Below are 144,179 nucleotides of genomic sequence, written 5' to 3'. Positions count from 1 at the left end.
CTTTTTCGCTGTTGTACAGGTTCGAAACTTGGGATGGGCAGTGGTTGCGTTGCGGAATGTGCTTGCTGGATTGTGGAATTTGTAGGCTGTCCAGATTGGGGTGGATAGAGATTATGTTTGGATTTGCCGCTATTTGGGTTTAGTGAGTTTGGTTTGAGTAGAGGCTATGCAGGTGGGGGAGGTGAGGTTTGAGTGTCAGAGGTGAAGTTTGGGTGCTGCTGGAGGTGAGTTCTGGTGCAGCCGGTACTTCTTCTTCCTGTTCTTCTTCTGAGTTGTGGGGCAGGTGGAGGGGTGTGATGTCTTGAAGAGGTATTATTCTAAGATTTTATCAAGGTTTATATTTTGCGGATGGGAGTGATCATCGACATATTGTTGTGTGATTCTTCAATCAGAGCAATGTGCATTAGGACGAGATCACTGGTGGCTTCCAGGATAGTACACCGGTCCTCAAAGAGCTGCTGGGAACATGATTACTGTACATTTAGGCCATACTGGAAAAATGGATTAGTTTCTGACATAACAGAAAGTATATCCATTGTTTGGAGGCTCAGCATCACTAAAGAAGTAAGCCGTAGAAGTTGAGTCGTAGGAAGGGGCTGGCAACGGGGATCAAACTCCGCTTCCAGCAGAGTAACTGAGGGAGGAGAGGGCCTGGGTTACACTCCGTGAGATCTCTTCAATAGCAGTGAGGTCGGCGGGAATAGGGGGACCAGGGACCCGGCTACTCAATCCACCGGGCTTATCCTAGCACCTGGACAGGCGGGACGGGGAATTTACAAGGCTATAGTAAATAAGGGAGTTAGGAAATATTGGTGGGATGCGTAGAAGAACGGGATGGTCAAACGCACTTGCGGACCCGGCTGGAGTGCGACAACTTGCTGCCTGAGTTGTGCCAGTGTAGTTTTTAATGTTGATGATGCCACGGGCATGTCACGAATCCAGAATGCCAAGCTGTCTTGACAAATGCTCTGGGTGCCACAATCCTGGCTCGTAGCTAATGTCTGTATGTGGCAAGCGTATGGGACTTGTGCTGGTTGTCATTAGTGCTAGCGCTCATGCTGGAGTCTTGGCGGGTAGGCTGGATTTCTTGGGGCTCAATCTCTCCCATGCACTCTCTTGGCCGGATGCTCTGCAAAAGATGACACATCACCAGAAAGAATACAATTACACTATATGAATGAAATGTTGTTGTATCGAGTGTTTTCTAAACGAAATAAAAGAAGTATAAATTATGCTCTGTAGTGACCAAAACCTTAAGAAATTTTCAAGGATTGGAGCAAAAGAATGCAATAAATCAATAAATCAATAAATCAATAAATCAATAAATAAATAAATAAATAAATAAATAAATAAATAAATAAATTATCAATGATCTGCATTTAGGGAAGTCACCCAAGTTGCAGATTCCCTATCTGTTTTGTAACTAGTCTTTTCTTAAATAATTGTAAAGAATTTGGAAATGTATTGAACATCTCCCTTGGTAAATTATTCCAATCCCTAACTCCCCTTTCTATAAATGTGTATATGCCCCAATTTGTCCTCTTGTCAATTACAGTAGCAGCTCATGAGCTGACATGATGTTGGATATACGTAAATAAAGATCAGCCTAAAGTAATTTCAGTGTTGCTTGAAATTATGCTATAAACAGTATGAATGTAATAACATACATACTTGCATACATACATACATACATACATACATACATACATACATACATACATACTGGGACCTTTCCCACCGTCCCCCATGACTCATGGGACCATGTGACAACAAACCAACCCTTTCGGGTCACGAACATATGGGACCATGCTCCACGGAAGTCGATAGACAAGGGACCTTTTCGTCCTGTGCCGATTTCCCCTCATTGGGATTGTATAATAAATCCACTCACATGAGAAGTCATCGGCCATGCAGCACAGCAAGGTCAATGCTACTCTCCCGTTCCTGAGGTCTGAACACCGGCTACTCAGGGCCGAAGACCCTCCGCGGCGAGTAATGGCTATAAAACTTGAACTATGTTACAGGCTTACAATGAACGGAAGAGGTTTTTGGATGCTTGTTTTTCGGTATAGATAGGCACTAAATAGTTTCAAACAATTTACTAATCACTCGGGGAAATATTTACAACAATTACTGACATCCTGGATAACTATAATACAAGTGACATTACAAAACATATATTTTAACAGCGGAAAGATCCGTGCTGCCATTGACATTAGCAGTTGCCTCCACATTCCACAGAAAAATCTATGTGGATGACAACGATCACTGGTAATGTCTCCCATACAACAAATTTTCCTTCTGACACATACATTAGTGGTTACCTTCCTCTCTATGAAACGAAAAATATCCGAGAGGATGGCACTACTTCTTTTTACTTTCACATTGTATCCCATTGGATTACCTGTGTCCTACATTGTTTACATAAATGCCACATTGGTTTAGATGTGTGCTATATTGGTTTATTTGTGTGCTATCCACCGGTCAAACATAAACTGTCGAGTATGACAACATAATAAAATTACCCTTCAATATTTACAAAGGCAAGCCATGTCCCTCCCAATGCGAGTATTCCTTGGGACTAAATCCCGTATTACACAATAAAAATTTATTTACACTGAAAAATTTCCGCGTTAGAATGGTCGGCTAGCTTAACTCTACCGCAGAAAATATCTTGAAATCAATAAAATAACAAATTGGAAATAATTAATCCAAATGCTCCGACCATATCAAAAATCCATCACTTAAACGCGGAACAGGGCTTCAAGTCTCCCATATGAGATCAAGCACCGACTTGCGATTACTATCAATGGACTCTCACGAAGTCTAAATTCAAATGGACATTGATTAACAATAAACTAGAACACACCCTGAGAAAGAAACACATCAAATACATGTACAAATAAATACAAGGGCTGTAGTCATTCCGTTGTGACCCGCTGTATGAGCGAGCGGTCGATCTCTTCTGTGCTCACGTGAGGTTTGAACCTGAGACCCTGGCCGTCTCCATCCAGGGCGCTGTAATAAAAACCCTAACTTAGCTAATCGTGTCACGGATAGCCGTCAAATTCTACATTGTTCTTCGGATCAAGGCTAATGGGCTGTGTGTGGGGGTTACATATAATTTCTGCCTTATATCTCACAGTAGAATGCAACATTTTAACAGAAAACACTTCCTTGGCAAGGCAAGTTCTTTTGGCTGTCCCCTTCACGGACATCCCTCCTGGGAGCAATAAATCACGACTCAAGTATCTTCCCCTCACACCACGGCGAGAGACTATTTAACACGCCCAATAGCGGCATTCACTAGGTCAATAAAATCATTCAATTGAGCTAATGCAGGGTCCACTTTCTTGAACCAACTCGTACAATCATTATGACCAATAATTATTTCTCACATTAAACAGCCATATTATATCAAAACTCCCTCATTTTGCCAGAAGTTGGAATTCAACCACTCACTTCTTCTCGTAACCTGGTTCACACTTTCGTTCGCCCTTCACCGAAGGACAATGCCTCCTAATCTCTCCCGTTTTGGCCGAGATTGTGTACCTGGCATCAAACTAACCTGCCATTTAAATAGATCGGCATAAAATCATCGATCAAACATATACGAAAAAATAAAACTAATAATAATAATAATAATAATAATAATAATAATAATAATAATAATAATAATAATAATAATAATAATAATAATAATAATAAAATAATTTAAATTATTAAAATCCTGCCAATCGCTAAACAGAGCTTCTACACGTAACCCTCACTAGTGTAGTGGGGGGGGGGAAAGCGTTCAAACCTCAGCATAGCAATTCTCACACATCTTCAGTTACAGCCAATACTTAAACTAACATGCAACAAACCACTGATTCTACTTTTAAGACTATAGTGCTGACTCTATTCCCAATCTTTCTTTTATACGGGCACTTGTTAATGACTCTGTTACCTGCTAATCCCTGCTTGACTTAAGCAATCGCTCAGGTGAGATCTACAACATTAATCTACACGATTTTCTATTCCTTTTCCCCCCTCAATTCCTTCTCAGCACTAAATAAACAAAACTATGATAACATGCAAATATAGCCACTAAAAAGGGGGTTCCAAATTCTATACACTGACACTGGATCACTCCCTTCCCATCTAATTAATTGAAACAAAATGAATAAAGGATCTCCCGACCATTCTAAGCGGGGCTAGCCTATCACATCATATTATTAATAACCCTATCCTTACATTACTGTTATTTACAAAGGGAAATACTGGCATTGGAGTAGAAACATAACTTGGTACTCAACAGTTTGATGTCTTCGGAACCATCCGGCGTTCCGGGGGCCTACCCATGTTGACTTATTCCATGGCGCTGGCTCCTGAAGTCCTGGGATCTAGTAATTCCATATGGTTTCTTGCATAATCCATTTTGAATAGCACAGGGATCACTGAAAATATATTATAGCTACCACAAATTTACAGGCTTCTTATTCACGCGTCATCATTCACTTCCACTAACTCGTTCCTTACCCACCGACGGTTCCGTGTTGATAATGGCTAATTTCAGCTAGTCTACTTCAATTATGACACAGCTAAGACGGACATTCTCAGCATTCGCATGGTTCAGATTTTTCGCCACATAAAGTCGTGACGCTAGTCAACTGTATTTATCCCTATCTTCTATCTAGTTTATTGGTTCGGGAACACTTCTCTCCGCCTGATAATCTGTGCAATAATCTCACCCTAAGCTTTGTTCATAAATTAGCGTGGAATTACGCAGTTCTTCGTCAGACATCAACCTTTCCTTTTCGAATCAGTCTTCGAATACCATGATTCTATCCCTATCAATTGTTCTCCTTTAGACCTACTGATTATTAGTTTACAAGAGCGTTCTTCGACAGAAGTTCTGCATACTATCGCGTAATCATGTTTCATGAACTTACGGTCTACCTCGCCGCCGATATATCAGGTACGTCTCATCATCATAATCTTCCGTTGTCTATCACCAAAATAGAAGAGAAAAACACTGAAAATTCACTCCCGCTTTGTTCACTTCATATACAAAGGAGCGGCAAATTCGATAGGGCCGTCTTTTCACGTTGCAAGCTCCTTCCCGACTGATGCTGTCCCCTGAGAACTGCAAAACCTTATAGGCGAACCAGGGGTAGGGGTGGCCGGCGGACCTCGCCCCCTCCCTTATTTTCACATCTCCTAGATCAACCAGTCTGTGGAATTCAGCAATACGCTAGACTGTGTGACTCGGTTATTCACAAATGCGCTATGCCGTGCGGAGTTGAATATGATCGGCGGATTTGCAGCAATTAATTAATAAGCTCGGAGGGGAAATGGGGAATTCCCGAAGGCATCTGGCTTCACCAGAGCGTCAGTACGCCAAGCCAGTTACGTAAGCTGTTTTTAAGCGCATCTACCTTGGAGAATCTCTTCTACCATAACTCCTGATTTCAAAATTCAGCCAATATTCTTTCTACTGCTCTGACAGATGCATTTTGGTTAAATAAGCCTTAGTTAAGCCGAAAACCCATTAAAATTTGCCCGATCGCTTTGGCATCGCTGTACGCTGGCATTTGTTTTCAATATGGAGTCACTAAAATAGTGTTCTTCTGCTGCATCTTCTATGACGTGTGCCTAGTTCGGGGTTTTCTAAGCCACCCACTGGGTGTGTAGGGCGCCGCTCTGACGGGAGTTCTATTGCGCAATCTGATGCTGCTCCCAACATCCACACAAAGAAAGCTTGCTGCCTGCTTCCTTCCCAAGCATATAACTTAAAATAATTATTAATTGTGATGATACGGTCACAATACATACATACATACATACATACATACATACATACATACATACATACATACATACATACATACATACATACATACATACTGCCCCCGTTTTACCGGGCAGCTCAGCCGGTAAGCCAAAGTCCCTCAGGCGGAACGTTCACTTACAGGCAACGCTAAATTATTGAGGACAGGGACAACCTAAGGACTGATGACAAATGAAACGCTAAAAATGGGTTTTACCATTTATTAAAATTAATTAGCACTTTCCAAAATTCAATTAATATTTCCAAAATCTTGAATAAAATATTTAATTCTTCCCTGTTGGAATTCACCCACGATTCTTCATTAAATCGCATTCTGCAAAGATACGAAGTTGACTTTTAATAAATCGTATTAGAAAATTAATTAACTTATTATCTGAGAAAATCCTATCTCAAAATAACAAAAATCTGATTTTTCGTATCATTATTTAAATTAACAATACTGTATTCTGTTATTTAACCTTAAATGAATCAAACGTTTACTTCTCATGAAAAATCAAATAATCATTTCTATTAATTAAATATTATTCTGATTAATTATTTATGCTTTAAATTATTTAATTAAATTACTTTGAAGTCCTATATCCAACTCCTTATATTTTCAATTTCGAGTTATTTGACCTAGAGTTGTGTACAACTCACAATTAAGACTTAAAATTTTCACTGTGTAAGGTTAAACGTTTTACATTTCGTGAGCTTAGTTCATCGACGTGATCCTTGCTTAAGTATTTTTTTCTCGAAGCAAAGATCCTAATCTGTCTTATTTTATTATAAAATCGCTTAAAGATTTAGAATTGAGCCAAATATGCTCGCCACAAAACAACAAGAAATCGAAAAACATTACGCGCACTGCGTACACATATCATGACGAAATATCACCATGAAAAATCACATTTACAAAATATCAATCATTCATCCATCTCACATTCAAGCTTAGGTTCCCGGTAGTATTATTAAATAGATTTATCGAAACCTATCTCTTGATTTTAATTTTAAAAATTATTTGAAATATGAGAGTTTCCCGATGACGATATCAGATAAGGGCTACCATTGCGATTATCTGGCGTGTGATTGTAACAGGATTATCACTTTTTCAACGAAATAGATTCCACAACGATGTTTCACGATAAATTTTCGGTAGAAATCATCATTAAAAATTCCATAGAATTGCCTACAGTCATAGATAAATTAGCATTCGCGCATACGGTCTATGAGTCACGCCTTCGTTATTTTTAATCTCCTATTTTCTCAAATTATCGATCAATATGTGCTGCATAAGAAGAAGTTATGTTCAAAGACATACTCTCTTCCTTAAATGACTCATGTAATGGACACACAAATAAAATCCTATCTCAAGATCCATTTATAAGTCCAAAATACCACACAACAGTAAATGCAAAATTTGTGGACATTCAAGCCACGACCAATATTCCAGGCCTGCATCTACTTCAATATAGCACACATTAATCACTTATAAGCACTGTAACACTTACACTCATGACCTTTAAACATTCTATTAGACCGTAATAATGTTAATTATTATTTATTATTATTATTATTATTATTATACGCGCGCGGTCGCGTCATCGCAGGGTATGGTTTAATGAAATCATAGATGACTCTATCCTATCTCGAATCTATGATGAACCACAAAACATCAGGGAAAAATCCTAAATTCACAGAACACGTCGATATTCTGTCCCAAATAATTCAAAAATCATTCCAAAATTATTTCATAAATTAATAAATGTTATCGCGTGGGTCAAATACTTTTAACACTTTCCTCGACTTATTATGGGACAGTGAGAACATGTCACGAAGCACGCACTCAAATAGAATGAAATACAGGTCCCAAATACACTCTCACACACATCGAATCTACCAACACCAGTGAAAGAAGAGTGAAATTCCTAACTACAAAGACTATTAGAAATGATCTCAAATATTCAAGCAAGGACTACGTCTACATAATTATTACAACAGAAAATAGAGAAAAATATAATTTAAAATCTTAGCTGTAGTAGACTTGGCTTCTGGACTCGGTTGATGATCAGTGAATATTTAACCGGACTTCATCTCGGATATTATTCTCCCCTGGGCTGAATTATGCCTCACATTTTAATTACACATGGCTGCAGCAGGCGAAGACTTAGGACAGTTACAAACTCCGTCGTAATGTTGAAGTTCCATTCTTCCGAAATAATTCAGGACTGCTAGTGATCTTCCGTCTTCTGGTGAAAGCTGAAACTAAAAAGTTTGTTTTAGTAACAGTTCGCAACACACACTTGATTCTCCAAGTTGGCACAGTTTTACGTACTTTAAAAGTTCCTCGAGTTTGTAAAATTAAGGAAATCTGAACTGCGGCGTTTCCAATATTTTCCGTATCTCAAAATTTCCTCAGAAGCAGAAATAATATCGTCCTTCATCAAATGAATGCTTATAATTTTTAATATCGTACATGTCGTCTCCAATTATACATGTGCTCTTATAACACGATGACGAGTACTTGTACGAGGCAATTATTCACGTAGAAAGCCGAAGACAAAAAGAGCGCAAATTTCCCCGATACATGGGTATTTATTTCTTCAAGACGTAGGTGTGTTTGTCAGTTGAATTTTATTGGCTGAGATTTAGCGATCGGGCTAACCTTGTGATCCGATTGGTTAAATATCATGACGTCAAAATCTCAAAGTATTGATCGCTTTTGGTCTGGTAAAATTCGTGTCCACGTGCTACTCAGCTGAGGTCTACAACAAGGCACAAAAAACCCATACTTGCTTGCACGGCGGGGGAAAACCTGTTCTGCGGCTGACTAGCAGAGACAGTGCAGAGTTGAACTCTCCTTCCTAAATGATAATTTTAAGCATTGTTCCACCCCAGTAATAAAATATTCTTTCCATACAGACCAATAACCAATTTTCAAGGGTACAATACATACATACATACATACATACATACATACATACATACATACATACATACATACATACATACATACATACATACAACTTGTTGGCTGAATGGTCAATCTACTGCCCTTCAGTTCAGAGGGTCCCGGGTTTGATTCCCGGCTGGGTCAGGGATTTTAATCGCTTCTGATTAATTCTTCTGGCCCAAGGACTGGGTGTTTATGTCTGTCCCAACACTTTCCTCTTCATATTCAGACAGCATACCACACTACCAACCACCACAGAAACACCCAGTAGTGATTATATTCCTCCACATAGGGTTGACGTTAGGAAGGGCATCCAGCCGTAAAACAGGGCCCAATCCACATGTGGGACACAGTTCACACCGGCAATTCAGATCTCAAGTTCATAAGTATTTAAACAGAAATGTTTATAGATTTCTAAATATTTTGTGTTTGAGAATCTGATGATCTGTTTTAATTAACGAAGTATAATATTGTTAGCACATGTTTTCTTTTTTCACATAGTTTACAAATGTATTATTCAAAATTAGTTTTGGCAGACTGAAGAGGCTCACGATACCTGCGGATGCTAGGTATTACTGTTAATTTCAATTCCAATGTTGTTTTGCTCATAAAATACATCACCATACCAACCATTTTATTTCATCAGCTATCATTTTCACTAATTATCTTGCCAGCTCTGTACTTTATGATGGCTGGTTCATTTCCTTCTACTGTCATAATTATATAGATTTTTCCACTTTTTCCCTGGAATAAATATACAATGGAAATTATTCTTAGGCATGAATTAAAATTTTTTGTCAAATTTTGTTGCAAGATTGTCTTGATGAAAGGTATGTGTTAATAACTGGTCTTGGTTCCTTGCAGAGAGATGTAGAAAGCTAACAAACATTACAAAGTGAAGTTAGCCTAAGTCACAGGAATTATTGAGTTATTCAGTTCCTTCTAAGAAAGCTTCACCAGTACAGTGTCTTGTTTGACCTGTCTAAGATAGGTCTGCTATAGTTGTAGGTTTACACTGAAATTTAATATTATATTATTATTGTTGTTATTTTTATAAATTGCTGTTAACATTGTCATGTTGTATATTCTATAATTATTTCTATTATTACAGCCGAGTGGCTCAGATGATTGAGGCACTGGCCTTCTGACCCCCAACTTGGCAGGTTCGATCCTGGCTCAGTCTGATGGTATTTGAAGATGCTCAAATATGTCAGGCCTGTGTTGGTAGATTTACTTGAACATAAAAGAACTCCTGTGGGACTAAATTTTGGCACCTTGGTGTCTCCAAAAACCGTAAAAGTAGTTAGTTATTGGGACATAAAGCCATTCGTTCATATCGTTCCGGTTTCTTTCTTTCTTTCTTCAATCCACACCTTCCCTGTATCCAGCCTCAGCTTTTATTAGAAACTCTTGTGGTCTTGAAGTTTCCTCTGAAGTGGGTTGTGCTCAAGGACATCATCACGTGTGATGCCCACCTCTCGTAAATGTTTTTCTACCTCACCGAACCAGGCCCCTTCTGTCTCCCCATCATGGAAGTTGACCTCATTCTCGTCACGTGACAATAGAAAGCAATCCTTCTCTTCCCCATCGTATCGTTGGTTATATTTTCTACATGGAAATAGAGGTCATGATCTCAACTTTCTCATTAAGGCCATCGGGTTTTTTCTCACCTGAGCTTGGGGCCGATGACCTTCGATGATAGGCCCCTTAAAACAACAAGCATCACCTGAGCTTGGTGTTCAAGGATATCGATCTTTTGTTGTATACACTCTTGGTTAGATGGTATGCCGTTTTTATTATTATTATTATTATTATTATTATTATTATTATTATTATTATTATTATTATTATTATTATCCTCCTAGTGGCTATGATCGTTAACGCATTGAAGTCTATATGGTCTGACACTATGGTTAGCTGGTTCGAGTCCCACTGGTAGGAGACATTTTCACCCTCAGAATGTTGGCCAGCAGGGTAGGGGAGGTGGTGGTATACAATTTCTAATCATTAGATGATATGCCAAAAGCCTGGATTAAATTCCAAACTTCTCCATAGTGCTCGAATGGAGTGAGGACATATGACACTGTTGATGGTGATTCGTCCATCTGGTGGAGATGTTAGGCCTTGAGCAGACTGCTTGGTGCTAATCGACAGGAGTAGGCTATGTGCCGGCACCGGGCTAAACCCTCTTTCTTCCTACTATCATGTATCACATCATTCATTTCACCTCATTAACACCTTACAAGTTGCTTTACCTCGCACTGACACAGAGAGGTCTTATGGTGATGATGGGATAGGAAAGGACTAGGAGTGGGAAGGAAGCAGCCATGGCCTTAATTAAGGTACAACCCCAGCATTCTCCTGGTGTGAAAATGGGAAACCACAGAAAACCCTCTTCAAGGCTGCTGACAGTGGGGCTCAAACCCACTACTGCCCGAATACAAGCTCTCTGGTGCGCGCCCCTTTCTGCACGGCCAACTCGCTTGGTTTGGTCGTAAAAACTAACTACGAAGTTTCATCTCACTTCCTACCCGACCCTGTAGAGGAATTGTACAAGGGCTGTACATATGTTGTTGTTGTTATTATTATTATCTCAATGTTTACTATTAGAAGTATTTTCTTATTTAATTTTTTCATGGTTTTGTTGTAAGTTACATAGCTGAGACAGCTGGCTTGCTTTTGCTTGCTCTATAATCCCAAACTTATACTGTATTTTACAAATTGAGAGTTGGAATTTGTATCTGTGGAAAAGGCATCCTCAACTAGGTTCATTTTTTATGGTGATTGGAAGTTGGCTTGTGTGCTGATATGACTGAAATATTGAATAATGCCCAGATTTGCTATGGAAAGTGAAAACTTATTGCTTAGTGACAAGTACAGTAAGTTACAAGGAAACTTCAAAAGCCTATGAGTAGTGAGGTGGTTTGCCATTGCTTTCCTCACTGAGCCTGACACAAGTGACCTTTCACAATATCTAGATGCACTGCTCATGCTCCAAATTAATTTTTGACCATAGCTGTAATCTAGGAGGACATTGCTTATAGTTAGAGTGGTTTTGAGTTTGATTCTGACATAGCTGCCATTGTCATTTATTTGTATTGCACCAAGAAGAGCCTTGGCTCAGGTGCCTATATTGAAATGAAATAAATAAATAAAATAAAAAAATAAAAATAAGTTGGTGAATTTTTCTTAGAAACAGCGTTCATTCAGTCTTATGATGTCAATTGAGATGCTGTAAAAAAAAAAAAAGTAGTATCTTAGTTAAACTAACTGACATATGATATTAGGAGCTTCCGGTAATAATAATAATAATAATAATAATAAGAAGAAGAAGAAGAAGAAGAAGAAGAAGAAGAAGAAGAAGAAGAAGAATGAGGTCATTCTAAAATTACAGATATTGAAAAACAAGAACGTAAAATTCTTAGAAAAATTTTCGGCCACATACAAAAAAATGGAATTTGGATCGAAAGGCGAACTGCAGACCTCTATAGTTACACAGATAGTTTCATCAATACTATACGGAGGAGACGTTTGACATTTTTTGGACAAATTTTTAGGATGGATAGGCTAATAATAGACTCACAAAAATTATTCAATGTAACAAATACCCAAAAAGGAGAATAAGTTGGCTGGAGGAAACAAGAAGAGACCTGAATGAATTGAACATCAGGGAAGACATCATGAAAAATCGGAGTCTTCAGGACCTGAGTAAATAAACACACATTTGTGGTCAAAACTAGCAGCAGTGGTCAGAAGTCTGGAAGAGGCAACACAGTGAGTGTATGAAGAGATATTGGAAGAATAGGAAGGCAAAAGTTATCAAGCCAATGAACAATTTCTGATGCACCCTGTGAATTGGCACAATGAAACAATAATAATAATAATAATAATAATAATAATAATAATAATAATAATAATAATAATAATAATCTTTGTTTTACATTTTATTGCCTACATTGGACCACTTTAGTCAATTATACAAAGGATTTCTTGATTTCTATCAGCCCAAAAATTTTCCTTCTAAGATATGCTGCTTTCCTTTGTTCTGTTGAAAATATCCTCCTATTAGAACTTTTATTGATCTTGGTCTGTAGCCTGATGTTTGTGTCTTGAAGTATCTTACTTTTTACTGTTTTGTTTTTGAGATCGTCTACTCTTATTTGTAGTTCTTTAATATCCTCCTTAATTTTTATGATCCATTTAATCTTGGTCTTTCTATTCCATAACTTTACATTCATTCTTCTGCTAATTCTGGTGTCAGGTGTTCTGAGAAGATGTCCAAAGAATGATATACATTTTTCCTAATTCTGCTCAATACTGGTTCAATTTCCTTATAAACTGTTTTATTTGATGCTATTCTCCATTGTCCATTAAATTGATATTGTTTATTTATGCATGTTCTAATTATTCTTCTTTCTGTCTTAAGTATTTTGTCTGTTTCAGCTGTACTGAATTAATAGTTCACTAGCATAAGTTATTTCTGGCTGTGAGACTGTTTTATGTCATCTTAATTTTGCTGCTATAATAAGCTTTCCTTATTGTATGTAGTCTTGGTAATATAATTTGCTTTCTTTAATTTATTTATTCAGTTATGCCAAGCAGGTTTCTCATTAAGATTATAAGTTTTGACTTCTCCTAAATACTCAAATTTATCAACAATTTTGATTTCTTGCCCATCAATTGTTATTTTATTTACCAGTGGGGGATGTGTAAACATGTTCTCAGTTTTTTCAAAGATATTGTAAGACCTATTTTGTGCTATATCCTGTAGAGATTTAATTAGCTATCAAGTTTCCTGAATATTGTAGAACAATAGAGCAAGGTCATCAGCAAATCCTAAACAATTTAAACTTAAATTTTGTTTCTAGCTTCCAACTTTTATGTTTTTTGGGTTGACCTTGTACCATTCCCTTATTATAAATTCTAACGCACAATTAAACAGCAATGGTGATAAACAGTCTCCTTGTTTTAAACCTGTTTTAATCAAAAATGGTTCAGAAACCTCTCCTCTAAACTCTACTTTTGATATGGTATTAGTTAAAGTAAGTTCTATCAGTTTAACTAATTTAGAATGGAGTCCAAAATTCTGTAAAATGTTTAACATTGAAGGTCAATGTATACAATCATATGCCTTCTTAAAGTCAACAAATGTTCTTACTATAGGCTTGTTTTGTTTCCTGTAGTATGCCATTATTAATTTTAGGCTGATGATCTGTTTGGCACAAACTTCTCCAGTGTCTGAAGCCTCCTTGGTACCATATTCTCCTAACTATTTTCTAGTTGATCTTTAATCCTTCCATATAAGATCTTGGAAAAAATCTTGTATGTGCAGTCCAAGATAGACAATCATCTATAATTATCCGATTACTCTTTCTACTCAATTTTTTATGAAGAGGGTGTATTAAGTCTGTTGTCCAATGTTCCAGAAACCGTTCAGTGATCCAAATTTCTGTTAAAGCCATGTCTAAGGAAATACAAACTGTGTCACTTGAATATTTCCACATCTCTACATCTCCGCATGCCATATAATTTTTAAGTTTTTAGTACTTTTTCTAATCCTTGAAGTGTTGGAGGGTTTGTATTATTAAATTTGGTGTTTATTGGAGTATTTGTATTAATTTGTAATAGATACTTATATTTTTCACAGTTCAAAAGTTTACTGAATGCTTTTGCCATAATCTCAGCATTTTCACTACTGCTATGTGCCATTTTTCTGTTTTCATCTTTCAACATTAATGTAGGAGAAGCACATTTTTCTGTAGTTGTCTTTCAAAAATATTATAATAGTCTCTAGAATTGGTGTTATGATAATTAACTTCAATGGAGTTTATTATATCCTTATGAATTTCTCTCTTAATTTTTCTAATATTTTGCAAGAATTTCGTCTTGATAATTTTTAGGTTGATAGCATTTTAACCATGTCTGAAATGAAATGGTGTATGGCTTTTCATGCCGGGAGTGTCCGAGGACATGTTTGTCTCGCCAGGTGCAGGTCCTTGGATTTGACGCCCGTAGGCGATCTGTGCGTCGTGATGAGGATGAAATGATGATGAAGATGACACATATACCCAGTCCTCGTGCCAGCGAAATTAACCAATGATGGTTAAATTTCCCGACCCTGCCGGGAATCGAACCCGGGACCCCTGTGGCCCTAGGCCAGCATGGTAGCCATTTAGCCATGGAGCCGGACACCATGCCTGAAGTCTCTCTTTATGAATTTCATCACATTCTGTCATCAACTAGACATGTTTTTTACAATGGTTCGATGAAGCTAAATTTACAGCTTCTTTTTGAGAACTGGAATCAATTCTTCAAAGTCATCTGTCAGTTTTATTGATTGCGTGACTTCCTTATATTTGTCATTTTTTATTAAGTGGTGTGGGTCATAATTTCTCTTTAGTTTATCAGTTTTGATATTCTTCTTTAGTGGTGTGAATTTAAGTTTAATTTTGAGAATGTAGTGATCAGAACCAGTATCTATCCCACTTAATGCTTTTACATTATAAATTTCTTTATGGAAAATATTTCCATAAAAGCATGGTCTAGCTGCCATTCTCCTTTCCTCCAAACAGGATGCTTCCAATCAATCATTCAATCAATCAATCAATCAATCAATCAATCAATCAATCAATCAATCAATCAATCAATACGGATCTGCATTTAGGGCAGTCGCCCGGGTGGCAGATTCCCTATCTGTTGTTTTCCTAGACTTTTCCTAAATGATTTCAAAGAAATTGGAAATTTATTGAACATCTCCCTTGGTAAGTTATTCCAATCCCTAACTCCCCTTCCTATAAATGAATATTTGCCCCAGTTTGTCCTCTTGAATTCCAACTTTACCTTCATATTGTGATCTTTCCTACTTTTATAAACGCCATTCAAACTTATTCGTCTACTAATGTCATTCGACGCAATCTCTCCGCGGACATCTCAGAACATACCACTCAGTCAAGCAGCTCTTCTTCTTTCTCTCAATTCTTCTCAGCCCAAACTTTTTGTAAAATTTTTGTAACGCTACTCTTTTGTCGGAAATCACCCAGAACAAACCGAGCTGCTTTTCTTTGGATTTTTTCAGTTCCTGAATCAGATAATCCTGGTGAGGATCCCATACACTGGAACGTACTCTAGTCTTACCAGAGACTTATATGCCCTCTCCTTTACATCCTTAATACAACCCCTAAACACCCTCATAACCATGTGCAGAGATCTGTACCCTTTACTTACAATCCCATTTATGTGATTTCCCCAATGAAGATCTTTCCTTAGATTAACCCCTAGATACTTACAATGATCCCAAAAGGAACTTTCACCCCATCAACGCAGTAAATAATACTGAGAGGACTTTTCCTTTTTGTGAAACTCACAACCTGACTTTTAACAGCGTTTATCAACATACCATTGCCTGCTGTCCATTTTCGAGGTCACGTTGCAGTTGCTCACAGTCTTGTAACTTATTTATTACTCTATAGAGAACTAGCAAGGTACCCGTACTTCGCTACGGTATTATACTGAAATTTATAATTGAATGCTTATTGTTTTATATACACTGACTGACAGAGCAAATGCAACACCAAGAAGAAGTGGTCAGAACTTTATGCCAATTGCAGGATAGACTGACGTCACTGAGGTATGCTCATGATGTGAAATGCGCCGCTGTGCTGCGCACGTAGCGAACGATAAATGGGACACGGCGTTGGCGAATGGCCCACTTCGTACCGTGATTTCTCAGCCGACAGTCATTGTAGAACGTGTTGTCATGTGCCACAGGACACGTGTATAGCTAAGAATGCCAGGCCGCCATCAACGGAGGCATTTCCAGCAGACAGACGACTTTACGAGGGGTATGGTGATCGGGCTCAGAAGGGCAGGTTGGTCGCTTCATCAAATCGCAGCCGATACCCATAGGGATGTGTCCATGGTGCAGCGCCTGTGGCGAAGATGGTTGGCGCAGGGACATGTGGCACGTGCGAGGGGTCCAGGCGCAGCCCGAGTGACGTCAGCACGCGAGGATCGGCGCATCCGCCGCCAAGCGGTGGCAGCCCCGCACGCCACGTCAACCGCCATTCTTCAGCATGTGCAAGACACCCTGGCTGTTCCAATATCGACCAGAACAATTTCCCGTCGATTGGTTGAAGGAGGCCTGCATTCCCGGCGTCCGCTCAGAAGACTACCATTGACTCCACAGCATAGACGTGCACGCCTGGCATGGTGCCGGGCTAGAGCGACTTAGATGAGGGAATGGCGGAACGTCGTGTTCTCCGATGAGTCACGCTTCTGTTCTGTCAGTGATAGTCACCGCAGACGAGTGTGGCGTCGGCGTGGAGAAAGGTCAAATCCGGCAGTAACTGTGGAGCGCCCTACCGCTAGACAACGCGGCATCATGGTTTGGGGCGCTATTGCGTATGATTCCACGTCACCTCTAGTGCGTATTCAAGGCACGTTAAATGCCCACCGCTACGTGCAGCATGTGCTGCGGCCGGTGGCACTCCCGTACCTTCAGGGGCTGCCCAATGCTCTGTTTCAGCAGGATAATGCCCGCCCACACACTGCTTGCATCTCCCAACAGGCTCTACGAGGTGTACAGATGCTTCCGTGGCCAGCGTACTCTCCGGATCTCTCACCAATCGAACACGTGTGGGATCTCATTGGACGCCGTTTGCAAACTCTGCCCCAGCCTCGTACAGACGACCAACTGTGGCAAATGGTTGACAGAGAATGGAGAACCATCCCTCAGGACACCATCCGCACTCTTATTGACTCTGTACCTCGACGTGTTTCTGCGTGCATCGCCGCTCGCGGTGGTCCTACATCCTACTGAGTCGATGCCGTGCGCATTGTGTAACCTGCATATCGGTTTGAAATAAACATCAATTATTCGTCCGTGCTGTCTCTGATTTTTCCCCAACTTTCATCCCTTTCGAACCACTCCTTCTTGGTGTTGCATTTGCTCTGTCAGTCAGTGTATAATCAGCCGAAATTCGCAATATGACTGGTTTTCTGAGAGAATCCGCCAAATTTCGCGATCTCACTCGTTTTCTAATAGATTACGGCAAGTTTCCTCCCATTTTTCAATCTTTCTTTCCAGGAATCGATTTTGTACTTCCCGGGCTAGGTTCAGGTATTCCACCCGGTCTGTTGGGTCCCTAAATCTTTGCCATCTTTTCCTATAAGCATTTTTAATATGGATCAAATCCTTGAGGAGATCCGGCGTGGTTTCGTCTTGGGTGCCTTGGCGGTACTGAACCCGCGGCTGGACTGCATTCTTAGTCATTACCCGTCCAGGACCCGTTTCCAGCGCGGTCCGCACATTTGGCGACAGTCCAGAACATTATTATTATTATTATTATTATTATTATTATTATTATTATTATTATTATTATTATTATTATAGATGTTCTGGATCCCATAGCAAGATGCAAGACCACTACTTGGCGGTAAATTACATCTGCTGCCATTGTCATTGTTGACATTGTGACCAGCACCATTGTCGCGCGTAGGCAAGTGTGCAGGATTTCTGGCGATACGAATGACATACTTCCGTGTATTATTGACCTTATTATAGAGGTGAAAAATTGGACGGTCAATCTCATTCCTATCGTTTATTTCAAAGGTGTTTAAATTTTTATTTATATGCTAGGAGTATCTACTGTAATCTAAGAACGTTCTCCGAAGAAAAAGACGGCTCTTGAAAACGAACCCAGGAAAGATTAAAAATGATCGGTTTATGATCAGAATAAGTACAACGAAAATCTACAGCCTGTTTCCAGTCATTCGACTGGGTCAGGAATGGAATGAATAAAGCCCCCATCTAGCGGCTGCTGAAGTCTGTCGCACTCCTCTGGGGCAATGGATAATGAATGACAAATGAAATGAAATGATATTGGACAGTGTGCTGGAATGAATGATGACAGGAAAAACCGGAGTATCTAGAGAAAATCTGCCTCGCCTCCGTTTTGTCCAGCACGAATGTCACGTGGAGTGACCGGGATTTGAACCACGGAACCAAGCTGCGAGAGGCCGGCGCGCTGCCACCTGAGCAACGGAGGCTCCTTATAAGTACATTATGAACTGTAAAATCAACTGGACTCACCTCCTTTTACACCCCACCGCCGTCAAGTTTATTTACCACCCCCCCCCCACAAAAAATTAAAAGAAGGCATGTTTCTTTATGTTTAAAGGAGATTCCAAACACCAATGTTCACGTCTATTACCTTCAGCTATGGGATATAAGTATCCCCATGAAAATAATTCACTTTATTTCACTCCTTTTCACACTCCTCCCCCCCTCCGTCCCCCCCCCCCTCGAGTGAATTTTCTGCCAAAAAACTTGTTTCTTTAATAGTACAGGATCTTCTAAATACCATTTATCATGACTCTAACTTCTTCAGTTTTTGATTTCTATGTCCTCATGAAAGGAATTCAACTCCATTTTACTCCCGTCCCCCAAGATGATTCCCCCCTCCCCCCAAACGTGTTTTTCTTTGTTTTTAAAGGAGATCCAAATACCAATTTTCACGTCTGTAACAACTTTAGTTTTTATTAGATGAAAGTATTCTCATACAATTAAGTGTTTCTTTACTTTTAAAGCAGATTCCAAATACTAAATTTCACGTTTGTAACATCTTCATTCTTGAGATATCAGTAGCATAATTAAAAGAATTCAACACCATTTTCAGACACTTTTATCCACCCCTCCCCCCTTCCACCCAAGTGGTATTTCGAAAAACTAAAAATACACGTTTCTTGATTTTTAATAGAGATAAAAAATACCATTTTTCACTTCTGTAACATGTTAAGTTTTTTGAGATATACTGTACAAATTCTCATTTTAAAATTTCACCCCCTTTTTAGTTCCCCTTAAGTGGAGTTTCCAAAAACAAATCACCTATGTTTCTTTACATTTACAGGAGATTCCAAATACCACTTTTTACATTTTTCATTTCTCAGGTATTCTGTAGATATAATCTTTCAAAAAATTCACCCCAATTTGTCACTCCTGTTTAACCGCCACTAATTGGATTTTCCAAAAACAAAAAACACGTGTTTCTTTTTTTTTAAAGAAGATCCCATATACAAATTTTCAGTTCTGTAATATCTTCAGTTTCTGAGATATATGTATCCTCATTAAAGGCATTCATCCCATTATTCACCCTTTTACACCCGTCCTATTGGGATTTACAGAACACAAAAAAATACATGTTCCTTTATTTTTAAAGGAGATTCTAAATATCAATTTTTACATGTGCAGACTTTTAAAGTTTTGAGATATAGATACAGACATTTTAAAAATTCACCCCCATTTCACCCCCATTAATTGGATTTTCCAAAAACAAAAAAATACATATTCCTTTATTTTTAAAGGAGATCCCAAACACCAATTTTCAGGTCTGTAATATCTTCAGTTTTTGAGATATAGCCTATGTATCCTCATTAAAGGCATTCGACCCGTTCTTCACCCCTTTTCATCCCTCCTATTGGGATTTTCCGAAAACAAAAAATATACGTGTTTCTTTATTTTTAATGAAGATACTAAACACCACTTTTTACATCTGTAAACTTCCAAAGTTTTGAGATATAGATACACTCATTTTAAAAATTCACCCCCCCCCCCTTTTCACCCTCCCATTAATTGGATTTTCCGAAAACAAAAAAATACGTGTTTCTTTATTTTTAAATGAGATCAAAAGTACAAATTTTCAGATCTGTAATATGTTCAGTTTCTGAGATATGAGTACCGGTATCCTGATTAAAGGCATTCAACCCATTTTTCACCCATTTTCACCCCTCCTATTAGGATTTTCTGAAAACAAAAAAATTCGTATTTCCTTATTTTTAAAAAAGATTCTAAATGCCAATTTTTATATCAGTAAACTTTTAAAGTTTTGAGATATAGATACACTCATTTTAAAATTTTACACCCCCCCCCCTTTTCACCCCCTTAGTGACGGAATATCCAAACATCCTCTCTTAGCAAGCACCTACATGTTAATATGAATGTATCCCCACAATTTCATTTCTGTACGTCCAGTAGTTTTGGCTCGGCGATGATGAATCAGTCAGGACAAGTTACTATCTATATATAAGATAAGAAAACATAAAGGTCCGATAATACTGGCTTGAGAAATTCCCCTCTTAAATATTACAGAGTCAGATAAAGCTTCAACTACTCTAATTCCCTGAGACCTATTTTCTAGAAATATAGCAACCCATTCAGTCACTCTTTTGTCTAGTCCAATTGCACTCATTTTTGCCAGTAGTCTCCCATGATCTACCCTATCAAATGCTTTAGACAGGTCAATCGCGATACAGTCGATTTGACCTCCAGAATCCAAGATATCAGCTATATCTTGCTCGAATCCTACAAGTTGAGCTTCAGTGGAATAACCTTTCCTAAAACCAAACTCCCTTCTATCGAACCAGTTATTAATTTTACAAACATGTCTAATATAATCAGAAAGAATGCCTTCCCAAAGCTTACATACAACACATGTCAAACTTACTGGCCTGTAATTTTCAGCTTTATGTCTATCACCCTTTCCTTTGTACACAGGGGCTACTATAGCAACTCTCCATTCATCTGGTATAGCTCCTCCGACCAAACAATAATCAAATAAGTACTTCAGATATGGTACTATATCCCAACCCATTGTCTTTAGTATATCCCCAGAAATCTTATTAATTCCAGCTGCTTTTCCAGTTTTCAACTTTTGTATCTTATTGTAAATGTCATTGTTATCATATGTAAATTTTAATACTTCTTTAACCTTAGTCTTCTCCTCTATCTCGACATTATCCTTGTAACCAACAATCTTTACATACTGCTGACTGAATACTTCTGCCTTTTGAAGATCCTCACATATACACTTCCCTTATTCATTAATTATTCCTGGAATGTCCTTCTAGGAACCTGTTTCTGTCTTAAAATACCTATACATACCCTTCCATTTTTCACTAAAATTTGTATGACTGCCAATTATGCTTGCCATCATGTTATCCTTAGCTGCCTTCTTTGCTAGATTCAATTTTCTTGTAAGTTCCTTCAATTTCTCCTTACTTCCACAGTCATTTCTAACTCTTCTTTCCAGTCTGCACATCCTTCTTAGTCTCCTTATTTCTCTATTATAATAAGGTGGTTCTTTACCATTCCTTAACACCTTTAAAGGTACAAACCTGTTTTTGCTTTCCTCAACAATTTCTTTAAACCCATCCCAGAGTCTGTTTACATTTTTATTTACCATTTTCCACCGATCATAGTTACTTTTTAGAAACTGCCTCATGACTGCTTTATCAGCCATATGGTACTGCCTAAGAGTCCTACTTTTAAGACCTTCCTTTCTATCACATTTATTTTTAACTGCGACAAAAACAGCTTCATGATCACTAATACCATCCATTACTTCAGTTTCTCTATAGAACTCATTTGGTTTTATCAGCACCACATCCAGGATATTTTTCCATCTGGTTGGCTCCATCACTTTCTGAATCAACTGTCCTTCCGATATTAACTTATTTGTCATTTGTTGGTTATGCTTCCTGTCGTTTGCATTTCCTTCCCAACTGACATCTGGCAAATTCAGATCTCCCACTACAATCACATTTCTTTCCATGTCGTTTCCTACATAGCTGATTATCTTATCAAATAATTCTGAATGCATGTCAGCGCTACCCTTTCCCGGTCTGTACACTCCAAATATATCAAGTTGCCTATTATCTTCAGAAATGAGCCTTTCACCTAGAAATTCATGTTTCTCATCTTTAACTTTTTCGTAGCTTACAAATTCTTCTTTCACCTGAATGAATACTCCCCCTCCCACCATTCCTATTATATCTCTACGATACACACTCCAGTTTTGAGAAAAAAATCTGCATCCATTATATCATTTCTGAGCCATGACTCAACTCCTATTACAATATCTGGTAAATATATATCTATTAAATTGCTCAATTCTATTCCTTTCTTTACAATACTTCTACAGTTCAACACTAACAATTTTATGTCATCCCTACTTGATATCCAGTTCCCTGTTTCCCTTATCATCGCTCCCTAGGCCATCCCATTTCCCGGAATGTACCTCCCTATCACCCCTCCAAACCAATTTCCTAACTTATACGTACGACTGCAGTTTAAGTGAAGGCCATCTGAGCGCAGATCCCTATCTCCTACCCACCCATCAGAATCTAGACATTTCACTCCTAGTTTCCCACATACCCACTCCATAGTCTCATTTAAATCCGCAATCACTCTCCAGTCAGTATCCCTCCTACACAGTATTCCACTAATAACAAACTCCGCTTTCTTAAACTTCACCCGTGCTGCATTTTCCAGATCCCACACATCTTAACTATGTTGGTACTTATATCAGCTTGCCTTACGTTGTTGGTACCAACGTGAAACACTACCACCTTCTCCTTCCCCTCCTCCCTCTCTTCTACTTTCCTCAACATCTGCCTCAACCTAATTCCTGGATAACACACTACCCTGGTTCCCCTTCCTCCACACACTTTCTCCGCGTCTCTAACGATGGAATCCCCCATGACCAGAGCCTCAACCCCACCCACCTCATTTGATCCCCTCCCCTCCTGATCAGCCCTATCTTTCCTGACAGCTGCAGAAGCTACTTCCTCCTCCCTTTCCTCCTTCCCATGACCCTGTTCCACCTGTCTTTTCCTATCCTCTACTCTACATTTCCCTTTCCTACCTTTTCCCTTCCTCATACTTCCACACATCTCAGCAACAGTTCCCTGTCCCTCATCTTCCCTCTGTTGTTCTACCTGGAGTGACTCGTACCTATTTTGCACTGACACCTGTCCTGAATTCTGATCCTGAATAGAGGTCTTAGCCTGCAATCACCTTCCCCTTAGAACATTAGACCACCTGTCTTCTACAACTCCCCCCTTACCCTCCCCTCCCTCTTGTACACCTACTGTAACCTGTACATTGCTTGAGGGATTCCTATCTTCCTTCCTGTCTTCTGTGAGAATCCTAATTATCTCCCTCAAACTCTCCAACTCCTCCCTCATACCCCTCAATGCCTCACCACACCCACAGTTCATACACTTGCGCTCCTTAGCCATTCTTTATGGAAAAAATGAAAATGAAAATAAAATAACTTATTTGCAAAAAATAAATGAACAGAGGGATATATTGTCTGGGATAGTACTCAAAGATCACACAACAATAAGGTAATTTAGATACGACTACACTACAATACTACTCTATTTTTTCAACCTACAACCCCTAACAGGATAAAAACTGCTGTTAATTACTGAATATCTAAAGGAATACGCAAGAACTACACAATTCCAAACTGCAATTAAGCCTATCATAATTACAACAACAGAATTTTAGTAAGGGTTTCTACAGATACCTCTACTACACCAGTACTACACAAATATTTTGCAATAATAAAATAAGCACACTAAATTCTGATAGGATATTACTCATATACTACTGTACAGTACACTACAGTAATTTTTAAACTACTTTCAGACGTATCCTAATTACAATACCGGTACCGTATGTCACTACTAAGTACAAACAGAAGTGAAATTTGCAAGAGCTACTGTACTCAAAGATTACCAACAAAGCTAAATGTTTAGACAAATTATTATTAGAACTATCTCTAGTAGATACACACGAATATAGCAGATACGGGAGGCAAGATACGGCACTATCTAAATATACTGTCTCTACACTACAAGTTTTAAGCTTGTTTGGTTTCCTTTTGAAATATGTTGATTTATATATAAGTTTAATAATAATGTTATTTATTTTACGTACCACTAACTACTATTACGGTTTTCGGAGACGCTATATATAAGTTTATGTACTCTGCAACTGTGCAAACTTTAACAAGTCATTGACCATTCTTGTTTGTGAATTTATGTGGAGCCCATTTTCCAATTAAATTATATCTTTATATTTTCTTTTTCCATATTGGACATTAAAGTCCCGTAATAAAATTTTAATATTACTTTTAATCACTTTGTTTATTATGTGTTCAAGGAGATTCCACTTCTTTCTTTGTTGATGATGGAATTTTTTTTTCAGTAGTTAGGAGCATGGGCATTTATTATTGTATAAATGGGGACTGGGTGTATGCATCGTCTTCATCATCACTTCAACCTAATCATGATGCGCAGGTCGCCTACGGTAGTCAAATCAAAAGACCTGCACCTGGCGAGCCGAACTTGTCCTCGGACACTCCTGGCACTAAAAGCCATACGCGATTGTATCCCATTACAAATTCTATAACCTTGTGATTCAAAAGGATATTCCATCGTGAGCAAAATAAAGAAAAAGTGTTTCACAGTACAAATGCAGAAAACCATGACTGATTATTTTCAAAAACAGTAAAGTTAGGTAGTCTGAATACTTTTTCTTTTCCTTATTAGTTTCAACTAAAAGTGTTGTTTATTTTTCCATTTATTAATTGTCCTAAGTGATACTTTTACTGCAACACATTGGGTGAGTTACTAAAAAACAATACAGCAGTATCATTTATTATCATTTTAACTGTACTTTCAGTACGCCTGTTCAATTTTTAACTTTTTGTGGGTTAACCATGATTTTACTTATTTTAGCCTACATTATCCCAGTTAATTGAGAGTTGAGTGTATGTAATCCTGAAGAAAGGAAAATTAACTGAAGGAAACATCACTACACTTCAAGAATCCAATCAATAAAAACAAAAACATCAAGTATTTAGGAATAAATTTCAATAATAATAATTGTTACGGGGTTACCCGTGGAATGCAGAGGTGAAAGAAGGTGCAGGCTGGAATGGGTCTAACTACAAAGCAGAGATATTGATTAAAATTGCATTAAAGGTTATATTTTCAACAACAGCAAAACTTAACAAGTTTCACATAAAACTTCAGATTTTAACCAATAACAACAAGTTAAATCAGGTACAAGACCAGGAAAGCCAAGATTTAGATACAATTAAACAATCTGGGCCACAAGCCCTAATTTTTACAATTCTGGAGCTCTCAGCTCACAACCACATATGACCAAAGAGCAGAAAACCCCTAATTACATGGACCACTTGTTCCCACCTAGCAATGTCAAGCCTCCTAGAGGCACATATCCAAATACAAGAAAGAGCTGACCCGCTCTCAATGTTCTGAGCCTATCAAAGGCCACAACAGACTTTACTATTAACTGCCCTCAAGGCACACTTACAAGGAAACAGGGGTATCTTGTACCCAACCTAATGGGCCTTAATAGAAAAATAATAGGTTAAGTTAATGGCCTAAAATGCAAAACAGAATGGAGGCGTGAATTTGCACTCCTACATGAAACTTCTTAAAACCTAAGAGGTGCGAGGCCGATGAAAAAGGGGCTATTCCCAAACTATGGAGGTGACTCGTATACAGAATAAGTTTAACACATTAAGGAAGAGTAGAAGAACGGTTACGAAAACGTAGTCACCTCAAATTCAAAATGAAAGGGAGCTGGAGAGGATAAAGCACTCTCTATCACCGATTTACAGGTAAAGATATATGAAGTTTTACGAAAGTGACGGCAATTTACATGTTTGAAGATAGGTTACATAATAAAGGTTTCGGACCTTCCCCGCGGATTAAACTGCTGAGCTAGCAATAAATAAAGATGTTAAGCGGCCTTTACCTTGTTGAAGAGCTGCTGCCCGAAGAAAGAGGCGCCACCCGCCCCCTGCTACACATCCATACACTAAGCTAAATGTTGATGATGTGTCTGAGAGACAAGAAAATCAGCAGTTTTTATACCCTCGTGGAAGATTCGAGACCTTTCATGAATAATCAAGCCACACCCTCTTTGTTTATTGGTTCGTCTTGAAAATACACTCAAAGTCGAAGAAGAAATACATGATTGGTCAAAAATTAATTACAGAAATTCTGGATTGGCTCAGTTCAAAACAGGCGGAAAGAAAAGATTAATATTGCCAACCCACACATAAAAGAAAAAATGTAATAAAAACAAAAACTTATGAATACAAAATTTCTTCAGGAAAGTTCCTTCATTTCGCACCAGGGTGCATGATCATAGTCTTGAGGCGGTGACATCTATGAGAGAATGTCCACACTTCTTGATTAATGGAAAACAAAACAAGTTGAAATCCACACAGTATTGACAACTTTGTAATCACAACATTTATGGTAGTGACATCTTCTGAGAAACTAATGAGTTGATCCAGGTTTTAAAGTTCAGAGTTTCTCCAGTGGAGGAGTACTTATTGGTGGAAGATTTAAAATTGTGGCGTAAAGGTGTACTACCCGGTAGAATAATAGTAATAATAATAATAATAATAATAATAATAATAATAATAATAATAATAATAATAATAATAATAATAATAATAATAATAATTTCATGTGGCTATTTCTAGTCGAGTGCAGCCCTTGTAAGGCAGACCCTAAGTGAGGGTGTGCGGCACCTGCCATGTGTAGGTAACTGCGTGTTATTATGGTGGAGGATAGTGTTGTGTATAGTGTGTGAGATAGATAGATAGATAGATAGATATTTATTTCAATAATTAGTTCCAACGAGCCAAAGGCTCATACAGAGAAATTGTACAAGAACAATATATTCAATGGCAGATCTACAAACTCTGATACTTACAGGGATATAATCAGGTGACTTAAACAGTAAATGTAGAGACATCAATACAGAAAGTGTAAAAATAAAAAAATCATTCTATAGTTACTTAATTATACTAAGATACTTAAACTATTTAGTACTACAAGTGAGTAACAATGCAACAGGATTGACAAGGCGGGGCGGGTGGCTATCTTAAACATTACATATTTATATTTACACTAGCAAGATACCCGTGCTTCGCTACGGTATTATACTGAAATTTATAATTGAATGCTTATTGTTTTAGATATATAATCCGCCGAAATTCTCGATCTGACTCGTTTTCTATTTTTTTACGGCACGTTTCCTCCCATTTTTCAATATTCCTTTCCAGCAATCGATTTCGTACTTCCCGGGCTAGTCTCAGGTATTCCACCCGGTCAGTTGGGTCCGTAAATCTTTGCCATCTTTTCCTATAATCATTTTTAATATGGATAAAATCCTTCAGGAGATCCGGCGTGGTGTCATATTGGGTGCCTTGGCAGCACTGAACCCGCGGCCGGACTGCATTCTTAGTCATTACCCGTCCAGGAGCCGTTTCCAGCGCGGTCCGCACATTTGACGACGGTCCGGAACATTATTATTATTATTATTATTATTATTATTATTATTATTATTAGTATTATGTGTTGCTTGAATGGCTGATGACAGGGAAAATTGGAGTATCCGGAGAAAATCCCGTCCCGCCTCCGTTTTGTCCAGCACGAATGTCACATGGGGTGACCGGGATTTGAACCACGGAACCCAGCTGTGAGAGGCCTGCGTGCTGCCGCCTGAGCAACGGAGGATCCTTATAAGTACATTAATAACAGTAAAATGAATTGGTCTCACCTCCTCCTACACCCCACCGCCGTTAAGTTTATTTACCGCCACCCAACCCCCCCACCAAAAAAAAATAAAAGAAGGCTTGTTTCTTTATGTTTAAGGGAGATTCCAAACACCAATGTTCACGTCTATTACCTTCAGTTTTGAGACATAAGTATCCCCATAAAAATAATTTACTTTTTTCACTTCATTTCACACTACCCCCCCCCCCCCCCCGCCAAGTGAATTTTCCCGCAAAAAATACTTGTTTCTTTAATAGTAAAGGATCTTCTAAATACCAATTATCACGACTCTAACTCCTTCAGTTTTTGATTTATGTGTCCTCATGAAAGGAATTCAACTCCTTTACACTCCCGCCCTCCAAGATAGTTCCCCCCCTCAAACGCGTTTTTCTTTGTTTTAAAGGAGATCAAAATACTAATTTTCACGTCTGTAACAACTTTAGTTTTTATTAGATGTATGTATTGACATACAATTAAGTCAATAAATTTTTCAATTCTTTCACCCCCCCCTTCATTGGATTTTCCTAGAATACGTGTTTCTGTACTTTTAAAGCAAATTGCAAATATCAAATTTCACATCAGTAACATCTTCATTTTTGAGATATCAGTAGCCTAATTAAAATAATTCAACACCGTTTTCAGTCATCTTTACCCCCCCCCTCCACCCAAGTGATATTTCCGAAAACTAAAAATACACGTTTCTTTATGTTTAATAGAGATAAAAAATACCATTTTTCACTTCTGTAATATGTTAAGTTTTTTTAGATATACTGTAAAAATTCTCATTTTAAAATTTCACCCCTGTTGAGTTCCCCTTAAGTGGAGTTTCCAAAAACAAATCACCTATGTTTCTTTACATTTGCAGGAGATTCCAAACACCCACTTTTTACGTCTGTAACATTTTACATTTCCAAGATATTCTGTAGATTCAAAAATTCACCCCAGTTTGTCACTCCTATTTAACCGCCATTAATTGGACTTTCCAAAAACTAAAAAATACATGTTTCTTTATTTTTAAAGGAGATCCCATATACAAATTTTCAGTTCTGTAATACCTTTCGTTTCTGAGATATATGTATCCTCATTAAAGGCATTCAACCCATTATTCACCCTCTTACACCCTTCCTCTTGGGATTTTCCGAAAACAAAAGAATACGTGTTTCTTTATTTTTAAAGGAGATTCTAAATACCAATTTTTACATCTATAAACTTTAAAAGGTTTGAGATATAGATACACTCATTTTAAAAAATCACCCCCTTTTCACCCCCCATTAATTGGATTTTCCAAAAACAAAAAATATGTGTTTCTTTATTTTTAAAGGAGATCCCAAACACCAATTTTCAGGTCTGTAATATCTTCAGGTTCTGAAATATAAGTAGACGAATGAAAGGCATTCGACCCGTTTTTCAACCTTTTCCACCCTTCCTATTAGGATTTTCAGAAAACAAAATATACGTAAATTCTTTATTTTTAAAGGAGATTCTAAATACCAATTTTCACATCTATAACCTTTAAAAGTTTTGAGATATAGATACACACATTTTAAAATATTACCCCCTTTTCACCCCCCCTTAATTGGGTTTTCCAGAAACAAAAAATAGGTGTTTCTTTATTTTTAAAGGAGATCCCAAACACCAATTTTCAGATCTGTAATGTCTTCAGTTTCTGAGGTATAAGTAGCCTCATTAAAGGCATTCAACCCTTTTCACTCCTTTTCACTCCTCCTATTGCGATTTACCGAAAACAAAAAAATACACTATCTGAGTGAAGGATTTTCTGTTTTGAAATAATATGTATTTAGTTTTCTTGAGATTCATTGTCAGTTTGTTACACTGGTACCAGTGTAAGAGAGTGAGTATGTCCTGCTGCATGTTCTCTAAAACTGTGTCCTTACTTTTGCCTGTATAGAAGATATTGGTGTCATCAGTCTATAATGTGATATAGCCATTTAGATTACATGAAGAATTATCATTTATATAAACATTGAGGACAACAGCACAAATTTAATGAAGATTCTAAATACCAATTTTTACATCTGCAAACTTTAAAAGTTTGGAGATATAGATTCACTCATTTTAAAAATTCACCCCCTTTTCACTCTCCAATTAATTGGATTTTCCAAAAACAAAAAAAATACATGTTTCTTTATTTTTAAAAGAGATCAAATGTACCAATTTTCAGGTCTGTAATATCTTCAGTTTCTGAGATATAAGTACCGATATCCTGATTAAAGGCATTCAACCCATTTTCCCCCATTTTCACCCTTTTTCACCCCTCCTGTTGGGATTTTCTGAAAACAAAAAAATACATGTTTCCTTATTTTTAAAGGAGATTCTAAATACCAATTTTTACATCTGTAAACTTTTAATGTTTTGAGATATAGATACTCATTTTAAAATTTTACCCCCCTTTTCACCCTCTTAGCGATGGAATATCCAAAAATCCTCTCTTAGCGAGCACCTACATCTTAATATGAATATATCCCCAAAATTTTGTTTCTTTATGTCCAGTAGTTTTGGCTCGGCGATGATGAATCAGTCAGTCAGTCAGGACAAGTTACTTTATATATATAGATTTCACCTACAAAGTATCTATTCCATAGATTTTCCTTTGCCTTTCATTTGAAAGTTATTAAAGTAGGGGCAATTTTTACGTCAGCAGGAAGTTTGTTTATGCTTGAATTGCTGAGAATTTACAACTGTTTTTCCCATATTTTGAAGAGTGGATGTGATACAAGGCCAAATCATCTGCATGTCTAGTTTGATACCTGTGGCTGTCTGAATTGTTTATTATAGTAGTGTTGTGAAATATTATGTTTCTTTTTATTTCATACATTAGTATGACAGAATTAATCTCTGTAATTATGCTGAGAGGTAGAATTTTGGTCTGAGTGTACAGGTCTTTTAATGGGGTGTACAATAGTAAGCTAAATATGTCCCTTATTGCCCCGTTCTGTATCACCATTAGTTCATTCAGGGAAGACTTTATACAATGTGACCAAATTACATGTAAGTACTGCAAGTGGCTATGTACTAGCGAATAATAAATTTGTAGGAGGAGGTGTTTAGGGATTAAATATCTAAGACTTTTTAGTAACCCAGCAACCGGGGCAATTTTCTTAGTTACATGATCATTCCAAGTCAGGTTCTCATCAATAATTAATCCAAGATATTTCACTTTATTTATTTTTCTATTTCCATATAATTTATTAGTAATTTGTCACTATCTGAGTGAAGGATTTTCTGTTTTGAAATAAGTATGTATTTAGTTTTCTTGAGATTCATTGTCAGTTTGTTACACTGGTACCAGTGTAAGAGAGTGAGTATGTCCTGCTGCATGTTCTCTAAAACTGTGTCCTTACTTTTGCCTGTATAGAAGATATTGGTGTCATCAGTCTATAATGTGATATAGCCATTTAGATTACATGAAGAATTATCATTTATATAAACGTTGAGGACAACAGCACAAACAGTCAGCCCCCAGGCCACTGAAATTAACTAATGAAGGTTAAAATCTCCAACCCAGCCGGAAATCGAACCCAGGACCCTCTGAACCAAAGGCCAGTACAGACATGGCAGACATAAGGTAATAAGCACTGTAACTTATGACTAAATTAATCTGATAAAAACAAAACTCCTCAAACCAGAGCAGAAGATTTATGTTTACATGACAACCTTCAGAAATTACAAAATAACAATAACTTAAATATTAGTAGACTATACCATAAGTAACTAATTATGAAGGAAACTGAGGAAATTATTACAAGAAATATTGCATCTGGAAGTAAAAAAAAAAAAAAAAAAAGTCATAACATTATTAGATTAACTATATTATGGCTAACATATACACAGCAACACAAGTCTCAAAGAACTTCTCCTTACAGCCAGCACTTACAACGCTTTGGACTGGACTATAGGAGATCTAGATTTTGTATCCACTGCACTACTGTACTTCAGGTGTTGCTGCATGAAGGTTTTCCACGTTTTCAGGGAAGGCACAAAGTGGACAATCTAGCACAATGTGTTTTATTGTTTGTTGGACTTTTCCACAGTCATAGAAGGGGGAAGATGACCATCCCAACTGTATAGAGTAGCAGTAGTTCTTTCCACTCCACATCTTAAATGATTTAAACGACACTAGGTACGGCAGGGCAGATTGAATCCTGCAAGTTTCAAGTAAACATTATTAATTTCCACTGTGTCACAAGGTGGAGATGATGTTTGTTCTCTTAACCAGCTAACGCTAGGGTTGCAGTAACTAGTTTTTAACTTTGCAGCAGTCTTCCAGGCAGGCTGGTGAGAGTTAAGGTCTGTGGTTCTTTGTTGTCCAAACATCCTCATGAAGATATAAAGATTATTTATTAGTTTGTTTGGCCAGGTTTAATCTATCCACTAAAATGTGCCCCTCTGACACAGCTATCAAACTCCTTTCTTAAAGATCTGGACAAAAAATTTAAGAAGATCTGTAAAAGAAATAATGATGTTGCCATATGATACTCCAAATTCCATGCTGTGTAGTGCCAGGGAGGTCAGGGAGATAATGAGAAGCCAGTATGCAGTATCATAATATTTTGAATAGCTTACTCCATATTCTGGATGTTCATCTACAGGATGCAAGGAGGTTACCTTAAGAAAAAGATATGGTACTCCACAGACTTCACATTCATAAAGAAAATGGAAGAAAATTACGTGAGATAATGAGAAATTGATCCCTTCAGTTGTGGTGTCAGTTACCACATAAAGGAAAGCGAATGGTTTTATATTCAGACTAAAGCAAACACTCGGATGACTCATAAATCACCTCTGCTGTCTTCTGAGTACATAATCGCAGTGAGAATATCATGCAACTTCACCACAGTCAGCCTGGTTCCCAGTAGATCATTCAGCACAACCCACTGTGGCCAGAATGAGACAGAAAACCTTAGCCATATGCAAGGATTCTGCCGGAGCACTGAGCTAATGTGGAACACCACAGCTATGATGGGAGGTTCACTGCATCTCTACTGATGACAGTTTATTTTTATTTCATTTTTTTACAAGTTGCTTTACGTCGCACTGACACAGATAAGTCTTACAGCGACGATGGGACAGGAAAAGTCTAGGAGTGGGAAGGATTCGGTCATGGCCTTAATTAAGGAACAGTCCTAGCATTTGCCTGCCATGAAAATGGGAAACCATGGAAAGCCATCTTCAGGGCTGCCAACAGTGGGATTCGAACCCACTATCTCCTGAATAGTTAAGCAACTGCAGCTATCAAGCTCGATGCTGATGACTTTAATCAGAGGTCTGATATCATCTGAAAGGCCAGTAAAGCAATGGTTTTGGATGCCACCATTCGCTTGGAAAGAGACTCAAATCAGGCTCAGGATGTGGACCTAGAAAAATGAGCTATTTATATACCATGCCTGCCTTACCTGTCAGCAAAGTAGAAAGTACCTCTCAATCGATTGGTAACTGGGAATTTAAATGAAACTATGGAGTGGGGATGTGGGTAACTAGGAGTGAGATTTCTAGATCCTAATAGGTGGGTAGGAGATAGGAATCTGCGCTCAGATGGCCTTCATTTAAACCACAATGGTACGTATGAGTTAGGAAATTTGTTTAGAAGGGTGATAGGGAGGTACATTCAGGGAAACGGGGTTGTCCAGGGAGCGGTGATAAGGGTACAGAGATCTGGAAGTCAAGTACAGATGACATAAGATGTTAGTGTTAAACTGTAGAAGTATTGTAAAGAAAGGAAAAGAATTAAGTAATTTAATAGATATATATTTACCAGATATTGTAATATGAGTTGAATCATGGCTGAAAAATGATATAATGAATGCAGAAATTTTCTCACGGAACTGGAGAGTGTATCGTAGAGATAGGATAGGAATGGTGGGAGGGGGAGTATTCATTCTGGTAAAAGAAAGAACTTGTTAGCTACGAAAAAGTTAAAGATGAGAAACATGAAATTCTAGGTGTAAGGCTCATTTCTAAAGATAATAGGAGTGTATTATACAGACAGACCAGGAAAGGGTAGTGCTGACACGGATTCAGAATTATTTGATAAGATAATCAGCTATGTGGGAAATGACATGGAAAGGAATGTGATTGTAGCGGGAGATCTGAATTTACCAGATGTCAGTTGGGAAGGAAATGCAAATGTTGGGAATGCACTTCGAAAACGATAAAACACGGGTACAATTTCACAATAATCGAACACATTTCTTCGCTGGATGTCCGACCTTGAGACAAGAAAAACAGCATCTTTTAGTCTCAAGTGCAAGACGACGTTCTTGCAAAGTCATCTTCTGGGCCTTAATACAGTCTTGAGACTTGTGATTAGACGAACAAAAGACACACCTGCTGTTTCTCTACCAGATGCAGTAAGGAGACCTGCTGCTGTGGGAATGTTCTCATTCGGATTAGTGGTGTAATTCAAGCTCTTTTCCTTCTTCTTTGGACCTCCCTTGACAGCTACCGAAGACAAAACACCAAACCCTGACATAGCCAAAGTAATCTTCTGTTCCTGTTCTACTTCACATCTAAGAAATTGCATCAAACTGTCTAAACAATTCTTGGAATTCACACTCTGGTCACCGACACTAGCCCCCCCTGGTTCAACAGCTGAATTTGAAGAAGACTGGCCAATGAGCGCGATTGAAGAAGTTCTCTCCCAAGTTCTTAGAATGTCCTCAGGCAAACATGACTCTACTAGTGGTAAAAGCATGGAATTACACTTGTCCGTTGTGACACCTAAGGTTCCTAGGGCTCCTATATGGCTCTGAAGCTCATCATAGAGGGATGATAAACACACCTTATTAGGGCTCACAGCATTCTGTAACATTAAACTTAACAACTCCCTAATGTACACTTCTACCAGCAAATCATCCTTCCCATAGCGTGCTTTGAGACTTGATATTGCTTTACAGTAATTTTCTCCGGTAGCAGGAAAGCTCTCAACTAAATCTCTTGCCCTGGATCCAGAAGTGGTGGCCTGTATGAGGTATTGGGTCTAAAAGAGGGTCCTCATCAATTTTCTTAAATTGTGACCAGAAAGGAAGCCAATCTTTTAGTTCAACTCCGAACTTTTTCAATTCCAACAAAGGCAGTTTTATGAACGCTTAACATGGAGTGACGAGTTAGAATTAACTGATACTGCAGTAGCTTCTGAGTTCCGGTCTTCATTTAATAATTTTGTAACAACAGTCTTAACCTTATAAAATTTGATCTTATACTCGTCAGCCATACTGATTTCTTTGTCTAACTCGTCATCCCTAACCTCCACGTTCTCAATCATATTAGTGAAGATAAGAGTATCCATACCTGTTAATTCATGAAATTTTGTTTCTAATAGATCCATATGTGCACTAATACTTTCCGTATCTTTCTCCGGCATCTGTAGTAACGCGTCGAGCTCATTGTAAATCTTGGTTATTGATCGCCGTAATACCACTCTTGATTTCTTTGTCACAGCTATATTCACTTCCATGCTTGAAATACTACGTATGAAACTGTTTATATGATTATATAACTGTCTAATGTCCTGTCACGGTCGCCAAATGTTGGGAATGCACTTCGAAAACGATAAAACACGGGTACAATTCCACAATAATCGAACACATTTATTTTAATACACATATATACATGGAAGCCATCTGGCGCTGCGGAAATGTAGAAATAGGCCTAGGTGCATCATTTGTAGTCGAGGACACTTTGTGCTTATGTGTGATAAGTTGCCACAAACCCAGGTAGACTCAGCCGTAGAGAGACCAAACTCAACAGGAGACAAGATGGCTTCTAGTGCGCAAGTCCAGAAAGATGAAGCTTTAGCTAGTTTGTCGAACCATTGTGGGGTGCTGATGCAAACACTAGCTGTCAAGGTTCGGGGCCAAGGAGTTGAGCGGACTGTAAGAGCATTAATTGATTCAGCATCACAAAGTTCCTACATTTTGAAGAGTACAGCCACGGAAATGGGATATCAAACTGGCAGACAGGAAAATATCCAACACTCGCTATTTGGAGGTACAACCACTGGAGTATACCATCATTGTGTGTACACTATTTATCTCTCTAGTCTGGATGGTAGCTACAACTGTCACTTTGAAGCATTAGACCAAACAAGAATTTGTGGTGCCATACCTTCAGTACAGCAAGGTCCTTGGATTGAAGAACTAAGTAGTCAGAACATTGTTTTGAGTGACATCGAATCTTATGGACCAATAGAAATATTAATTGGAGCTGATGTTGCAGGCAAATTGTTTACAGGAGGCCACAAGATACTAAGTACTGGACTAGTGGCCATGGAAACTCGTTTGGGATGGATTTTAATGGGCAAAGTACCTTCAGAACATAGGAATGAGGAAAGTATGGCTATGGTGGTGACTGCTATGCTAACAAGAGAAGCCACCATCACAGATTTGTGGACTCTAGATACTTTAGGGATTAGCGATCCATCTGAGAAACGCAGCAGATCTGAGATTGAGTCTACTACACAGCAACATTTCCTTGATACAGTATCAGTCAATGAAGAAGAGTGGTTTGAAGTTCACCTCCCATGGGTTGAGAACCATCCTCCACTGCCAGATAATTACCAATTATCACTGAAGAGACTGATATCTACTGTTAAGAGATTGAAGACTGAAGGTTACTATGATGCTTATCAGGAAGTACTAGATGATTGGCTGAGGGAAGGGGTGATAGAAGAAGTGCCTCCTCAGGAAATGGATGTTCATTGCCACTATTTGCCTCGTCACGTTGTGAAACCTGGATCAACAACACCAGTGCGCCCCGTGTTCGATGCCTCGTCTAAAGAAGATAAACAGCCCAGCCTCAATCAATGTCTTGAGAAAGGCCCTAATTTAATTGAGAAAATACCTTCCGTGTTGACTCGTTTCCGACTGAAGAAGGTGGGAGTTGTTGGAGACATAAGAAGAGCTTTTCTCCAGATCAGCATTCGTGAGAGAGACAGAAATTTTTTAAGATTCTTGTGGTTAGACAGAAATGGAAGTCTCAAGACATACAGACATTGTCGTGTTGTATTTGGAGTCTCTCCAAGTCCTTTTCTATTAGAATCATGCATCAAACTTCACCTTGAAAATACATTAGTACTGTGTGAGGAAGGGAAGTCACCATGGCCCAAGTCATTTGTGGAACTTCTTACCCATAGCTTCTATGTTGATAATTGCCTTGCCAGTTTGGACGATGAAGAACAAGCTAAACAGTTTATTGATGTAGCTTCAGGTGTCATGAGGGAACGGCAATTTTGTCTTCGAGGGTGGGAGTTGACCGGAAGTAATGATGTTTCCGGACCTACCAATGTGTTAGGACTCCTATGGAACAAGTCCGACGATTCCCTAGCAATCAACATAGATAACCTTCTTTCGATTAGCTTCGAGAAAATAACAAAGAAAGTTATTTTGAGTGCTGCCCATAGAATTTTTGATCCGGTGGGTGTCACATGTAGTGTAGCATTAATACCAAAATTGTTGCTTCAACAGACTTGGAGAGAAGGTTTGACATGGGATGAAGAAGTCAATGAAGAGATCAAAATGAAATTCTTGAGTTGGCTTGAAGAAGTTCCTCTTTTAGCTCAAGTCAAGATTCCTCGTTGGTTGTCTATCTGCAACAGCCCAGACGACTCCTGGACACTTCACATTTTTTCAGATGCCTGTCAGACATCATATGCAGCAGTTGTATTCCTGCGTGTTGAGCAAGGGGGTGAAGTGAGTGTTCACTTGGTGGCTGCCAAGTCAAGAGTTGCACCAACTGGAAAATCAGGCAAGGGATTGACCATTCCCAGGTTAGAACTTTTAGCAGCTTCAATAGCAACAAGATTATATGCATTGATTGTAAAGGATTATTGTATTCCGATATTAAGGCAATTTTTTGGACAGATGCTTCAACTGTTCTCGCTTGGATTCAGCGAAGTGAAGCATGGGATGCTTTTGTCATGAACCGGATTAAAGAGATACGAGAACTGTCAGTTGGTTGTGAATGGCGACATGTTCCTGGAAAAGAAAACCCATCAGATCTTCCATCACGCGGATGTTCTGTGAAGAAGTTGATACAATGCCGTTGGTGGGAAGGCCCTGGTTGGTTGAGAGAAAATCCAGACTGCTGGCCACAAACTGACTTTTCTTATAATGAGGAAGAGATAAATTCGGAGAGAAGGAAGAATGTCGTTTCATTGATATCAAGTAATTCAGAAGACATCGGTAAAGATTGGTATTACCAACACTTTTCTCAGTACAAGAAAATTGTAAGGATGGTAGGCTGGATGTTCCACTTTCTGACCAACTGTCGCATCAGCAAAGCTCAACGCATACATTGTGACCTGACAAGTGAGGAATTTGTCACGGCAGAAAGGAAGATTTTACGGTGGGTGCAGGAGGAAGTGTTCATAGATGTTTTCAATTCCAAACTAAAGAGCTTACTTCCGTTTGTTGACGAACAGGGATTGATTCGTTTGATGACCAAGATATCAAACCGGGATGATGTCAGGGACTTTTGTCATCCCATTGTGCTCCCAAAGGCTGATCACCCAGTCATTCAGCGACTGATTATGGACGCCCATCTTAGCAACTGTCATGCTGGTACGCAGATGCTTTTGTCAATTCTGAGGCAACAGTATTGGATTCTAGGAGGTAGACAAACAATTAGAGCTGTTATTAACTCCTGCATGATTTGTAAACGTCATAGTTCAAAGAAGTTGGCAGCTCATCCTTCACCTTTACCTGAGAGTAGAGTGCGTGACGCAAGAATTTTTGAAGTTACTGGAGTTGATTTTGCTGGTCCTCTCTACATCAAAGCCGATGATGGAACCTCGAAGAAGGCATGGGTTTGCTTATTCACTTGTGGAGTTTACCGTGCAGTTCGATTGGAACTGGTATCTTCGTTATTAACAGATAGCTTTCTACAAGCTTTCAGACGTTTCTGCAGCAAATAAGGAAGACCTGTCATTGTCTACAGTGACCAGGGAACAAATTTTGTTGGGTTTAAGAACTCCTGTCACAAACTGGACTGGAATGCAATCTCACAATACAGTTCAGCGCGGAAGATAGATTGGCGTTTTAATCCTCCAGCTTCGCCATGGTGGGGAGGTTGGTGGGAACGACTAGTAGGAATGCTCAAAACTCTTCTCCGTCAAGTGCTTGGTCGATCATCTGTCAACTATGAAGAGATGCAGACAATCCTCTGTGACTGCGAAACCGTCATAAATTCTCGGCCATTAAACTATTTGTCTGACAACCCATCAGATCTGGCTGCTCTAACTCCAAACATGTTTCTGCACGACATAGAAGAAGTAGGAGTACCCGAGTATGACCTGTTCGAAGCAACTGATCTTCGGAAAAGACTGCAGTATCGCCTTCAGTTGAAAAAGAATCTTAGAGAAAGATTTCGTACTGAGTATTTAGGTCAGTTGAAGTTATTTGCCAGCAAGGATAAGCCACATGATCTCAAACTGGGAGAAATTGTTTTGGTTGGCAATGATGACACTAGAAGAATGGATTGGCCATTGGGACGAGTTGTCGAGCTTGTTAAGGGAAAGGATGGCAATGTTAGAGTAGTTCGTGTCATCACTGCTTCAGGCGAGCTTATAAGGCCAGTTCAAAGAATATACCCACTAGAACTCGAGTTTCAACCACCTGAGGATACCCAGGAAATCCGAAACCACCTAAGGAAAGACTTTGTTCCAAGTGAGGAAAATATAAAGGATAATCACGAGGCCGGAGCATGTGACTCTTCTACTCCTGCTGAAGATGGTCCTCAAGTTTCAAAGCAGACAGTGAAAATAACTCGTCTAGGACGATTGATTCACAAGCCAGAAAGGTTAAATTTGTGATATGTGTCAATTAACATATTTATTTGTGTTTATATTATTGAATTTTGTCATTTTGTAATTGTTTCAGGACTATTTTATGAAAGTGGCAATTTGTGCATAAAGGATGTAAGTCAATTCATGTTAACATTCATTTGACTTAGGTGGGAGGATGTTGTGTGAGATCAGTTAGTGTAACCTCTTTGATTCTTGTTACTCCTGAGATTTGTTTACGAGAGCTTTGAAATAAGCAAAGAAAGACACTTCAAGTTTTAGTTTGGTATCATTTTTGTAGTTCGCAAGATGGCTTCCATGTATATATGTGTATTAAAATAAATGTGTTCGATTATTGTGAAATTGTACCCGTGTTTTATCGTTTTCGAAGTGCATTCCCAACAGCGAACGACAGGAAGCATGACCAACAAATGGCAAATAAGTTAATATGCGAAGGGCACCTGATTCAGTAAGTGATGGAACCAACTAGAGGAAAAATATCCTGGACGTGGTGCTGATAAAACCAGATGAGCTCTATAGAGAAACCGAAGTAATAGATGGTATTAGTGATCATGAAGCTGTTTTTGTGGTAGTTGAAAATAAATGTGATAAAAAGGAAGGTCTTAAAAGTAGGACTATTAAGCAGTACCATATGTCTGATAAAGCAGGCATGAGGCAGTTTTAAAAAGTAATTATGATCAGTGGAAAATGGTAAATAAAAATATAAACAGACTCTGGGATGCCTTTAAAGAAATTGTTGAGGAATGTGAAAACAGGTTTGTACCTTTAAAGGTGGTAAGGAATAATAGAGACCCACCTTATTATAATAGAGAAATAAAGAGACTAAGGAGGTGCAGATTGGAGAGAAATAGATTTAGAAATGGCTGTGAAAGTGAGGAGAAATTGAAGGAACTTACCAGTAAATTGAATCTAGCAAAGAATGCAGCTAAGGATAACATGATGGCAAGCATAATTGGCAGTCATACAAATATTAGCGAAAAATGGAAGGGTATGTATAGGTACTTTATGGCAGAAACAGGTTCCAAGAAGGACATTCCAGGAATAATTAATGAACAAGCAGAGTGTGCATGTGAGGATCTTGAAAAAGCAGAAGTATTCAGTCAGCAGTATGTAAAGATTGTTGGTTACAAGAAAAATGTCCAGACAGAGGAGGTGACTAATGCTAAAGAAGTATTAAAATTTACATATGATAACAATATTTACAATAGGATACAAAAGTTGAAAACTAGAAAAGGAGCTGGAATTGATAAGATTTCTGGGGATATACTAAAGACAATGGGTTGGGATATAGTACCATATCTGAAGTACTTATTTGATTATTGCTTGGTTGAAGGAGCTATACCAGATGAATGGAGAGTTGCTATAGTAGCCCCTGTGTATAAAGGAAAGGGTAATAGACATAAAGCTGAAAATTACAGGCCAGTCTTTGATATGCATTGTATGTAAGCTTTGGGAAAGCATTCTTTCTGATTATATTAGGTATGTATACAAAATTAATAACTGGTTCGATAGAAGGCAATTCAGTTTTTGGAAAGGTTATTCCACTGAAGCTCAACTTGTAGGATTCGAGCAAGATATCGAGCTGCTTGACTCAGTGATATGTCCCAAGCTCTCAGCGGAGAAATGGCGTGGAATGAGATTAGTAGAGAAATAAGTTTGGGTGGTGTCTTTAAAAGTAGGAAAGATCACAATATCAAGATAAAGTTGGAATACAAGAGGATAAATTGGGGCAAATAGTCATTTATAGGAAGGGGAGTTAGGGATTGGAATAACTTACCAAGGGAGATGTTCAATAAATTTCCAATGTCATTGAAATCATTTAAGAAAAGGCTAGAAATACAACAGATATGGAATCTGCCACCTGGGCGACTGCCCTAAATGCAGATCAGAATTGATTGATTGATTGATTGATTGATTGATTGATTGATTGATTGATTGATTGATTGATTGATTGATTGATTGATTGATTGATTGATTGATTGATTGATTGATTGATTGATTGATTGATTGATTGATTGATGTGTAAGTGCCCGCCAGTATGTAATGTCCTGTACAATTCCTATGTATGAGCCTGCAGGCTCGTTGGAATTAATTGAAATAAATGAATGAATGAATGAATGAATGAATGAATGAATGAATGAATGAATTGATTGATGGATTGATTGATTGATTGATTGATTGATTGATTGATTGATTGATTGATTGATTGATTGATTGATTGATTGATTGATTGATTGATTGATTGATTGATTGATTGATTGATTGATTGATTGATTGATTGACCTAGTCAGACTTCAACCTTACTTCAAAATTTGAACATTCCATTCTGTAAATCAGGAAAAAATTGTAATACAGATTCTGAGGGACTCTGCTAATCACACATTTCCATCTGTACCTGTGAATGTGATTAAATCTCCTCCCCTAAAAGAGAAGACAATAACAATTATAAATATCCACTTTTTATTTGTAAATTCTATCAAAATTGTAACCTGATTGTGATTGGTCACCCACTTTCTTCTTTTGTTTCACCCTCTTTGGGGTACGGCCGGCCCCGTGGTGTAGGGGTAGCGTGCCTGCCTCTCGCCAGGGGACCACGGGTTTGATTCTCGGCCATGTCAGGGATTTTCCTCTCGACCTGAGGGTTGGTTCGAGGTCCACTCAGCCTACGTGAATAGAATTGAGGAGCTATCTGACGGTGAGGTGGCGGCCCCGGTCTCGAAAACCCAGAATAATGGCCGAGAGGATGCGTCGTGCTGACTACACGGCCCCTTGTAATCTGCAGTCCTTCGGGCTGAGCAACGGTCGCTGGGCAGGCCAGAGCCCTTTCAAGGGCGTTAAGTGCCGTGGGGTTTGGTTTGGTTCCTTTGGGGTACGTTGAATCAATTATTTCTCTGTGTGCTGTTCTTTTCTTAGTGCTCAGTATTTCTTCATTCTTTCTGATGTTCGTTTCCTCTCGTCTTCTGAGATAATAGGCTCAGTTTTTAATGTAGATTTGTTTTGGAACATTGTATTTTCATATTACTTTTCCTATTTGTGAAACTCACAACCTGACTTTTAACCCCGTTTATCAACATACCATTGCCTACTGACCCTCTCACAACATTTTCGAGGTCACATTGCAGTTGCTCACAATCTTGTAACTTATTTATTACTCTACAGAGAATAACATCATCCACAAAAATCATTATCTCTGATTCCACTCCTTTACCCATATCATTTATATATATAAGAAATCATAAAGGTCCAATAATACTGCCCTGAGGAATGCCCCTCTTAATTTTTACAGGGTCAGATAAAGCTTCACCTACTCTAATTCTCTGAGATCTGTTTTCTGTACTTCAGTGTATTTCACTCTTCAGTGTTACTACAACTTGAATGTGACTGACTGTAGGAAGAGTGAAGCAGCTCCTTTGTGTGTGTGTGCAAACAATTGTACATTTCTTTCCATTAGTTTGCAAGATTTTTTTTCTTTTTTCTATTTGCTTAACGTCGCACCGACACAGATAGGTCTTATGGCGACAATGGGACAGGAAAGGCCTAGGAATGGGAAGGAAGCGGCCGTGGCCAGTATTTGCCTGGTGTGAAAATAGGAAACCACAGAAAACCATCTTCAGGGTTGCCAACAGTGGGGTTCGAACCCACTATGTCTCGGATGCGAGCTCACAGCTGCACGCTCCTAACCGCATGGCCAACTTGCCCGGTAGTTCGCAAGATATTGCCGATTATACTTTTGAAGGTGAGTGATGGTTCATTGTATTTCATGTTGTTCTTGAAGTTGTTTTAGCTAAACCCTGGGACCTTTTCTTGAAGTGTAAAGTGCTACTTATAATAACGTCATAGCTCTGCAACTTCAAGACAGGTATAGGATACCGGAAAGACCATCTCTTGTATTTCTCTGTGACTATTTTATCGATAGATAGTTGAAGTAAATGCAGTACATTTTCAATTGGATTGAATCGTACAATTTTAATCACAGATGTTTCTTTTTTTGTCTGCAGATGCCATGCAGAAGATCAGAGAAGAATATTTATATGAAATGGTCAGTTATGTACCTTCATTGTCCTTCAGTCATTTGGTTACAGAAAAAACAATAGCCTTGTCTAAAATTCCTGAGAGTCCTTCAAACATTCAACCCAAAATGAATCATCAGTCATGTAGCCAAATGTAATGAAGTCAACAGAACATAAGTCAACTTTAACTTTTAATGCTACAAGCTTTGTATCAGCCAACAACTCTGTGAAACGAATCTTACTGTCAACTGAAAAGAAACTGATGCCAAAAATATGAAAGGTAATACGGTATCTTCATCCCATTTAACATTAGATCAGTATTTTCAGATTGTTAAGTTCAAAAAATCTCTCTTCAAGAATGACAATAACATAAATATAAATCAAAAGAAAACTAGCATGACAAGCACTACAAATCTTCATGCAGATAAAATGATAACAACATAAGAGTAGAATTTATTGTCATTAAACAATGTACATTGTAATACACCAAAGTCCAACAATCCATAAAAATATGTTCTAAAAGATCATGACTATACATACGGTATACGGTACTAACTATTTTGTGCTGTATCAACAAATAAAATATCTACATATTTATGTATTTACACATCTTTATTAATTTATATGGAGGTGTACCAATTTCTCTTCAAATTCCTATATACTGTAAATGCTGTTTCTCATCAACCAGCTTTTTAGTCTTTTGAAAGGATTTTACAAACATTTCTCTTAATTCCAATGGGAGCTTGTTAAAGAGTATCATTACTGTGTAGTTATGATATGTTTGTGTTTTCTGTAGTCTAACATGAGGAGTGTCTATATCATTTCTTCCTCTTGTGTTACATTGATGTACCTCCTTTCTTAACAGGTATTTAATCAAGTTTTCTTCATTATCCATTGGTAAGTGTATATTGAGGGAAGAGTCATTATTCCCAGTTCTTGGAGAATGGCCCTACACGATTGCTTTCTTTTGACATCCTGAGCCCCTTTGGAAATTCCGCACATTATTGTTTCATACTGTAGATTTGAATGAAAGAAACTATAGTAAGCAGATATTATTTGAGGTTTGCTAACACATTTCTTCAGTTTTTGCAGTAAAAATGACTTGGGACAGTTTCTTACATACCAGTAGTTGTGTATGAACATTCAAAGTCAGTTGGAATCCTAACATTTTCACTGACTTGTTGCTGCGCTCCCTAGTTGTACTGCTTAGATGAAATAACTACGTCAATGACTCCTGAAACCTCTCCCTGATTTGAGTAACTACATTTTCTAATTATGTATCTGCTGTTATGAGAGTTATGTCATCCACATAAAGTACAGACTTGCCTGATAAGTTCCCAGGAAAGTCAATAATATACACAAGAAAAACGAATGGCCTGACTACTGACCGCTGGACTACTCCTGTTATTACTTGAAGTAACTCTGACTGTTGATTGTCAGCTGTTACCTTTTGGCTTATATTTGTGAGGAAAGACTTAGCTAATGATAGTTCAAGACCCTAATGCTTAAATTTAGAAATTATTATCTCATGTGAAACTGTATCTAAAGCTAAATGTAGCACCAACAATTGTGTGGGACTCAAAATTATTTTTTATTTAAGAGATTACACATTCTACAGCTTTAGTGGTTGATTTTCCTGCCCTGAAACCAAACTGCAAAGCATTTATTAGGTTGTTCTCAAAATATTTTTAAAGTTATATTTTCATACAATATTCTATTATTTTCGAAAATATTGGCACAAGTGTTATTGGTCGGTAGCTCTCTGGACTATTTCTATCCCCTTTCTTATAAACCGGAACTATTAATGCATTCTTCAGACAGTCTGGTATAACCCCTTCCCTGAATATGCAGTTAGCAGGAGCACTATTAAATCAATAATTTCTTTTAAAAGGGAGTTTGAGATACCATAAGAATCTCCTGTTTTAGAATTACCAAGTTCTGTAAACCATCCGGTGTAACTTCTTCCAATGTAAACTTTGATCTGTTGGTGCTGCTGGTTACCTAACATATCCATGACTGTAGGTTGAGTCTTGTCTCCCTCTACAGACTGATTACCATGACTGGCAATATTCTGTACTGAGTTCACAAAAAGTTATTCAAGACTTCTGGTTCCTTTCTTACCTTCCTGTCTATTTCCTTATTTATAACTTCCCAGGCAGCTTTACACTTATTTTTAGAGTTTCTAGTATAGTTTTCACCGGCCCTAACTTCTGCTCATTTAATTTTCCCTGTATATTTGCTTTATGTTGTTGTACCTATACTTTCCTTCTGAACTACCATTTTTAGATTTCTTATAAAGGAGTATCATTCTATCACTATCAATCACTACTGATCTGCATTTAGTGAAGTAGCCCAGGTGGCAGATATCCTATCTGTTGTTTTCCAAACCTTTTTCTTAAATTTTTGCAAAGAAATTGGAAATTTATAGAACATCTCCCTCGGTAAGTTATTCCAATCTCTAACTCCTCTTCTTATAAATGAATATTTGTCCCAATTTGTCCTCTTGAATTCCAACTTTATCTTCATATTGTGATCTTTCCTACTTTTAAAGACACCACTCAAACTTATTCATCTACTACTGTCATTCCATACCATCTCTCCACTGACAGCTCGGAACATACCACTTAGTGGAGCGGGGAAGAAGGTGAAAAATATAGGAATATAGAAAATATGTTCTATACTCAGGATGCAAAATCAGAAGGAAATGGTGCTGGTGGGGGAAGGATTATAGGGCTTAACTAACCAGTGTCTATTTCAGGCAGTGCCTGGCAAGGGAGAGGGTACATAATTCCCCAGTAAGTAAATGACCCCTTTGCAAGAAAAATGTAAATTTTAAATCTGTTTTGTTTGAATTCTGTTAATATAACAAGAATGATGAACATTGAAAGTACGTTTCCTAATGGCTGAAAGATAGCGAGTACACCAATTAAACCCAAGCCAGAGACCTTTGGGATCCGACAAAAGATGGTGATGGTGACTACAGGGACAGATTGTTGGCCTGAATTTTCAACACAGTGATTTCATCCATTTCCATCTGTATCATTTGTTTTCATTTCTTAAGTTTAACACACTTTTTAGATTCAATTATGTTTTATATTAACCTTTTTCACTGAATTTTTCTCAATGATTTATTTATTGCTCCATCTAATTATGGAAATATTATATTATTTAAATTTCTGTCATATCTCTTTTGTTTTTCATTTGTTTGTTCATTATGTTTTAGCACATTTTTAGCTCGTATTATGTAAATCACTTTAACCCCCCTTATTTCACTGAAGATGGCTCAAACGAATTGAAACTTGTTTGAATTTTATTACCCCATCTAATGATGAAATTATGTTATGTATTGAATAGGAGGATACTTTTAATTTTTTCCTTTGTAAAGTGAAAACCATCAATAACAAGTTATTCTAATATCTTGTAAAAGAATAGTGTTACATGTTGCAAAGTTTGGGCTGGGAAGACTTGGGAGAAAGGAGGCAAGCTGCATTGACATTGGAAAGACAACCAGTGTAGATTTTGTCATCTGGAATGTAACTGTGAGAAATCAGTGAAAGAAATGACTGTGGATTCAAAGCCAGGACTGCAAAATATGGTATCATGCATTTGTTTTGGAAAGGGTGTGATCCAAATTGTACTTTGTGTGATCAGAATTGTACAACCAGCATTACAATTATTATCTAAGACAGGCTCCTATGTTTTGTATAAATTTTATAACAAGGGTTTATTTAAATTCACATTATTATCAATACTGTGTGCCCTTGTTTAAGATGGTTACTTCATTGTCAATGTAAAAGAATGCTTGATAGTACGGCAAATGAAGTGTGAATTCACAACTAAGTAAATTTTGATTGAAAATATGACAAAAAGATCAATTTCTTCACAGTGTGGCCACGGTAAATTCAATTTTGATGCAATAACATGAAACTGAGTTCTTTTCTTATCACTGAAGGAAGAAAACTGTGGTCAGAAGAGCACAACTACACCAAAGGAAGACCATTTACTCATTAGGAAGAGTAAAATAAATCTTGGGCTCTCGACTGTTGACCTAAACTGAGATTTAAGTTAGAGTGGATGAAATGTTCAGGACGTGGGTTTGATTCCCTGTCAGGTAGTCAAAAAATTTAAGAAACAAAATTTCCACTTCCGGAGGTGCATATGGTCCTGAAGTTCACTCAGCCTACACTGAAAATGAGTACCAGGTTAATTTCTGAGGGCAAAGGCTGCTGGTCATAGAGCTAATCATTCTACCACACCAGTAATAATACACTGACTGACAGAGCAAATGCAACACCAAGGAGGAGTGGTTCAAAAGGGATGAAAATTGGGGGAAAAAACAGAGATGGCACGGACGAATAATTGATGTTTATTTCAAACCGATATGCAGGTTACACAATGCGCACGGCATTGACTCAGTAGGATGTAGGACCACCGCGAGCGGCGATGCACGCAGAAACACGTCGAGGTACAGAGTCAATAAGAGTGCGGATGGTGTCCTGAGGGATGGTTCTCCATTCTCTGTCAACCATTTGCCACAGTTGGTCGTCCGTATGAGGCTGGGGCAGAGTTTGCAAACGGCGTCCAATGAGATCCCACACGTGTTCGATTGGTGAGAGATCCGGAGAGTATGCTGGCCACGGAAGCATCTGTATACCTCGTAGAGCCTGTTGGGAGATGCGAGCAGTGTGTGGGCGGGCATTATCCTGCTGAAACAGAGCATTGGGCAGCCCCTGAAGGTACGGGAGTGCCACCGGCCGCAGCACATGCTGCACGTAACGGTGGGCATTTAACGTGCCTTGAATACGCACTAGAGGTGACGTGGAATCATACGCAATTGCGCTCCAAACCATGATGCCGCATTGTCTAGCGGTAGGGCGCTCCACAGTTACGGCCGGATTTGACCTTTCTCCACGCCGACGCCACACGCGTCTGCGGTGACTATCACTGACAGAACAGAAGCATGACTCATCGGAGAACATGACGTTCCGCCATTCCCTCATCCAAGTCGCTCTAGCCCGGCACCATGCCAGGCGTGCACGTCTATGCTGTGGAGTCAATGGTAGTCTTCTGAGCGGACGCCGGGAGTGCAGGCCTCCTTCAACTAATCGACGGGAAATTGTTCTGGTCGATATTGGAACAGCCAGGGTGTCTTGCACATGCTGAAGAATGGCGGTTGACGTGACGTCTATTGTTATAAGATCTACACTATATACATGACCCCTGGGTGGTGCTAAGGGAGCAACGGCGAACAGGCGACCAGACGTAAAGTTTTACCTCCTGGTCTAGATACAGTACAGAATTACGATGAAAAATGATGATGAAGACAACACATACACTCAGCTCCCGTGTCAGCGAAATTAACCAATTATGGTTAAAATTCCCGACCCTGCCGGGAATTGAACCCGGGACCCCTTTGACCAAAGGGCAGCATGCTAACCATTTAGCCATGGAGCCAGACTATTGAAAACACAGAGAAAAAGGAATGCAAAATCATAAGAAAAATTCTAGGCCCAAAACTCACTGACAGTCTATACCCACTCAGATGCCGACAGGAAATCAAACAATACACAAATATTCACAGTGACGTTAGAAAATGCAGGCTAATATTCTATGGACATATTAAAAGAACACATCCAGACAGACTTCCAAACAAATAGCTGAGTTCTATGAAAACAGGAGTAAAGACAAAACAGACACAATGACATGGATTGGTGAAATCAAAACTGATTTGAAAGAAGCAGGAATTACACCAGCAGATGGCAAAAACAGGGTATTTTCAGATCCAAAATTCACAAATGGCAAGTTGACCAAGAGGAAAGACCAAAGAAGAAGGCTGGAACAATTTTTTTTCTTCTTATATACTGTATATCAATGACATGAGTAAAAATCTGGAATCACAGGTACCGTAAGGATATTTTTGGATGATGTTATACTATAGAGAGTAGTAAATGAGTTGCAGGGGGGACTTAAACAACATAGTGAGATGGACAGCAGACAACGGTATGAAAAGTCAAGTTGTAAGTTTCACCAAGAGTTTTAGTTATTGTCTTGATGGGGAACAGTGTAAGTATCTAAGTGTTAAGATAGAGGATAATCTTCATCATACTAACAAAGTAGTTAAGAAAGGTTATAGATCTCTTCACATGATCATGAGAGTATTTAGGGGTTGTAGTAGGGATGTCAAGGAGAGGGCGTATAAGTCTGTGGTAAGACCGCAGTTAGAGTGTATGGGACGGTCAGCACGACTACTTGATACGAGAACTGGAAGAAATTCAAAGGAGCACAATTTATTCTGGGTGATTTTCGACAAAACAGTAGTTTTATTAAAATGATAGTGCAAATTCTGGGCTGGGAAGACTTACGAGTATCAAGACGAGATGTTCGACTATGTGGTATGTCATTAAAGTTAATTGTCCACCTTGTCGATACAATTCAGAATGTATTATTATTTAAACTATCATTTACTGAAATGAAATGGCGTATGGCTTTTAGTGACGGCAGTGTGATGAACATGAAGTTCATGTACATGTACAAGTACATGTTTCAAGAAAACTGAATTCTCTTCTTCAGCTTTTTAGTAAAATCACATGTATCGAAAACCTTACTTAAAATGAGCCATGTGCTAACAGATTGCAAAGAAGAAGATGACAATACAACAATATTAAACTATATTAAAAGGACTTTCATGTTTGAATTTTTAATATTGTTGCATTGTTGTATTGTCATCTTCTTCTTTGCAATCTGTTAGCAGATAGTTCATTTTAAATAAGGTTTTTGATACATGTGATTTTACTTAAAAGCTGAAGAAGAGAATTCAGTTTCCTCGAAACATGTACTTGTGTGTGTATATAAGTAAATGATAGTTTAAATAATAATAATACATTCTGAATTGTATTGACAAGGTGGAACCTGGACACAATTAACTGTAATAATTAAGTCCATATGGAGCATGTGTGGCCACCATGGTCAAGTGGTATGTTTCAAGCTCTCAGTGGTGAGTTGGCACGGCATGACGTACTGTAAGTAGAAGAATAAGCTTGATATGAAGATAAAGTTGGAATTCAAGAGGACAACTTGGGGCAAATAAGACAAGAAGTAAGGGATTGGAATAAATTATCAAGGGAAATGCTCAGTAAATTACCAAGTTTGTTGAAAATATTTAAGAAAAAGCTGGTAAACAATTCATATGGAATTTGTCACCTAGGCGACTGCCCTGAATGCAGATCAGTAGTGACTGATTGATTGAGATAAACCAGTAACTTCAACAGCCACTTCCTTACCTCTACAACATCCGTCACTGCTGGGGATATTCCTTCAATTGCCCCTGTAGAGTGTCTTTTTAGTAAATACAATGATATACAGTACTTTCACCCAAAGAGGTTGAGACTTAATGATGTGGATTTTTAAAAACAGTTATTTCATACAGTAAATGGCAAACTATTTGAAACAGTATGAGTCACTCATGAAAATGAAGTGAAAAATAATTTTGAAAGTTACTATGTATCACATTTAGTCTCACTTAGCGATAATAGTCACTTAATGTGTCTATGCTAAAAAAACACAAAATAAAGGGGGTCATATCTTTTTCTTTACAAACTTTTGTATCATTTCAGCTCCATAAGACCAAACCAAACCAACCCCATTACACAACAGCCCTGAAGGACCATTAACTACCAAGCGACTGCTGCTCAGCCCGAAGGCCTACAGATTACGAGGTGTAGAGTGGTCAGCAGGGCGGATCCTCTCGGCCGTTATTCTTTGCATTCTAGACCGGGGCCGCCATCTCACCATCAGATAGCTCCTTAATTGTAATCACGTAGGCTGAGTGGACCTCAAACCAGCCCTCAGATGCAGGTAAAAATCCCTGACCTGACCGGTAATCAAACCCAGGGCCTCGAAATAAGAGGCAGGCATGCTACCCCTACACCGCAGGGCCAGTATTTCGGCTCCATGCCAAAAATAAAATAATCCAGTGATTTCCTTAAGACAGGTGTTCTGTGAAATAATTGTAATTGATTAAGGTAACCGTAATGCAGTCCAAGTACATTTTTTTTCTTATAGTTTTCCAATCACTAGTTATAAGTTTCTAAATCCTAGCTCGAAAATTAAGAGGCACAGAGCATCACACAAAATCAATACAGAAAAATCTGGGAATGATGATTGTGATGTTCCTAACCAATGGAATGAAGGCAATAAAATTATTTCATTGCCTAACAAATAAGAAAAGTTAAGTAGTGACTGTGGAGTAAAAGAAAAAAAAGAAACAGTATCAGATAAGATGACAGGTAGATTGGTTGTATCTTCTTCACTGTCTTATGAGATGCTGTGTCCTACTTTCAGCTACTGGAAGCAGTGGCCTTGTCTCCACATCCTGCTCTCCCTACCCCAACAGTAAATAGAGTTAAGCAAATTGTAATTCCATTGCCATAAGTTGCAACACATTCTTCTCTTGTTATCCCCACCTCTTGAAGGCTTCCTCTTGTCCCACTCGTCGTTAACACAATTGTCTGAATCACTCTGTGTAGGGGGACAGCTTGCTTCAGCTACCCACCCAACAATCTCAAAACAAACAACAATAAGTCATCTTAAGTTGAAAACCACAGGTATGAACAAAGTTTATTTGCATGTGCAATTTTTTTTAATATTTTATCTTTATGATTTGTCTTTCCATCAAACTATTCCATCTTCAAGGACATTCATTTAAGGGGTCAACTCAAAAATGTTACCAATACAGATCTGCACCAACTTGTTGATGAAGGTTGTATTTCTCTGTAACACACATTGCATTCTAGATCAACTCTCCTTAGAACTAGAGTTGATTCCCTGGAAGGCTTGTGGTAACCACTAATATAACCAAGAAATTTTAAAAAAGTATTTTGCTTAATGTTTCACAATATATTTCTAGAAAATTCACCAATTTTCAATTTTATATTGGGCTACCAGGAATGACCATACCATGTTCAAAATTAAACTGGTGTCTCGAACTCAGTTAAAGAGGTAACCTAATATTAAGAAGATATTAGTAAAGAAGACTTACAGTTACACTGACATTTAATGTATATACACTGAGAAGGATATACAGGCGAAGAAAGATTCCTGAAGAGTTTAAACTACCAAATTTCTTATTTTGATAATTTGAACCTGACCCAAAATTTATGAAATCTAGTGGTATTCTACTATTACCTAGAAAGTAATCTATAATTGAGTATTAAATGTGTTACTATACTTTGCTCAAAATAGACAATTGTGTTCCTAACAATTAAGGCATCTGTAACTCAAATCACAGGCATAATCAAATTATATTCGTACATTAATGTTGTCACTCTTTTTATCAAAATATGAAATCTTGAAGTACCTTATTTAGGAGAACAAAGATCCAAATGCCATCAACTGTGTCAATGGAAAAAATGTTCAGTATAGCTTAATTAGTAGGTTTATCTGCAGGAAACTTATTATATTAGTATTATTTATTATTATTGGGCATATTCCAATTGTAATTTTCTCAGTTAATCTGAAATCACTATAGCCCTTCTATGTATCATTTCTGCTGAAAATTTGTGAGTCTTAAGAAGAGTATTAACATTTTTATCTAATTCTCTGTATCTCCTATCTTGAGTCCAATTGTTTTGAGATCTTGCTGAATTTTGTGGCTCCCTTGCCCTTCTGTCTTTTTCCAAGATTTCTCATACTAGTTGTCATAAAATCCTGTTTACTGGCAGTCACAAGATGTTAAAGAAATACAATATTCTTTTCTTCTTCATTGTGCTTGTGATTGGGTCAATCTCTCGATAGACAGTTTCATTGGGAAGGAGCCTCCAGACATCTTTAACCTGATAGTTTTTTGTTTATGCAATTTATGATGTTGCTTCTTTCAGTTTTGAGTTGATCAGTTCTTCCTTCATTTTTAGTTTGGAACAGGGTTTCACAAACCTAAGTGGCTTCTGGCAGAGTTACGGTTTTATAGTGTTCGATCTTAAGTGTCTATTGACAGGCATTTCTCATTATTCATTGACCAGGGTAGAAATCGGGCATTTTTAATTTTGTTAGTTCTATTTATCCATGTTTCTTTCTCATTTAAGATGTGTGTGATGATTTCTACAAGATTTTTAAATTGTAGAACTATATTAATTTTTTCTGAGATCCACATTTTTGATGGAGATTTATGATCACACAGATTTTCCAGCATTTTTCCAGATTTCTGCTAAGGGTTCCCGCATGTCTTGTAAATTTTTAGTTCTTTAATTGTGAGATCTACTTCATTGATGGTTGGAGGATCTATTAAATCAGAGGTGGTTAAAATGAGTGTGTCATGTTTACTTGAAAAGTTTCAAATCAATCAATCAATACTGATATGCTCTTAGGGCAGTCGCCCAGGTGGCAGATTCCCTATCTGATGTTTTCCTAGCCTTTTCCTAAACGATTTCAAAGAAATTGGAAATTTATTGAACATCTCCCTTGGTAAGTTATTCCAATCCCTAACTCCCCTTCCTATAAATGAATATTTGCACCAATTTGTCCTCTTGAATTCCAGCTTTATCTTCATATTGTGATCTTTCCTACTTTTAAAGACACCACTCAAACTTATTCATCTACTGATGTCATTCCATGCCATCTCTCCACTGACAACTCAGAATAGGTGAACTTAAAAATAAACACTTGTATTTTAACATACCACTTAGTCAAGCAGCTCGTCTCCTTTCTCCCAAGTCTTCCTAGCCTAAACTTTGCAATATTTTTGTAACGCTACTCTTTTGTCGCAAATCACCCAGAACATATCGAGCTGCTTTTCTTTGGAATGTTTCCAGTTCTTGAATAAAGTAATCCTGGTGAGTGTCACATACACTAGAACCATACTCTAGTTGAGGTCTTACCAGAGACTTATATGTCCTCTCCTTTACATCCTTACTACAGCCCCTAAATACCCTCATTACCATGTGCAGAGATCTGTATCCTTTATTTACAATCATACCTGCTGTGGGATGAGTAAATACCCATGAAAACAAAAATGACATTGTACAAGTCCTATTATACACCAATTCTTACACAGAGTCTCGAAACCACAACACTCACCAATAGAGATAATTCCGAACTTCAGGCAGCTGAAATGAAATTCCTACGCACTATGATCCAGAAAAACCAGGAAAGACAAGATTATGAATGAGAAAATAAGAGAAGAAATAGGAATAGATGATTCTCTCCTCAATAAGATTCAGATATCAAGACTGAAGTGGTTTGGTCACATGAAGAGGATGCCAGTAAACATAACTGTAAGGAAGGAATTTGACAGAAAAGTAGAAGGAAGACGACCAGTGGGAAGGCCACGAAGGAAATGGATAGATTTAGTTAAGAACGGTGTACTGCTGAGAGGTCATGATTGGGACAAGTTGGTGGAGGAAGAATGGTATAATGACAGGATGAGATGGAGGAGGCTCATATACCACACCCGGGAAACTGGAGATGGTTTAGGATGATGATGATGATGGTGAATTATGTGATTACCCCAATGAAGATCTTTCCTTATATTAACACCTAGGTACTCACAATGATCCCCAAAAGGAACTTTCACCCCATCAATGCAGTAATTAAAACTGAGAGGACTTCTCCTATTTGTAAAACTTATAACCTTACAGACAATTTGTTAGCAATTGAAGTAACTGTAGCAATAATTTTTCTAGTAGATACTAGCACATCAGAGAATCAATCAATCAATCAATCAATCAATCAATCAATCAATCAATCAATCAATCAATCGATCAATCAATCAATCAATCAATCAATCACTACTGATCTTCATTTAGGGCAGTCGCCCAGGTGGCAGATTCTATATCTGTTGTTTTCCTAGCCTTTTCTTAAACGACTTCAAAGAAACTGGAAATTTATTGAACATCTCTCTTGGTAAGTTATTCCAATCCCTAAATCCACTTCCTATAAATGAATATTTGCCCCGATTTGTCCTCTTGAATTCCAGCTTTAATCTTCATATTGTGATCTTTCCTACTTTTATGAAAACCACTCAAACTTATTTGTCTACTAATGTCCTCCCATGCCATCTCTCCACTGACAGCTCAGAACATACCACTTAGTCGAGCAGCTCATCTCCTTTCTCCCAAGTCTTCCCAGCCCAAACCTTGCAACATTTTTGTAACACTACTCTTTTGTCAGATATCACCCAGAACAAATCGAACTGCTTTCCTTTGGAATTTTTCCAGTTCCTGAATCAAGTAATCCTGGTGAGGGTCCTTTATACTGGAACCATACCCTAGTTTGGGTCTTACCAAAGACTTATATGCCTTCTTCTTGACATCCTTACTACAACCCCTAAATACACTCATAACCATGTGCAGAGATCTGTATCCTTTATTTATAATCCCATTTATGTGATTACCCCAATGAAGACTTTCCCTACATTAACACCTAGGTACTTACAATGATGCCCAAAAGGAACTCCCACCCCATCAACACAGTAATTAAAACTAAGAGGACTTTTCCAATATCTGAAATTCACAACCTGACTTTTAACTCTGTTTATCATCATACCATTGCCTGCTGTCCATCTCACAACATCATCGATGTTCCATTGCAGTTGCTCACAATCTTGTAACTTACCCTATTTATTACTCTGTTCACAATAACATCATCTGCAAAAAGCCTTATCTCTGATTCCACTTCTTTACACATATCATTTTTATATATATATATATATATATATATAAGAAAACATAAAGGTCCAATAATACTGCCTTGAGGAATTCCCCTCTTAATTATTAAAGGGACAGATAAATCTTCACCTACTCTAATTCTCTGAGTTCTATTTTCTAGAAATATAGCAACCCATTCAGTCACTCTTTTTTCTAGTCCAATAGCACTCATTTGTGCCAGTAGTCTCCCATGATCCATCCTATCAAATGCTTTAGACAGGTCAATTGCGATACAGTCCATTTGACTTCCAGAATCCAAGATATCTGCTATATCTTGCTGGAATCCTATAAGTTGAGCTTCAGTGTAATAACCTTTCCTAAAACCGAACTGCCTTCTATTGAACCAGTTATTAATTTTGTATACATACCTAATATAATCAGAAAGAATGCTTTCCCAAAGCTTACATACAATGCATATCAAAGACTGGCCTGTAATTTTCAGCTTTATGTCTATTACCCTTTCCTTTATACACAGGGGCTACTATAGCAACTCTCCATTCATTTGGTATAGCTCCTTCATGTAAACAATAATCAAATAAGTACTTCAGATATGGTACAATATCCCAGCTCATTGTCTTTAGTATATCCCCCAAAACCAATTCCAGCTGCTTTTCTAGTTTTCAACTTTTGTATCTTACTGAAAATATAATTGTTGTCATAGGTAAATTTTAACACTTCTTTGGTATTAGTCACCACCTCCTTGTAACCAACAATCTTTACATACTGCTGACTGAATACTTCCGTCTTTTGAAGATCCTCACATACACACTCCCCTAGTTAATTAATTATTCTTAGAATGTCCTTCTTGGAACCTGTTTGTGCCTTAAAGTACCTATACATACTCTTTCATTTTTCAATGATATTTGTATGACCACTACTTATGCTGCCATCATGTTATCCTTAGGTGACTTCTTTGCTAGATTCAATTTCCTAGTAAGTTCCTTCAATTTCTCCTTACTTCCACAGCCATTTCTAACCCTATTTCTTTCCAACCTGCACCTCCTTATAAAATGGTAGTATTTGTTTCACTAACCATGGGTTGATAGTCACTAGCCTCCTCATTTGCTGCTAAGACTTTTCCAGGATTTGCAGTCCCTTGCTGGTAAATATTAAAAATGAAGAGAATAAATGGAATCAACTAATTCTTACAACCAGCAACTACCAAGTAATTTGCTAGGTTGAGCATGGTAACTTCTGGTTATTTCATATATGGCTGCACAATGGATGGCATAAAGTATGCAAATACACCACTAAAAAATGCTACTTTTACCAAGAGTCAACTGGTCACACATGTAGTAGTGACCTCTCAAATTGAAAAAAGTTTTGTGAATGATGAATTTGAGAGATGGGAGGAGAAACTGGAAAACTGGAGCTGAGTGACAGGCCAAAGAACACAGCTGAAGCATTAGAAAAGTGCTCAGAGAGAGTTTCTTCTTAGACATTCAAACTCTGCTTCAAATCCTTCCCATTGTGAGGAAAGATTTACCTATCTGCATCAGCTGAAAACTTACTTGTGCTCGACAATGAACAAAGAGAGACTGAATGGACTGGCATAACCAACATGTTAATGTAAACTCAGAAATCCTGATTCTATAATAGATGTTTCGACACGATCCCCCGGACAACTTGAATTCGTTTTGTAACTTTCTGTTTACATTTGTTTAACATTTCTATTTCTGCTGTGTACTGTGTGAATTTGATGGTATTAAACAATAAATTTTATCAGTCTGATATTTTTGCAGAAATCTGTGCTGTTTACACATTTCAGATCCATTTAAGGCAAATGATGGCATAAAATTGATTCATAACTCTCTGTCTGTTTGATCATCCTGCAAGAAACTAGCTATTTAGTCTAAGGCAAGCACAAATTGAACTTTGATGTGAGTGTTGTTTCAAAATTCAAATTTCAATACTAAGTTATAAAAGAAAGCATGACATTTGAAATACAAAATATCTCCCGTAATATGAGTCTTTTTATTTAAAATTTAACTTAAAACTTCTGTTCTGTTCAAACTTTCAATAGGATGATTTCATAAAATTTCTCAAAGACAACAGAGTGCCAACTGAACCTTGTCCAACAGGGGAAAATACTGCTAGCTCGGAAGCAAGAAATGAAAATATACATTGATGAATAGTATAAATTGCTTGCCATTTTCAATAAATTGTTTTATGAACATTCAGTACTGGTAATGCAGTTTATAATGCTTCTTTCCATACAATATTCTCTGTGCTTTGACTATTTGGCCGTATCTGGATCTTAGCATTTTGAAACAATCTTGCCTGGCCATGGCTAATACTTGATACCTTCCCTTCTGTGCATACATCGACCATTTTGTCTCAGCAGTACGTAAGTTATTAGAAACATTCTGCCATTTGTTGAGTATATTCAGATCTAGCAGAGAATAGTATTCTTCCATCATCAGAGGAAGTGTATACTCTCTGGCTTCATAGGTTATAATCAAACATGGCTGCATGCAATGATATTACTAAGGATGAAAATCACATTTATTAGATCATTAATGAAAGTGTTAGTCGCTCAGCAACCTGCTTAGTACAGAATGTATTGCGGGCTAGGGTAAGCCTTCGCCTGCAATTTTCACTGGTCAACAATGATTTTGTTAAATGCATAATTTATGGTGATTCTTATGTACTTTTGTGTGCTGATAACGAATATGAAACCAGAAACTTCCCATCACCCACAGTTTTTTTGTAATTTCAAATCTTTGTTTTCATATTTACGGGTTACCATGCTACCATTAACAAAGATTAATAAACTACTATAATTGTTGGTTTATAATACTCTTACTATATTTTTTTACTTTTTATTCTCTTAAGAATGTACAGAATTCCATACTATTCATTGTTGCCACAACAAGTAGAAACTTTAAAACATTGCAGTTGTTAGTTGAATTAGAGATTTCTTTCATGCGACTGTCTGCATAGAGTTGTGCTTCCAAAGTCTATTGAAAGGAGATAGTTTGTGTTCAATATACAGTAGTGTTTTATTTTATTGTGTGAAAAATGCGTCGCAACTGTAAAAATAAACCTGATAGTTTCTGTAATATATGTGGCGAGTTAACCCTTAAAGCGCAGAGGCGAACGTTACTACTTTAATTAAGGAAGCTTATGAGTTGTATTTTGATTGCAAGATGGATCTGAATCAGAATTGGGCCCCTAACATATGTTGTGCTTCATGTGTAACTCTACTGACTGGATGGATGAAGGGGACTCGCCATATACCTTTTGGAATTCCGATGCAGTGGAGGGAACCTACGGATCATTTGACCGATTGATATTTTTGTGTCACTAATATCTCTGGTATATCTTCAAAGTCAAAACATACAGTTGTATATCCATCTCTGAAATCAGCAACCAGACCGGTTCTACATGGTCCAGGGCTTCCTATACCTTCTCCACCAGATAGATCGTTGATGCATGGAGATGAAGAAGTTGATGTTGGTGAAGAGTTATGTGATGATAAAATGGATGATGACCAACCCTTTGTAGAAAGTTCTGCTGCTTCTTCTGAGCCTCATTTACTTACACAATCAGACCTAAATGATTTGGTTCGTGATCTTAATTTGTCTAAAGCCAAATCAGAATTACTCGCTTCAAGACTAAAAGGCTGGAACCTTATAGAGAAAGATACCAAATTGTGCTTCTTCCGCCAACGTCAAAAGGAATTTGAGCATCTTTTTTCTAAAAAGGAAGAACTAGTTTTCTGCAATGATGTTACAGGTCTCTTCGAGTTACTAGGGCAGCAGCATAATCCAGAAGAATGGTGTTTATTCATTGATTCTTCAAAAAGAAGTTTGAAAGCGGTACTGCTTAACAATGGAAATACATTTCCATCAGTTCCTGTAGCCCATGCAGCTAACTTACAGGAATCATATGAGAACATGAAAATGGTACTATCTGCTATCCAGTATGAAAAGTATACCTGGCAGATATGTTCAGATTTGAAAGTTGTAGCTCTCTTACTTGGTTTGCAGTTAGGATATACAAAATTTTGCTGCTTTTTATGCAAGTGGGATAGTCGAGATAGAAATAATCACTATATAAAAAAGAACTGGCCAAAAAGACAGTCATTTACTCCAGGACAGGAAAATGTCATTCATCAGCCTCTTGTTGCATCTGACAAAATCATACTGCCCCCATTACACATAAAACTAGGTTTGATAAAGAATTTTGTAAAAGCACTTGATCATAGTACGGATGCATTTCAATTTCTCCAAACCAAATTTCCAAAACTATCTGTAGCTAAACTAAAGGAAGGCATATTTGTTGGTCCTCAGATCAAAGAACTGATGAAAGATACAGTGTTTGAAAGCAAGTTAAAAACATACGAACTAGCTGCATGCTCATCATTTAAGAAGGTGCTCACAAACTTTCTAGGAAACAACAGGTCAGAGAATTACAGGGAACATATTAGTGAACTTCTACAAAACTATAAACACATGGGATGTAATATGTCTCTTAAAATACACTTCTTGGACTCGCATCTTGACTTTTTCCCTGAAAATCTCGGCGCTGTCTCAAACGAACACGGGGAACGTTTCCATCAAGACATCGTCGAATTTGAAAGCCGTTACAAGGGAAAATTGGGTCCAAATATGCTGGCTGACTACTGCTGGTCACTGAAAAGGGATGTTCCTCAAGCTAAGTTCAGCCGAAAATCTACCTCTCATACTTTTTAGGTATGTAAATGAAATTTAAGTTTAGATAATAAGTTTTAGTAGGAACAACAACATTTTTTTTTATTTTTTGAAAATTACTCAAAACTGTGAGTGATGGAAAAATTCTAAAAACGAATTTGAAATCAGCAGAAAAAAATGTACCAGAAACACCCTTTCACTCCCATTTAACAAACAAAAATTTAAATTTTGTTGCCCAATAATTATTGGAGCGATCATTTAATGACTTGATTTTATGATTACGCAAAGTTGCCTGAACTTGGAGACCTATCAATATCTCATAATTCACTGGCAGGTAATTCTGGAGAGAACAGAAGAGAAATGAAGCAAATGGGTCGAGTAGAACAGATAGACGGATTTGCCAAATCTGTTTTTAGTAAACTCTTTCAATATATAAATAATTTCATTTTGTGTGGATAATAATGGGTACATGGCAATATGATTTTGCGTACTAAAAATGTCACGAGGATTATTGCAATCCAACAATAATAAGGATAGTGTTATTGGTTTCACATCCCACTAATTACTTTTATGGTTTTTGAAGTCACTGAGGTGCTGGAATTTATCTCTAGGAGATCTTCAACGTGCCAATAAATCTACCAACACGACGCTGGCATATTTGAGCACCTTCAAATAGCACCTGACTGAGCCAGGATCAAACCTGCCAACTTGAGCTCAGAAGGCCGTGCGAGCTACTGCGGTCCAACTGTAAGGTATAACTAATAATAAATGTCACGCTGGATAAAATTGGCTTTCTGATTTGGACTCCCACCCCAGAAATACAATCCTGTGTGTGCAGACCCAGCTGTAAGTCCCACCAGTGACTGGTCCTATGCTCTATAAAGGCTGGTAGGTCTTCCACTTCTCTTTCTATCCGCATTTGCTGCAGAATTTTTCAGTCTTAAGATACTGCAACACTGACAGTGGACTATGGTATGTCGAGCTTTTCAGCAATTAGTTGTACCATTACGAGTATGTAGGGTGTTCACTGCTGCCTGCTTATCTATGTATAGATTAATTCCATGACCCAGTTCCTAAATAATCAGAGAAAAAGACTGCCTCAGAATAATGTCACTTTCACAGCAGATATTTTAGCAACTGTTGCTACCGCTTTCATCATTAAAACCATAATATAGTGCATTCTCTACTCACTTGTATTGTTTCAGGAGAACTGAGGAACCTTTGTTGCAAATAACGCACTTTGTTTTGATGGTCCCGTCCAGGGCACGTAGTCTACTAGTGCTGAAACACCCGTCACAAAACGTGACACTATTTTACAATGGTGATATCTCCTCATATATTAACAATATGGTCGTTGCAAAGAAGACCTCTTAAAGTACAATTTGACTAACTAACCCCATGGCACTGCAGCCCTTGAAGGGCCTTGGACTACCAAGCGACCACTGCTCAGCCCAAAGGCCTGCAGATTACGAGGTGTCGTTTGGTCAGCAGAACGAATCTTCTCGGCTGTTATTCTTGGCTTTCTAGGCGCTTTCTCACCATCAGATTGCTCCTCAATTCTAACCAGGTAGGCTGAGTTGAACTCGAACCAGCCCTCAGGTTCAGGTAAAAAACCCTGACCTGGCCGGGAATCGAACCCCGGGGCTCAGGGTAAACACCACGGGGCCGGTACTACAATTTGACATGCATACCAAAACGGAAAAACTATGACATCACCTGTCAAAACAAGATGGCCACCAAATAAGACCCCATTTTGGTGGTACCATGCTCGAGGGCAATTGTTAGACTATAACTTCGGAACCGTCAGTCTGATTTCGAAAAAGCACAGTGTCGTCTGTTATTTCAGTTCGTGACTCCGTCAACGACGGACGTCTGATCGAAAAAAAAGTACTTTGTGAAATGTTCAATGAATTTTCATAATATCTACCTTTAAAGCAAAACAAAGCAGGCGTCTACCATTGACAGGACAAATAGACGTCTGCAGGACCAAAATCGACTGCACAGCGATGAACGAAGTGCTTTTTTTATTTAGTATTAAAAACTTCATTTTTTTTCTGTATTGACTCAAGATTTGACAATGCTTGGTAAAGCTCAGGTTCCATAAGGTGGAACCTTTAGCTTTACCAAGCATTGTAAAAGAACGAAGTGCTGCTAAACCTCACTTCTCGTATCGCTGTATGTATGTTCAGTCCTCAGCCTGAAGGCTTCAACAGCTGTCACAGGCACTACCGAAGAGGCTTACAAAGAAGTGAGGTACTTTCCTGTTGCTTTCCTCACTGATCCCGAAGTTGCTATTACGTATCAGTCTACCAAGCCACTGAAATGCATGCACTATCTGACCTCATAGCCAGGATGAGACTGAGACAGGAGAAGACGTAGTGCACTGTAAACACGAGGTCTCGCTAGCAAAGGCAGCTATACATTACCCAGTATTTAATATAATGTTTGTTGAAATGATGTAACTTCAAATAAAGAAATAATCCTTGCTCTTCTACGACTCTTCCCACACCTGTGGGGTTGCAGATGCGAACTGTGTTGCACGTGTCGATGTGACCATGTTTTACTACTGGATGCCCTTCCTGACGACAACTCTATGAAGAGGGATGTATTCAGTATTGTGGTGGTTGGTAGTATGGCGTGTTGTCTGAATACCAAGACAAGAGTGTTGGGACAAACAGAAACACCTAGTCCCTGAGCCAGAAGAATTAATCAGATGCAATTTTAACCCAAACTTGACCGGGAATTGAACCCAGGACCTTCTGAACTGACCATTCATCCAAGGAGTCAGGCAAAATAAAGAAATAATAAATAAATATTTATTTATTTATTTAATAAAGAAAATATAAATGTATGGTGAAAAAAAGAATTAAAATATTTTAGGCGTTTTCATATCTTTAAAGTAAACGGCAGTGTCGGCCTCTGCCGATTAAGCAAACATTTGGTCTGTAAACAACTCTGCCCTTCTGGGGATATCCCCATAGCCTGAAATAACCCTGGAGCTGACTAAGCTCCTTATCAGATAGCTTAGCTCGCTGGATTGTGAAATGGGCACAAGATAATGAGGTATCCGGCAGTGTATGAACTGTTGAGTAGCTCACAAGGTACAGCACTGTCAAGTTGGCAAGTTTGATACCCACACGGTCTGATGGAATTTGCAGGTGCTTAAATACACCAGCCTCATGTCAGTATATTTACTGACACATAAAACAACTCCTGCAAAACAAAATTCCAGCACCTCAGCATCTCCGAAAATTATAAAAATAGTTAGTGGAACATAATATCAAAAACATTATTATTGAACTGTTGAATGGAAAAATCTAGGATCATGACCAATAGTTTTATATAAGACTTAAATGAACATTCTAATCAGATTATAATTTTTGTGGTGAGCCGACTATTTACCATAAAAATTAGACCATTAAAGTCAATTAGAATAACTGCAAAGTTATAAATGTAGCTTTCTGTTTTTGGAATATAGTTTGGTGACAAACTCAATGGCAAAATTGCTTTGGTTTAAATGTCTTTATTGAGTAATACACTTTCTCCAAATGTAGTTATTTATAGTTTTTCTAAGCACTTCCTGTCTTTTAGTTCTAATTGGTAAATAGTTCTTTTTGATATTTGTGTAACAAGGACTTCACTCCCAGTGAGATGGGAATTTTAATGTTTGTTTATTTCTAATATTATAATTATTTTCTCCTACAGTATTCAGTGTTCTGGTTAACAAGGTTTAAATGTTCATAGAACATGAGGGGAATATGGTTCTTTCATTTCATAAATGCTGTCTTATCTTTGCTGGATAATAGTTTTATTTGTTAACATGATTGTTCATTAATTCCTATCCTTCAGTTTAGCACATTCCTCAGTTCCTTTTCAATGAACCAAAGTTTTCATGATTACAATATTGATTTCTATGCAAAAAGCTTTGCCTTCTAGTTGCAACCCTCTCATTTGTTTTGCACTGCTCTTAGTAATTCTTCATATCTGTGAACCCCATCATGTTCTTCACCTCACCCCACCAGGATGTTCAGATGTTATTCATTACACATCTGTGATCTCTCTGACCACGTCATCATTTGCTTTACTCTCTGTCCAGTATGCATGGATTACTTTTCCTTACTCACATCTCTGTCTTTTGTCCCCCTTTTCCAATGTTCAGCTCTCGCTAACTTCCATTTAACAAAGTGCTCCAGACGGTAGCGTAGCCAGGATTGGCCGATGAGGTGGGGGTTACATACATACATATCCCATGTCGTTCCATCTTAACCGATGGGTCAGCGAACAAGGCTTCTCCACCAGTTCCGGTCTCTGAACTTCTCTCCTTCGTCGATGCTTTCCAAAGTATGTCCTCGCTGTTCAATGTCAATCTTCACGCTGTCCTTGTACCTGAGTCTTGGTCGTCCTATTGGTCTTTAGTCTTCAAGTTTTAGATCATACATTTGTTTTGGTAATCTGTTATCTCCCATGCGTCGCATATGTCCGTACCATCTCAGTCGCTGTAATGTGATTTTGTCCTGCAGTCTTAAAACTTGAGCCTGCTTGCGGATTTCCTCATTACGGACTCTGCCCCTCCATGTTTTCCCGATCATGCCACGGACAAATCTCAGTGCTGTCTGGATTCTACTCACATCTTTATTTCTCATGGTCCATGTTTTGCAACCATAGGTCAGGATTGGTATGTAATAGGTTTCATATATGACTCTCTTACATTTTGCTGGTATTTTCTTGTTCCATATTATGTCTTTAACTATTTTGTAGAAGTTGCTACCTGCCTGAATTCTGTGGGAAATTTCCTTGTCTATAGAACCAGTATCAGAGATAACACTTCGAAGATATTTGAATTGATGGTTCATCTGTAGCTGTTTCGGTGGGGGGAGGGGGGTTGTAGTTATAAAATTATGATAGAACATTATGAAGGCACTTGTGCATGTGTAGTGTGCACATACATGAGTGTCGTTATAAGGATGCTGATACAAGTAAATTATGTTGATGTTCAGATTGCAGTACACAACAAAATCTTACATTAAAATACAGAACAAGAACTCTATGATCAAGGTCAACAGTTTTACAGTGAATGGCAAGTTCAGTTTATAATCTAAAATCCAACTTTTGATGCTTCTTAGAAAATAGATTTAGCAGATCTGTTGGTTATGTCTCTGTGAATGATTATTTAGTTCATTGTTTATTGTCAGTTTACGTTTATATTATTTAAATAAAAATAGCAGTCTGGCCTATGCTGACGACTTGGTCTTAATGGCAGATTGTACCGAAAGCCTGCTCTGAAAATAGGTGCAATGAGTATGGTATGAAAATTAGCCTTTCAAAGACTAAATTGATGTCAGTAGGTAAGAAATTCAACAGAATTGAATGTCATATTGGTGGTACAAAGCTGGAACAGGTAGATAATTTCAAGTATTTAGGATGTGTGTTCTCCCAAGATGGTAATATAGTAAGTGAGATTGAATCAAGGTGTTGTAAAGCTAATGCAGTGAGCTCGCAGTTGCGATCAACAGTATTCTGTAAGAAGAAAGTCAGCTCCCAGACAAAACTATCTTTATATCGGTCTGTTTTCAGACCAACTTTGCTTTACGGTAGTGAAATCTGGGTGGACTCAGAATATCTTATTATTAAGTTAGAAGTAACAAACATGAAAGTAGCAAGAATGATTGCTGGTGCAAACCGATGGGAACAATAGCAGAAAGGTACTCAGAATGAGGAGCTAAAGGCTAAGTTAGGAATGAACTCGATGGACGAAGCTGTACGCATAAACCGGCTTCAGTGGTGGGGTCATGTGAGGTGAATGGAGGAAGATAGTTTACCTAGGAGAATAATGGACTCTGTTATGGAGGGTAAGAGGAGTAGAGGTAGACCAAGACGACGATGGTTAGACTCAGTTTCTAATGATTTAAAGATAAGAGGTATAGGACTAAATCAGGTCACAGCACTAGCTGCAAATAGAGGATTATGGCGATGTTTAGTAAATTCACAGACGCTTGCAGACTGAATGCTGAAAGGCATAACGGTCTATAATGATGATGTATGTAATAAAAATAGCAAAGCGGGGGTTCTAACCCCCCACCCCACAACTACTCCCCTGGCTCCAGAAAAGATAAGACCATGAGATGTTAACTACCAGTGTGCAATAATAAGGTAGTACCTAGAATAAGTTACATATTCTTGTAGTTTAAAATATTTCTAATTGTCAACTTTTTAAATCATAAGATTCAGCAACTAATCTTAGGATATTTCTAGATTAAACACAGAAACCTCCTCTTTGTAACTTTCTTGTACTAGAATATATTCTACATATTATATTAATTTCTATACAATATTCTCACTGATTTCAGGTAAAAGATGAATGCAAGCGAATCAATAACCAATCTCGATCCCAGAAAACTGTTTGACTGGATAGATTATGTTGTGTTTGGCCTAAGTTTGGTCCTTTCAGCATTGATTGGAGTTTATTTTGCATTTTTTGCACCTCAGAAACAGAATACAACCTCCGAGTATTTGATGGGTGGAAAAACAATGGGCATTTTTCCAATATCGATGTCTTTAATTGCAAGGTAAGATCAGCTTATGAAACATTTCACTGAACTATTAGGGGAGGATGGGACGCCACCTTAAGGATAATGTCATTTCATGTTAATATATTTGAATGTAGTAAGTGACAAAATACAGAATATGTTTCCTTATTATAGGCCTAATAGTTTGTGTAGTATAATTAGTTGTTATACATAATGTATAGGTAATGAGTGTGTTTTTGTGAGACACTGAATGTGGCGGTATTGACCATGTCACAATGGCAATTCCGCCATACTAATGGGGTAATAGCGCCATCCATAAATTTAATGGATAGGCCTACATGCCGATAGTCTTGGATGTCAGTTGCACAATTATGATAGATGCTTCATATCTAATTACACAACCAAAAGTCACAAACCCAGTTTTCAGGAGAATTTTGACCACTGCACTCTGCATGGGCCCACTTACAGCAATATGTGCATCTATATCACAATTCATTGTTCTTTTCATATTCATCACATATCTATAAATATAAAAGAACATGTCCTGACTGACTAACTGACTGATTCATCATCGCCAAGCCAAAACTACTGGACATAACAAAATGAAATTTTGAGGACACATTTACATCGCAATGTAGGTGTTTGCTAAGGGAGGATTTTTGGATATCCCATTGCTAAGGGGGTTAAAAGGGGGTGAATTTTTAAAATTAATGTATCTATATCTCAAAATTTTAAAAGTTTACAGATGTAAAAATTGGTATTTAGAATCTCCTTTAAAAATAAAGAAACACATATTTTTTGTTTTCAGAAAATCCCACTACGAGGGGTGAAAAAGTGTGAAAAAGGGGTTGAATGCCTTTAATGAGGATACTTATATTTCAGAAACTGAAGATATTACAGACCTGAAAATTGATATTTGGAATCTCCTTTAAAAATGAAGAAAAACGTATTTTTTTGTTTTTGGAAAATCCAATTAATGTTTGTTAAACAGGAGTGACAAATGGGGTGAATTAATTGAAAGACTACATCTATGGTATATCTCACAAATGTAAAATGTTACAGACTTAAAAACTGGTATTTGGAATCTCCTGTAAAGAAACACAGGTGATTTGTTTTTGGAAACTCCATTTAAGGGGAACTAAAAGCGAGGTGAAATTTTAAAATGTGCATGTCTACAGTATATTTCAAAAACTTAACATGTTGCAGAAGTGAAAAATGTGTTTTATCTCTATTAAAATAAAGAAACATGTATTTTTTTGTTTTCAGAAAAACCACTTGGGTGGGGGGTAAAAATGACTGAAAATGGGGTTGAATTATTTTTATTAGGATACTGATATCTCAAAAACTGAAGATGTTACAGACATGAAATTTGGTATTTGGAATCTCCTTTAAAAATAAAGAAATACATCTTTTTTTGTTTTTGGAAATCCACTTAAAGGGGGGTGGGTGGTAGAATTGAAAAATATTTGAATTATTTGTATGAAGATACAATTATCTCAAAAATGAAACATGTTGCAGATGTGAAAATTGGTATTTCGAATCTGCTTTAAAAGTAAAGAAACACGTATTCCTTTGATTTTGGAAAATCCAATGAAAGGGGGTGAAGGATTTGAAAAATTAATTGAATTAATTATATGTGGATACGTACATCTAATAAAAACTAAAGTTGTTACAGACATGAAAATTGGTATTTGGATCTCCTTTACAAACAAAGAAAAATGCATTTTGGGGGGAAAGTCATCTTGGGGAGTGAAGGAGCTGAATTCCTTTTATGAGGACACATAACTCAAAAACTGAAGATATTACAGTCATGATAATTGGTATTTAGAAGATCTTTTACTAATAAAGAAACAAGTATTTTTTCTGGAAAATTCACTTAATGGGGGAAGGGGGGAAAGTGTGAAAGGAAGTGAAAAAAGTGAATTCTTTTTTATAGGGTAACTTATCTCAAAACTAAAGGTAACAGATGTGAACATTGGTATTTGGAATCTCCTTTAAGCATAAAGAAAAATGCTTTCTTTCTTTGGAGGGGGGGGGGGGGGGGATGAACTTAACGGAGGTGGGGTGGTGTTCACCTCTATAATAACATCAATAATGCATGGAAGTATATCATTCGTATTCCCAGAAATCCTGCACTGAATACAGCACCACAGCTATGAAATTTACTTACTAAATCTCGCACAGTGTCACAATGTGGTAGAACTGAATTGGGAAACTGTTCACACAAAATCATATTTTCACTGCGTCTGTGTGTTTGTCGCCTTTCCAGAAAACCCACTCCACTAAAAATCATTCGCTCCTCTGTAGTAAATACTTTAAGTCTTGGACGCTACTGACCATCTCCCCCAACCTTCATTTTAACAGCATTGCATCCACTCAGTTCAGTTGAAGTGTTGCCAGCATATGCAGTTTCGCTGCGTAGACTCAAGTCTAACACACCGCAGCATGGCCATGCAAAGAGGATGGACCATCAGAGAGACCAAACAAACCAGGATCTTGAAGCATGAGGCATTGAGTGACAACAGATTCAATGTGAAGATAGAAAATAAATAGAGAATGCTTATTCACCACACTAGTGGAACTGGAGTCGGTTTGTGATAATGCACTATAATTGTACACTTTCTGATGTAATCCTTTCAATTTGATGTTTTGTCGATAAGGAGGATAGTATTTACCCCTGAGGCATTTCCACTTTGCCTGGCAAGACCAATCCTGTCTCATGTGTGGAACTTTGCACACACGATCAAATCAAGTGCACCCTGTTCCTGTATACCATGCCTAAACTCAGTTGTTCACATTCATTCCTAAGTGGCAAAAATAACTTTAATGCTAACTGTTTAATATCCTTTCAGCTAATTTAGGTTTTAAACAAGCCAGACTGTCATATACACTAGGGAAAGTGTAAATTGCAACACCATGAAGGAATGGGTAATTTGTGCTGATATTCGAGATATGGAATGGTGCAAGGGAATGAAGTTTTCACTTGTGAAAGATGTCTCGCCAGTGAGTTTGAGCAGGGTATCAAGAATTATGATCGATGGAGAAGATCTGGTCTGGATTATCTGTGCAGACTGTGTGTGGCCGCATGTGTTGGCTGAAATACGTCTACAGTACAACAGTAGTGGTCAAATGAAGGGGCGCATGCTTGGACACCTGGGACAGACTGAACTTTACGGACAACAATGCGAGATGATTGCTGCATTATTCGGATGTCCCGGACAGACCCTCGTGCAACAGAGACAGAAATTTGAGCTACTGTGGCACCATAAATTATGTAGCAAATAATTGGTAATCATTTGCACACTGCTGGCTTATCCCTGCAGCATGCGTTCCACTGATACCACAACATCAACCTGTGAGGCTGTTCTGGTGTCGGAAACGGTCACCCTGGGCCGACAAATGGCATAGTGTCATATTCAGTGATGAATTGTGCTTTTGTCGTGGCCCCAGTGATCATTGCAATCGTGTCTGATGGTGTACCGGGAAGAGGGGCCGCACCAATCTTAATATCGAGAAGCACACAGAGTCTAACTCAGACATTTCAATCTGAAGAGCTGCTGGCTTGTTGAAGGCGCCACAACTAGTCGAAAATATGTAGACAAGGTTATCAATATAGTGGTTGTCGTTGTGATGGAGACACTTTCATATGGGATGTTTCAGCTGGAAAATACCTGCCCTCACATCGCAGGCATCTCCAAGTTCTCTAAGACATTATGCTATTACAGTGGCCTTCCAAGTCTCCAGACTTCAGCCTTATTGAACTTGTGTGAGACATGATAGGCCTTCACATCTCCCCTCAGCCACTGCAAAATGTGGGCAAAATGAATACTGCTTTTCAGTAAGCAAAGGCTGCAATTCTGCATGTCATGATCCAGGGCCTTACTGACTCCATATTGCATAGGACTCAGCAATATATTGCAGTCTGTGATGTCCACATACGGTACGTGCACAGAGGCACCTGTCATAACCCCCACAGAGATGAGGAAACAAGGCTCATGGCTCGGCTACTAGCTTTCATCACTGACCAAACACAAGTCCAAGCAGAGTCAAGCAGGATGCTGTGCGGCTTTTTGCGGATGACGTCATTCTGTATAGAGTAATAAATAAGTTACAAGACTGTGAACAACTGCAACGTGACCTCGATAATGTTGTGAGATGGACAGCAAGCAATGGTATGATAGAAAACGGGATTAAAAGTCAAGTTTTGAGTTTGACAAATAGAAAAAGTCCTCTCAGTTTTAATTACTGCATCGATGAAGTGAAAGTTCCTTATGGGGATCATTGTAAGTATCTAGGTGTTAATATAAGGAAAGATTGTCATTGGAGTAATCACATAAATGGGGTTGTAAATAAAGGATACAGATCTCTGCACATGGTTATGAGGGTGTTTAGGGGTTGTAGTAAGGATGTAATGGAGAGGGCATACAAGTCTCTGGTGAGACCCCAACTAGAGTATGGTTCCAGTGTATGGGACCCTCACCAGGATTACTTGATTCATGAACAGGAAACAATCCAAAGAAAAGCAGCTCGATTTGTTCTGGGTGATATCTGACAAAAGAGTAGCATTACAAAAATGTTGCAAAGTTTGGGCTGGGAAGAACTGGGAGAAAGGAGACGAGCTGCTCAACTGAGTGGTATGTTCCGAGCTGTCAGTGGAGATATGGCGTGGGAGAACATCAGTAGAAGAATAAGTTTGAGTGATAAGTAGGAAAGATCACAATATGAAGATAAAGTTGGAATTCAAGAGGACAAATTGGAGCAAATATTTGTTTATAGGAAGGGGAGTTAGGGATTGGAGTAACTTACCAAGGGAGATGTTCAATAAATTTCCAATTTCTTTGAAATCATTTACAAAAAGGTTAGGAAAACAACAGATAGGGAATATGCCACCTGGTGGACTGCCCTAAATGTGGATCAGTAGTGATTGATTGATTGATTGATTGATTGATTGATTGATTGATTGATTGATTGATTGATTGATTGATTGATTGATTGATTGATTGATTGATTGATTGATTGATTGATTGATTGATTGATTGATTGATTGATTGATTGATTGATTGATTGATTGATTGATGGCAGCTTTTATTTTTTAGTGTGATTTCCGACACATGAATTCTACTATGGCAGTGAAACAAAGAAACAGGAAGGTCAATGATACTGAGAATATTTACTTTTATTTATAGATGGAGAACAAATGTTTTCATGTAAGCTTACCTCACATTTATATACTGTGTAAGAAATAAGGTCTAATTGATAGAGTGATTCCACCTTTACAATACAATATTCTCTTTTTATTTTATTTTAAGAAAAGGGGACATGTTTCATCTCTTCAGCCTAAGCTATTATGGTGAAAACACATGATTGTCTTAATACTAAAAACAATGACATATATTGAAGAGTCAAGGTGACTCAATCTGTCACATTTAAACACGGATTTTTAAAAACACAGTTTGTGTAAGTCTTAAAACCTATTAATTGGATAGTAAAAGTCCCATTGAGTTTTAATGTACAAAATGAATTGAAAGATGGTCACAGCATGTTGAAATAATAGCCATACACGAGCCGGCCGGGCAAGGGAGAGAGACAAACAGGGCGGAGAAATTTTCCAAATAATATATTGATTGCAAGAATTGTCCGGCCACATAATACAATTCATTTGAGTTATGCCACCTATAAACAAGCCCTGTTTGACCAGATATTCACGTACTCAAGGCTTCCAACATGAGATCACGTCGACGTTTTTCAAGTTTGAACCGAGATGAATTTTAAATGAAATACAGTAATATGGCTCATTCCACTTATCATTCATTTAAGCTGTATAAGAAGGAACTTTGCCTACACTTTGGCCGGCGTGGAGATTTCATCAAGAACAAACAATCAGTATTGTCAGTATCTCTTATGCTCATAACATGAATTTGTGAAGGAAACAGGAGTCTATTTTAAGAAAAAACAATCATTTGTACTATTTCATGAACCCTCCTTTGTGTATCAACAATCTTCAAAATTGGGTGATTGTTATGTTTATGTATGTTTACTTAGCGGAACAAGTGAAGTTATCAGGGACTTATCAGATGTGTTCAAACAAACAGAGGGCAATATTCTTCTTTCTCACAAGTACCGGTACATAAAATTATGTTAGTATTAATTTTTTGTACACGTTCTTTGTTCCTTGTCTGTGCCTGCAGACTGTCTGGTATGCTTTTAGGTAAGTTAATTATAAACATAAATTCACTGCTAAGTTTATTGAGGCATTTTATACCTGCACAATGTTGATTTTCATCGAAAAATTGGCATTAACTCCAAACTTGAATGGTTATACCATAACAGAAATGATCTGTTTGTCCATGGTAATAGACACAGTCAGTTTAATAAAGATGGGCTACTCTTTAAGAGAAGAGGAACTTCTTTTAAGTTTGGTAAACTTCTCATTATAATATCCAGTAGAATGCTCTCGGAAAACTAATTTTAAATTAAATGGAAGCACGTGTGAATAATCAGTTAAAGATTTTTTCATCTATAAAGTAAATCTCGAACACATTCCCACTTCAGTGAAAGAACTTGTGAAAATAGTAGAAATTATACCCATTTCTATGGCTGAATATGAACATGGATTTAGTACCATGAATCTAACAATGACTGATCCAATAAATCAGTTACAAATTCCAACATTTTCAAATTTACTTTTTATTCCGATAAATGGACCTCTAGCCTCGGGTGCAGGCAAGTTTGTAACACCTTGGCAGTTGAAACCATCGCACCTTCAGGAACAGTCTCATTCATCTCATCTATTCAACTAAATTCTGTAAATAAGAATCATGTAGTCTGATTTTGTAAATTTGCTTTCTCTTTAATACAATTAACGGTTCACAAAAGTACACATCATTTGAAAGTAACAATAAATTTTACACGGGTAAATAACCTGCCTGTTGCCATTTCTTTATGGATGCAGTACTTTTGTATCCGTCTCTTGACACAGGCCAGAGCAAAGTGTAGTCCCAGTCTCTTCCATGGCTGTGAAAATTTTGAAGCTGCTGCGGTATGGTGGTTCTGAGTGGTGACGTTTGGAGCAGAGCCAGTGTATCTGAGTGTTATGAAAGGTGTTGCTCATAGGGTCAGTCATGTTGCAATAGCATTATCTGGCCCCGTGAGGAAAGCAATGGCAAACTCATCACTTAAAACGAACTGCTTCCAATGTAAAGTCTGCTTGTGAAATAACAACCGGTTTGAGGAAACTACCAACAAGTTGCATTTTACCATTTACAACTAATAAATTACAGAAGCTTGCCTTAAACCAATACGTGATGCAGAATATTTCCAACCTCTTTGACATGCATATTAAGCATTAGATACTATTGAGTTTCAACAGGATTCATGACTCATATTTTAATGTATACAATATAATAAGTCAACCAACAATTGTTTTTAAAAAAACGAAGAACTTGAAAATTTTAGCCAAATCTTATTACTGTGAAGATATTAGTGTGTTTTGGACATCAGTGTTATTAGAATCAATGTCTATCCTAATTTTAGCACTGTCATTTTAAATTGTAAAACTGTCCATTGTGTTTACAAATGACTATGATCACATATTTTACCACTTAGTTTTCAGAATCACATTAAGTACAAATTAGTTATAAGCAAATTAACAATGACAGGCCTTAACCTTGAGATAAGTTACAAAGGCTGTGGATGCTCGAAAGCGAGTGAAACATGTCCCTTTTAATGTAGTGTTGTAGTAAAATGAATTTCCAACAGCACAAAATCAATTGTATTGAATAGGTGGAATAGAAAAATAAAAAATAAAAATTTTGTATACAAACTACATACTGCTTAGTCAAGCAATTTGTCTCCTTTCTCCCAAGTCTTCCCAGCCCAAATTTTGCAATATTTTTGTAACCATACTCTTTTTGTCGGAAATCACCCAGAACAAATCAAGCTGCTTTTCTTTGGATTTTTTTCCAGTTCTTGAATCAAGTAATCCTGGTGAGAGTCCCATACACTGGAACCATACTCTAGTTAGGGTCTTGCCAGAGACTTATATGCCCTCTCCTTTACATTTTTACTACAACCCCTAAACACCCTCATATCCATGTGCAGAGATCTGTACCCTTTACTTACAATCCCATTTATGTGATTACCCTAATTAAGATCTTTCCTTACGATATATTAACACTTAGATACTTACAATGATCCCCAAAAGGATCTTGCACCCCATCAACGGCGTAATTAAAACTGTGAGGACTTTTCCTATTTGTAAAACTTACAACCTGACTTTTAACCCTGTTTATCATCATAGCATTGTGTAATGTACATCTCACAACATTATCGACGTCATTCTGCAGTTGCTCACAATCTTGTAATTTATTTATTACTCTGTACAGAATAACATCATCCTCAAAAAGGCTTATCTCTGATTCCACTTCTTTACTCATAAGCTGATGCACCAGTGCTTTGCTACGGGATTCTAAGAAAGATTGTCTTCGTGGTTTTCCTACCCGAAGTCGTCAGTAGGAATGTAGCGTTTAAAAGCAATGTTATCATATAAAATACTCGATCAAATTAAAAAAACACACATTTTCTCACTTTTAACGAACAGTAATAAGGTGCCGATCTAACAGTCCAAATTTCCAGTGCTGGAATAACCAGACCGCAGACAGCCGTGAACACTTCTCTGCCATTATTCTGTTAAATATGCACACTGCTCATTCTAATCAGTGTCTCAGAGTAGGAACTGAATAGCTCGAATGCTATGATGAACCAGTTTGTTACGTATCAGTAGTATCAGAAAGTTACTTAACTGCCCAGCTACTTCCCGCCAATATTCAGGCAGGCTGTTATACTCGGTACGACCAGGTAAGTTGACTGTATGGTTAGGGACATGCAGCTGTGAGCTAGGATCCGGGAGGTAGTGGGTTCGATCTCCACTATCGACAGACCTGAAGATGGTTTTCCATGGTCTCCCATTTATACACCAGGAAAATACTGGGGATATAACATAATTAACGTCAGGGCCACTTCCTTCTCACTCCTAGCCCTTTCGTATCCCATCGTCGCCATGAGTCCTATCTGTGTCGGCGCGACATAAAGCAAATTTTAAAAACTCTATATACAGCAGTAATCCCATCTATTGGAGATGAGTGCCAACACAAACACAAAGCACATCACAACAAACAATGGTCAATGTAATGTTATTGTTGATCAATGTTATGAGCTTTCTGTATTGTAGGCCTTCACATTCAGTTTTCTTTCGACTCTGTAATATTACGGTGTTTTATAAAATTAATTATAATGTAGACTGTAGTTCCTAATTCTCCAACTTTACATACCGATTTTCATTAAATTCTGTTTACCCATTTTCTCATGACGGTGCTGATATGAACTTAGCAACAAAAATCCAAATTCATGAATATCTCTGTTATCATAGCTGGTACGGTAAAAATTTATAAGACATAAATGATCGGAAATTTGTCAATAAGACCACTAATAATACAAATATTCGAAAATTAAATTTTGGGCCTTCCCCTAAACTACCATTTTGCTCAGCATGAATAAAGTTATTTATGGCCTAGATTGTAGCAACTTATTCCCCGACTTTACATATGGATTTTCATTACAATAGGACAACAAATAATATAAATATTTGAGAATTATATTTTAGGCCATCCCCTAAACTAAATTTCTCTCAGGGTGAATAAGATTATTTATAGCCTAGATTGTAGCAACTTATTCCCCAATTTTGCATACTGATTTTCATTAAGATAGGACCACTAATAACACAAATATTTGAGAATTAAACTTTTGGTCTTCCCCTAAACTACCATTTCTCTCAGCATGAAAAAGATTATTTATGGACTAGATTGTAGCGACTTATTCCCGGACTTTACATACCGATTTTCATTAAATTCTCTTCAGCTGTTTTCTCATGATGCGTGTACGTACATACATACAAATAGACAGATAGACAGATAGAAATTACGGAAAATTAAAAAGTGCATTTCCTTGTTACTATGGAAATGACTGATACAGAAATACCATCCTTTTTAAATTTTGAGTAATGTACAGACAAATCTCTCATTTTATATATATATATATATATATATATCACATAATTTAATTTCCTAAACACTGGGTCAGCAATCAGCAGCACTTTCAGTTTCTTGTAACTTTCATATGTATATTACTAATAAGAAAGAATGAAGATGTTAAAAAATATAATGTGCATTATTATTATTATTATTATTATTGTTACCGTGTTTTAGTGGTAGGTAGAGGTGAAAGAAGGTGCGGGCGTGAACGGGTCTCAAACTACGGAATCAACGTTAATGTAAAATTTAACAAGGTTATATTTTCTTTTCAAAAACAAAGAAATAACAAGCATGGCAGGTACAAAGTAGCAAGTCCAAAGGGTAGTTACAATATTTACAGGATTTGGGCTTCGCGCCCTGACTTCACAATGATTGGGCAATCAGCTCAGTTTTACCCCAAACACAAGTTTCAACAGAGGGGCAGAAAACCCCATTCATGCCTAGGAGTCCTTGCTCCAAATTACACTGAAAAGCCTCCACGAGGCATACAACATTCAATTTTCAAAAGAGCCACACGCTCTCAACTTTAAGCCTCTCAAAGGCCACACCAAACTCCACCTTCGAGTTGTCCTCACTGGACATAGACACAGGGGTAAAATACCCAACCTACTGAGGTCTATTAAATGAAAAGGGGCAATTACATGACCTCTAAAATAACAATTTGAGAGGAGGCGATCTGCACTCCTAATACACTTGTTTTTTAAAACCTAATCTGGCTCTAGGCCACTAATGCAAGGGCTAATCCCATACTACAGAGGTGACTTTAGAAAAGAGCAATTTGTTTTACGTTAACGAAGAATAGGTTGAGAAAATAAGTTCACCTCAAAACCATGTGAGTGGGAGCTCGAGAGGGTTAGCACTCTCTATTCCAATATGCAGCTTTAAAAGAGAATAGATGAAAAGATTGGTTACATTTTAGGAAAAGGTTACATGGTGGAAACGCTTCGAACCCGCTCCGAGAGTTAAACTGCCGACCTAGCAAGAAAAGAAGTTATTAAGAGGCCATTACCTGGTGTTGAACAGCTGGAGAAAAAAGAGGCTCTTCCCGCCCCCTGCTATGTACTTTACACACTGAAAGATGGAACAGAAGTGGCCCGGAGACCCAAAAATCAGCAGTTTAAATACTCTCGCGGAAGGTTCTAGGCGTTTTAGGGGAATGAGAACACCCGCCCACAATCACTTTATTGGCTAGGGTACAGAAACATATCCAAGTTGGGGGAAGATACATCGGATTGGTCGGAAATTACTAAAAGAAATTCGGGATTGGATAAATCTAAAACAAGGGGAAAAAGAGGGGTATACAACCAACTTAAACAATAACAGAAAGAAATTTAACAAGAAACAAACTTTTGAAATAAGAACTTCTCCAAAAAAAATAGTTCTTTCACTCCGCACTAGGGTGCACTATTGTTGATCTTCAGTAGTGTCCTCTAGAAGAGAAAGTTCACACTTCTTACTACAAGCAAAACAAAAATACGTCGAAAATGACACAGTTCAAAAACTCCAAAATTTACAGGTAGAGACATCTTCCGAGAAACTTGAAAATTAATACCGTCCATAAAGTTCAGACTTCCTCCAGCAGAGGAGTTTCAACAGGCGCACATTTTAAATTAGCGGCGTGGAGGTGTACCGCCCGGTACAGACCTCCCCCCCCCAAAAGTTCCTCCAGGGGTGACACATGAAATCTGTTTGAAACAAGGTCCAAGTTAATATGAAGATTGATTGCAGAAACATTTTATAAGATTTCCTTAATTTGGTTTGATTCAGTTTCAAAATTTTGTTGTTGCAGGCGAAGTACAGTCTTTATGTTTGTAGAAGTAGAATTCTGAAGATAAACTTTTAATACTTAAAAGTGATGAAAAATTTTGCAAGGTCCACCAAATATTGCTGTTGAATTCCCAAGTGTAGTCATTGCTTATAGTAACTGTTCATGTAGTTGATGTTGATGAAGTTGGATGGCCAGACCGGCCGTTGCAGCTTGCGTCCAAAGGAGGCCGCTCGGACCCCTCAAGTACACTGAGATACCACTCGCCCGCACTATGAGGGGAGCAGAGGTGTTGAAGCACGCCGCGCCCGCGGTGAACATATACAGGCTGCGGGCAAGTAGCAGGTCGTGCGCCGCACATCAGCCTAGGCCTGGAGGAGAGCTCCGGCTCGCCGTGCACATGTCGTCCTCGCTGGGGCCGAGGGGGCCCTTCCTCAAACCCAGTCGCGGCACGGCGCCGCGCGGCTGCGGGGGCACTGAAACATTAAAACTAGGCTGCAGAATTTTGTTGGACCATCATCATTTTGAGGGCACAGACTTTGTGGAGAGGTTGAGGGGCCAGCGGCGTGCAGATATCCATGGCTTTTAATATGGTATTTAATATAATCAAGCCACGGTGTGTATAGCAGGAGACGGGAGCATGGTAATGGCCATGGTAAGGACAGAATGGCAGTTTAACGGATCGGGGAAGGTTTTACAAAAAATGCTTACATATAAAACAAAATATTATAGAAGGAGCAGAATGCCTTAAAAGTGAAACTCAAAAAAAATATAACCTTCATATTCCTATCAAATTATATGAAGCAAGATGACACAAAATTTACACCGGTTTCACCTGGGACAGGTGAACCCTAAATATCCTCTCGGTGGCTGGATTGCTTACTAACAATGTAACCGGCGTAAGAAAATCGAGAATGATACAAGGCCCATGAAATCTGGGGGCAAGCTTGCCCGCGGGAACAAAGTTCTTGACCATAACTTGGTCACCTACCTTCAAAGGGGTGGGTCTCCATCCACGATCATACCTTTCCCTAACCTTTTCATGAGACACTATAAGATTGGCTTTAGCCTTCTTCCAAAGATCTTTAATGTTGTCCGGATCTATTGTCTCGGGTAGAATGTCACTCAGAGACCAGAGGTTAGAGAGCGGCGTGTTGGGAACAAACTTGAACATCAACGAGGCTGGAGTAAATTTATGTGATTCATGAACCGCCGAATTCACAGCAAAAGCTAACCAATGCAGGGACGTGTCCCACCTGGAATGATCTTCATGATGATAGGCAATAAGTGCGGACCTGAGATTACGGTTAACCCGTTCAGCCAGAGATGGTTGGGGGTAATAAGCAGACGTAGTTACATGAGAGATGGACAAGTCAAAACAGAACTTACGAAAAAGATTGGATGTGAACGCCTTAGCATTATCAGACACAATATATTGGCACGGACCAAAAGAGGCAAAAAGAGAATTTAAGCAAGTAATGGTAGACTGAGCGGTAGCCAGCTTAGTCGGAAATAACCAGGAAAATCTAGTAAAACCATCTACGCATACAAGGATGAACTTGTTGGCATTTCCCTTTGACTGGGGGAAGGGTCCTACATAATCAATATACAGGCGTTCCATGGGGCGCGACGCTTGATGCGAAGACAAAAGGCCTACCTTGGTGGACATGGTGGGTTTACTGAGCAAACAAGATTTGCAAGCCTTCACTAGTTCACGGATTTCACCGTCCATACCTTTCCAGATGAACATTTCACGAATCTTTTCACGAGTTTTAAAGATACCCAGATGCCCTCCTAATGGGGTCTCATGATAATACTTGAAGATCATAGGTACAAGAACAGCTGGAACGACAACTTTCATCATCTTATCATGCCTCGATGGGCAACATAGAACACCATTCCTCAGAACATAAGGGACAACATGTTCCCCAGAAGAAAGGGTTTCCATTATCGGAGCCAGCGTCGGATCTTCACGTTGGTATTTCTCAATATCCCTAAAAAGCATGGGAGCATCTGTTAAGATGGCATTAACACCAGATAGTATGGACTCGGGAGGTGATGAACTGTCGACCGGTTCATGGGTCTCGACGTCGTTAGAAAACATACGACTGAGTCCATCAGCAACAACATTTTCGGTACCTCTGATATGCCTGACATCGAATTGGAAGGCAGAAATACGGATGGCCCAACGGGCTATACGACCAGTACGACGCGGCCTACCTAAGACCCAGCTTAAGGCTTGATTATCTGTCTCCAGGTCGAATTTGACGTGTTCCAGATAGAGACGGAACTTTTCTAAGGCGAATAAGACTGCCAAACCTTCGAGCTCATAGATGGAATACTTGGCTTCTTGAGCCGACAAGGTCCTAGATGCATAGGCGATGGGTCGCCTCCCTAGTTCAGTCTCTTGAAGAAGGACTGCAGCTACTGCTGACGACGACGCGTCAGTTTGGACGATGAATTTCTTCGAGAAATCAGGCATAGCAAGTACAGGGGCATTACAGAGAGCCAATTTAAGATCTTCAAAAGCGGCTTGTTGAGAAGGTCCCCACTCGAATTTGATGCCTTTCCTACGAAGAAGGTTTAAGGGCGCCGCTCTATTAGCAAAGTTAGGAATGAACTTTCTGAAGAAATTCACCATACCAATAAACCTGGCGATGCCTTTAATGTCCTTGGGAGGTTTAAAATCACGGATGGCCTGTGTTCTCGAATGATCGACTGCAACACCATCAGGTGACACAATATGCCCTAGGAATGACATAGAGGGCTTAGCAAAGGCAACCTTGGACAACTTAACAGTTAACCCAGCCTTACGAAGGCGATTGAGAACTTCTCGCAGATGATCTAGATGTTCTTCAAAAGTCTCTGAAAATGCGACGACATCATCCAAGTAGTGGTACAAGTATTCAAATTTGATGTCGGAGAAGACCCTATCTAGCAGCCTAGTGAGTACAGCTGCTCCCGTGGGGAGCCCGAAAGGCACGCGGTTGTATTCATATAAATTCCAGTCCGTGGCAAACGCTGTAAGGTGTTTAGACTCTTCGGCAAGGGGAATTTGATTATAGGCCTGATTCAAGTCCAAGATAGTAAAGAACTTGGCCTTACGAAACCATGAAAAACAAGAATGAAGGTCGGGAAGGGGCACAGATTGTAACACCACCTTCCGATTGAGAGCCCTGTAATCAATGACAGGCCTGAAGCCCCCTTGGGGTTTCGGGACTAGAAAAATAGGCGAAGAATACGCTGACTTAGAGGGCCTAATAATACCATCCTTCAACATCTGATCGATAATTTCTTTCAGAGCCTTCATTTTAGGTGGAGATAGCCTATAAGGTGGAAAACGGACAGGAATCGAATCCGTAACCTCAATTTTGTATTCAATAAGGTCAGTAACACCAAGAGTATCAGAGAACACCTCCGGAAAGGACTGACACAATTTGCGAATACTATCAGCCTGCTCCTCAGGTAGATGTCTAAGGTCTAACAACATCTCATCCTGGGTAGGCGAAATAGATGAACATGATACAGAATTACACTTTAACAAGGGAATGTTACAATTGGACGCAAATTTGAATGTGCACGACTTACTCTGAAGATCGAGCACAAGACCAGTGTGAGAAATGAAGTCCGCTCCCAGTATGATGGGGCAAGACAAGTGCTTAGCCACAAACAGTTTGGTTTTCCATGTAAATTTAAAAATACGAATTTTGACCAGTAAGGAACCTAGAATTTCTAATGGAGATGAATTAGCCGAAACATATAGAACAGGAGATGAGACATAGTCAGGTAGTTTACAAACAGATTTCAATTTAGAATACCATTCAGCCGAAATAATCGAACAGACACTGCCTGAATCTAATAAAGCGGTTATAGGCTCATTGTTTAACTCAATCTTAAGAAAAGGAATAGGTGCGGGGGAACCCGCGCAATCCTAAGACACTCTTTGGGACATTCAAAAGAAGCATTTGAAAATTGCTCGTTCCCTGAATTTACAACCTGTTTACTAGGGGCTGAGTCTCGGGAAGAAGGATTAGTCGACTCAGCCGAAGCCACTAGTCACTTTTTATTATTGGCATAGGTGGAATTTGCACCAGAAGTTGAGCAGGAGGGGGTGCTATTCGAATTTGGGCAATTCTTGGCGATATGTGAGAAAGCCCCACATTTAAAACAGCCTTGTGATGAACCAGCCCCATTACTTGTCCCACTCGACTTGATCAGTGGACACTTATTGCGCAGGTGGTCAGGCGACCCAGTAGCATAACATTTACGAGGGGTGACTGATCGGCGAGGTGGAGGCCGAGTATTACTAAAGGAAGGCGGGGGTTCTTTCACTACACGCAAAGAATCGGCGTATCTAACTCCTTCCGCTGAGACGGCCAATGCTTCAAGTTCCGAGAAAGTTTGCGGGCACGCCGCGAAACACAAATATGACCTGTAGGGTGGTGAAATCCCTTCCACAATAGCTTGTACAATCTGATCCTCAGGGAAATGAAGAGCAAACGCCCTAGTATAAAACTTAATATCTTGGATGAAGTCTGCCAAGTTTTCATCCAAGCGCTGTACCCGATAATAGTACTTCTGAATAAGGGAGGACCTGGCCCTAGCAGGGATGAAGTTAGCTAGCAAGTGGGCATGGAAATCCTCAATAGATGATTGCTCGGCAATGGCTCTTACGATTTTATCAGAGAGAATACCAATAGCATACGGATAGATAATTTGCAAAATTTGACATGGAGAAAGAGAAAAAACAAGGGCATGATCCTGAAATTCAACTAGAAATCTTAAAAATGAAATTACGTCACTGGTGGTATTAACGGAAAACTTAGAGATACCTCTGAGCAACATTGCCAATGGATGAGGCAAGCTACTAAACCCGGGTGACATAGTAGGTAAAGGTTTCAATGGCAAGGTAGTTAATTCAGAACGTACATTATTTAATGAGTTACGGTGTTCAGACTCGTCCAATGGGGCAGAGGTTGTTTGAGCAGCAATGGTTTTCCTATTGACTTCTCCCTTATGAGGCTCTTCCTCGCTACCTACATTCACCGTGACGGGTTGATCAGTTTTGGGAGGAACCTCCCCAGTTAACAATTGAGTGACCTTGCTAGATAATTCAGAAATGTTTTCAAGCAGCGTACTAGCTTCCTTCCTCTGAACGTCATTCAACTTCAGAGACAACAGATCATTAACTCTATTTGAAAAGTGATATAGCCTGGCTTGCACACGCTTAATTTGATTAGGAGAAGGATCATTTTCATCAAAAAAACTAACTACAGATGCTAGCCCAGTAATATTCTCGACGATCGTGGAAAGAGAGTCGTCAACTTCTTTCTCTCCCAAGATGGGGATTGAAATGGGCAAATCAAGGGACTCTCTAAGCTTGTTTGTGTCTACTGCAACCGTGCCTCCAGATTGCACATTTCTAATAGTTAACTCATAGATCAACTCTTCTTTGCGCAAATAGTTAAGATGGAGAACATCGCAAGGTCCGGGCATGATGACAGAACAATTTTGAAAAACTCAAAAAAAAATTCCAGCAACTGAGAAAATTGTTAGAGTTCGGAACAAAACAATGTTTAACCGTCAAAAAGGACTAAATTGAGACCCATTCAACCACGCTCTGCTACCACTTGTTACCGTGTTTTAGTGGTAGGTAGAGGTGAAAGAAGGTGCGGGCGTGAACGGGTCTCAAACTACAGAATCAACGTTAATGTAAAATTTAACAAGGTTATATTTTCTTTTCAAAAACAAAGAAATAACAAGCATGGCAGGTACAAAGTAGCAAGTCCAAAGGGTAGTTACAATATTTACAGGATTTGGGCTTCGCGCCCTGACTTCACAATGATTCGGCAATCAGCTCAGTTTTACCCCAAACACAAGTTTCAACAGAGGGGCAGAAAACCCCATTCATGCCTAGGAGTCCTTGCTCCAAATTACACTGAAAAGCCTCCACGAGGCATACAACATTCAATTTTCAAAAGAGCCACACGCTCTCAACTTTAAGCCTCTCAAAGGCCACACCAAACTCCACCTTCGAGTTGTCCTCACTGGACATAGACACAGGGGTAAAATACCCAACCTACTGAGGTCTATTAAATGAAAAGGGGCAATTACATGACCTCTAAAATAACAATTTGAGAGGAGGCGATCTGCACTCCTAATACACTTGTTTTTTAAAACCTAATCTGGCTCTAGGCCACTAATGCAAGGGCTAATCCCATACTACAGAGGTGACTTTAGAAAAGAGCAATTTGTTTTACGTTAACGAAGAATAGGTTGAGAAAATAAGTTCACCTCAAAACCATGTGAGTGGGAGCTCGAGAGGGTTAGCACTCTCTATCCCAATATGCAGCTTTAAAAGAGAATAGATGAAAAGATTGGTTACATTTTAGGAAAAGGTTACATGGTGGAAACGCTTCGAACCCGCTCCGAGAGTTAAACTGCCGACCTAGCAAGAAAAGAAGTTATTAAGAGGCCATTACCTGGTGTTGAACAGCTGGAGAAGAAAGAGGCGCTTCCCGCCCCCTGCTATGTACTTTACACACTGAAAGATGGAACAGAAGTGGCCCGGAGACCCAAAAATCAGCAGTTTAAATACTCTCGCGGAAGGTTCTAGGCGTTTTAGGGGAATGAGAACACCCGCCCACAATCACTTTATTGGCTAGGGTACAGAAACATATCCAAGTTGGGGGAAGATACATCGGATTGGTCGGAAATTACTAAAAGAAATTCGGGATTGGATAAATCTAAAACAAGGGGAAAAAGAGGGGTATACAGCCAACTTAAACAATAACAGAAAGAAATTTAACAAGAAACAAACTTTTGAAATAAGAACTTCTCCAAAAAAAATAGTTCTTTCACTCCGCACTAGGGTGCACTATTGTTGATCTTCAGTAGTGTCCTCTAGAAGAGAAAGTTCACACTTCTTACTACAAGCAAAACAAAAATACGTCGAAAATGACACAGTTCAAAAACTCCAAAATTTACAGGTAGAGACATCTTCCGAGAAACTTGAAAATTAATACCGTCCATAAAGTTCAGACTTCCTCCAGCAGAGGAGTTTCAACAGGCGCACATTTTAAATTAGCGGCGTGGAGGTGTACCGCCCGGTACAATTATTATTATTATTATTATTATTATTATTATTATTATTATTATTATTATTATTATTATGACTAAATATATTTGCGTGTATAGTTATATTTCAGGTATCTCTCTCCTGGGTCTACCGGCTGAGATGTACGTTTACGGCACTCAGTACTGGATGATTGTGTGCTCAGAAATAGTCGTCAGTTTCACCATCGTGGGCGTGTACCTGCCGGTCTTCTACACACTACAAATCACATCTTCATATGAGGCACGTGCAACATGGTACTGATATAATGTGCTTGTTCCTCTGACTTACAACCAAAACGTCATCATCTTAATAATATATTTCCTTTTTCTCCATTCTTTTCAGTACCTGAAGCTACGATTTAGTAGCGGAGTCCGATTACTGGGATCTGTAATATTTCTAGTAAAAATGGTATGCTATGAATATTCACTTATTTTTAAAAAGAGTACATATTGATTTATTTTAGGTAATACAGCAGTTGATTGAAATATTGCAACAAAAGGTATTAATTTCTAAGTAGAAATTCATCAGAAAAGTTTGACATTAGGAGACTTATATTTTCTACAGAGTGGAGATAAAATTTGTTTCATAAGTTAAGGGAGTGTTAGAAGTACAAATACAAGTATTGTGAACATAAGAACAACAGGTCTCACAGCGCGAGTTGGACGTGCGGTTAGAGGCGCACAGCTGCGAGCTTGCACCCGGGAAATAATGGCTTCGAACCCCACTGTCAGTAGCCCTGAAGATGGCTTTCCATTTTCACACCAGGCAAATGCTGGGGCTGTACCTAAACTAAGGCCACGGCCTATTTGCACCAACTCTTAGGCCTTTCCTATCCCAGAGCCAGGCTGACTTGGTCAGACTGTTGAGGTGCTGGGCTTCTGACCCCAACTTGACACGTTCAAACCTGGCTCAGTCCGCTGGTATTTGAAGGTGCTCAAATATGTCAGCCTTGTGTCAGTAAATTTGCTGGCACGTAAAAAAACTCCTGCAGGACTAAATTCTGGCACCTCGGCATCTCTTAAAATGGTAAAAGTAGTTAGTAAAGCAAATAACATTATTATTTCCTATACCGGTGTCACCATAAGATCTCTTTGTGCCGGTGCAACATAAGATCTCTCTGTGCCGGTGTCACCATAAGATCTCTCTGTGCTGGTGCAACATAAGATCTCTCTGTGCTGGTGTCACCATAAGATCTCTCTGTACCGGTGTCACCATAAGATCTCTCTGTGCAGGTGCAACTTAAAACAAAAACTTACAAAAATAAAAAAACCAACAGCATAGGTCTGCGGTCAGTGGTTTCGGCTGCTTACCTCGCAGACGTTCAAGTATTAACAAGCCACAAATTTTTTCTGATATGCTGTCTGGATGACATTCTTTGTATCTTCCTTGTGTCCATCACTACTCCTGCACTTCGTGTTCAAGAAGAGTCAGAACTTTTCCAAAGAATACATGAATCAATGTGAACTGTGCTGCCAAATTGAACAGATGATATTGACATTGATTCTCATACAAAACCAAACCAAACCCCATGGTGCAACAACCCCAAAGGGCCATCACCTACCAAGCGACCGCTGCTCAGTCTGTAGGGATGCAGATTATGACGTGTATTGTGGTCGCCACAACGAAACCTCTTGGTCGTTATTCTTGGCTTCCTAGAGTGGGGCCGCCATGTCACCGTTCGATAGTTCCTCAATTGTAATCACATACGCTGAGCGGACCTTGAACCAGCCCTCAGGTCAAGGTAAAAAACCCTGATCTGGCCGGGAATCGAACCCAGGGCGTCCAGGTATAAGAGGCAGGCATGCGACCCCTACACCGCATTGATTCCCATAGGGAACCTAAAATATCCGTCCTGAATGAGTAAATTCATAATTCCAATATAAATGGTCTGTTATTGCACATTATAACTTTTGCAGCTAACTCATTCTTGGCTGCCAGTAGTTCGCTGCATTATGCCAATTTGAGCTTATTAGTTGGTAACTAGCACACCTACCAAGACACGCGGCTAGTGAATATAGTAAGGCGACTGCGCACGCTACTTGGAGCCACAGGCAGTGCCAATGCACTACGAGAGATTTGGTCTCCAACTAGCCTACACAATGGCTTCTACTATATGCACTAGAAATGTGTCTTGGTATGTGTGCTAGTTACCAACTGATGAGCCCAAACTGGCACATAGGGGCAAAACTTTGGCAACCAAGAATGAGTTAGCTGGAAAATGTAAAATGTCCAATAGTGAACCATTTACATTGGAAGTTGGAGGGGGACATTTTGACTGTAGGGTGTCAAAATTTGTCCATTTTCACTGTGTGCAGTTAAAATGTAAACTAAAGCAGATGTACAGTTCCTACTGTATGTTCGCAATACTTGAATTTGTACGTCTAACACTCTTTTAACTTATGAAGCACAGTTTTTCTGCATCCTGTTTATTTCCATCAAAAATTGAAATTATGATTCCAGATATGGTTTTCATATACAGTATTTAATTTGAATAAAGTTTTACATATGTCAGTTATAAATTTTTTCTCGTACCTACGATAGGAGAGTTTTGAGATAGGTAATATTTTGTAGATTCATTTTCACATGGCAATTTTTAGACAGTCTGATAGGAAGGTGATATACAGGATGATTCAAAATAAAAGTGATGACCTTTATTATGTTGTGTGGGATTGCTTTGGAGAGGATCCACATTTGGAAATACATAGCTTGGACACTGTAGGATGTTCCACATTTTTAAATTACAAAAGGGATTCAAACTCATGACAGAGCCTACACCAACAGTGCAGAGGTTCGTAGTGGTTTACCGAGTGTTTCAGTCACTGCAGTCTTGTACACCATACCCTTGAACAGTAACCCAAAAAAAAGGTCGAGAGGTGTAAGATCTGGTGACAATGGTGGGCATGGTACAAGCCCCTCCACGTCTACTAGTCCATCAATTTGGAATTTTAGCATCCAAGTGCTTCGACATATTTACATCAAAGTGCACTGTAGCTTCATTGTGACGCAGCCACATTATGTAGTGATTCAACAGTGGCACCACATCTAAAAGTGTAAGCAAAACATCCCTTAGAAAAATGGAGTAGATCATTCCAGTTAATAGGTGACATGATCACCAATTATCCCAGCTCATACATTATCACTGAACCTGTGTTAATTACTTCAAGGCACTTTTGCATGGTCTTGGTCCACATACATGCATGTTGTGCAGGTTCGTGAGGCTGTGTTGAAACGTGCGTTCATTGGTAAATAACACCAAGGTAGGGAACCGTGGCTGGAGTATGCAGCGCTGTAAATACTACTGTGCAAACTCTACCTGTCTTTCACTGCTGCTGTTCAGATCAAGCTATATTCCTGGAGAAACAAAGCTTGGGAAGTCTACACGTCAGCAAAGGGAATTAAAAAAGAGGAACTTGTATACTCTGTATAATTTAATGCAAGTACAAACATAATCGTTTCCTAAATGTTCGTTTGGTTTTTAATTTCAGTTGCTCTATATCCCAATGGTGATCTACGTACCAGCTCTTGCTTTCAGTCAAGGTACGCAACTTTTTTGTGAGTCTCTCCTATCATTACGCTGTAGTATAAATAAATAAAATAAGATTTAAAAAACAAATAAATGGATTATTTCACAAATTTTCTCTCAGAAGCACCATTTTAAATACTAATTATTATTTATTTATTTTTTAGCTACTGGTGCAAATCTTCACCTTATAACTCCCATTGTATGTATTGTCTGCATCTTCTATACAACGTTGGTAAGTGTATCTCGTGTTCAAATAGCTAGTTTAGATCTTGAGGATCATAAATTCCTAATATGTGACCCATTATGTGGAAAGGGACCAAAAATCAATGATTTTCTTCTGTGTAAGCAATAATAACTTTTATTTGTTGTAAATAAAGCAGCCTAAAGTTGGATTTTTCATTTTTGAGGTATTTGTGATTCTAAAATTGATGTAAGATACTGAGCATTTAAAAAAAGAATTCATGCTTCATACTTCAGAAGTTATGAATTATTGAACGTTGTTGTTAACACATTGAAGACTGAGCAGGTGAAGTTAGATCTTACACTGCGACTGAGCATTTTAGTGCACTTTCACATTTTTGTACAAAAATAACGGTTAACCTTACGTACAGTTACAAACCTATTTTGGATTCAGCAATATTTGAGCTACGCATGTATACCTTGCAATTCAAAATTGGAGCAAAACCACTAACTTTTATTAAAAAATGAAAAACCTTTTTTTCTACTTTCAACTTTTTTGATTTTTCACAATACATATCAAAAACATGAAAAGTTACATATTCACACATACCATGATACATTTATGAAATACAACATACATACTAATCATTGAGAAATGAAAAAAATCACATTAATTGTGGAAATTGGGTCTAGCCGTCGGCCTTGCAAAACCATGTGTCTATGAAGCTGCTTCTGTTCTACCAGCTTAGTATCATAATGATGTGCTGCTACCTGGTATTTTGTTAATGAACTACAAGCAGTATGGAATGAGTTCCAGCACTCTGCTGAGGTTTGTAGTATGCTGAAGTGGGTACATAATCACTAGAACTGAACGCTCCTTCACTACGGAACATTACTGTCGATGTACAACGCACGGTGCTCTTCTTCAAAGTGTTAAGAAAACTGTATTTCGAGAAGAACTCAATTACAGCTTTCACTAATTTTCTTACCAACTGTAAAAGGTTTTCATTATGTCGAGTGGTGAAGACTCGAACTGCTGAGTAACTTAGTTTGTTAAGACCCATAGGTAGCACAGGAAGTCAAAATATAGTGTGCAGATTTTATACCCCCGAGAAATTTTGTTTCATCTCTGCTGTAAAATGTCCATTGATGACTTTGGATCCCTGTCGCATGTACGGATGGTTTGAAACATCTGTTTCCAAGCAACAGTTCTCATCAGTAATAAAATAAAAGAGCAAACTTATTTATTTATTTTATAACTTCCCTAATTATAGGGTTGCGACAAGAACAAAGTCTACTTCATTTATGAATACAAAACCTACCATCGCTGTTTAACAGGTTATAAAAAAATACTATGTAATAGATCGTATGAACTTGGAATAGGAAATGCCTTTCTCACACAGTACAAAAATGAATTAGTAAGCAAAAAGTGTGTACACAATGCTATTGACTGTATAAATGGTTTCTTAAAATGAATACTGTATTGAACTGCAGATGGCAACTACCACTATGTTTGTCAACAGATGCTTTTCTATTCATAAGAAAGTCCAAAATACTGGGCGAGTTGGCTATGCGGTTAGGGGCACACAGCTGTGAGCTTGCATCCGCGAGATAGTTTCAAACCCCACTGTCAGCAGCCCTGAAGATGGTTTTCCATGGTTTCCCATTTTCGCACCAGGCAAGTGCCGGGGCTGTACCTTAACTAAGGCCAAGGCTGCTTCGTTCTCAATCCTAGGTCTTTCCTTTCCCGTCATTGCCATAACACCTATCTGTGTCGGTGAGACATAAAGCAAATTTTTAAAAGAGTCCAAAACAATAAGAATTTAGGAATTGTTCCCCAGGCCCCCACCATCAAGCCTGTGACTGATATATTTTGCAGTCCATATTTTTCTTTATAATACGAGACAGTGGGGTCATAAATGCTCTTGTTCTCTAAATCCACTTCCTCCGGTTGACCAGAATGCGATTCAAATTGCACCATTGGGTCAAGGATCATTCCGTTCTTGTTTTCCAGTTTAAAGCCTATGATATCTAATCATCTGGTGCTTCCATTTGCCGCTAATCCAGACACTCCCTGGTAGACCATACAGCCTCGTTCTTTAAGGGCACCGGCCATGATGTCAAATCTTGTGGTGTCGACTATTCCTTAAACATCTCCGAACGGACAAGCACTCAGAAATGGGCAAATGTTTCATGCTCTCTGTGAAACGCTGACAGAGGGTGTTGTCCTGGGACCTGCCCGGTAGGGAGCTAACGACAACAACGTTAGCTGTAATTTTTATTGCTTCGCATCACTCTGAACATGACAGACCATGATGATCAGATATTCACTTATTAGTTGGTGTGTATTCCTCACCCTTACATTTATGGGGCAATTATAAGAAATAAATTGACAAGAAGGTCCACCTTTTCGATACAATACATCAAGTACATAATATTATATCAGTCTTGGGACTAGTTTCAGCCACTTCGTGGCCTTCTTCAGCCAAATAAAAATTAAACAGATCAGGTGATAACTAAAATATTTGTATACAAGATAAACACAATGTTGCAGGAATAATTATAGCATTAAAATTCATATAATAACAAAAATTATGGTTGTCATAATATGATGTCTTTGAGTTAGGACCTCAGGCAAAGAAGTACCAAAAATCTCTAATGAAATGTACAGTATATCTTATGTAGAACAAACACTGACATGCAGGAGGAAGCAGGCAGGCCATGTGAACAAAGGAGTGGATAGGCTGTTTTCTGTACATGCAATTTGGTACGAACCTTCTTGGTATCAGGAAACTGCGTGCGACTGTTGATGATTAGGTCAGTTGCTTCAAGCGGTCATAACTCTCTGCTTTCAGCTCCCTTGTGCCATTTATATTTGTTCTCTCTGCTCAAAGCCTGACAGATGTTTATAGGTTCAAGTTGAGCTTCTCAAGAGGTGCAGAAGAGACCAAGGCCTTTGTATTTCCTTGCCGTGTATAGCATATGGTCTGTCATATCGGTCGGTAGTTGAAGGGCATCTTTCAGAGTGTTTTTTATTATCTGCATCAGATGAAAACTTTAGGGGAAGTTTATGAATAGGTGTTGCCTGGAATGAATATATAAGTGTTGGAGTGATTGAGTGTTGTTGTTGTTGTTGTTGTTGGAGACGTTTTCATTCCCCACCCTGAAGGGGTGGGGTGGGCCACCTGAAGGGTTATGTCCTCCCTCTGGCCGGGAGCTTGGGCGGGGTTGGAAAGATTTGTGAAAAGTAGGAGGTGGAAAAAGGCGATGTGAAGAATGGGGGATGGAGAAGGAAAGGCCTCTTGGCTACGGGGGGTTTAGTGTTATGGAGAATTTTTCTTTTTAAAAGAGCGAATGACATAGTGCTTTATTGAGAGTAATTATACATGAGTACATAGAACAGTGATGTTACAGAGATGTAAGACACACTGTAGATGTAATGAATAAAGATTAACACAAAAGGGCATGGTAGGAGTTGGAGGGGAGGATGTGGTAAAAGGAAGAGAAATTAACTGGGGAATTGAGGAGAAGACTGAGGAGGTCAGGGGTAAAGGGGAGTAGGGTAAGGCAAGGAGGCTGGGGTGGGATTGGAGGAGATCAAAGACCTGGGTGAGGTGACTGAGGAGGAGGGTCTGGCCGGGGCAGAGTGATAGGGGGTGAATGTGAGGGTTCGACCCTATCATGGCGTCCAAACAGGCATAGTCCACTGGTGAGAAGGCGCTGGATGTCATCTGGAGTCTGGAGTTGAAGGCGCACCAGGAAGGTCGGACCATCAGCATTGTAAATACATGATGCGCGGTGTACTGGTAGGCCTGCCTGACGTAGTTCTTGGGCAATAGCTGCAGGTGCAAGGCGAGGATCCACAGCGCAAATTACACAGCTGAAGGTGGAAGGGCTGTCCGATAGCGGTGGTGGCAAGGACGTCGAAGAAGAACGTACCACGTGGGCAGGCAGATCAGAAGAAGGTCGCTCGGCGATTTGCTGAAGAGATGTACGCTGGAGGGTCAGGGGATCAGGGGTGGCAGTAGTGGGGAGAGATGATGTCAAGAGGGGTGAAGAATGAGATCTAGTTGTGATAGTGATAGGAAGGAGGGAAGAGGCAAGAGCAGAAGTAGTGATGATGGTGGTAAGGACAGACAAGATAGTGGTGATGGGAGGAGGGGCTGGGCAGGTATACGAAGACGGTGGAGGTGAGCGATTCGGAGGAGGCATGCAGACAGCAGCCTGAGCAAGAGCTGAGCGCTGATGTATAACGGAGTAGATGTAGCTTGATGATGGCAGCGAGAAATAAACACTCCATTGTTCAGGACGGAGGTGCAGGCACGTACAGAGTTGAAGAACAGTACTATCTCTGGGGCCGGATCAGTACCGGAGCAAAGGCGATGTACACGAGAGACCCCTAGGGGGCGAAGTTCATAGTAAATGTCCTCAACCGAAAGGGCTGGGTCAACATTAGTGACGTGAGAAGAGAACATGGCTGGGGAAGGCCGTCCACCAACTTGGGGCCAGCCGATACGCTGTTTGAGCTCGGTAAGGTGCAGAGTAGAAACGTGTCGTCACCCCGGCCGATCAAAAATGTGAGAATAGTATAGCCAAATGATTCGCCAGAGATGTCAAAAAAGCCCTTGAGTGATAAGACATTTAGAGAATGTGCTGAAAGAGAGACACGGTAGCTGAGTTGTTCCAGTGTTTCCAGTCTGCTGAACACACAAGATATTACACCATAACATAGGAACACATTATTAAACAAGGAATGAAAATACACACTATTCTTCGTTTAATAATGCTTTTAAGCTTCATTTTGACAGCTGAGTGGCATGCTCACTAACTTCTTACCAAAGAGACCACGCTTCTAATATTGGACGCTGCATATAGGTTTCTTGGAATGAAAATTCACATGCCTGTAGTTCAGACTCCACATGAAACTGGAGGTCCTATGACTATGATTGTCAAGTAAAACTACAAGCTTGCTTGGCTCAGCAATATTCTGGAACTGAATATACAGCCCTGCCTCAGACCTCATTTGATTATAACTTCATTCGTGAGTCCGTGGCTCACCTGAACACGAGCCTATTGTTTTCAATATAGGTTCTTCAATATGTGGCTATCATTGCCTTCTTCAGTATGGACATCATTTTCTCATGTCAAGCTCTGTCGAACGTCTTCTCAAAGTCAATGAAGCATATGAATATAAGGCAAGTGACCTTTCTGCATCTTTGAACAAGGACCTGAATGCCAAACAAGGCATCCCCACTGTTTTGCTCTTCTCCACACTGATTTTCAAACCATATTTCTTAATATTGCCATTTAAAGCCTCTAGTTAGATTGGCACTTCTGTATTGTTAACTCCCAGGTCACTGTGTCATCTGCAAACAACAATATTTGCACATTCCCTCTATATGTTGCCTTTGTTTCCTTTAGAATTTCATCCATAACCATTATAAACATAAGTGGAGATGATACACTCCCTGTCTTAGTTCAGTTTGGTTTTGGTTGGTCGGTTTTATACATCACTCTCACTGATTACCTTAATTGCTTTCCACATCCTTTTCTTTTCAAGGATTTCACATACCTGTTCTCAATTAACACTATCATACGCTTTCACTAGATCAAGGAATACCATCATCAGATCTTTTCCATATTCCCACTGTTTCTTCATCAATAATCTCGTTATAAATATAGGCTCTATTGTCGACCTGCCTTGTTCAAAGCCATATTGCTTTTTTCTAAATTTCTTTCCACCCTTCATCCCGTCCTCCTTTCAGCAGATGGGCAATAATTCCAGTGTAGTTTGTTATGACACATATCGTACATACGCAGATGGTTTGAAAAGTTCTCGGAATGTACTAGAATTAAGTACCTCACCTCGGTGGAACTGCTTTTATTTTTCAACATAGTCTCCCTGTAGACTAATGCATTTGGTCCAGCGATGTTCCAATGCCTTGATCCCATCTCGAAAATGATATTCCTCCAGGCCTGCAAAATACCTCTCCAATTCGGCTGTCAGTTCTTCCCTTGTAGAAAATCTCCATCCACCAAGGAGAATTTTCAGCTTGGGGAATAGATGAAAGTCTGATGGTGCCAAATCAGGTGAATAAGGTCGATGTGGCAACAATTCGTACCCCAGTTCATGAAGTTTTGCCATGACAATAACACTTGTGTGCGGCAGAGCATTGCCCTGATAAAAGATGACCTTTTTCCTTGCCAAACCAGGCCTTGTTTTGCGTATCTTTTCCTGTAGTTGGTCTAGGAAGTTTGCGTAGTATTGCCCCGTAATTGTTTGGCCAGTAGGAAGATAATCTATCAGCAGAATGCCTTTTGCATCCCAGAAAACTTAGGTCATGACCTTTCCGGCCGAACGCACTGCCTTTGCTTCTTTTGGTGGTGGTGAATCAGCATGTTTCCACTGCTTTGACTGCTGTTTTGTCTCTGGGGTATAGTAGTGGACCCACATTTCATCTGTAGTCACAAACTGGCGCAAAAAATCTTGTTGGTTACACTGAAAACGGGCCAGACTTTGTGGTGCGTTTATTGTCCAATGTCAAGAGCCGCGGCATCCATTTTGCAGATAATTTTTTCATACACAATTCTTCGGTTAAAATATAATATACCCATTCAGAAGACATCCCTACAGCTTCAGCAATCTCCCACACTTTCAGTCAACGATCCTCCATGACCATTTTATGCACTTTTGCGATAAATTCTGGAGTTGCAACACTTTTTGGCCGTCCACTACGCGGATCATCATCCAAGTTCTCCCGACCAAATTTAAACTCACTGGTCCACTTGGCAACAGTTGAGAATGAAGAAGCAGAGTCCCCCAGTGTGTTCTGAAAGTCGGCATGAATTTCCTTTGCTTTCATAACTTTCTTTACAAAGTATTTAATCACTGCTCGAATCTCAGTTTTTACCATTGTCACAAATCACTACGCGGGAACAATAACAAAGAGTCGTCACTAGCACACTCCTCCAGCTAGAGCACTGACGTGCCACGTGTTCACTCACAAAGGATGTGTGATTATTGCACGGGAACCTCATTGCTCTAGCACTGACATCTAGCGGTGATTCCGAGAACTTTTCAAACAATCCTCGTACACTTTATCACTAAGCCATTAGGAACACACTCAATTTTGATTTTATTTTTATTCGTAAAGATTGGTGGTGGTTGATTAAGATATTACATCACCGTTCATTTGTTCGTTCATTCAATCATTCGTTTGTTCGTTCCTTTGTTCGTTCCTTTGTTCGTTCGTTCGTTCGTTCGTTCATTCGTTCATTCGCATGCATCTAATATCTTGCAACTGAAAAGTAGGTGCAGTGAGTAACTTATGGTATGAAAATTAGCCTTTCCAAAACTACACTGATGTTAGTATTGGATAAGAAATCCAAAAGAACTGAATGTCAGATTGAGGATACTAAGCTGGAACAGGTTAATAATTTCAAGTATTTAGGTTGTGTGTTCTCCCAGGATGGGAATATTGCAAGTGAGATTGAATCAAGGTGCAGCAAAGCTAATGCAGTGAGCTCATTGTCGGGACAACAGTATTCTGTAAGAAGGAAGTCAGCTCCCGGACGAAACTATCTTTACATCAGTCTGTTTCCAGATCAACTTTGCTTTACGGGAGTGAAAGCTGGGTGGACTCAGGATATCTTATTCCTAACCTTGAAGGTAACAGACATTAACCCTAGAATGGTAGACTACGTAAAAATGACGTGTCTATCATGAACAGGCGCATCCCTCCTTTCCCCCAGTCAACGTTATCGCTTGTCCGGCCGGAAGTGCATCCGCTAATTAGTTGTGAAACAGAAGTGGCCACGAATGGCACTTGTGCTCCCGCCAGTTTGTCTATAGTTCTCGTCCATTGAAACTCTACACGTAAGTATGACGTACTCTACCAATGCACGTAAACTTTTTGCATGTCTGTTTGAAGTATGTCTACCAATAATGGATCTTCTCTTCACCTACACTACGTATATGATATATATAATAAACACATATAATATAAAAGTACACACACATATTTATGTACAATAAGTATTTAATTAATAATAATTATTTCTAATTGCAGAATGGCGAAGTATCTGGATAATGACGAGGCGATAGCAGCGCTTTTAGGAGAGCTGTCAGATGAGTCGGAAGGTGAAGAAGACAATGTGGAAGTGTGCTCTGATTCTGAGGAATATAATTCTGACATTGATGAAGACTATGTGCCAATTGAAGATGATATCATATATGAAAAACTGAGTGAAGCAATACGTGACGTAGAGGTTGAAGAACATAGCAACTCCAGAAAGAAGGATCCCATCTCAAGTGGAGGTAAAAGGAAGAAAATATTACAGAATATAGGAAATAGCAGCAAGAAACGGCAAAAGGAGACCTCCAGAATATCTACTCAGCATGGAGCTCCCAGTGGAAGTGTTTCTAATCCTCTAGTTCAGAGTGATAAACTCATAATGACTGGACGAAACGGATTTCAGTGGACAACAAAGAAAAGGAAAAATGAAGGGAAAACTCCACAAAGGAATGTTGTACATATTCGTCAACGGGTAAACCCGAATGTTTTGAGCTATTCTGAACCTAGTGCTTGCTTCCGTTCCTTCTTTACTATGGATATACTCAAAACAATTCTCAAATATACGAATGACGAAATGGATCGCCAAAGAAGCAACTATAACGAAAAACAAAGGAAGGACCCTACTATAAGTAGTATAACTATGGACGAACTTCTCGGTTATCTTTCTTTGGTTATACTAGCTGCAGCTCTGAAGAATAACCATCTGGCGGCATCTAAATTGTTTGATGCTACTTTATGTGGTGAACGCCATCGGGCTACTATGTCAGAAAGAAGATTCAACTTCATCACAAATTGCCTGAGATTTGACGACAAAAGTACCCGTGAGGAGAGGAGAAATGCGAATAGACTTGCTCCTATTTCTGACATTTGGGAAATGTTATTGAAGAATTGCCGAGGAAATTACACTCCAGGTTCTTACATGACAATTGATGAGAGGTTGGTTGGGTTTCGTGGAAAATGCATATTTTGTGTGTACATGCCCGCAAAACCTAACAAATATGGGCTAAAAATAATCATGATGTGTGATGCAGGAACATATTACATGCAGGATGCCATCCCTTACCTTGGAAAAGGCACCACTCCTGCAAACATGCCGGGAGCTCAGTATTTTGTGGAAAAACTGTCTGCTAACATACAAGGAACTAACCGAATATTACAATGGACAGATGGTTCACAAGTGTACCCCTAATTGAATCCCTGTTGGCACAATTGAAATTTTTTTTTTTTGTAAATATAGATAACTTACATGTGGATTTACTTGCTCATTTAGCAAAAATTCCTTTGACACGTCATTTTTAGGTATATCTACTAATAATAGGTGGGTGATTATGTCTACCATTCTAGGGTTAAAGTAGCAAGAATGATTGCTGGTACAAACAGGTGGGAACAATGGCAGATAGGTATTTGGAATGAGGAGATAAGGAATAAGTTAGGAATTAATTTAACGGAAGAAGCTTTGGTGGTGGGGTCATGTGTGGCGAATGGAGGAGGATAGTTACCTAGGAGAATAATTGACTCTGTTCTGGAGGGTAAGTGAAGTAGGGGGAGATCAAAATAATGATTGTTGGACTCAGTTTCTAACAATTTAAAGATAAGAGATAATTAGTTACAAATAGAGGATTGGCCGATGACCTTCGATGTTAGGCCCCTTAAAACAACAAGCAAATAGAGGATTATGGAAGCCGTTAATAAATTCACATTTATTTATTTATTTATTTATTTATTTATTTATTTATTTATTTATTTATTTATTTATTTATTTATTTATTTATTTATTTATTTATTTATTTATTTATTTATTTATTTATTTATTTGTTTGTTTGTTTGTTTGTTTGTTTGTTTGTTTGTCTGTTTATTTATTTATTTATTTATTTATTTATTTATTTATTTATTTATTTATTTATTTATTTATTTATTTATTTATTTATTTATTTATTTATTTATTTATTTATTTATTTATTTATTTATTTTCAGGGTGGTTTAAAAGCTGTTGTATGGACCGATACTCTCCAGACTATCCTCATGTTTGCTGGTGTCATCATTGTCATGGTGCTGGGGACAATCAACGTTGGTGGTATAGACGTTGTGATAGAGAGAAGCAGAGACAGTGAGCGCCTTGAGTTCTTTGTGTAAGCTCTATACAATCATAGGAGTTATGTGTTCCTAAAACAAAACTTATCTGAACAGTTTTATTATTTATTAATTAAACATAGCTACAACTTATGTTAGAAATATTCTCAAGTTTCCAATTTGAAAGACAACTACAGAATTTCAGAACATTTGTTGGAACTTTAATCTTTACCTCTGGTTGCCAGCTCTACTGTATTCTATTGAAGAGGAAGTAAGAATATAACCAGTGAAAGTACAATTGTGACATGATGTAGTGGTGGAGTGTGAGAAAGTTGTATGCTTTGTTATGTTTGGTGGTCAGAAATCATGTGTTTGTAAATTTGTATAGGGTTATGAAGTGCTGGTAGGAATTTTTCTTTGGAAATTCCCATTAAATGAATCAGTCGATTGAGAGATTTAGTTTTGTATTTAATTTAGTTCCCTTTCATATTAAAGCTTTGATCTGGATCCAACAATTCGTCATACATTCTGGAGTGTGCTGGTGGGGAACTACTTCAGCTGGCTGGCTGCATGCTCCGTCAACCAAGCCATGATGCAGCGATGTCTAGCCATGCCAACAAGGAAAAAAGCCAATATGTAAGTGTGCTGCTGCTACCTTGCTCCAACAAATAACATATCTATATTTTAAAGGACGTGTTTAGATTGATGCTTTCAAGGTCCATAATTGTAGACATGATCTATTAGTTTTCCATTATGCCCTCAACCTCCACAGGACACCTATTTGCTATATTTAAACAAGGACTTTCAGGAGGGTGTATAAATTTTACGACTACCCATATTTTAATCAACCATTTCGCTCACCATTTCTAACATCATCTTCACATTTATATTTAATTTAATTACAATCAGGTACCTGATTATTTACCTTTCAGTTTTAGATATAGGCTAATTTTATGCATTCAAAATAGACATTTGGTGTTTTCAACAACATTGTGATTTTATGTCCTTGAAATAAGTGGCATCCCATGAGAAGATTAGAAAGCTTAAGTTGTGCTGTTCAATCGAAGGCCATATGGTGGGTATGTTTAGTGAAGGCCATCTGAGCACACCCACCCATTAGGATCTAGAAATCTCACTCCCAGTTTCCCACATACCCATTCTATAGTCTCATTTAAATCCCCAATCAACTTCCAGTCAATATCTCACCTATACAGTATTCCATTGACAACAATCTCCGCTTCATTAAAATTCAACCGTGCTGCATTTACCAGATCCCTAATAATAATGCGAATGAGATAATCTAACTAAAGTGAGCTAATCTAATTACCTTATGAAAAATTAATAATTATGTGAATGAAATAATCTAAGTACAGTGAGCTAATCTAATTAAATTACACTAAGGCAGCTTTTAAACATGACTACATCTTGCGATATGAGCATTTTGCAAACACTCCCTACTCACCACACCGCCACGTCACACACGACAATCGACTTAATGATTGTCAAGAATACAGACAAAGTACTACAACACGGACAGACATCTGTACCAGGAATTTCAGCTCATGACCTAATATACATATCCTACTCCTTAAAGACCCGAAAGACAAAACCAAGGACTATTACATTCAGAGATCTCTCTAAAATTGCCTACAGTATGTTCACTGAAGACGCACTAGATGTTCCATGGCACCATATACTATCAGTTGACGACATTGATGTTAAAGTAAACATATTTAACGAATATCTGACAGCGCTCTATGATCGACACGCCCCGCCGAAAACAGTACGGGTAACGCGAACCCCAGCACCGTGGCTAAACTTAGAGCTAAAGGAGTTAATGGCAAGACGAGATGCCGCACATAGAAAGTTTAAGCGACAACCGACACAAGACAATTTTGACGCATTTAAACGGCTACGAAATAAAACATCGCAGTCAGTACGCAACGCTAGAATTAGACATGCACATACCCTGCTAAATAAAAATACTAGACCTGCTATGGCTTGGAAAGAACTAAGACACATGGGAATAGGTAAACAAAGAGACGACCATCCTATTGACGTATCCCTCGACTCCCTCAATACATATTTTACCACTCCCGGACATACCATTGACAGAGAAAGGCAACATAGAACACTATACAGCAATTACAACTCCCCTGCACCTGACAGAGAAAAATTCTACTTTTCACATGTGACACCCTCGCAAGTTAAACAAGCCATATTTAGAATAAAATCGAAGTCCAAAGGGATAGACAACATAGAAATAGAACTTATTAAGACAATAATTGACATAATTTTACCTACTATAACTCACATATTTAACCACTCACTAATGACTGGCACGTATCCCTTCTTATGGAAATCTGCCGTTGTCGTCCCGCTCGCTAAAAAATCACCGCCTGAAGACGTAACTGACTGTAGACCTGTGAGCATATTATCGGTCCTTTCAAAAGCCCTAGAATTCATTGTACACCAACAAGTCTCCAACTACTTGCAAATACACGATATTCTTGACGAACACCAGTCTGGTTTTCGACGTAACCACAGCACTACTACTGCACTACTTAAGGTTACAGACGACATTCGCAATGCGATGGACAAAAGACAAGTTACCATACTAGCTCTTCTTGATTTCTCTAAAGCTTTCGACTCTGTTGACATAGACATACTACTTTCCAAACTATTTAAACTCCAGTTCTCGACAAACAGTCTTCAGTGGATGAATTCATACCTCCGTGGTCATCTGCAGTGTGTAAGAAACAACAACAATGAATATTCATCCTGGCGATCCGTAGAGGTTGGTGTTCCACAGGGGTCTGTCCTAGGACCGCTTCTATTTTCTGTCTATATAAATGATATTACGTCGTCGGTAAACAGCTGCAGACACCACATGTACGCTGACGATATACAACTATACTTGCACTGTGAACCGGAAAGACTAACCGACGAAATTAAAAATTTCAATAGAGACTTACAAGAAATCTGTAACTGGACTGACATGCATGGACTTAGATTAAATAACATAAAATCTCAAGCTATAATAATTTCACATCCTCGGCTTTGTTCAAAAACTATAAGCAAATTCACTTTACCAAAACTTTACCTACAAAATTCACCCATTAATTTCAGTGAATCTGTCAAAGATCTCGGCGTTATGATAGACGAACATCTTTCTTGGAAGCAGCAGGTTACCAGCATCTCCAGGAAAGTATTTGCGACACTCAACTCACTTAGAAGATTCCGCAACATATTTTCTCGAATATTAAAAGAACGCCTTATTTGCACTCTGGTATTGCCTCACTTCGACTACTGTGACGCCGTGTACAACGACCTGACTACTACTCTTAACGACAAACTACAACGCGCGCAAAACGCCTGTGTTCGCTATATATGTGACCTACGTTACTTTGACCATGTTACACCTGCCTACGATGAACTCGGTTGGCTAAAACTCAAACAGCGCCTTAATCTTCATGCTTTATGCCTTCTTCGTCTAATACTCTCCTCATGCTCACCTCCCTACTTGTACAGTCAATTTCACCACCTCTCATCCAATCACAGTTTTGGAACACGGTCAAAATCTGATACACTCTTATCTATTCCACCTCACCGCACCACATGATACACAAACTCATTTGTTATTTCTTTGGCACGACAATGGAATGCACTGCCCGTCTCTGTCAGAGGAGCTTCGCCTGCTAGTTTTAGGCAACTTTGTCACCGCTACCTACTAAGTAATGCTATGGAGATATTGTAGATTTAGCCTCCCTCAAACTAGCGACTTTATATAATCCCACTGTTATTACCAAGGATAATAGAAATTAGCTAATCATGTCATAATTGTGTAAATAATCATTATCATCATCATCTTCATCATTCTCCTATTTTTTTTTCCTTTTTTAATCATAATATTGTATTGTTTAGTAGTTGCAAGATGTTTCAATTGTAAGTGTACTTATTTCAATTTTGCACATGTAAAAACTGTCTTTTCTGGTTAGATGGAAGAGAGGGCCTAATGGCCTTAATCTTGCCAGACAAAATAAATCTATTGTATTGTATTGTATTGTATCCCACACACCCTCAATTATGTTGGCACTTATACCTGCTTGCCTTATATTGTTGGTACCAACGTGAAACTCTACCACATTCTCCTATCCCTCCTCCTTCTCTTCTACTTTCCTCAACATCTGCCTCAACCTAATTCTTGGATAACACTCTAGCCTGGTTCCATTTCCTCCACACACTTTCCCCATGTGTTTAACAGTGAAATCCCTCATGACCAGAGCCTCAACCCTTACTTACCTAATTTGATCCCCCCACCCTATCTTTACTGACAGCTGCAGAAGCTACTTCCTTCTCCATTTTCTCCCTCCCATGACCCTGTTCCAATTATCTTTTCCTATCTTCTACTCAACATTTCCCTTTCCTACCTTTTCCCTTCCTCCTACATCCACACTTCTCAGCTACAGTTGCCTGTTCCTCACTTTCCCTCTGTTGTTCTACATGCAGTGACTCTTACAGATTTCTCACAGACACCTGTCCTGAGTTCTGATCCTGAATAGAGCCCTTAGCCTGCATTGTCCTTTCTCTTAGAACATTAGAGCACCTGTCTTCAAGAATTTCCACCTTTCCTTCCCATCCCTCTTTTACAACTACCATATCCTGTACATTGATTGAGGGAGGCCTACCTTCCAATGTGTCCTCTGAGAGAATCCTAATTATCTCCCTGTAAGCACCTGTAAACTTTGATTAATAGATGAAATGAAATGATACCAGTATTGGAGTGTGAAAGAAGACAGGGAAAACCAGAATACCCAGAGAAAAGTCTGTCCCGCCTCCGCTTTGTCCAGCACAAATCTCACATGGAGTGACCGGGATTTGAACCACGGACCCAGCAGTGAGAGGCTGGTGCGCTGCCACCTGAGCCACAGAGGCACCAACTGAACTACTTATTATAAAATTTAAATAAACATCACTACTCCTAATTGCTACCAATTGGTGTTCTTCCCTTCATTCTATGGAAATACGACAGAGCAGTAACAGAACTCAGTTTATTTCTTTTGCAGAACTGTTATCATCTTGGCTGCTGGGATCTTAGCTATTGTCACCATGAGCTGCTACACTGGACTTGTCATTTACGCATCATTCTATGACTGTGACCCAGTTTCTACAAAGGTAAATGAATTAATTTTCTGATTGCTGAATAATGTTCCTATCCATAAGGAAACTAATTATGTTAAGGCTTGGAATTTCTTATTAAATGTTTTGTTTTTCACTGAAATAAAATCCTGTAATCAGTTCCTAAACTTTGCTCATTCTACCCAACCAGATACCTCTGAAAATTCACATTAAAATTTCTCATAACATATTAAGCCTCGGACCTATGGGAGTAACGGAGTCCCACTCCCATTTGACAGGCGAGGGACTCCTTGGAAACAACTTGGCGAACGAAATGGAATTCGATGGGGAGCTATCAATATTAATGGGGCTTATGGAAGAAAGAAAGTAGAACTGGCTGAGTCAGCAAAGAGGATGCATCTGGATGTGCTAGGAGTAAGTGATATTCGGGTAAGGGGAGATAACGAGGAAGATATAGGAGATTATAAAGTGTACTTGACAGGTGTTAGAAAGGGAAGGGCAGAGTCTGGGGTAGGGCTCTTTATCGGGAATACCATTGCACGGAACATAGTTTCTGTTAGGCACGTAAATGAGCGAATGATGTGGGTAGATTTGTCAGTAGGAGGAATTAGGACTAGAATTGTGTCCGTGTATTCACCATGTGAGGGTGCGGATGAGGATGAAGTTGACAAGTTTTATGAAGCATTGAATGACATCGTGGTCAGGGTCAACAGCAAGGATAGAATAGTGCTAATGGGCGATTTCAATGCGAGAGTTGGGAATAGAACTGAAGGATACGAAAGGGTGATTGGTAAATGTGGGGAAGATATGGAAGCTAATGGGAATGGGAAGCATTTACTGGACTTCTGTGCTAGTATGGGTTTAGCTGTTACGAATACATTCTTCAAACATAAGGCTATTCACCGCTACACATGGGAGGCTAGGGGTACCAGATCCATAATAGACTATATCTTAACGGACTTCGAATTCAGGAAATCTGTTAGGAATGTACGAGTTTTCCGCGGATTTTTCGATGATACAGACCACTATCTGATCTGTAGTGAACTAAGTATCTCTAGGCCTAGGGTAGAGAAAGTGAAATCTGTCTGCAAACGAATAAGGGTAGAAAATCTCCAGGACGAGAACATTAGACGGAAGTACATGGATATGATTAGTGAGAAGTTTCAAACAGTAGACAGTAAGCAGGTTCAGGATATAGAAAGTGAATGGGTGGCATACAGGGATGCGGTAGTAGAAACAGCAAGGGAATGCCTAGGAACAACTGTGTGTAAAGATGGGAAAAGGCGAACATCTTGGTGGAATGATGAAGTGACAGCAGGTTGTAAACGTAAAAAGAAGGCTTGTCAGAAATGGCTCCAAACAAGGGCCGAGGCAGACAGGGAGTTGTACGTGGATGAAAGAAACAGAGCAAAACAAATAGTTGTTGAATCCAAAAAGAAGTCCTGGGAAGATTTTGGTAACAACCTGGAAAGTCTAGGTCAAGCAGCAGGGAAACCTTTCTGGACAGTAATAAAGAATCTTAGGAAGGGAGGGAAAAAGGAAATGAATAGTGTTTTGAGTAATTCAGGTGAACTCATAATAGATCCCAGGGAATCACTGGAGAGGTGGAGGGAATATTTTGAACATCTTCTCAATGTAAAAGGAAATCATCCTGGTGGTGTTGTGAACAGCCAAGCTCATGAGACATTAAGCCTTGAGCAGGTTATGTGCCGACACTGGGCTTCACCCTCACACTACCTTATAATCATCAACAGACATTCAGGCGAGCCAAACATGTCCTCGGACACTCCCGGCACTATACGATAAAACGTACCAACAATGTTCTTAATATTGAAGACAGGTATTCCTTCAAGTGCCCCTTGAGGACTTGTTTTCAGTAAATTCAAAGATGTACTTTCTGCCAAAGATGTTGAGAGAATCTTAGAAAGAAATTAATTTATTTGCAAAGAAAGTGACAAATTATTTGAAGTGTTAAAAGTCATAAACTAAAATAAAAATGATTGGAAAAGGTAATTTTGAAAGTTCCAAGCTACCATGTTTAGTCTCTGCTGGCAACAATAACCACAAAAAGTAAAGTAGTAGTACCTTTTTCTTGTAAACTTTGTATTATACCAACCCTATTTGAAAAGAAATTGTTGGTGATTTCTTTAAGACGAATGTTCTCCGAAGTAATTTTAATTTCATTGATTACTCATTGAAAAAGTAACTAGTAAAACAAAGTTACTGTACCTCCGCCATTGTCTGTTTTACATCCCTTTTATAGTTTTTGAAGATGTTGAGGTACCACAATTTTGTCCCGCAACTGTTCTTTTATGTGCCAGTAAATCTACCAACATGAAGCTAATTTATTTGAATACCTTCAGATACCACTGGACTGAGCCAGTTTGAACCTGCCAACTTGGGGCAAGAAAGCCAGCGTTCTATCATTTTTGCTGCTCACACCAGCATGTGATAAAAATTAAATAAAGACACAGATCATAGGGAAATTACACACACTAAATCAGAAGAAGATTATTGGGAAACATTATAAAACTCTTATTTTACTTTCTCTGATGGAGGTGGAAGGGCTAACACTAACAAACACACAGCATCCTCTTTAACCAGTAGTCAATAGACTGCAGCAAAAAGAAAAAAAACATTTTGTAAAGAGCAATGACGTAAAATAAAGTTAGAAACCCCTCAGCTAAAAAGCCGAACCCTCTCCCATCTCCTCCCTCTTCACATCCTTTACCCACCTCCTTCCTCCATCTCATCTTCCCAAGCCGCCTGCATCTCTTGGCCACCCTCTAGGTGGCCTGCCCCACGCCTTCAGCGCAGGGAATGAAAACTTTTGTCGTCATCCAAACAGGTAGGCTTCCCAGGAACTGAATATTGATACATGTCCCAATATCATAAAGCTAAGCTATAAAAACATCTCCTAGTCCTTACTGTGTATATCTCAGTAGTTGGTTTCAAGCTTAAGAAATTATTGATTAAACTAGGTGTTGCATCCATTACTGATAGGAAAATTACTTTGCATGGGGATCATTAGTGTTCACACTTTTGTTGATAATTTACTTAACATTTCGTGCAAAGGAGGGAGAACACCTGAAGTTTGAATGGCAAACTTCCAGCAAAATAAAGCTGTTAGGAGTTATGTTAGCTGAAAAGAGCAGACAGTAACTTTCAGCAAGCTTGTGCATGACAAAGTTGAACATCAGAGTGATTTAGGGAGGAAGAAGACAAGTCATTTCATTATTATTGCTTTATTTTTATGTACAGGAGATAAATGGTGGAAAATAACATCTACTATAGTCTTAAACCTAGTATGGGAGATAATATCAATTTTTTTTTTAATTTAGGCCTTTATCTGAACTCCCGTTCCTTCACTGCAAATTGAAAAATGAGTAGCCAGGATTCTAATTGCCTTTTGTTAAAAAATGCCCACATGTTTTCCTGGGATGCAGTAACATATAGACAACTGGATCCATCAAAGGCAATGTACTCATACAACTCATGCTATTCAATATGTTACTATGATAAGTAGCCATCTACCTCGTTGCTACCCAGAATTCATAGTGCGGGTTGCAGTTCATCATTCAAACCCCTTGCAAGACTAGTCTTGACAGGAAACTTCATGAACAACCTGTGTATGATTTGAAAGATGATGATGATACTTGTTGTATAAAGGGGCCTAACATATAAGGTCATCAGCCCCAGTTTGAAAGAATACTGTAAGTCACTGACTTTCTAACTTTGGTGGTACTCTACAGAAATGTATTTTATTTTTTCTTTCAGTCAATTGGTAAAGCTGATCAGCTTTTGCCCTTCTTTGTAATGGAGATCTCTAAGAATATCCCAGGATTACCTGGTCTGTTTATCTCCGGAGTATTCAGTGCTGCACTCAGGTAAATGAACTCACATTCATTTCTAATGACATTTACTTGATCTAATAATGTTGTGCAGAATAGAGTCTGGTACTGATGTATGTGACGTTGCTACAGTAAATAGAGTAACAGGACCTCTCATTGCATAAATATGAAAGGAGTTCAATACATAATGCAACACATTTTTTTCTAAAAGCAGATTGGTTTTATTGAGGATTCAAATACACCACACTATTCCCCAAATCTTTTGCTCCAATACCCTATTTCTCAACATAACCTCCATTCAATGCTACAGCCTTACGCCACTGTAATGTGAGGGCCTGTATGCCTGCATGGTACCACTCGACTGATATCAATCAATCAATCAATCAATCAATCAATCAATCAATCAATCAATCAATCAATCAATCAATCAATCAATCAATCATTAAATACTGATCTGCATTTAGGGCAGTCACCCAGGTGGCAGATTCCCTATCTGTTGTTTCCTTATCCTTTTCTTAAATGATTGCAAAGAAATTGGAAATTAATTGAACATCACTCTCGGTAAGTTATTCCAATCCCTAACTCCCCTTCCTATAAATGAATATTTGCCCCAATTTATCCTCTTCAATTCCAACTTTATCTTCATATTGTGATCTTTCCTACTCTTAAAGACACCACTCAAACTTATTCATCTACTAATGTCATTCCATGCCATCTCTCCACTGATAGCTCGCAACATACCATTTACATGTTATAATTCTCATATTTAGGTCTGTATTGAATTGTACATTGCAGTCAAAGAAATATTAATGTATATTAATGTATTTTATAGCCTCCGTGGCTCAGATGGCAGCGCATTGGCCTCTCACCGCTGGATACCGTAGTTCAAATCCCGGTCACTCCATGTGAGATTTGTGCTAGACAAAGCAGAGGCAGGACAGGTTTTTCTCCGGGTACTCCAGTTTTCCCTGTCATTTTTCATTCCAGCAAAACTCACCATTATCATTTCATAGCATTTATCACTCATTAACAAATCACCGTGGGAGTGCTGACCCCATTGTAATAACAGCCTATATATGTTTCATTCATTACATCCCTGACCCGGTCAATGGAAAACAGGTTGTAGTTTTTCATTTTTTAATGTATTTTATGTATTGAATAGGTGGAATTTAATAAACGTGAATATTTCTTCGACTTCAACATATCATTTAGTCAAAGCAGCTTGCCTCCTTTCTCCCAAATCTTCCCAGCCCAAACTTTGCAACATTTTTGTAACGCTACTCTTTTATCGGAGATCACCCAGCACAAATCAAGCTGCTTTTCTTTGGATTTTGTTCCAGTTCTTCAATCAGGTAATCCTGGTGTGGGTCCCATAGACTGGAACCATACCCTAGTTGGGATCTTACCAGAGACTTATATGCCCTCTCCTTTACATACTTACTACAACGCCTAAATATCCCCATAACCATGTGCAGAGATCTGTACCCTTTATTTACAATCCCATTTATGTGATTACCCCAGTGAAGATCTTTCCTTATATTAACACCTAGATACTTACAATGATCCCCAAAAGGAACTTTCACCCTATCAACGTAGTAATTAAAAGTGAGAGGTCTTTTCCTATTTATGAAACTCACAACCTGACTTTTAACCCCGTTTATCAACATACCATTGCCTGCTGTCCATCTCACAACATTTTCGAGGTCACGTTGCAGTTGCTCACAATCTTGTAACTTATTTATTACTCTATAGAGAATAACATCATCCGCAAAAAGCCTTACCTCTGATTCCACTCCTTTACTCATATCATTTATATATATAAGAAAACATAAAGGTCCGATAACACTGCCTTGAGGAATTCCCCTTTTAATTACTACCAGGTCAGATAAAGCTTCACCTACTCTAATTCTCTGAGATCTATTTTCTAGAAATATAGCAACCCATTCAGTCACTCTTTTGTCTAGTCCAATTGCACTCATTTTTGCCAGTAGTCTCCCATGATCCACCCTATCAAATACTTTAGACAGGTCAATCGCGATACAGTCCATTTGACCTCCTGAATACAAGATATCTGCTATTTCTTGCTGGAATCTTACAAATTGAGCTTCAGTGAAATAACCTTTCCTAAAACCGAATTGCCTTCTATCGAACCAGTTATTAATTTCACAAACATGTCTAATATAATCAGAAAGAATGCCTTCCCAAAGCCTACATACAATGCATGTCAAACTTACTGGCCTGTAATTTTCAGCTTTATGTCTATCACCCTTTCCTTTGTACACAGGGGCTACTATAGCAACTCTCCATTCATCTGGTATAGCTCCTCCAACCAAACAATAATCAAATAAGTACTTCAGATATGGTACTATATCCCAACCCATTGTCTTTAGTATATCCCCAGAAATCTGATCAATTCCAGCCACTTTTCTAGTTTTCAACTTTTGCATCTTATTGTAAATGTCATTGTTATCATATGTAAATTTTAATACTTCTTTAGCCTTAGTCTCCTCCTCTATCTGGACATTATCCTTGTAACCAACAATCTTTACATACTGCTGACTGAATACTTCTGCCTTTTGAAGATCTTCACACACACTCCCCTTGTTCATTAATTATTCCTGGAATCTCCTTCTTGGAACATGTTTCTGCCTTCTTTCCATTTTTCACTAAAATTTGTATGACTGCCAATTATGCTTGCCATCATGTTATCCTTAGCTGCCTTCTTTTCTAGATTCAATTTTCTATTCCTTCAATTTCTCCTTACTTCCAAAGCCATTTCTAACTCCATTTCTTTCCAGTCTGCACCTCCTTCTTAGTCTCTTTATTTCTCTATTATGATAAGGTGGGTCTTTACCATTCCTTACCTCCCTTAAAGGTACAAACCTGTTTTCGCATTCCTCAACAATTTCCTTAAACCTATCCCAGAGTCTGTTTACATTTTTATTTACCGTTTTCCACCGATAATAGTTACTTTTTAGAAACTGCCTCATGCCTGCTTTATCAGCCATATGGTACTGCCTAATAGACCTACTTTTAAGACCTTCCTTTCTATCACATTTATTTTTAACTACGACAAAAACAGCTTCGTGATCACTAATACCATCTATTACTTCAGTTTCTCTATAGAGCTCATCTGGTTTTATCAGCACCACATCCAGGATATTTTTCCCTCTGGTTGGTTCCATCACTTTCCGAATCAGCTGTCCTTCCCATATTAACTTATTTGCCATTTGTTGGTCATGCTTCCTGTCGTTCTCATTTCCTTCCCAATTTACATCTGGCAAATTCAGATCTCCCGCTACAATCACATTTCTATCCATGTTGTTTCCTACATAGCTGATTATCTTATCAAATAATTCTGAATCCATGTCAGCGCTACCCTTTCCCGGTCTGTACACTCCAAATATATCAAGTTGCCTATTATCTTTAGAAATGAATCTTACACCTAGAATTTCATGTGTCTCATCTTTAACTTTTTCGTAGCTTACAAATTCTTCTTTCACCAGAATGAATACTCCCCCTCCCACCATTCCTATCCTATCTCTACGATACATACTCCAGTTCCGTGAGAAAATTTCTGCATCCATTATATCATTTCTCAGCCATGATTCAACTCCTATTATAATATCTGGTAAATATATATCTATTAAATTACTCAATTCTATTCCTTTCTTTACAATACTTCTACAGTTCAACTCTAACAATTTTATGTCATCCCTACTTGATTTCCAGTTGCTTGTTCCCTTATCACCACTCCCTAGGCCACCCCGTTTGCCTGAATGTACCTCCCTATTACCCTTCGAAACAATTTTCCTAACTTATACGTACCTCTGCGGTTTAAGTGAAGGCCATCTGAGTGCAGATCCCTATCTCCCTCCCACCCATTAGGATCTAGAAATTTCACTCCCAGTTTCCCACATACCCACTCCATAGTCTCATTTAAATCCCCAATCACCCTCCAGTCAGTATCCCTCCTACACAGTATTCCACTAATAACAATCTCTGCTTTCTTAAACTGCACCCGTGCTGCATTTACGAGATCCCACACATCTCCAACTATGTTGGTACTTATATTAGCTTGCCTTACGTTGTTGGTACCAACGTGAAACACTACTACCTTCTCCTTCCCCTCCTCCCTCTCTTCTACTTTCCTCAACATCTGCCTCAACCTAATTCCTGGATAACACTCTACCCTGGTTCCCTTTCCTCCACACACTTTCCCCACATGTCTAACAATGGAATCCCCCATGACCAGAGCCTCAACCCTACCCACCTCATTTGATCCCCTCCCCTCCTGGTCGGACCTATCTTTCCTGATAGCTGCAGAAGCTACTTCCTCTTCCCATTTCTCCTTCCCATGACCCTGTTCCACCTGTCTTTTTCCTATCCTCTAGTCTACATTCCCTTTCCTACCTTTTCCCTTCCTCCTACTCCCACACTTCTCACCAACAGTTCCCTGTCCCTCATCTTCCCTCTGTTGTTCTGCCTGGAGTGACTCGTACCAATTTCGCACAGACACCTGTCCTGAATTCTGATCCTGAATAGAGCCCTTAGCTTGCAATCACCTTCCCCTTAGAACATTAGACCACCTGTCTTCTAAAACTCCCCCCTTTCCTTCCCCTCCCTCTTGTACACCTACCGTAACCTGTACATTGTTTGAGGGAGTCCTATCTTCCTTCCTGTCTTCTGTGAGAATCCTAATTATCTCCCTCAAACTTTTCAACTCCTCCCTCATACCCCTCAATGCCTCGCCACACCCACAGTTCATACACTCGCACTACTTAGCCATTCTTTACGGAAAAAATGAAAATAAAAATAAAATAATTTATTTGCAAAAAATAAATGAACGGAGGAATATATTGCCTGGGATAGTACTCAAAGATCACACAACAATAAGGTAATTAATATACGACTACACTACGGTACTACTTAGTCATACTCTGTTTTTTATCTGCTGTTAATTACTGAATATCGAAAGGAATATACAAGAACTACACAATTCCAAACTGCAATTAAGCCTATCCTAATTACAACAACAGAATTTTAGTAAGAGTTTCTACGGATACCTCTACTACACCAGTACTACACAAATATTTTACAATAATAAAATAAGCACACTAAATTCTGATAGGATATTAGGCTACTCGTATACTACTGTACAGTACACTACAGTAATTTTTAAACTTCTTTCAGACATATCCTAGTTACAATATCGGTACCATATGTCAGTACTAAGCACAAACAGAAATGAAATTTGCAGGAACTACTGTACTCCAAGATTACCAACAAAGCTAAATGCTTAGACAAATTATTATTAGTACTACACTCTAATAGATACACACAAAAGATAACACACAAATATAGCAGGCTAGATACGGCACTATCTAAATATACTGTATCTACACTACAATTTTCAGCTGAAGTGTGGTTATATGAACTTTTACTGCTGGTGGATTTGTATTATTTTCCCTACTATGCGGGATGGAGAATAAAAGTGTCCTTAAATGCTGAGAATAAGAGGTCGGTGATGTGATGATGAAAGACGCCTCCCCCAATGATTGACTGTGCTTTCGTTCACTGCCAGGTCTCCGTGGGCATTCTGCAAGCGCCTATGAATATGTGTGATGGCCTGGTTTTCCACCAAAAGAAACTCAATAACTGCTCTCTGTTTCATATGCACCTCTATTATAGATGCCATTTTGAGGGCTAGTTATAGCGCTGCCACCTATCAGAAATTAATGAAACTCTATGAGATGAAGCAGGAATGTTCAAAGGTGTCCCAAACAAAATTCCAAGTTTTAAAACTGAAATTGGCTGAGAAATAAAATGTGTTGCATTACATATTGAACGCCCCTTGTATTTGCAACTCTTACCTGCACATATAAAACAAAAGGAAGTTGGTACATTTTCTTCTTACGCATTGACTGTATATTTGTGCTAATTTTAATGGCATAAGAAGGCACCTGTCCCGTCATAGAAGAAATCGATTTCAGATGTCTAATATCAAGGTATAACAGCTCACTGAACATTACAGTTGAGTCCTAATTTTCTTCCACGTAGATATTTCTAAATGGCCCAGGCTTGATATCAGTCGATGGCACATCTGGACATGATGGTCCATTACCTCCCACTGGCAGCACCGCAGCAACTCATGCGTGCAGTTGACTGAGTGTGGCCTTGTGTTGTCGTGCATCAATGCAATGCTAATTCACAGCAACACTAGTCATTACTTTTATACAACATTTTGAGGTGCTGATGTGCCCTTAAATGTAAAACTAGGATCATACTACGCATCTCAACGTTCAACCTCATTTCTGTCAGCCCCATCATTTAACAGCTGATGATTGGACAGTATAACTGATATTATGTGTGATGTTATGTTCATGAGAGGAAACACTGATATGTCTGATCTCTTTAGGTGTGAGATTGGAAATAAATGAAAATAATTCACTTGTCAGAGTCAGTATTACTGATTGAACGATCTTTTAGTCTACTTAGTCTAGCAAACATGAAAAAGGCTAGTTTTAAAATATTTTGTAACAGCATCAAGCAAGTAATTTTTAATGCATGCCCTGGAAAGTGTTGTAGTTTCAACAATTGTAACTGTATTCTTTTTGTTTGAAACAACATCCAAATATTTATTCACGAGAACTGTCAGACAGTGGTGTCTGGTAAGACCACAGTTATTTTTGCCATAATCTACAAAGTAGAAACTGCTTTTCCACACAGTCACTGTCACTGAAGCACTTATTGCAAGAAATAACAATTCTATAGCTCTGCAGCTCTCCCTCATTTATAAAGTGATGTGGTAGATCTAAACCTGCTCTATCAGTCAGTCCCCACCAATCTGCATTTAGGGCTATCACCCGGGTGACAAGTTCCCTAATCTTCTCTCAAATGATTTCACATCAGAAGACACCAGGTGCATCTGTGGTGAAGAAGAGGCAGCTAACTACATGAATCAGCGCCATTTGTATCCATCTTCCTGCTCTGAGCAGGACTTGATGCTTGCGAGTAAGGAAACTCCCCAGAAATAATGTGCTTCCAGACAAAAACTATCTGACTGTGGAATTTGGCGAATGCTCTGCATATAGTGTATATTTGTTGCTTACTGAGTCCGACTCATTGGCTGAATGGTCAGCGTTGAGGCCTACAGTTTAGAGTGTCCCGGGTTCAATTCCCGGCCAGGTCAGGGATTTTAATCACATCTGATTCATTCTTCTGGCTTGCGGACAGACAACACACCGCAGAAACACGCGATTGTAATTACATCCCTCCACGCAGGGTTGACGTCAGGCCGTAAACAGGGCCAAATCCACATGCGCGACACAGTTTGGACCCACGACCCAACAGATGTGGGACAAGCTGCAGAGGAAGAAGATTTGTAGGTTTCTGATATGAATAAATAAAGACGTGTATCACTCCGTAGTGTAATGGTTAGCAATATTAGCTGCCGTCCTCAGGGCCCCAGGTTTGATTGCCGATCCTGCCAGAAATTTAAGAAAGACAGGAGGCCTGGTACATGCAGCTCACCTCCCTGCACCACCTCAGGACGAAAACACGAGTTCACTATAACTTACGAAGAAAGAGCAGTGCACATCACCTGTTAACTCATACTTAAAATGTGTTTCCTCCAACAGTTCAATGTCCACTGGGCTCAACTCAATGACTGGTGTACTGTTCGAGGATCTGATTCGCCCACGCTTGAAAACTATATCAGAAGCCAGAGCAAGTTTTATAATGAAAATCATTGTGGTTGTTATTGGAACTGTCTGCGTGGGATTGGTCTTTCTAGTAGAGAAGATGGGAACACTCATACAAGTAAGTAAATCTAGCAATGAAATTTAAAAATTCATTTTGCTTTTTATTTATCATCCCTAATTATAGGGTTGTCACTAGGACAAAATGTTCTCCGACCGACTGACCAGTATTGATCTGCATTTAGGGCAGTCACCCAGGTGGCAGATTCCTTATCATTGCTTTCCTAGCCTTTTCTTAAATGATTGCAAAGAAATTGGAAATTTATTGAACAACTCCCTTGGTAAGTTATTCAAGTCCCTAACTCCCCTTCTTATAAACAAATATTTGCCCCAATTTGTCCTCTTGAATTCCAACTTTATCTTCATATTGTGATCTTTACTACTTTTAAAGACACCACTCAAACTTATTCGTCTACTGATGTCCTCCCACGACATCTCTCCCCTGACAGCTTGGAACACACCACTTAACTACAAAGTATGTTACAAGTGGGTTTATTTTATATCCACCTATTCAATATAAAGAGATCTTTTTTTAGAAATTAAATATTGTTATAAAATTTTAATGGACATCTTTTGCCCACATTAAGGGCATCATCAGCCTCAAACTCAAACCTCTATGGTGAAAAATCAGGGTCCTGATTGTTCTTACAAGTTGTAAAAAGAGGATATAGTCTCAGACATTCTTTTAGGAAAGAATTATGACATGTAATGTAAAAGCCAACCAGGCCTATTATATGCTAAACCAATTTCTCAACCTGAAGGTTAAGATTAGCAGTTTAATTAAAGACATAGCTTTCCTAAAGGAATGTCTGAGACTATATCCTCTTTTTACAACTTATAAGAACAATCAGGATCCTGATTTTTCACCATAGAGGTTTGAGTTTGAGGCTGATGATGCCCTTAATGTGGGCAAAACCTGTCCCTTAAAATTTTATAATAATATTTAATTTCTAAAAAATGATCTCTTTGTATTTAATAGGTGGATATTAAAAAAAGTAACACTTGTAACATACTTTGTATTTACGTACATTTCAATACGGACCTAACATGAGAATTACAACATGTAACATACCACTTAGTTGAGCAGCTCGTCTCCTTTCCCCCAAGTCTTCCCAGCTCAAACTTTGCAACATTTTTGTAACGCTACTCTTTTGTTGGAAATCGTCCAGAATAAATTTTTCAGTGTAAAACTTACCAGTATTGCTTAACAGGTTATAAAAAACTATTATCAGATAAATCAAATCTTTCACATACAACATAAAAAAGAACTAATAAGCAAAGAGTTCACAACATACAATACTATTGACTGTATAAATGGTTCCTCTAAATTAATATTTAAGCACGGGAACTAATATATTAGGACTAGAAATCATAAGCAATTTAACTAATGCAGTTTATACCTTTCTATGTTTTAGAAAAGTGATTGAACACAAGAAAAAACTCTCAAATTTCAACTCAAGATTTCATTAATAAGCAGGTAATAGAAGGAAAATAGCAACAAGAAACGTGCTTCAAATCAAATCAAAATTACTTTATTAGCTAACTAGCTGCTGCCCATGGCTACGCTCGTGAGGATTTCGTAAGTTGATAAAAATTAATTGTTCCTCGGTACTGCACTAAGACATTATCTGAAAATCCCTAAAGTATAAAAACTCGCTGAAAAAATTGCATTTCATTTACGCCAGAACCTCTTTGTAAACCACATTTGTGGCACTGCCTTTTGGGGCTAGGATGACCAGGCTACTGGCAGAGCTAAATCTATAACATGTGACATGGAACTCTACATGTGAGTAACAGTCAAGAAAAGGTTCTTTATTTCTAGAGGAGATTACAAATATCAATTTTCACACCTGTAACGTGTTAAGTTTACGAGATATACTAATTTTAAAAACTGCCCCACTCCTTGGTTGAGAGTTCATCGTTGAGGCCTTCGGTTCACAGAATTCCGGTTTTGATTCCGGCCTGGGTCGGATATTTTAATCACGCTTGATTAATTCTTCTGTTTATCCCAACACTCTCCTCTCCATATTCACTCAGCACACCACAACAGGAATACGCAATAGTAATTACATCCCTACACATAGGGTTGGCGTCAGGAGGAGCATCCAGTCGTAAAACAGTGTCAAATCCACATGTGCGACACAGTTCGCACCCGCAACCCCACAGGTGTGGGAAAACTGGTAGAAGAGAAGAAAATACTCATTTTAAAATATCACCCGCTTTTTAAAAAAATTTCACCCCCTTAAGTGGATTTTGCAGAAAAAGTGCATTCATTTATTTTTAAAAGAGATTCCAAGTACAGCTACAAATTTTAATGTCTGTAACATCTTCCGTTTCTGAGATATATGTATCCTCATATAATGAATTCAACTCCTTCCTCACTTCTTTTCAATCCTCACCTTGTAAAAGGATTTTCTGAAAACAAAAATTTGTGTTCTTTAATTTTAAAGGAGATTCCAAATATAAAATTATATCTCTGTAACATGTTAGGTTTTTGGTATATTGTAGATAATCTCACTGCTGTAAGCATACTGGAGCTGATGTTGCCATGGTTACGGCAGTTCATTTCTTTATCCGATTCCTAGAGCAGAGGTAGTGTGGGGCCAATATCTCAATAACAATTGGTTTTAGGGCCTTCAAACATGGTTTTCAGGCCGATAGGGCTTACCAAGTTTTGTTCTTTACATGAAGGGGCTTAAAATGAGCTTGTCCTTGTACAACGAATTTGATATTTCGCCTATATTAGCCTAGTATTTTTATATCTCCCCACATCGCCCCCCCACCCCACCACCACCACCTCGAATTGTTTTGAAAATAAAATATAGCCTATAGCACTCAGGGATATTAGTGAAAGAATTTTTAGAAACATCAATCAATCAATACTGATCTGCATTTAGGGCAGTCGCCCAGGTGGCAGATTCCCTATCTGTTGCTTTCCTAGCCTTATCCGAAATGATTTCAAAGAAATTGGAAATTTATTGAACATCTCCCTTGGTAAGTTATTCCAATCCCTAACTCCCCTTCCTATAAATGAATATTTGCCCCAGTTTGTCCTCTTGAATTCCAACTTTATCTTCATATTGTGATCTTTCCTACTTTTATAGACGCCATTCAAACCTATTCGTCTACTAATGTCATTCCACGCCATCTCTCCGCTGACAGCTCGGAACATACCACTTAGTCTAGCAGCTCTTCTTCTTTCTCTCAATTCTTCCCAACCCAAACATTGCAACATTTTTGTAACGCTACTCTTTTGTCGGAAATCACCCAGAACAAATCGAGCTGCTTTTCTTTGGATTTTTTCCAGTTCTTGAATCAGGTAATCCTGGTGAGGGTCCCATACACTGGAACCATACTCTAGTTGGGGTCTTACCAGAGACTTATATGCACTCTCCTTTACATCCTTACTACAACCCCTAAACACCCTCATAACCATGTGCAGAGATCGGTACCCTTTATTTACAATCCCATTTATGTGATTACCCCAGTGAAGATCTTTCCTTATATTAACACCTAGATACTTACAATGATCCCCAAAAGGAACTTTCACCCCATCAACGCAGTAATTAAAAGTGAGAGGACTTTTCCTATTTGTGAAACTCACAACCTGACTTTTAGCCCCGTTTATCAACATACCATTGCCTGCTCTCCATCTCACAATATTTTCGAGGTCACGTTGCAGTTGCTGACAATCTTGTAACTTATTATCACTCTATAGAGAATAACATCATCCACAAAAAGCCTTACCTCCGATTCCACTCCTTTACTCATATCATTTATATATATAAGAAAACATAAAGGTCCGATAACACTGCCCTGAGGAACTCCCCTCTCAACTATTACAGGGTCAGACAAAGCTTCACCTACTCTAACTCTCTGAGATCTATTTTCTAGAAATATAGCAAGCCATTCAGTCACTCTTTTGTCTAGTCCAATTGCACTCATTTTTGCCAGTAGTCTCCCATGATCCACCCTATCAAATGCTTTAGACATGTCAATCGCGATACAGTCCATTTGACCTCCAGAATCCAAGATATCTGCTATATCTTGCTGGAATCCTACAAGTTGAGCTTCAGTGGAATAACCTTTCCTAAAACCGAATTGCCTTCTATCGAACCAGTTATTAATTTCACAAACATGTCTAATATAATCAGAAAGAATGCCTTTCCAAAGCTTACATACAATGCATGTCAAACTTACTGGCCTGTAATTTTCAGCTTTATGTCTATCACCCTTTCCTTTATACACACGAGCTACTATAGCAACTCTCCATTCATCTGGTATAGCTCCTTCGGTCAAACAATAATCAAATAAGTACTTCAGATATGGTACTATATCCCAACCCATTGTCTTTAGTATATCCCCAGAAAGCTGATCAATTCCAGCCGCTTTTCTAGTTTTCAACTTTTGTATCTTATTGTAAATGTCATTGTTATCATATGTAAATTTTATTACTTCTTTGGCCTTAGTCTCTTCCTCTATCTCGACATTATCCTTGTAACCAACAATCTTTACATACTGCTGACTGAATACTTCTGCCTTTTGAAGATCCTCACATACACACTCCCTTTGTTCATTAATTATTCCTGGAATGTCCTTCTTGGAACCTGTTTCTACCTTAAAATACCTATACATACCCTTCCATTTTTCACTAAAATTTGTATGACTGCCAATTATGCTTGCCATCATGTTATCCTTAGCTGCCTTCTTTGCTAGATTCAATTTTCTAGTAAGTTCCTTCAATTTCTCCTTACTTCCACAGCCATTTCTAACTCTATTTCTTTCCAGTCTGCACCTCCTTCTTAGTCTCTTTATTTCTCTATTATAATAAGGTGGGTCTTTACCATTCCTTACCACCCTTAAAGGTACAAACCTGTTTTCGCATTCCTCAACAATTTCTTTAAACCCATCCCAGAGTCTGTTTACATTTTTATTTACCATTTTCCACCGATCATAGTTACTTTTTAGAAACTGCCTCATACCTGCTTTATCAGCCATATGGTACTGCCTAACAGTCCTACTTTTAAGACCTTCCTTTCTATCACATTTATTTTTCACTACCACAAAAACAGCTTCATGATCACTAATACCGTCTATTACTTCAGTTTCCCTATAGAGCTCGTCTGGTTTTATCAGCACCACATCCAAAATATTTTTCCCTCTGGTTGGTTCCATCACTTTCTGAATCAGCTGTCCTTCCCATATTAACTTATTTGCCATTTGTTGGTCATGCTTCCTGTCGTTCGCATTTCCTTCCCAATTTACATCTGGCAAATTCAGATCTCCCGCTACAATCACATTTCTTTCCATGTCATTTCCCACATAGCTGACTATCCTATCAAATAATTCCGAATCCGCATCAGTGCTACCCTTTCCCGATCTGTACACTCCAAATATATCAAGTTGCCTATTATCTTTAGAAATGAGCCTTACACCTAGAATTTCATGTGTCTCATCTTTAACTTTTTCGTAGCTTACAAATTCTTCTTTCACCAGAATGAAAACTCCCCCTCCCACCTTTCCTATCCTATCTCTACGATACACACTCCAGTGCCGTGAGAAAATTTCTGCATCCATTATATCATTTCTCAGCCATGATTCAACTCCTATTACAATATCTGGTAAATATATATCTATTAAATTACTTAATTCTATTCCTTTCTTTACAATACTTCTACAGTTCAACATTAACAATTTTATGTCACCCCTAGTTGATTTCCAGTTCCCTGTTCCCTTATCACCGCTCCCTAGGCCATCCCGTTTCCCTGAATGTACCTCCCTATTACCCTTCCAAACAAATTTCCTAACTTATACGTACCACTGCGGTTTAAATGAAGGCCATCCGAGCGCAGTCCAGTAGTTCCTGAGATTAGCCATTACATACAAACAAACTTTAGCTCTTTATACATTAGTACAGATGTGTCCACCTCAGTCGCAAATGGTACACAAAAATACATTATTATCAAGCACTAAATTCTAAATTAACAAGAGAAGAAGACATTTTCCTAAAATACAGTATTATACAATTTATACTAAGAATTTTTCTATTAAACACACAGCTCATCGTTAATAAATTTATATTATTTACAAAATTCTACTCATAATATCTTCTGTACTTACAAACATAATGAACTCGTACACAGTATGTGAAATTTCTTCAAATAATACTGTACAACTGCTACAAGATTAAAATTTACATTGTACTTTTTTAGCCATTTTGATACCTAACACTTCCAGAACTGCGTGTGCAGTGTAGTACATTTCACAAATTTCGGCAAAAATGAAAATATTAAAATTCAATACAATAAAACCCATAAATAAGAGTTTCTAAAAATGATCTAGATAGATCCAGGTTTATGAAATCAAACTAATCCTTTGAAGCTGGGTAGTGCCTGAGTGACAAAAAACTCTCTCCATGCACCATGCCAAAGCATCCAAAAAAGTGCACAAATTCCTTTTTTGAAGAAAAAGATACTAAAGTGTTTCATTGACCAAGCAACTCATCCAATGTCAACCCCATTGAAAGTTCATGGGCCGTTTATAAGAAGAGAATGGTTGAGTACGATATGTTAGTTTATCAAAGTGTGGTTTTACAATGAAGAGATGAAGAATATTTGTAAAAATATTAGTGGAATCCATGCCAAAAATGTGTCAATGCTATTTTGAACAACAAAGGAAGTCACATAAAGTTTTAAGGTATGACTTACTGTTATTGCACAACTCAATCTCGTAGTTTTTACAACCTTTGTTATGAGAACTCTTTTCTGTATTTTGCTAGTGTATTTAGGAACATTTCCACATCTGCTGATGGTCCTCCATCATTTCCAGCTACTTATACTAATTTCCTATCTTATATGATTTTTAGGCTGGCAAGAGCTTGGCTGGGATCACGGCAGGCTCACTACTGGGAATATTCTCACTTGGGATGTTCTTTCCATGGGCAAATTCTAAGGTATGATCAAACAATTACATTTCATGTTGTTCTTAAAGACAGGTATGGAAAAATTTGTTAAAGTGAACTGTTAGATAAGAAAGTTGCTCCATACATAAAGAGTACCGGTGACTTAAACAGATAAACTTGTAGTTTTATATTATCACTGATATCCTCACAAGATAATTAGTTTTACATGGAATTCCAAACCATCCCACTAACATTAACTGGACTTCACACCATCGCTGCCTTGGTCAGAAATCAGTTACAGTATCACTCATTTTTATGTTCCCAAAAATATCAATGTTATTTGTTAATCATCTTTTCAATTGCTATAGATTTTAAGACACACCACCAGAGTATCAGAATGGAATCCTTCAGAAGTTCTTTTAACATATATAAAGCCAGTGACATGGAGTGTCACACTTGAACACTTTCAAATAGCACTGAACTCAATGATGATCGAAACTGCTTGTGAAGAGGGTGGTAACAGATCAACTGGACCGTTGAGTAAAACTATGCCTCCTAGAGAGTTACATTTTGTTAGCAGATCATTGCCAGATGTAATGTCAATGATACGTAATGAACGAAGAGACACTGCAGAAAAAAATCACTGTAGTATACAGACGACAGTTCACTGAATGGAGACATACTGCTTTCATGAAAGGGAAAAAAATCCTCTCAGGGATAATTTCATCAAGGAATAGTATGTAAAACAAATGTTGTGCCTTGCAGTAAGTGCCTCAGTGACAGTGACTGTGTGTAAAAATAGTTTCTTGTTTGTAGATTATAGTAAAAATAAAATAAAATTTGTAACCGTTGAGGGACAAGGCATACACAGATGAGTATTATTATTATTATTATTATTATTATTATAATTGTACCGGGCGGTACACCTCCACGCCGCTAATTTAAAAGTTGCGCCTGTTGAAACTCCTCTGCTGGAGGAAGTCTGAACTTTATTGACGCTATTAATTCTCTACTTTCTCAGAAGATGTCACCTCGTGGAAAATTTTGAGTTTTTGAACTGTGTCATTTTTGACGTGTTTTTGTTTCGCTTGAAGTAAGAAGTGTGAACTTTCTCTTCTAGAGGACACTACTGAAGAACTACAATAGTGCACCCTAGTGCGAAGAAAAATAACTGTTCTTTGGAGAAAATTTTATTTCAAAAGTTTGTTCTTTGTTAAATTTCTTTCTGTTATTGTTTAAGTTGGCTGTATACCCCTCTCTTTCCCCTTGTTTTGCATTTAACCAATCCCGAATTTCTGTTATTAATTTCTGACCAATCATAGGTATCTTCCCCCAACTTGAATATGTTGCTGTATCCTACCCAATAAAAAGTTTGTGGGAGGGTGTTTTCATTCCCCTAACACCTAGAACCTTCCGCGAGAGGATATAAACTGCTGATTTTAGGGTCTCCGGGCCACTTCTGTTCCATCTTTCAGTGTGTAAAGTACATAGCAGGGGGCGGGAAGCGCCTCTTTCTTCTCCAGCTGTTCAACACCAGGTAATGGCCTCTTAATAACTTCTTTTCTTGCTAGGTCGGCAGTTTAACTCTCGGGGCGGGTTCGAAGCGTTTCCACTATGTAACCTTTTCCTAAAATGTAACTACTCTTTTCATCTATTCTCTTTTAAAGCTGCATATTGGGATAGAGAGTGCTAACCCTCTCAAGCTCCCACTCATATTGCTTTGAGGTGAACTTATTTTTCTCAACCTATTCTTCGTTAACGTAAAACAAATTGTTCTCTTCTTAAGTCACCTCTTTAGTATGGGATTAGCCCTTGTATTAACGGCCTAGTGCCAAGTAGGTCTTAATCAAAGTGTATTAGGAGTGCAAGTTCGCCTCCTCTCAAATTGTTACCTTAGAGGTCATTTAATTAACCTTCTTTTCATTTAATAGACCTCAGTAGATTGGGTATTTTACCCCTGTGTTTATGTCCATTGAGGACAACTTGAAGGTGGAGTTTGGTGTGGCCTGGGAGAGGCTTAAATTTGAGGGCGAGTGGCTCTTTTAAAAATTGAGTGTTGTACGCCTCGTGGAGGCTTTTCAGTGTAATTTGGAGCTAGGGCTCCTAGGCATGAATGGGGTTTTCTGCCCCTCTGTTGAAACTTGTGTTTGGGGTAAAATTGGGCTGATTGCCCAAGCATTGTGTTTTCAGGGCTCGAAGCCCTAAGTCCTGTAAATATTGTAACTACCCTTTGACTTGCTACTTTGTACCTGCCATGCTTGTTATTTCTTTGTTTTTGAAAAGAAAATATAACCTGGTTAAATTTTAAATTAATTTTACTTTCGTAGTTTGAGACCCGTTCACACCCGCACCTTCTTTCACGCATAACTACCACCAAAAACACGGTAACAATAATAATAAATACAAAAATAATAACATACATACATTATCATTATAGACTGTTATGCCTTTCAGCAAGCCTCTGTGAATTTACTAAATAGATAGAATAATAATAAAATAATAAATATTGACATAAAATGTGAATAAAGAAATAGTAAAATGACGCAGTGGTGGTGAATTCACATCAGAACATGGAAAGGTGACAGAAAACTTCTAAATACGCACAATCAAATCGTACGGCTGGGAACTTATATGCCTAATAATGACAACTAAGACAGGATTGTGGAATGTGCGGGTCCCTATGAGGTCCATGGGAACATATGACGTTATGGGTGAGAAAAGACTTACAATAATATACCCAACAGACAAATAATTATTGAGAAAATGAACATACAATTATAAATGAACAAATAAATGCACTGCACATTAACTGATACCCGAGAAACAAAACAAAAGATGTGCAAGGTAAACAATTAAGCTCTTCGGTCACGAACAAACTTTGACATAGAGGTTCACATTAAAGTTAAATTTACGGAATGAAAGGAGACAACCTCAAAAGAATCAAAAAATGAATTATGCTATTCGAGAAAGAGTGTTACAGTTACTTACAATTACGACTAGAGTTAGAAAAGAAGGTCTGCCTCTGAAAACAACACGTTGCGGACTAGCATAATAGCTAAGTCATACAAATGCTCTCTTTTGGTAAATGTGGAAAACTAGAGGAAACTCCGGCACACAAGGTGAAATTCTACATAATTACGGAAGTTGCATTAAGTGAGAATAGTCCGAAACACAAGAATACATATAAATCAATATAAGGCAATAACATAGCGCTTACCTTTGCCGGCTGAAGACCCATTGTGGGACGGACGCAAAATGCGTCCACCCACTGTAGTGATCCAAATTCAAAGATGCGGGCAAATTAACTCGCACACGTGAGGAGCCACAAACAGGAAATTGAGTGATAACAAATAACCAATAGCAACACTCCAGTTTGCCACATTCACCAATTAAAAATCCTAATATACTGGCTAATAAAAACACTTGTATTTTGGCCAATGACAATTATCTTCTAGAATAATCCTTTCTGCTGAATTTGCATATTAGCAGATATTACAAAACGACAGGAAAGGGCCACTTACACGTGGCACACCCTGCCGCACAAGTCATGTATAAAAATTCTACATTCCTTTCTATAATTTACACAATAATACAATTTAAATCAGGAAATGTAAATACCCAGATCTTCTTCATAGGCCTAAATATTTAATAATTTTTAAATAAGAAAGCATCATACAACAATTTGCTTCGCATAAACACTTCAGTTCTTTAAATGTTTTTGTTTACCCAACATGATGATAAGACAAAATTTACATAACAAGGACTTCTGTTGCTTCACTGATTTCTGTTCATTGCTGTTCAACAAACAGCCACAAAATTCCTCATAAAAATTTCGTACGCTTTGCTTTCATAACAGCAGATGTGATAATACTTTAGGGTTTATTACATTTGAAATAAGACTTTGATGTTTTGAGGAAACCTTGCTCCATTTCCTGAAGTAAACTATGATTGACCAGGCTCAGTGGTTGATATGGCATAGTGCTGTCTCTCTGAGCCCAAGTTGGAGTTAGATCCCAATTCACTCCAATCCTATTTGAAGGTGCTCAAATACCTCAGTCTCCTGTTAACAGATTTACTGGTAAACTTATGTAAAATAACTTCTGGAGGACAACATTTCCAGCACTTCAGTGGGACATAAAACTCTTGTTCAGCGTTTGACCTTCCCGGTGGCAGGGTCCGCTGTCTAAATCCATTTAGTTCTGTCCTGGGTCATGTCAGAATGGAGACTGATGCTCTTCAGATCTTTGTGAACAGTACTGGGCCTAGTGAGACATGAAGATATTATTATTATTATTATTATTATTATTATTATTATTATTATTATTATTATTATTATTATTATTATTATTGTTGTTGTTGTTGTTGTTGTTGTTGTTGTTGTTGTTGTTGTTGTTGTTGTTGTTGTTGTTGTTGTTGTTGTTGTTGTTGTTACAGATGGTGGCCATGATCATTAAGGCATTATATCTTCACATTCTGACTCTGTGATTATCTGGTTCGAGTCAAAATGTTCGCCGACTGTATGGAGCTGGTGATATACAATTTCTAATCTCTAGATTATGTGCAAAAATCCCTGAGTTTAACTCCTAACCTGTCTACACTGTTCATATGGAGGGAGGGCATACAACATGGTTCTGTAGGATGGGGATGTTAATCCTTAGTGTTATTTGCTAGGAGTAAGATATATGGCGATCCTAGGTTCCATCCTCTCCCTATCTTATTTTCATCATCGTCATGCTCCCAGATCTGCAAGTCATCCATGTACATCAATTATAAGACCTGCACCAGGTCTTTCTGAAGGTCACACATCACATACTTTTTTTTGTCTTGCTTAAAGTGCATGACCAAAAAAAAAAAGGCAAAAGATCTTCGCTGTACTGGGGACTATGGGATCAAGGGTAGATTATTAAAATCAATCAAATGCATTTATGTTGACAATTCGTCTGCAGTGAGAATTGATGGTAGAATGAGTTTTTGGTTCAGGGTACTTACAGGGGATAGACAAGGCTGTAATCTTTCATCTTTGCTGTTCGTAGTTTACATGGATAATCTGCTGAAAGATATAAAATGGCAGGGAGGGATTCAGTTAAGTGGAAATGTAGTAAGCAGTCTGGCCTATGCTGACGACTTGGTCTTAATGGCAGATAGTGCCAAAAGCCTGCAGTCTAATATTTTGGAACTTGAAAATAGGTGCAATGAGTATGGTATGAAAATTAGTCTCTGGAAGACTAAATTCATGTGGGTAGGTAAGAAATTCAACAGAACTGAATGTCAGATTGGTGATACAAAGCTGGAACAGGTAGATAATTTTAAGTATTTAAGATGTGTGTTCTCCCAGAATGGTAATATAGTAAGTGAGATTGAATCCACGTGCAGTAAAGTTAATGCAGTGAGCTCGCAGTTGCGATCAGCAGTATTCTGTAATAAGGAAGTCAGCTCCCAGACAAAACTATCTTTACATCGGTCTGTTTTCAGACCAACTTTGCTTTACGGGAGCGAAAGCTGGGTGGACTCAGGATATCTTATTCATAAGTTAGAAGTAACAGACATGAAAGTAGCAAGAATGATTGCTGGTACAAACAGGTGGGAGCAATGGCAGGAGGGGTCTCAGAATGAGGTGATAAAGTCTAAGTTAGGAATGAACTCGATGGATGAAGCTATGCACATAAACTGGCTTTGGTGGTGGCATCATGTGAGGCGAATGGAGGAGGATAGGTTACCTAGGACAATAATGGACTCTGTTATGGAGGGTAAGAGAAGTAGAGGTAGACCAAGATGATGATGGTTATACTCAGTTTCTAATGATTTAAAGATAAGAGGTATACAACTAAATGAGGCCACAGCACTAGTTGCAAATAGAGGATCGTGGAGACATTTAGTAAATTCACAGAGGCTTGCAGACTGAACACTGAAAGGCATAACGGTCTATTATGATGATGTATGTATGTATGTATGTATGTATGTATGTATGTATGTATGTATCAGGGGCGTATTCTCCTTGAATGCAAGGCATTCACTGCATGCGTTATGATAACACAAAGAACTGTCTGATGTACGATTTTAGGTTGTTTTAAGTCAAATATTAACGATTTCATCTCTCAGAAGTTCAAAAGGTCCGCGGAACTGTACTAGTTCCGTTGCTTGACTATGTGTGGTGCTGGTGTAGTCTCGCCGTCTACTCCTCTCTAGGAAGAAAGAGACAGCATGGCGGAGTTAACGATGCAAGGCATTCAATCTTAAAATCGCATTCGGTGGCAGACGTAGTTCTGAAACCCTCCGAACGATGTCGCTGCAATTGAAACTTGGTCAGAATTTGTCACCCCATACCCGTGGCTACCCTCTGCCATCTGTTAGCAACTTGGAGAAAGTCGACATGTTTACAGCGAACGGGACCCACAGATTATCCCCCAGCGAGAACCCAACGTGACGAAACTGACCAATGCCACTGAGGTGACTTTCCTCCAGTGCTTCAGTTGTGGCTAACTAGTGAGTTAATTCATTGTGTGTTTTGCTGATTAGTGAGTTCATTCTGTGTGTGCTGTTCCTGTGCTATTCGTCGTTTTCGGTCTTTTATTATATTTTGCGCTTATTGTGGTATTAACGATGGATGAGTCTAAAACGGATATAATTGTAAATCAGTTTACTGGCCGTTTGTTTGATGAAAAGATTCAAATAGTTCAAGCCGGGAGACCTCTACCTTCCCTCGTATATTTCTTCTTTACCGGGCGAGTTGGCCGTGCGTGTAGAGGCGCGCGGCTGTGAGCTTGCATCCGGGAGATAGTAGGTTCGAATCCCACTATCAGCAGCCCTGAAGATGGTTTTCCGTGGTTTCCCATTTTCACACCAGGCAAATGCTGGGGCTGTACCTTAATTAAGGCCACGGCCGCTTCCTTCCAACTCCTAGGCCTTTGCTATCCCATCGTCACCATAAGACCTATCTGTGTCGGTACGACGTAAAGCCCGTAGCAAATAAATTCTTCTTTTTCTCCTTCTTCTTAATCTGCTTACCCTCCAGGGTTTGCTTTTCCCTCGGCTTTTCGGACTCAGCGAGGGTTCCCACCTGTATCGCCTCAAGGGCAGTGTCCTGGAGCTTCAGACTCTGCGTCGGGGACAAAACTGGGGAGGATGACCAGTACCTCGCCCAGGCGGCCTCACCTGCTATGCTGAACAGGGGCCTTGCGGGGGATGGGAATATTGGAAGGGATAGACAAGGAAGAGGGAAGGAAGCGGCCGTGGCCTGAAGTGAGGTACCAGCCCGGCATTTGCCTGGAGAAGTGGGAAACCACGGAAAACCACTTCCAGAATGGCTGAGGTGGGAATCGAACCCACCTCTTCTCAGTTGACCTCCCGAGGCTGAGTGAACCCCGTTCCAGCCATCGTACCACTTTTCAAATTTCGTGGCAGAGCCGGGAATCGAACCCGGACCTCCGGGGGTGGCAGCTACTCACACTAACCACTACACCACAGAGGCGGACTCTCGTAAATTTAAAAATAGAAAACAAGAATTGTGTACGCACGTTCAATCCAGGAACTTATAAAACTGTTTGGCTCGAGTTCACTTACATGTAATTAGGGTGAGTAGAATTGAAATTTACTTAGTACATTGTGTTAACTGCATGATTACTAGTTGCATGCCTCAGTGGAGATTCCAGGATACGCCACTGGTATGTATGTATGTATGTATGTATGTATGTATGTATGGTTTTTGTCGTACTGACACCAACGGGTCTTATGGTGACGATGGGATAGGACAGGGCTGGGACTAGGAAGGAAGCAACCATGGCTTTAAAGAGGAAACCACATAATACTATTTTCAAGTCTGCCAACAGTGGGGTTTGAACCCACCATCTCCCAAATGCAAGTTCATACCTATGTGACCCAACCTGCACAGCCAACTCATTCATTATTATTATTATTATTATTATTATTATTATTATTATTATTATTATTATTATTATTATTATTATTATTATTATTATTATTATTATTATTATTATTATTATTATTATTATTAATGAAACTGTCTATAGAGAGATTGACCCATTCACCAGTACAATGAGCAAGAAAAGAATGTCGTATTTCTTTCACATCTTGCAACTGTCAGGAAATTAGCTTTTATAAGAATTAGTGATGAGAAATCTTGGAAAGGAGACAGGAGGACAATGGATTTACGAACTTCAGCAAGATTTCAAAAGCAGTTTGACTCAAGATAGCGGATGCAGAGCACAAAAGAGAAACCTTCTTAAGACTCACAAATTTTCAGCAGAAATGACACATAGAAAGGCTATAGATATTTCAGACTAATTGATAAAATTACAATCGGAATGTCTGAAAAAGTACTGGTCAGATCACAAGTACCAAACAGTCTGACCTCCAAAGAGAAACTGAACGTGGAACGACTCGAGTGGTCCATTGTGGCCAATAAAATAATAATTATTATTATGATTGTTCTGATAATGCCTTTTTAATGCTAATGCACTTCTATATTAGGCTGTTACTTGTATTTAACTCTGAGGAAAGAAGACCAAGGTCTCTGCAAGTTTTTCCAGTATTATTTGTTTTTCATTTCACAGAGTATAATTGCAGAAAACTGTCATGTTCCTTAGGTTCTCAGTTTCTTGATGCAGAATATATACAGTAAGTTCATATTTTCTTAAGATGTCTCTTATATTTAGCAAGGTTAATAGTTGCAGTTTACTAAAGATAAAGATACATCATTTTGATGGCAACTAGACTGAACTATGTTAGATAAATATTTCTGAATGATACTTCTGTTTCAGGGAGCATTGGTAGGTGGACTGACTAGTTTCACTCTTGTTGGATGGATATCTCTGGGGACCCAAGCAGCCATAGCAACAGGACATATAACTTTCCCTAAGAAACCTATCTCAGTTGAAGGCTGTGTTCTTGAGTATGACAACAGCACGTTAAGTCTAATTCCTGAATTTATAAGGTGAGATATTGCTGGATCATCTTCATCATCACCACTTAAGTAGGCTCTTCTGCACTTAATTATTTCACTGTAATATATCTAACAATACAAGAATTCTTAAACTGCAAATGCTTTAGTTTGCGAGTATGTTTAGTGTCAAGATGCCTGAATGTTACGAAGAGCATATCAAGATCCGCCTTTGCTTAATGATAGCTAGCGTGCTCCAACAAAAGAGTATAATAAGTCAAAAAATTGCCAAAATGAGATAAGTCCAGATTCTGTGAATACAGTCATCACACAGCTATGGTAAAAATGATATAAGTCTGAAGAGAAGCAATTAGCTGTAAGGGGACATTATAGGAATAGTATAACTGAGAATAGAATTTATCTGCATGGTCAGAACAGTATATGTCAACATATAGTGTTTATACCACTGCACCTTCCTACAAGACATATTGACTAGAAGGGTGCAAGTCATTTTCCTCCTTGATTACGACTGTTCGTTACCGTGTATAATTATATCAGAAGTATTAGTTCAGCTGTGACTTGGTGCTGTTAATAAAGTTGTTTTTTTGTGATGCAACATGGTATCAGGCGCTAAGAAGATTTTGGAAATGGTTCTGGCTCAGGAAGTAGACATCTCTGACACAGAAGGCATCTGTTCCTTTTTTCTAATTTTACAAATTCTTTGCTATACATTATAATTTATTTTGCTAGTGCCTTTACGTCGCACCAACACAGATATGTCTTATGACGACGATGGGAGAAGAAAGGCCTAGGAGTTGGAAGGAAGCGGCCGAGGCCTTAATTAAGGTACGGTCCCAGGATTTGCCTGGTGTGAAAAAGGGAAACCATGGAAAACCAGCTTCAGGGCTGTTGATAGTGGTATTCAAACCCACTATCTCCCAGATGCAAGCTCACAGCCGGGCGCCTCTAACTACATGGCCAACTCGCCCGGTATAATGTTTTTGTTTTTACTGTCTGGACGGTGGTTGTTCGTGTCATATCAGATCAGCATGAATCCAGTGGAGTTTTTTCAACTGAATACAGAGAAGTTAGTTCATGGCCTTCCTCAGAACTTAGCAATGAAGAGACAAAAACAGCAGAAGAAGTTGGAAAGCTCCTGAACAGTGACAGTGATGAACAGCATGCCATAGAATTCAGTTCACTGACTTAGACCACTCCTAAAAATGCCAGCAACATTTGTACAGAATTGGTTACAAATACTAATGAAAACCGCAGTGAAATATCTAGCTTTGACGATTCTGATTGTGACGACCTATATACCCGAAAACAGTGATTCCGGCAGTCCACAAAACAAAGGCACTTCCAGCTCGCAAATTCATACAAAAAAAGTGAGAAATTGTGTTGCAATGTTTTCCAGAAAACTTAGAGCTGAGCAGAAATTGAGTAGAAATACAGGAAAGGAATATGTAAGTGCAAAGGGTAATGTTATAAGAGCTAAGAGGTCAAAGCCACTTAAGGACTGTTGGATGAAGTGCAAGAGAATTCTTGAGGCAATCCACAGGGAGAAACCAATTAGGGAAAAGTTGTTGAATAATTTTGGTCTTTGGGTGACAGAAACAAAAGAGCTAATTACATTGCTCAACTCGTAGAAACAAAACAGCCAGGTACGTCGCGGAACCACGCAAATGATCCAGATAGACAAAAAACTAGGAAAGTGGCTCCCCTGTTTCATTTCAGAGCTGATGGTGAATGATTTAGGGTTTGTAGAGACTGCTTCATGCAGACTCTTGATGTGTCACTGTGTTAGTGTGTCCGGTGCAATCCAACACCCACCAGCTAACAAACACAATAACAGTAAATTACAAGAAGTTAAGCAGCACATCTCATCTTTCCCAGTATACAGATTGCACTACATGAGGCAGAGAAAAGCAGTCGTCTGTATCTACCACCCCACCTAAATTCGCAAATAATGTACAAGTTGTACATGCGACCCGGTATCCCGTTGATATACAGAAAAGAGTTCCGAACATTTCTTTTAAGAAAACCAAAGTAGACACATGCCACAAATGTGATGTTTTACACACTCTCTCTCTCTCTCTCTCTCTCTCTCTCTCTTGAGGAAGACCAAGAAGGGAAGTTAAAACTGGAAGAAGAACTTGCATTTCATCATAAAGAAGCAGATGCAGCTTATTTACCAAAGGATGAAGACAAACGCTGTGCGAAGAAGACCTTACAGCCCGGTGCTACTCATTCGATATGCAACAGTGTTTACCAATACCATTTTTTCAGACACCTGTTTCTTTTTACAAAGAATGATTGTGGACCTTTGATCCCACTACGCACAAAACAAGCAAGAAAGATGTAACATGCTACTTGTGGAATGAGACTGAGGGAGGACGTGGTAAAAATCAGGTCACAAATAATTGATAGGTCTTCCATCAGAGTTTAAAAGGTTACCATGTACTTGGACACATACAGGGGGACAAAATAAAAATTCCCATATTTCTGCTATGTTCTTCTGTGCACTGAACGATAACAAAAACTTGGAATTGATAGATCATAAATTCATGCTTAGCGGCCATAGCACTTAGATTGATGTTGACCAGGAGCTCATAGAGAAGCAGAAGAAGACACTGCAGTTTCCTATCTACCATTCCCACAACTGGAGTCACCTGATGTTTTCTGTGGGAAAGGAAAAGAAGTTTCAAGTCACTGAACTTTCCCACAAGGAGTTTCTAGATTTTCAGAACTTTATTTATCCACTGTAAAAAGGTTACTGATGGTAATGCTTTCAACTAGCTTGTACTTCAAAACTACACAGAAAAAAAGAGGACTCGTTTATAACCTTGGTCCTCAAAAGTAGAGGACGCAAAGAAGAACTGCTTAGAGCAAGTAGGTGCTACAACAGGAAACTTCCCGTTTCTAAGGAGAAGAAAAAGGATATTTTAGACTTGCTTCTTCCTCTTATTCCAAGTGCTTTCCATCAGTTCTGTAAAGGTATACAAACATCCAGTACTGCAGACATATATCCAGATGGGGAAGGAAAGGAGAATGAAGACTGAGCTAGTGATAACTGATGAAGGAGAACCAGTATATAGATCGAGTTCACCAAAAACCTCAGGACGATTGCTGACAGCATTTTATTAGCATCATTTTAATGCTTTTAATTTTGTGTCACTTTTTATATCTCTTGTTTGAAATTAATGCAATTTCATTATGTTTACATATAAAATTTTATGTACTTTTAGCTATTCTGAACCTGAAAACATGAATGGTCCAAACAGTATAAGTGAGAAACTAGTATAAGTCAGCAGTTTTCTGAAATGTTTAATTTATTTTACAGCATTTAGACTAAGAAGCTAACATTTTTAAACACTTACATGCTTTGTAGTAGGTATAGTACTTGAATTGCTTCTACTGAAAAGTTACATTTTTTGACTTGTACTCTTTTGCCCGAGCATATTTACTTCATGTTCGTAAACATAGGAAAAAAACATGTCATCATGAACCAGAAGTTTCCTGATAGTGAATTTGTGTTAGTGACTTTATATTTAACAGGAGAAGTAGACAATTATAACAGAGAATTATGGTGTCCTATGAACTTTTTTGTCACATTCTTGAAAAACATTTCTCGTAAAGAGCATGCAAGACAGCCCCACACTTGTAGGGGAATATGATCACGTGCTTGTCTACAGCATCTTCAACATTTACTGTAATCTATTGTTTATCCATTTATCAAAGTTGATGGGTGTGAAATGTGGACTCGCCAGCCTCACGCGGCCTGCAGTCTGCTAGTTGGAAACCCCTGATGCAGATGAAACAATGCTTTATCATTTTTTTAAAAGAACTAATTCACTGCTGTTGATAGACTGAAGAAACATGATGCAATAATTTTTTCTTGCAGCTGGATGTCTTTTGTCGCTTTGTAAGGCTTAAATTTCAGTTTTCTTGCTCACTATACAGAAGAATATGAAAGCTCACTTTGCTGAGTCAAAAATATCCTGTACTAGCAAGATACCTGTGCTTTGCTACGCTTTTAAACTGAAAGTTATTATTCAAAGTTTTACATTTTGGAGAGTCCACTGACAGCTGAGCCTGTAAAATATGCCCACAGTTCGTTCGTGAAACGGTTTTGGGGGAATGATTAACTATTTTCTGATCTAACAGTAATTTCAACCCCGTATGGAAGAATTTGAATGTAAAAGCAACCAACCTGTGAAATTTTGATTTTGTACATTGAACAGTAATGGGTGAATGAATCCTTTCTTTAAGGGGTGGAGAGTCAACCATCATCTAAACCCCTTTAGGGGTGGAACGTTTAAAAATGTTTCTTATTTCACACCTACGATTTAAAATATATACCTCTATTTGGAATTTTGTCTTCATGCATTAAACTATTTCAGAGGAAGGAATGAATGTATTTGTTTTTGGATCTTAACCCCCATTTAAATCTCTTAGGGGTTAAATATGTTTCAAATCTTCTGTTATTTAACACCTAGGACATCATTTGAAATTTTAACTTCATAATTCAAACGGTTTCATATAAATGCATATTTCTGTCATCATCCCACACCCCCCAGTCAATACCCCATAGGGGTGTGCTTTTTTAAAGTCTGCTTCTTATTTGTATCCTCATATCCCCCTAAAATACGTGTTTATTTTTAAAGGAGATTCCAAATACCAACTTTCACATCTAAAACACCCTTCGTTTTTGAGGTATAAGATCCTCGTAGAAAGAATTCAACTCATTTTTAATTCATTTACCCACCCCAACCCCTTAAGTGGATTTTCCAAAAACAAAAAATATGTGTTTCTTTATTTTAAAGATGATTTCAAATACAAATTTTCATGTCTGTAACATCTTCAGTTTTTACCAGTAATGTATCCTAATAAAAATAATTCAACTCCTTTAATGTCTTTAAACCGTTAAGTTATTGAGATATGTTAAAAATTCATCCCGCTTTTCACCCCCTTAGCAACGGAATATCCAAGAATCCTTCCTTACTGAGCACCTACATTGTAAATGTATCCCTAAAATTTCATTTCTTTATGTCCAGTAGTTTTGGCTTGGTGATAATGAATCAGTTAGTCAGAACATGTTTTATATATATATATATTTGTTTTTCAGTAAAGACAATTAGTTGTTTAACTTCCATTTCTTAGCACTGAACCCACAATTCAACTTATTCATGATGTTCTTAATTCCGTAACGTGCTGGCACTTGCACATTAGGAAACTGTTCATGGAATTCTCTTCTCACTCTCCCACCAGATTTGTGCTCTAAGAATCTACAGCATATGAAGATATGCTGTTCAACAAAACTCACCAAAGTGATCAATTACAGTTCTATTTGAAGCAATTGTGCTGAATGCTGTAGGGAAGCTTATTGCAGACAGGGCGAGCTACTGCATCATCCACTTGATTGAGGTTCACACTGTACTACTTTATCCCATATTAAGTAAACATGCACCTAGCTGGAAAATATTGTTCAGGCTGAGCTTAATTTACTATTTTTCATAATTTGTTTCACTCTCTTCAGTTGGTAGTACTGTGGAAATGAATGCTGAAGTGACACTCTTCACCCTCTGTATCATCTGATGGCCTGGCAGGCAATAATTTTGAAAATGAGACAAAGTCTCTTATAGTGCATTGGCACTGCCGGTGGCTCCAAGTAGCCTACACAGTGGCCTCCACGGTATGCACTAACCATGTGTCTTGGTAGGCATTCTATTTACCAATTAATGAGCCCAACTTAGCACTCTGGCGCAATATGCTGGCAACCAGGAATGAGTTAGGTGGAAAATTTATAATGTCCAATAATGGACCATCTATATTGGTATTATAAATTCACTCATTCAAGACAAATATTTCAGGTTCCCTATGGGAATCAACATCTGTATCATGTAGAGGGGAATGGCGCTCTGTTGTCTTCAGTGATGAGAGTAGGTTCTGTCTGTATGCAAGTGATGGATGTACACATGTACGGCGTTGACCTGGTGAGTGACTTATTCCACGGTACATTCACCCAACCCCCCGGGACCCACCCCAGGCTTCATGGTGTGGGGGGCCATCAGTCACAACTCGTGGTCACTTGGTGTTTCTGCAGGGTAACGTAACCAGTGCCTGCTACATTGCACAGGTTATTGTCCCGATGCTACTGCCATTTCTTCGACAAGAAGGCGAGGTACTTTTTCAGCAGGACAATGCATGTCCACATACAGCTGCTGCGACGCAACATGCAACGTGTGTTCACTGCCCTGGCCAGCAACATCACCGGATTTCTCGCCAACTGAACATGTATGGGACATGATGAAGTGGGAACTTAAGCATTCTCCAGAACCTGCAAGAACCATTGCCGAATTCCATCAAAAGGTACAAGATGCTTGCGACAATCTATTACAGGATGCCATTCGGCACTTTTATCATCATTTGTATGTGCGAATACATGCCTGCATTGCCCCCAGAGGGGGATACACTCTGTACTGATGCAACTGTTTAGGCACCCTTTTCTGTGGCATGTGTGTTTCATTTGGTCTGAATTTATAATCACATACTCCTGCAGTGATGAACTACCTGCCTGTCACATTGTTTCTGAATAAAATGACATTGTCCTTGAGAATGTTGCATTTTTTTCCCCAGCAGTGTGATACTGCATTAGAAATCTTCAACTCCATGCGATCTGAATGATGTTCTACATTCTGTATTATAAAAGGACTCAAAAGGATATGCAAAGCAAAGCAAAGCAAAGTCACCTCCATACAGGCCATGAAGGCCCTTGGAGGAGTTGAAGGTAAAGGCTTCCACCATTGTTAACCTTGGCACGTGATGGGATAGAGTGGTTAGCTCAACACCTGGCCACCTTTGCCCCCAGGAATTAACCTCGTACTAATTTTTGATGTAGGCTGAGTGAACCTCAGGGCCATATGCACCTCTGGAAGTGGAAATCTCATTTCTTAAATTTTACAACTTCCTGATGGGCATTTGAACCCACGTCCTTCAGGGCGAACCAAGCACGCCTTTACCGCCTCGGCCAGGCAGCCCCTCAGAAGGATATGAGCTCATTAAAAAGCCAATCCAAGATTTCCTTCACTGTGTAAGTCTGCATGTAGACTCAAATATTTTATAGTACACTAATCAGTTATTTTGTTACAGGGATGAACCCTTTGCCCTGTATAGAATGTCATACCTGTGGTACACGGCATTAGGGACCAGTACAGCCATCATAGTTGGACTCATTGTCAGTTTCTTAACTGGACCAAATGATCCCAAGAATGTGGACCCTAAGTTATTGACACCAGTAATCCACAGGTTTCTGCCTACAAAAATGAGAAGAAGAGAAGTAGATGATGGCCAACATAAAAACAAGGTAAGGAATTCCTCAATGTTGAGTAGAAAGTTTCCAAATTTGTCTAACATAATCAGAAAAAATGCTTTCCCAAAGCTTACTTGCAACACATGTCAAGCTGACTGGCCTGTAATTATTGGCTTTATGTTTATTACCTTTTCTTTTGTACACAGGGGCTACAATAGCAACTCTTCAGTCATTTGGGATAGCTTCTTCATAAGTACTTCAGATGTGGTACTATATCCCAACCGATTGCCTTTAGTATATCCCCAGAAATTTTATCAATTCCAGCTGCCTTTCTAGTTTTCAAATTTTGTATCTTATTGTAAACATCCTTGTTGTGAAAGGTAAATTTAAAATCACCTCCTCCACCTGGACATTAACCTTATGGCCAACAATCTTTACATACTGCTAACTGAATACTTCTGCCTTATGTAAATCCTCACATACACACTCCACTTGTTCATTACTGATTCCTAAAATGTCTTTCTGGGAACGTATTTCTGCCTTAAAGTACTTGTATATACACCTCCATTTTTCACTAAATTTTATATAACTGTCATTTATGCTTACCATCATGTTATCCTTAACTGACTTCTTTGCTAGATTCAATTTCCTAGTAAGTTCCTTCAGTTTCTCCTTACTTCCACAAACATTCCTAACTCTCTTTCTTGCCAACCTGCACCTCCTTAGTATCTTTGTTATAATATAGTGGGTCTTTATGGATATTTACCAACATTTCTTCTGAATTAGTTATATTATTTATAGTTATATTTTTCTCACCAGATTAAAGAGAAATACTGTATATTCTATAAAGAAGGAATAAATTGAAAACTTCATGATTTTTACCAATAGAGGTATACTTTCCTCTTTAAAAGAGCTATATATTTCAAATGATAGAAAATATGTAATATCCCTGTGACTAACATGATTTACTTGAATATCTGGAAATCCAGCTGTGTACAGGCCATAAAGGCCCTTGGAGAAGAGGAATGTAAACTTGTCTCTGAGTGGGATAGAGTGCCCGGCCACCATTGACCCCAGAAATTAAGCTGAATGAATCTCATAGCTAGGGGTGTTCCTAATGGGGAATTGAACCCACGTACTTCCAGATGAACCGAGCATGACTTTTCTACTCCAGCTGGGCAACAAATCTAAATTTGCTCATCTATTGTGAATTTTAATCATGTTTTGTTATATCTATTTACTTTATATGTTCTAACTACGAATGATTATTTCTTTCTTTCAGGAAATGGACAATCTTGAATCACTAAAACTGGATTTAAAGGAATCAGCATGTTAATTTAAAATAGACAGTAAATAATTTGTTCACTCGTATTTATGTAAATAAAATTAAAATAAAAGTGTGTATTATCTATTTCAGAAGAGTTTGTCATTATTCAAGCTGTGAAGTAATTTTCCATTAAGTTTTAATTTAGGCAGAGATGTGAAGACTGTATTTTAGGCATATTAACAATATGCAATGAAAAGCTGATCAACATTCAGGAAGAAATAACCAAACTGTAAATGACATAATATTTCAACTGTGTGTGCCACATATATTTCCAAGATTTTATCATTGTTATGTGTAAACAGAATCAACCTGAAGCAAAGCTAATTCAGTTAATTATAACCAGAAGTCTATATTCTGCAAAGAAAAATCACATATATTTTCAGACTAAACACTGGAATGACTACACCAGGAGAGTCAGCCAATGTCCGTAGTCTGCTTGTGAGAGCAGTAGTCTCTATAATTTGAACTCAAAACAGATTATTCTAGCTTAATGGATGCCATATGAATTACTATTTAACCTTTGGACTCTACCTTAACATTCTGTCAGCCTATATTAAAATACTGACTGCAGCTTTCAATTAATGCTGAGAAATGCCACCTCCTTGAGTTGATGTTTCGTAAGGACCTTAGCCCCAAGATTCAAACTTCACCATCTGTCGATGATAATTATATTCACACAAAGAGGTGACGGAAATTATGAAACACTGGATAGATGTAGATGTTGTCTATAGTTTAGTAAACTTAATACATGTCCTTCCATTATCAAGTTAACATTGCACAGTTCACAAACTATGAACATTTAAGTCCTTTCAGCAAGTTGATGGATTTGTCTTGTTTTAAACTAGAAGCACATGATGGGTTGGCAGAGGGAAATGAATCATCTGGTATGTAAACATTCTCACACCAGCTAATAATACAAAGAAGTGTAACAACCAAGACTTATCATCAGATGGGGAAAACTCAGACAGTTTTCTAATGTAGCTGCATGACAACAAAGGAGATATTTTATTGTTTTGGATGTACTGCAGTCACCTAGTAGAATGTGTAGCTGGCACTGCTCAGGCACTTTCTTTGAATATTTAGCTTTAGGATTTGTATTAACTGTTGAAGTGATTGTGACGTGACTGATGGTTTGTGAACCCTTTTGTAAATTTAGAGTTATTGTTATGTGTTTAATTTTAAGTTTTAGTTTGAAATTATTAAACTATTTCCTTGTGGCAGCCAAGACTGTCAGGGAAATAGCTGAACCTTAAAAACAAATTATAAAAATAAGTGATGACTGTACGTGTTTCACACGATGCCAGCTGTCACTGGGACTGTCGCCAGTCAGGCTGTGAGCTCAACACAAATATAGGATGGACATGGACACTAATACCGGTTGTTTTTGCTAATTTTTACTTCTCAACACCTCCCCTAGGGATGCTAGTTGTGTCTTACCCCCACAGTATTTTTTTCAAGATGGTAAGTCATATTTGTACCACGTTTGGTTGAGAGCTATGCTGGAACATACACACATATATCCATAATCTCGGCCATTTTTAGACATTTTCTTCCCACCCTCTATGCCAATGGGGGATGAAATTTGACTTGAACGGCATCCAGTGTCACTGTTCATCTCAACTACAGATTCAACACTATTTTTTATTATCTTTATATGCCACCACCTTCGCATTCCCACCCCTAGGGTTGCTAGGAGTGGTTTACCTCCATAGTGTTTGTCTCCTGATACTAAGTCATAACTGTACCAAGTTTGATTGAAATTGCTCCAGTGGTTTAGCAGGAGATATGGTAACGCACTTCATAAAACATGGCAGCGTGTTCCCATCCTGCAATATACAGTATTTCTTACCGAACTATCATGATGCAGAGTAAGTCGCTGTTGCCTACCAAAATCTGCCCATCAAGGTCGATCCAATCTTGGTCCGACTTTGCAATTAAATTACTTACATAAAATTACTCGTCATAAATAGGTAAAAACCCGCTCAGGCGTAATAAGAACACATTGTGAAACTTTCAGCAAAACTGTTCCAGTAGTTTTTCAGTTCATTCGAGGCTAATAGATATTCATTTCACTGGCATAGCCAAGGGGGATTGTGATGCGTGGGGATATTTTCCTGTAGTGGCCTCAGTATTGGGAATATAACCGTGTGTTGACAAAGGTCAAGAGATGAAGAAAAGGGCATTAGCGAGGGATTACTCAGTAGTGGGCCAGAACATGACTACCGAGATAACGGGGGCCATGGCCAGAAACAG

At 38.5% G+C, this 144,179-nt stretch overlaps 1 protein-coding gene across 2 annotated transcripts; it reads left to right on the top strand.

Moving 5' to 3' along the window:
* The first annotated feature begins 52,523 nt into the window (after positions 1-52,523).
* On the top strand, positions 52,524-142,009 carry LOC136875810 (sodium-coupled monocarboxylate transporter 2). Of its 2 annotated transcripts, none has more exons than XM_068228139.1 (15): positions 52,524-52,645; positions 67,743-67,961; positions 86,973-87,132; positions 87,235-87,300; positions 90,378-90,429; positions 90,580-90,647; positions 100,645-100,799; positions 101,236-101,376; positions 105,807-105,915; positions 109,657-109,766; positions 117,371-117,551; positions 124,356-124,442; positions 133,169-133,341; positions 140,440-140,653; positions 141,882-142,009. In XM_068228139.1, exons 2-15 carry the CDS (start codon positions 67,750-67,752, stop codon positions 141,933-141,935), a joined length of 1,782 nt encoding a protein of 593 aa, XP_068084240.1. In that variant the 5' UTR covers positions 52,524-52,645; positions 67,743-67,749; the 3' UTR covers positions 141,936-142,009. The 2 variants fall into 2 exon arrangements, with proteins under 2 accessions (XP_068084240.1, XP_068084241.1); XM_068228140.1 differs by lacking the exon at positions 52,524-52,645 and adding an exon at positions 58,506-58,620.
* The last annotated feature ends 2,170 nt before the right edge of the window (positions 142,010-144,179 follow it).

The sequence above is a fragment of the Anabrus simplex genome, chromosome 6, assembly GCF_040414725.1.
Source record: "Anabrus simplex isolate iqAnaSimp1 chromosome 6, ASM4041472v1, whole genome shotgun sequence".
Lineage (NCBI taxonomy): Eukaryota > Metazoa > Arthropoda > Insecta > Orthoptera > Tettigoniidae > Anabrus > Anabrus simplex.
This window is presented reverse-complemented; position numbering and strand designations above follow the sequence as displayed.

Bases quoted from the DNA above. Each gene is read 5' to 3' on its own strand.
- LOC136875810 (XM_068228139.1), top strand. From the start codon at position 67,750: ATGAATGCAAGCGAATCAATAACCAATCTCGATCCCAGAAAACTGTTT. The intron at 133,342-140,439 runs GTGAGATATTGC...ATTTTGTTACAG, and splicing joins CTAATTCCTGAATTTATAAG to GGATGAACCCTTTGCCCTGT. The intron at 140,654-141,881 runs GTAAGGAATTCC...TCTTTCTTTCAG, and splicing joins ATGGCCAACATAAAAACAAG to GAAATGGACAATCTTGAATC.